The sequence below is a fragment of the Ovis canadensis genome, chromosome 15 (genome assembly GCF_042477335.2).
Source record: "Ovis canadensis isolate MfBH-ARS-UI-01 breed Bighorn chromosome 15, ARS-UI_OviCan_v2, whole genome shotgun sequence".
NCBI lineage: Eukaryota > Metazoa > Chordata > Mammalia > Artiodactyla > Bovidae > Ovis > Ovis canadensis.
In genome coordinates, this window is record NC_091259.1 from 39,596,374 (window position 1) to 39,740,552 (window position 144,179).

General features: G+C 43.5%; 1 protein-coding gene across 1 annotated transcript; it reads left to right on the forward strand.

Moving 5' to 3' along the window:
• The first annotated feature begins 2,243 nt into the window (after positions 1–2,243).
• On the forward strand, positions 2,244–83,639 carry TECTA (tectorin alpha). The gene is made up of 23 exons (XM_069555413.1): positions 2,244–2,307; positions 5,485–5,618; positions 8,522–8,809; positions 12,915–13,052; positions 13,401–13,566; positions 18,928–19,340; positions 25,370–25,940; positions 27,875–28,467; positions 29,759–30,332; positions 38,128–38,729; positions 47,495–48,056; positions 58,018–58,217; positions 62,400–62,783; positions 65,175–65,461; positions 67,726–68,051; positions 71,021–71,131; positions 72,327–72,529; positions 73,676–73,839; positions 74,765–75,013; positions 79,814–79,976; positions 81,298–81,385; positions 81,700–81,816; positions 82,840–83,639. Exons 1-23 carry the CDS (start codon positions 2,244–2,246, stop codon positions 82,938–82,940), a joined length of 6,498 nt encoding a protein of 2,165 aa, XP_069411514.1. The 3' UTR covers positions 82,941–83,639.
• The last annotated feature ends 60,540 nt before the right edge of the window (positions 83,640–144,179 follow it).

Consider the following 144,179-nt stretch of genomic DNA (forward strand, 5'->3'; position numbering starts at 1 on the left):
TCCAAGGACCCTCACTAGGCGTCTCTGGAGGTTTTCAGAGCCTTTGATTTTTCCTTTGTGAAAGATCATGCCTCACGCTGCTTACCTATTCCCTGGCCTAATCCTCTGCCCTGGGGTGAATCAAAGTAGCAGGAATAAAACCTAGAAAATTTTGAGAGCATTTCTTTAAATACTTCATGCATACCTGTGAAAATACAGAGTAGAGTCTATCAGTGGCAATTGTTCAAAACCAGAGAGACAAAAAAAGCCTTTAGTAGCAAACCAGCTTCTTTTAAATGTTGGAGGCAGCAGCTTTGTTTGTAGTTTTAAAATCATGCTGGTGGATGCTAATTCTGTAACATTATACAGTTCTCTTTTTTTGGGTACAAAGGTAGAAGGGGGGGTTTCTTTTGTGTTTTCAGCGCAAAGTGATTCTGATCAGAAAGGACCAAGGTTTCAGCTCCAAGTAACTGACATTTCCATCTGAATCTACTTTTTTTTTTTTAAGGGGTGGGAGTGGGGAGGGGGGCAGAAAAAGGTCTAGTTTTTCAGGAAAAGAACCTCTCTACGCAATCCTGAAACTGATCTTTAGATTTACTTTTCCTTAATCAATAGGAAAAAAAACTTGATTGCAACTCAACACTTAACCTGACTCTAGCAGAGGACTAACTGAATTTTTGGTTTTAAGAGAAGGGGATTCAGACATCATTTCAGGAATCAGAAATAATTGGCAGCAAGTGGGGGAGAACTGACATAAATTCTTATTTTACCTAATTTTTTCCGGGTTTACCAAGATTTGGCTTAATATTTCCGACTCAATTCCTCCAGTCCCTGCCGAACAGGTTAGTGACATTTTTCATAAATACAAATATTTAAATGAATCCTCCTTCCTGCTCTCTGAACTCTTTCCCTAAGGACTTCAGTCTTAAACCTGCCTGACATCTCCTTCTGCTAAAAACTGTGTGTGATCTCTGCTGAAGTCTTAGTCACGTTTTCAGCAAAACTGACGAATATTTATGGTGTGCTTGAGATTTCAATGCGTGTGCTTGACAGCTGAAGATTTACAATAAAACTCGCAGAGGAGGTTCACTGATTTTTCCTTGGAAGTTTGGCTGATGAATTGTGATAGCTTCCAATAATAGGGAAGGGTTTTATTTTTAAGAATGCTGCCGGGAGCAAGCTTCAGGGTTTCCTCTACACTCGCTTCGGTTCCAGGTGTATGTATAACTGGGAGCTTGCATTTTAGCTCTACAGAGCGGCACAGACTGTCCAAGGGTAAAGCCACCGGTTCAACGGATTGTAACTAAAATGAAAACAAGTTCGCTTCTGTGATGTTCTTTCTCTAACTAATTTGCCACGACTAATGACTTGCTTTTGTACTGGATTCTATTTTTATTGTAATTTCAAAGAGCCATCCTGACATGATTCTTTTTTTGTTATGTGTCTATTATTTATTTCGCATTTGGATGGTCAGTGGACAAGAGTCTTATACTGCCCGTGACTCTGGTCAGCACTTCAAAATGATGGACTGGCTCCATACCTTAGAGAAGGGGATGCGTGTGCACGCTTAGCTGTGTCCAGTTCTTTGCGACCCCACGGACTGTAGCTCTCCAGGCGCCTCTGTCCATGGAATTTTCCAGGCAAGAATACTGGAATGGGTTGCCATTTTCTCCTCCAGGGGATCTTCCCAACCCAGGGGTTGAACCCGAGTCTGCGGCGTCTCTTGCATTGGCAGGTGGACCCTTTACCACTGAGCCACCCTTCGAGGAGGGGACAGCAAACTCTAAATCCTCCTGCCTGTAGGACCACCTGTGCTTTAACTGACTTTTATTGGATCTTGAATGAAAGCTGTTGTGATAATGAGATAGCCTGGTCTCACAGAGGATGGATGTCTGTTCTAGAGACCCACCAGGCATCTTTAGAGTGAGGTGCTGGTTTTCAGAGTTCTAGTAGCTGGAGCGGAGATGCCTTTCCTTACTGGTTGTTTGCTCATTGATTCTATATAATTTCCTGACAATTTAAGTGATTCATTACACTTCCAAACTGCTTCTCATTGGGGAATCTAATTTGTCCACAAAGTATTGAACTGAAGAGGCCCCGCCAGCATCCAGGGCACTTCAGCCTAACTCAGAACTGTTGCTGCTGTTATGTGAATGCTCTATGACGGTTGTGATGTGTCTTGGGATTTGCCACCAAATGCACCTGGTGTTCTGTTTACTCTGGCAAGCTGGGGATTTTTTTCTTTTTCTTTTTAAAATTCCAGGATGAATTATTCATCATTACTTAGAATTTGGGTCTCTTTCATCTTCGCACTTGTATGGCACCAAGGTGAGTACTACAAAATTCCATAAAGCTCGTGATTAGCACTCTCTTGAATTTATAAAGAGACGCTTTTGTTGGAGCCATAATTGTCAGGGCAGGTGTACATGTGTCTACTGTTACAACAAGAAAAATGTAAACTAAATTCTCTTGTCAAGGGCAAAATATATTAACTTTGAATGATGTTCACTTACATCCCTACTTTTTCTTATTTTACTTGGAACACAATTTGCTTATACCAGGTTGCCCCATGTAAATGGAGTTGGTCTTTAAGATAACGCAAATTATTTTCATTAAGAGTATATAGGGTTGGTGCCTCTGCACCCTGTCCCTGATGACTGATTCCAAGGAAGGCATTGAACTGGTGGCACAAACTTTAAAAAAAAAATACACTTATTTAAGCCAAAATCAGAAAAGTTCAATGACATTAATGTCAGTGACTTGAGTCTCAGTGACCATTTACAATGGCCAAAAATCTAAAACTGCAAGTGAAATAAGAAAATTATTCCCCTCCGTGATTTCTCTTTTTTCTCTATGTAGCATTGCCTGGAGTAGGTAAAAGCTTGCATGGATTTCTTTCTACAGTTTTTGAATTTTAAACAAGAAACGTAGGAAAGTTTATATTGATTTGAAACGTTCCTGACTAAAATTCTAGAGCGTCTGTCTTGGTTTTGTTTGTTTAGTTGAACGGACACATGACCACAAGTCTGAGGGAACAGGTGTATGAGGCGTGTGGAGCCCTACCATTTTTCTAGGGTTGGATAAACTTAAGCAGCTATATCGGGCAGGCCATGGTGTGAAACCCCACAATAATGAGTCCCTCTGCCCCTCACCCACTACTGCACTAAGAAAGTATGTCTTATTTGTTGGGGGAAAAAGTCTCCTGGAAACATAGTTATGTTTACTGTAAATTCCCTGCTTAAGATCAGCACAAATAAGGAGTTTTCTTTTATTAACTCTGATGCTATCAATAAGCCGTGCTGTTAACAAGTCATATTTTTATAATGGTAATGACTTTAAAGTGGAAATTACTGTAGTTTAAACCTACTCTCTTAAACATCTTTTTTTTTCATTCAACAAGTATTTGCTACGTACTTGCAATATTAGATATCCTGAATCTTTGTATTCTTATATTGAAAAATTTTAATTGTCCGTTCTTTTCCTGTCTAAAATCATGAACTAGTTAGGATCACTCATGAAGAAAGGACTCTTGCAAATTTGCATTGCCTTTGGAGCAGAGAGAGAAGTTAGAGACAGTCTCTCTGACCATAGTTTTCCGTCTCCTCCAAGAGGGATGAGGAGTTTCCATTTCCTTGGCAGCTCAACCAGTGCTGCCCTGAATACAAATTACTCTTTCCATTCAAATGATTACAATTCAGTGTGAATCAGGCCTTTATTTACACTTGGGTGTCACTCCTAAAAAGTTCCCCATGAAGGATAAATCCATAGCAAGATTTGATTTATTATTATTATTAATTTGAGAAAGCTCATTACCCTTCAAATTTAATAAGTACCTATATAGAATTCTATGATAAGGATCACAAAGAAATTTTTAAAAAATTCCTCCCTTCTAAGAATTTGGAGTTTGTTACGTCTATGTAATTATGACTGTTAGAAAAGAATCCTTTCTTGTCTACTGATTGTGACACTAAATAAAGCATGTGGGCTGAGAGCTCCTGTGATGAAATTAATTATAGCACCTCTGAAAGCTCCTTCCTTTGGCTGGCTTTGCAGCGGCTTCTGCAGGCTGGTGTTCACTAAAGACCAGACTCCTTTCCCCGCTTTCCTCTTATATTAATCCTTGGCAACAGAGGTGCTCTTCCTCCAGGCAGACATCCTGGAATTCCCTTCTTCAGGAGGAGAGAAGCTGGCACCTGGCCTTGCTGAGTGGCTTTCTGGTCACTCTGTCTCTCTCTTCCGTGAACTGCTGTCTGCCCACAAAAAGACTCCCAGAGGAGCAGGGCAACCATTGGCCATTTGCTCTTTAGCCTATCGACTCTATCAACACAGAGCAGAGACTTTTCCAAGGAGGGCCCCCCTCCACCCAACCTGAGGATGGGTGTCAGCCTCTGGATTGTGGCAATCAGGTACCCCATGAACTGTCAGCAGAAACCCCAAATGGATGCACTGCTGTCCCTGGAAACTAACACACAGTTTTAGAACATGGAGGAAAAGATGGTATCCTATTGCTCTATTTCCATCCAGGCAGAGAAAAAGTATTAGTGGAATGTAATTAATTAATGTAATGTAATCCCAAATGTAGATTAGTTCACACAAGCCATCGGACCTGATTGTTGGTAATGAAGACCCTAGAGAAGCTGTCTAATTTCTATGAACTGGGCCACCCTTTGCAAGAGTTTGGATGAGAAATTTGAGAAATAAGCCAAGTTGCCAGGAGAGGTGGTGACAGGGTTGCAGGAGGTGAGGTGTATGTGTCTGCGTGATGACTCTCACCTTTGACCAGGGTGATAAGTCAGATTCCCCAGCCTCCTCTCCAAAGAACTCACAGAAGCCCAACCTCCTGTGCCCCAGAGTATCCTGTGTCTGGCTTTGTAAACAGGAGCCGGGCAGGGAGCCTTCTCACGGGGCTGGAGCTCAATCAAGGTCATTCACGGGCCACTTACTACAAACCCTCTCCTCCCACCCTTGTCCCAGATCCAACTATTGTCTGTTTCCTCTGGGATCTGCTATCTTCTCCTATTGTGCAGTGGGAAGAAGGGGACTCCTTTCAGGAAAAGCCTTGATAGTAGAATTCTTGAGCTAGGAGAGAATTTCAGAGCCACCGGCCACATTCTCTGTACTCTGCCTTCTGATCAAGGATCAAGCTGGCTAAGCCCCGCCAGACCCAGGGGCCCCTCTCAGTGCTCTGAGAGCTCCAGGCAGGGTCAATTTCACAACCTTCCAGCCAATGATAACCATTGCTGTCTCCTAAATGTATGAAAATATAGAGTGAAGCAGGAAGTGATTTCTCTTAAGGAGAAACATCATCACTTCCATGCTCCTCTTTCCGGAGGCAGAAGATCACGCACTGTGTCCAGCTGAGGTTTAGGATAAATAAAAAGCCCACCTGATGTCTGTGCCATTTGTAACTTACTGGAAGAAGGTGGCTCTAGTGGATGGGAAGGAAGCAGCTTGCCTAGTGGAGGGGAGATCTGCTGTCTACCTAACCACCCTCTCTCTTGACAGTTCAGCCCAGGGAACTCATGTATCCATTTTGGCAGAATGACACCAAGACCCCTAAAGTGGACGATGGAAGCTCATCTGAGATTAAGCTAGCCATTCCTGTCTTCTTCTTCGGTGTTCCTTACCGTACTGTCTATGTAAGTGAGAAACAACTTGGCTGTTCCTCTACGGCTCTCCCCGCCTTGTTTGTCATTAAGGAAAAGTATTTTAAATACCTTTTTCCAGGGCTCTGGGAATGGAGGATTTATTGGCAGCCCAGATGACGAGTTCTGAGATTTCATGAGCTGATAGCTTTTATGATTAAGGAAGTCAAAGGTATATTTAATGGCTAATGTTCATAGTAGAGGAGTATACAGGGCAATAAATTGCTTTCGTGGGTGATTAAACACCGAAGAGAAGCAGAGGCCCCAATGCCAGGAACATTATTTCTGCCACTAGACAAGATAAAAAGATACAGTGAACCACCAATAGGAATAATCTCATTTTTCTTTCCTTCTGGGGGTGTGAAGAGTTTAGGCATCTGCTCTTCTTAGACTTCCTACCAGTTTGGAGCAGAGTCAGAGCAGAGAAGAGGGGTAATCAACTATTATTTACACGTTGTTTGCAGAATCAGCCACCCTCGAAGGGTCTGAGATCCGCCATAGGGTCTCATTGTCAAAACTGCATAAAGAAATGATATCATTTGCTGTCAGAGCTCTTCTGGACCTGTGTTCTCAGGTTAATTTTTTAATTTTTACCATTGGAATTGCTGCTAGTGAGACTACTGCACATTGACGAAAAGGTTCAGAGCAATCAAACCTGTCTTTATCTTTGGCCTTAAAGAATTGCATGAAGAAAATGAAGATTATATTACATTCCAATTTTTCCTATGTTCTGTCCACTCCAGTACTCTTGCCTGGAGAATCCCATGGATGGAGGAGCCTGGTGGGCTGCAGTCCATGGGGTCGCAAAGAGTCGGACACGACTGAGCGACTTCATGTTCCCTTTTCCCTTTCATGCATTGGAGGAGGAAATGGCAACCCACTCCAGTGTTCTTGCCTGGAGAATCCCAGGGACAGGGGAGCCTGGTGGGCTGCCATCTATGGGGTCGCACAGAGTCGGACACAACTGACGCAACTTAGCAGCAGCAGCAGCAGCCCCGGAGGAAGAAATCAAACTCTGAACACCTCTATCTCTGGTCACCTCTGTGTCTGGGACCTCTGTCTTCTCTGCTTTTTATTGATAGCTCGGGGCTGAGTCCCACCAGAAAACAGTTTCCTCTTCCATTACATCACCCATGGTGCTTGAACTTACAGCTCTAGCACCACCTGGGCACTTGCTAGAAATGTCACTTATCAGGCCCCACCCCAGACCTATGGAATCTGGGAGGCGGGCAGCAATCTGTTTTAACTAGCCCTCCAGGGGATTCTGATGCCCACAAAAGTTTGAGAACCACTGCCTTTAACTATAGAAGATAATCAGAACACATCTGAGTCATCAGAAACTTCCTCTCCTAGTTTGTGTGTTTTAATTACACCATTATTTCCTAGAAAACACATTCCTCTGGCATCTTGAAATGCCCTTTATGCTCTACTTACAGTATAGCCTCCTTGGTCTGTAACAGGTGATGGTAAGTTTCTGAATATATTGACCTCATTTTGGAGATGAGAGTATTCTCAGGGCTTCCATTCTGGAAGCCTTGGTCTCCTAGACCGCTAGCCAAAACACGTGTATTTAGTTAAGCTCCTCTTTCTCCTTCACTGTATTGGGTGACATGGATTCTGAAAAATTCTTGCTTTTGCAGAAGGAGGGCAGACTTATTTGAGGGCAAATTGTTCCCTGAATTTCCAGAGTCATATAGTCTTGCTCAAGAGTCTAGGTTGTTTGCTGACTTGCAGACAGTAGACTCTCAATGTCTTTGTACTTAGGTCTCCAGCTTCCTTTTCAAACCACACACCCTTGCTTCCAAAATAGGGTGATGTGCCCATGGCTCAGATACTGATAACTAACCTCTGGGATCTGGATCACCATTAATGTCCATAATATTTCTAATTAATATGAAACTAACAATAGAATATTTCTGTATTGAGGAAATGGAAGGATTCCCATCACTGACATTCCTGCTGTTGAAACGGTACAAGCCCTAGAGTTAAATGAGCTTCATGGGCCAACTTATCGAGCTGCGGACACAGACAGAGGCAAATTTTTTACAGATCCTGCTTATGAGTATGCATATTGGCTTGTTACTTGCATAAGGTTGAGTAATTTAGTAAGCTTACTAAGCCATTTACAAATCATGAAGAAATCATTGTAAGATAAGTCATTTACATATTTAGTGTAAAGCTTTTATGTCTCCATTTTGTGCAGAGATTACACAAAGAAGTCCCCAGACTACAAGAGCTATAATGGAATTTGGCTCATCTGTAGATTATTACCTTGTCCCTTTTCTGGGTACAGAGTGGTTGTGACATCAGTAGAAATCCTTTAAATGTCTCAGAGTGGGATGTGGTTCATCTGAGATCTGAGTTTGATGATGGAGTATTTGATCTATCTTTTACTGACACTCCTCTCTCATCATATGATAGGAATCAAGGTCTAATACAGAGTTCCTTAATTTTTTAATTTAACTTTTTGCTTCCACGTTGGTTTTTTTCTGTCTATTTTGCATCTGTAACTCTAGACCTTCTTTATTGTCCACATAAGCCACTGCCTAACTCAACACACACACACACACACACACACACACACACACACACACACACACATAATCCAGTAGCGTTTGATAAGTGCAAACAAAGACAGGATAGAGAACATGGAAATGAGGCTGATTATTTAAGAAATGAAGCTGACTACAAATTGAAAGTGAAAGGAAACTGATGAGTTTGTCTGGAAGCAAACGAACCTCCTAGTTGAGCAATGGAAGCTGCTGTCTGGAGGTTCTAATTCAGTGGTTTAAAAGTTGTTTCCATTCATATGATTAGGTGAACGTCTGTTTTGGTTTATGACTCTGAAATTGTCACAGTCTCAGATCCACTGTGCAAAACCTCTCCTATCTTTGTAGGTCAATAACAACGGAGTTGTTTCCTTCAATGTGCTCGTGAGCCAGTTCACACCTGAATCTTTTCCCCTGACGGATGGGAGGGCCTTCATTGCTCCATTTTGGGCAGATGTGCACAACGGGATTCGAGGCGAAATCTATTACAGAGAGACCATGGACCCTGTCATCTTGAAAAGAGCCACCAAGGACATCAGGAAGTACTTCAAAGACATGGCAACCTTCTCTGCCACTTGGGTTTTCATTGTGACCTGGGAGGAAGTCACATTTTACGGAGGGAGCAGCACCACGCCTGTAATCATTCATGTTTCCCACTTTCCACCTCATATCCTGAGATCCAATTCTTACCCGTCTTCACTACTCTGAAGGAGCCTAATTGTTAGAGCTGGAGAATGTCGGTTTCCTTGAGTTAACTGAGGAGTCTTGCCAACTCACTTTTTAGGAAACCGAGGGAGCTATCACACCTAACCAGTCTGGTCAGCTGTAGTAGTAGTTCAGAAGCTGTGTCATCTCTGTCGAGAATCATCACAAATGTCTAAAAAGAAGCCCTCCTCACTTTTCTTGCAGTGTGTAGCATTTCTGTTTTGCAGGAGAGTGATTGAGCCACTGAGACCCCTGATGATTAGGGAACAATTAGGAAACCAAAGGTCCCTTTCTCTTACCAGAGGCACAAAAGCCTCTCTCCATCAGCTAATTTCCTTTTTTTACCCTTTTTTTTTTCGCAAAACCTGATAGGAAAAGGAAAATGGGGTGCCAGTTTTGGGCCAAATGATCTGGCTCATTTTATTATGTTATGACCTTTTTAAAAAAAAAATTGTAACCTGGGCTAGAATTATTCATCTCTGATGCTAATTGGAGTGGGCAGTTAAAGTGTTTTCATGAATAAAGTTTCAACATCTGCTCAGAAATCCCAAATGAGCAATCAAATAAAAGTCAAATAAGAAAGATGATCACTGGCTTTATTATAGAGATAATCAACTTTCTATATAAAAGGACAGAACAGGGTTTTCAGGAAAGCTTGCCATTTGTTTGGGTGACTTTGGCAATGGAGATCTTTGAAGTAGCAGATGGGTCTTCGATGTATAATTTCCAGTAAGCAAAGACACTCAAAAATCTGCCCTTCGCTTTCTTAGGATTGTTTCCAGTTCCATCTGTTTTCCCATTTCCTTGGCGATGAGTCAGTTGTTTAAGGGTGGAAAAGAAACTACTGAGTTGAGGGGGGTGGAGACAGAGAGAGAGAGAGAGAGAGAGGTGAAAAAGGGCTGTGTCTGCAGTTTGTAGCTGCCAGGCAGTAAGCACCCTGTCTGTTTGCATCTCCTGACCGGAGCATCGAGACGCACTGTATCACTAAGATATCCTGGACCACAGAAAGAAACAAGTTTAAACAAGGGATGCATTGGCTAGAAATAACCTCTAAAGAAGCATACATTTCCCTCTGTCATGTTATGGATTGCTAACAACTCCTCGGGTGATGTTTTATGTCCTCAAGTCTCACACCTTACAGTGTTAGAATGCAGGATGCCAGCGATCAATAAATTTTAGTGTCAGTGGGAGAAAAAAAAGAGAAAAAAAATGCCCATCAAATGCTGACCACCTTTAAAAAAAAAAAACTTCCATTGGCAGTAAAAATGGCAAGATAATTTAGATACTTTCTGGTTTGTACTTTGGAGTAAATTTCTAGACTAGGTGAGGACTCTTTCCATGAGGATGAATGAGGGAACATCTAAGTGCTTTGAGCTCCTGGGAGAGAAAGATGATAAAAATCCTCCAGAGCTGCAGGTGTGTCTATCCATCCTTGTCTTTGAAATCTGCCCCCTCTCCTGTTTACCCTTATCCCAAGCCTCCGCTTCTTTAGAATAACACATATCAACAGGCCAATGAAACATAGGTCATGAGAGATCTTTTAGAAGTCCAATAGAAAGTCAAGGGGATGGGAACCTGTTTACTTTAAGGAAGGAAAACTAATATTTATTGAGGCTGACCATGAAACCTGAGCTGTATTAGACTATGTCTGCAAATCATTTAGCCCTGTCTCTGCAAATCATTGAGCCGTGGAAGCTCGCCTTCCACTTTAAAGGTGAGGGAACAGGCCCAGAGAGGCTAAGTAACTTCCCCGAGGGTCAAGAAAAGGGACTTGAACCTTACACGAGGCAGAGCAGGATGGAAACCAAGTCTGCTGTCTCTGAACCCTAACCTCTTTCCTCTGTTGCCCCCGCTAAGTAGCATTAAAAGTCCTCTGAAGTATCATAGGGCTTCCCTGGTGACTCAGTGGTAAAGCGTCTGCCTGCCAATGCAGGAGATGCAGGTTCAGTCCCTGGGTCAGGAAGATCCCCTGGAGGAGGAAATGTCAACCTACTCTAGCATTCTTGCCGGGAAAATCCCATGGACAGAGGAGCCTGGTGGGCTACAGTCCATGGGGGGTCACAAAGAGTCGGACACGACTGAGTGACTTAGCACGGGCACGAAAAAGCACAAAAGGGCTTTTCAAGAATTGAAAACATGGTTTTACAAAAACAAATCCAGAGGACTCTTAAACTCTGGTTGTAGAATTACCTATGTGTGTGTGTTGAGGGGAGGGGTATGTGTGAGAGTAAGTGAGAAGTTGCCTGAGGGTGAGCCAGCTTCTGGAACGTTCTTAAGGATGATTAGTTGGTTATGAGCTGACTTCTGGGGTCAGACATGCGTTGCTTTCAAGACCTGCTTGGATCAAAGATATTTCCGAATTCATTTCAAAAGGAACTCACATCCTGAAGGAGCATCCTGGTCTGAAGGAGGGTTTAGCTTTGGTCCTTGCATGACCTTGATTTTATGCCTGTCTCTTGAACCTGACCCCACAGGTCAGGCTGTGAGGCTGACTGCTTGGTCCCCTCTGTGTCCCACTTTGCTCTTTTGTTGTGCGAGGCCAGAGAAGGAGGCATATACCTGGGCCGCTCTATCGTAAACGCCATCGGCCGTGGCAAGTGCAGAGCTTGAGGAGAAAGTTCTTGGTTACAAAAAGGGCTTTTCTTTACTTGCACCTCCTCTCCCTCCCTGGGACTGTCTAGGATGGGAGATTTGGGGCTTCCAAGATCCTCTAGCCCAGTTTGATTACACAGGATAAGGATGTGGGTGTTCCTCTGCGTCTGACAGAATGTTAACCAGGATGGTATCAGGCAGCTGGGAAAATGCTGGGTTTGAACAGGAAAGGTCAAAGCAGTCTCTCCTTTTAACTCTAGTTTTACTTGAATTTCCTGAAAACACACATCAAGGGGTAGGGATTAGCAAAGGAAAAGAGTAAAGGACAGAGTCTGCTATAGCTTCTTTCTGGAAACTGTTTGCAGGGCTGGTTTGAATTTCTATAACATCTCTGTCCTTAAAAATTGAAAATTAAGATAGTGTATAATGACAGTACACTCAGGGATCAGACTGGGAGCTCTGGCTCCAATCCTATTTTTTGTTGGATCATTGTGGCATGTCCAGCAATCTGTTTCCTTTAGCCCTCAGTTTTCCTTCTTTAAAAAAATTTATTTTGGCTGCACTGGGTCTTCATTGCAGCATGCACAGGCTCAGTAATTGTAGCTCCAGGGCTTAGTTGCCCTGCGACATGTGGGATCTTAGATCCCGCCCGGGTCCCCTGCCTTGGAAAGTTGATTCTTAGCCACTGGACCACAAGGGAAGTCCCAGTCCTCAGTTTTCTTAGCTTCTGAGATGTGAATGGGCCAAAAAAAAATTGCCCATCTTAATGTTGATTGAGGTACAGATGGGAGGGGAGCACGAAGAGAATTTTGCAGATATAAAGTGATGCATGAATGCTCCGTTAGAGGAGCAATTTCTCCCCACAATGGGCTTTTTTAAAAGCACGTTCCAAGCTTCACCTAAGAGAGGGGAAGACATCTCACCAAGGTTAGCCGTGTTTTCTAGGAAGCCAGAGAGCAGGGCCCTCGCCACCACTGGAGTCACAGCAACAGGCATTTGCGTGCCCTGTTCCCCCTGCCCCCCACCCCCACCCCCCCACCCCCTCCACACTTCTGGGAACAGGTGCTCACAGCCCTCTCCCCGACCTGACGGCTTCCTATAGTTTATTCTCATGCTGCCATCTATAGGCACTCAGGATTATCACATGCTGAGCCAGCCTTTGACTTTCCCTTCTGGTACCATTCAGAGATGTTATGAGGGACGCTGAGTCAGCCTGTAGGTAATTCTCAGGCAATTTCTCTTCTGGATGCACAACCACACATGACTTGCTTTTCCCACTGGAGGCGAGAACATATTCAGAGAGAAGGCAGAGCAAGAGGTGGCCTGGGAGCAGCTCTGGCAGCTTGGTGGTGGGGGGAGGGCAGGGTAGAAGAAGCTACTACTGGGGAGATGATGGGGAATGCGAGTCGTGAGACCCCCGCACCCACGCATTCTCATCCTGTAGGTGAATACCTTCCAGGCGGTCCTGGTATCTGATGGCTCCTACACCTTCACGCTCTTCAATTATTACGAGATCAACTGGACCACTGGGACCGCGAGTGGTGGCGATCCCCTGACGGGCCTTGGGGGCGTGATGGCCCAGGTAGGTGGTGCTCCGGGTCATTCTCCTATGTGTTTCTGAAGCACTGCACTCTCTGCCTACACTCTCAGCATCCCCAGGGGGGATCTTGCTTTGAATTGGAGAAACACATCTCGTCCAGCAAGTGGACCGAGGGACTAGTCTCGCCTATCTTTGCTACCTTGATCCAGGTGTGCCATGAGCTAGTGGGCCTTTGTCACCTGGAACGGCGGCCCCAGAGGCTCCAGGAAAAATTAAAAGTTTGTCTCTTGATTTCAGGTTGTGCTGGGCTCTGAGAATAAGGCATTGGACAAGTAAACCAATGGGAATGGTGTGTATGCTCAAAAGTCTGCTCTTTCTTTTGTGCTCTAGGCGGGATTTAATGGTGGAAACCTCACCAATTTCTTCAGCCTGCCGGGGTCAAGAACTCCTGATATTGTGAACATCCAAGAGACAACAAATGTCAATGTGCCAGGTCGCTGGGCATTTAAAGTTGACGGGAAGGAAATTGACCCAGCCAATGGCTGCACCTCTAGAGGTAAAGGCATTTCCTCTTCTCTGAGGCAGAGTAGGGTTTGTTTAGTTTAGACTGACAGGCAGGCTTTTAAGCCACGGGGGCGGACTCATTGCTGATGCCTTACTCTTTTGACACCGCTCGGCTGGATAATGGAGATCAAGGTAATTTTAGCATGCACATTCATCACTCCAGGAGCTGAAGCCTGCATTGGCCATACTGCAGTTTCTGAAGTCCTTGCCTGGGGTGTGAACACAGCTCCCCATTGGGGACTACTGCAAAGTGCATGAGGCTCTTGAATGATTTCTCAGCCAGAGGGACAGAAGGGAGCCCTCCTGTTTAACATTATTTTTGTTGTTGTCGTTGTTGCCATTTCCCCCTTTAAATTTTCTGTCTCGTTTTTACTCCTGCTCTGCCATCTGCACTTTGTAGATCCACGGGAGTGGGCGAACTTGAAGCATCGCCAAGTCTCTACGAAAGTAAATCAGTGCTTCCTAGTATGATTAGAAACAAAGGGGGAAAAATGTCATAGTCTTTAGGGTAGCTTCTCCTAAAATCCTCGAAGCAGTGGCAAAACATGCAGGATTTTAGGGAAAATCAAAGCTGGCTTTACATCTGTGTGAACAAGCTATAAGTGAACCTCGGTGGGTTTCCTTTACATTGGCATCCGAAGTTTGGAGCCTTCTCTGAAGTATCAAAACCTCTTTGGATGTGCAAAACAGCCCGGGACTCTCATAGGAACATCCTGGTTTACAGATTCCTGCTTCTTATATGTCTAAAAGTATTCAGAAAACAGGATTTCTGTTCATATTTCTGCTTCTAGAAGTGGAGGCTATAGCAACCAGAATTAGTAAATCAGCCATCCATCTCTCTACCCATCCACTCACCCACTCACCTATCCACCCAACTACCCATCCATCCATTCAGCCATCCAACCACTCAGTTCAGTTCAGTTCAGTTCTTTCGCTCAGTCATGTCTGATTCTTTGCGACCCCATGAATCGCAGCACGCCAGGCCTCCTTGTCCATCACCAACTCCCGGAGTTCACTCAGACTCACGTCCATCAAGTCAGTGATGCCATCCAGCCATCTCATCCTCTGTCGTCCCCTTCTCCTCCTGCCCCCAATCCTTCCTAGCATCAGAGTCTTTTCCAATGAGTCAACTCTTCACATGAGGTGGCCAAAGTACTGAAGCTTCAGCTTTAGCATCATTCCTTCTAAAGAAATCCCAGGGTTGATCTTCAGAATGGATTGGTTGGATCTCCTAACAGTCAAAGGAACTCTCAAGAGTCTTCTTTGGCACTCAGCCTTCTTCACAGTCCAACTCTCACATCCATACATGACTACTGGAAAAACCATAGCCTTGACTAGATGGACCTTATTCGGCAAAGTAATGTCTCTGCTTTTGAATATGCTATCTAGGTTGGTCATAACCTTTCTTCCAAGGAGTAAGCGTCTTTTAATTTCATGGCTGCAATCACCATCTGCAGTGATTTTGGAGCCCCCCAAAAATAAAGTCTGACACTATTTTCCACTGTTTCCCCATCTATTTCCCAAGAGACCCCAGTTCAGTTCCTGGGTCGGGAAGATCCACTGGAAAAGGGATAGGCTACCCACTCCAGTGTTCTTGGGCTTCCCTGTAGCTCTGGTGATAAAGAATTCTCCTGCAATGCGGGAGACCTCGGTTCGATCCCTGGGTTTGTAGGTTCCCCTGGAGAAGGGAACAGCTACCCACTCCAGGATTCTGGCCTGGAGAATCCAGGAACTATATAGTCCGTGGGGTCGCAAAGAGTCAGACATGACTGAGTGATTTGCACTTGCACTCTCATCTTCTCCTGGCCTGGAACGCCCACACCCTCTGCCCCCCTCCCTTGTGCTGCAGTCACACTTATCAGACCTCTGCCTTTGCTCTGAGGGAAGGTGGTTGGCGAAGGTGGCCTGCCTGGACATCCTTGCCTCTGTGGACGCTGTCAAGTCCTCCATGTTCTGAATAGCAAATAAATGCTTAGAGCTAAGCCAGTATTAAACTGGACAGAAAAGAACCTAGCTCCAAAGCTCACCAGGATTTCAAAGACTGCGATTTCCTCCCTTACACAGTGTAAACACGGCTTCATCTGAGGCCTGTGAAAGACACCAAGCCACTGTCCCATTCTCTCTCTCCCCTTTGTGGCCTGAGCTCTCCCCAGTGCCTCTCCCCAAAGCCTCTCCCCTTTGTCCAAGTGTCACCGAGCTGACTGGCTGTGGCCCTGCTATCTAAGGGCCGGGTGACAGCCTCTCCTTGGGTCCCAGGAGTGAAGTGTTGTGATAATGGAAAACTACAGACTCACAGAGCTGTGGGGTTGGCCAGATGCCAGCCATGCACAAAGTCTTCACTTTGACTTCATTCTTTCTCCCACTGAGTGATGGCTGTGGGTTTCATCTACAGGACAAATCCAATCTCCTTATACAGACGGCTGTGCATTTTAATGTGCCACTGGACATATATCAGTCTAATGAGGTGGGGATTTGGCCTGGGTGATAACAGAGGAAGTGTTGCATAGAGTGGGTTTATTATATCATCATTTTGCAAACAAAATTATCTCAGAAAGTCTACCTTTTGGGCCAAACCTCCTCTGTTCAAAGGCATTTCCCCCTCATTTATTGGAAGGCTGAGAAAGCAGAAACTGGAAATTATGCCGAGTGGAGGCTGTTACAATATATGCAGCCTGGGTTAGTGCCAAAGAACAGTGAGGTTGGAAGGGCCTGTTTTCAAGGCTGATGCATATGACCTACTGGGAGTGTGAATGCCTCTATTATGTCATTCGGGGGCCCTATTCAAAACAGGTATGAAACAGAACTGCCCGCTGAGACCTAATTGTTCCTGTTGGGCAGATACTGAAAGGACTGTCACCCGGGCAGCCCTGCCCTCTGCCTCGGCTCACCTGGCAGCCTTGTGCTCTTCATTAGGTATTTGGGGTTTTTTTAAAAATTAATTAATTTATCTATTTGTTTTGGACAGCGTCAGGTCTCAGTTGCAGATTGTGGAATCTTTCATTGCACTTTACAACCTTCTCTCTAGTTGAGCTGCACGGGCTCGGTTGCTCTGCAGCATGTGAGATCTTCGTTCACCAACCAGGGGTTGAACCCATGTCCCCTGCATTTGAAGATGGATTCTTAACCATTGACCCACCAGTGAAGTCCCTAGGTATTCAGTTTTATAAAAATTTGAAAAATCTTTTCCAACTACAGTTTCAAGCTATGGTTATTCCTGGCCTATGATATTGTTTACACTTAACACTGCATCTTTGATGTTTTCCTTTTCAAACATTCTCAGTGTACAGATGCTTCTACCTTATCAACCTGGGCCAGTTTTTTCTAGCGTCTCTGTTCCCCAGGAGGCAGAGATGAGAACATAGTCTTGTCCACTTTCTCCAGGGTGGAGCACTGAGACAGGAGGAAGTTAGGGCGGCGGTCTTGGCAGTGGGTGGCAGACTTGTGACTGCTGCTTGGTTCTCTTGAATCCGACCCCTGACCAAGGACTGGATCACAACCCCCAGCCCAGCTCCCATGCCCACTGAGGGTTGCTATGAAGAACTCGCAGATTTCAAGGGTTTGGGTGGGGGGAAATCATTCATTAAGGGAAATAGTTTTAAAGACTGATCACCTTCCAAATAAAGAGAAGTAAGTGTTTTAAAAATGAGCACTTCCCAGTTGTATCAGGACAGGAAGTATATGGAGACTCTCAGTACTTTGCACTCAATTTTTCTGTGAACTTAAAACTGCTCTAAAAATAAAGTTTATTAATTTTTTTAAAAAACTAGAAAAAAAAATTGACACATTGTTTAGAACCATTCCCCTCCCACCTCATTCTCCTCCTGACCCAGATTTTGTCAAGAAATTCTGTCCAGTGGATAAACAGTGAGTAGGGCTAGACTTAGGGCGTAGGGAGGGTCAGGAAGATCTTCTAGAGAAGGAAATGGCAACCCACTTCAGTCTTGGAAATCCCATGGACAGAGGAGCCTGGTGGGCTACAGTCCATGGGTTGCAAAGAGAGGTGCACGACCTAGTATGGAGCAAAAAGCGGAGGGGAGACGGTAACTCATGTAGGTGTGAGTTCTGCTTAAGTAGTGTCTGCAGGATTCGTGAGCCCACAGTGGTGCCAAGTCAGAGGCCAGCCGTTTCCAACATCTTCCCAGGGAGTCTGGGATTTAATTTTGTGAGTCCGACTCCTGATTCTTTTCTGGCACCTACTTGTTACCAAAAGGTATGTATATGTGTGTCTGGCTGCTCACTGCTCGAAAGCCAATAGACAGGCCAGGTTGGTAGAAAGGAAAGTTTGGTTTATTTCAGATGCCAGCAACTGGGGGGAGCGGGGAGGATGGTGGACATCTGTCCAAAGGCTGATACCCCACCTCCCTGCTGCCGACAAGCAGGGGGTGAGAGCTCTTAATGACAGAGTTGGTCGTGGGTGGGGAGGGGAGGGGCGGTTACATGTAGAAACAGCACAGTCATCCTAACAGTCATCTTCAGATTGGTCATCAGTGGTCTGACCAGCATCATCTTGATTGTTTTAGGTACGGTAAATCTTCAGTTCCAGGGTCCATTTGTCCCCATGTCTTTGTGGTCAGTTCTTGGAATTGTCGCAACTCATGTCCTGGTACAATCTGGTCATCCTGGAGTTAACTTTTCCACTTGCTGTTTTAGTATCTATAAGACAACTCACAGGATAGGACTCAGAATATTACCTATAGCCCTGGAGAAAGAACTAAAGGTCTCTGCTTATGCTTAATGACTACATTATTATTGCTTAGTATCCTTTGACCATTTTCCTTTGTTTCCAATTTCTCACTTCTCTGATTAAACTCATTCGTTGACTGCAGTTTTCCACGGGCAAAAGGCAGGCAGGAGACACGGTGGGCTGGGGGCAAGGATCACAGCGTTCTGCTCCGTTTCATACTGAGCCCCAGCAACTGCTGGTTGAATGAGTGGATGAGTGAATGAAAGAACACATCAGCAAATGAGCAAGAGTGTTGCCCAGTTACCTGAGGTGCCTTCTTTCTGAATACCCTTCCTCTTAATGTCAGTGGAGTGAAACAACGTGTCTTTCCTTGAATGGGAGTGTGCTCACCAGTGGAGGAGACAGTGTTGCCGAGAGCTTAGGCTGGACTCACACACATTTGGCTTGGAATCCCAGCTTCGCCATTGAGTTGCTAAGTGATAGCGATGAATCGTCTAACTAGTCTTCAGCCTTAGTTTCTTCACTTGACAACAGAAGGCAGCACTTGGTATCTAACAGGGGTTTCTGTTGTGGGTTAAATGGTATAAGGCAAGTAAAGCTTTTAGCCCGATGCCCGGCACAGAAGGTAGATGTTCAATAAATGTTAGCTCTGCTGTCCTTACTCCCCAGGACAGTTCCTTCGGCGAGGGGAGGTGTTCTGGGATGACCTGAACTGCACCATCAAGTGCCGCTGTCTGGATTTCAACAATGAGATCTACTGCCAGGATGCCTCCTGCAGCCCCTACGAGGTGTGCGAGCCCAAAGGCAGGTTCTTCTACTGCAGCCCGGTGGAGACCAGCACGTGTGTGGTGTTCGGGGAGCCGCACTACCACACGTTCGATGGCTTCCTCTTCCACTTCCAAGGCTCCTGTGCCTACCTATTGGCCCGACAGTGTTTGCAGACTTCCAGCCTCCCCTTCTTCAGCGTGGAGGCCAAGAACGAGCACCGGGGGGGTTCCGCCGTCTCCTGGGTGAAGGAGCTCTCGGTGGAGGTGAATGGCTACAAGATTCTCATCCCCAAAGGAAGCTATGGAAAAGTCAAGGTGAGACCCTCTCCGTCCTCCATGGGGAGGTGGGGAAGCTGGAGATGCTCCATCCTGGGGAAGACCTTCCCAGGTCTACTGGTTCTGCTGTTGCTGTTGGTACCAAAGACTTGCGTGGCTCTTCCCGCCTTGCAAATGCCTTGAGATTGTTCACGAGGCTAAAGTCTGTTTGTGCAAGAGCTAAGCTTTCTCTTTGACACATCTATCTGCTGGGTATCTTAATGTACATTTGGGTTCTTAGTTCCCTCATACACACACACACACACACACACACGTACATCCAAGCTCAGAAGTAACTGGGAACAGAGGTAAATTTAGTTTCTTATAGACCTAGCTTGAAACAGTGGTGGCCACATGGCGATGCCATGGAGTCAATGTAAACACAACGTACAAACCCATAATTCACTACAGTCTTTGATTAGTAATCCTCACCCCACCTACTCATTCTGTTTGCCAAAGAGCTGTGGCTTCATTCTCAGAGAAACCCCTAAATTGATTGGTGTGTCCATAAGCACTGTCTGTCCAGGCAGCTAGAGTGGGCTGGGTGACTTCTTTAGTGAAACCTGGATGGAAAGTTACAGTAATTGCCCAAATGCTCCTTTAACACAACCCTCCCCCTACCATTCCTGTGCGAGAGAACACGGTTTGGTTCAGTTTGGTTCATTTAACCTATGCAAATGATTCTCGTCCCCATCCACCTGGATATCAGGACAGGGCACTGACAAAAGAGAGAGAACAAAAAGCCACTAGCAATTACTCAATTTGTGGAGGCCCCAGTTTTCATGATGTTAGTGAAGACCCTGTGGCAGCCGTGCATTTATTCAAGCAGTAATAACCAGGACCACAAGGGGCTGATTGCTGCAACCCCGTGGAGTCCTTAATCCCCAAACACGGAGGTCATCACAGAGATTACAAACCAGAACAGATGCCAACACAGGGAGGTTTTTCTTTTTATTTTAAAATACATTTTGTAGTTTTAATTGGTGCAGTGTGGCCAACAAAAGGCAGGACCGAGGAACTAATTCCACTTTTTCTGGCTCTGCCCTTGCTAGGTCTGTGCGGCGTATCAGTGTCATAATTAGAAAAGTGGGCTATTACTGTGGCTGAAATGCCGATTTGCTTGCTATTTGGTTAGTCTCCCTAGAGACAGCTCTGTAAACCAAATCAAAGGCAAGAATTCAGCTGCGGAAGTTTGGAGTCTTTCCCTTTTAAATTTCTCTTGTGCTGTCGAGCAGGACATTTGTCCTTGTGGATAGATGCTAACATTTCCAGCTAGAAAAATGCTCACTAGCTCTCCCCTACCCCCTTGTCTTGTGGGGATCATGTGTACAATATCTGTAGTTGAAAAAGAAAGCTTCATGCTTTATTCCTATTTTCCATTTTGATTAAAAATTCTTTTCCCCTCACAGTCAGACTCTTTTTTTTTTTTTTTAGAAGGAAAGGGGCACCAGCAGTGTTTTCAGGCCCAGCAGCTCTGCTAATTTTGCGTGGCTCTCTTCCATCGTCCGAGCGGAGGGCACAGATTCCTCAATTTTCTGTAGCGACAGGGAGGTGTGGATGTGAATGTAAATGTTTCAGAAAGAAAAGGTTATGTGATTCCAACTGCAAGCGAACAATGGCTCCCTTTTCCTTTTGCCAAATGGCTTCCAAGTGTCTCTGAATACACCTGCTCTGCTGGGGGAGGGCGGCTCCGTGGATGGCAGAGCCCCCACCCAGGGTGATGTGGGGACAGGCGAGGAGGGGGTGTGAGGCAAGAAGGAGCCTGATTTGCCTGTGAGGCAGCCGACTTCCAGACATGCCAGGCCGGCAAACAGATCTTAGGAACGGATCGCCTTTCTCCATATGCTGGGGTTAGGAACTGGGTTCTGAATGTGCATTTTCCCCCTTTGAAATGTTCTTAAGTGACAAAATAAACAATTTAGGATTGTATATGTTAATAAGGGCAACCCCCCCCACACACACACACAAAACCTAGCTAGCACCCATATATAGAAAATGTCTCCTTCTAGTAATACTTACCAGTTTTCATCTTTTTCCCTCAGATAAAACTGAGTAGTTTAGGGTGCACCAGGGGAAAGAGGGCCAATGCCAAATAGCTCATGGTGACAAAAAGATCAGACTCTGAGATCAGATCTACTCAAGCCCTGTGCCACCATGCCAGCTGAGAGGCCTCCTTGAACCTCACTATGTCCATCTATAAAATGGGGTCATTGTGTTGTATCTGGAAGGCAGGGCTCTTGGCTATAGTTTGGACTTGACTCCCTCTATTTAGCCCCAGACAGAGGCAGTAGGGAACAGTGGAAAGTGGGAGCGTCCTGTCACCCGCAAATTATGCAAGCCTCGGACCTCAGTTTCTCCATCTGGAAAGTGGGGAGATTATAAAGACCTTATTAGATTTTTCTGAGGATGAAATAGGACAGCCACATGTGTGACAGCTGGTACAGAGCCTGGCACACAGTAGGCACTCAATACACACTTGTTCCCACACTGCCACCCACCAAAGTCTTTTCTCATTCTAAGACCTGTCCTTCTATGATGCTACTTCTCACTCCTCTTCTGGGAGAAATATGGTTGCGGGGAAGGGTTGCCTGGAACATAGGGAGAGGAAGAGACACAAACAGGGAGACTCATCAACATCGGCTCACCGGAAGCTGAGGACTGGGACACCAGGAATGAAATAAGAAGCCATGTGATGGTGAGAGTCCCCGGAGCTCCTACCCCAAGCTCTGTGGGGTACAAGCATAGGACTCTAACATGTGGTTGAAACTGAGACAAGTATGAGAGAGGAAGAGGGCACAATGACCACTATGTCAGGAAAAATACCTTGGGCAACAATGATGGTCAGCACAGGGACACGGGCATTCTGAGTGGGATAAGATCAGCTGCAGAGAAACAAGGGGGGCAGTAGCAACATCCAGGCACAGTCCCCAGTCTGTGGCTTCTGCTCTGAGATGCAACAACTGTCCTTTTTTTTTAGCAGGAACTGAGTGAGAGGAGAGGAGGACATTCAGCAAGGGAGGTATTTGGCATTTACAATTATACCACCTTGGAGAAGATGTTCCTCCCTACATCTCAGCACAGAACAATATGCAATAATCACCCAGCACTCTTGCTGGGTGACCTCCCTTAGAGCGTGACTCTTCTCATCTTTGCAGGATGACTTGCTACCTAGGAGATAAGGATGAATCAGTCAACTCTAGGGGATTTTTTTCCTATTGCTAACTTTCATCGGATAGCTTTCATCTCAAGCCTGGTTTTTGTTTTTTGTGTTTTTTTTGGTCCCCTCCCCCCATTAAATCTTACTAATCTCTAAGGACAGAGAATTGCAATTGGCATTGGCATGGAAAACCTTGGGAGCAACGCTTAGTCAGTTTGTCAGATTGTCAGAGTGTCTAGTCAGATTGTCTAGTCAGTCCTAGACAATCCAGAGAGCAGCAGCAATGGTGGCACTAAAGACCCTGATGTTTCCATGTGCTAGAAATCAGGACAGGTCAGGGCAGCCTGGACAAGCAGTTATAGTCAGCCCACCCAGGACTGCTCTAGGACTAACCATCTATCCCAGCCCTCAAAAAGTGATGTCCAGAGGTGCCAGGCAGGGCAAGTGTGAGAAAGAAGAAAAACTCTACTGAAGGCTTATCAAGCCACTTACTCATGGGATTCACTCTTGATTCTTTGCCCATTTCTCACCCCCTCTTCCCCCCGCCCCTGCCGCAAAAAGCCCCAGGCCCTGTGGAGTATCCTCTACCAGCTGGCCCTTCTCCACATCTGTGGGCAGGTCAGGCCTTGCCCTCCATTGCCCCTGGCCTCCAACACCAGTTACCTGCCTGATTTCTCTGTTTTTAATCTCCACGTGGGCTTCCCAGGTGGCTCAGTGGTAAAGAATCCACCTGCAAGAGACGTGGGTTCAATCCCTGGGTCGGGAAGATCCCCTGGAGAAGGAAATGGCAACCCACTCCGGTACTCTTGCCTGGAAAATCCCATGGACAGAGGAGCCTGGTGGGCTACAGTCCACAGGGTCGCAAAGAGTAGGACTCAACTGAGTGACTGAGCAAGCGTGCCATCTCTACCTACTTCAGTGCATCCTTCCCACTGGCCAGAAAGGACTTCCTCAAATGCAAGTCTGACCACATCATTCCCTTGCTTAAAACTTTTCAGAGCTCTTGCTATAGAAGAGAAATCCAAGTTATTTTTTGTTTTAGTGGGGTTTCATTTTGTCTTAAAAACAGACTTTTTTCTGAGACCTGTTCCCAACACAGAAGCCAAAGCAATTCTCCCAAAACGGAAGTCAGATCTTGTCCATCTTGTGCTCTGTGCGCCCTCTCGGCTTCCCTCAGAGTCACAGCCAAAGTCTTTACAATGGCCAACAAGGCCCTGCCTGTTCTGGCTGCCCTTATCTTTCTGACCTCACTGACCACTGCCCTCTCCTGGCTCTCTACTCCGGTCACATGGCCCGTGTGGCCCCAGTGTGCCCAGCACGCTCCACCCCAGGGCCTGGCTGTACTGTCTGCCCAAGCCACTCTCACCCCAGGTAATGGCATGGATTCTTCCTCATCTCAAAGGTCTCCTTCCCCGTGGGGCCTTCCCTGGCCCTATTTAAAATCGAAAACTCTCTAGCACTTTGGACCCACATTCCCAGCTTTATTTTCCTGCAGTACAGTTTCCTGGTGGTGTTACCTATTTTCCTTGTTGGTTTTGTTTGTTGTTGGTCTCCTGAAGGGAAACAGATGTTCCAAGAAGCACATTTTTGTCCCCAACTCTTAGAACAGAGCTGGACACACAGAAAAGGCTACGTTGTTGACATCTGTTGAATGAACGGACCCTGCTTGTGTCTCTACCTTCCTCTCCAGCCACTCCTTCCCTCTGCAGTCCAGCAACACCCGGTGACTATCCTCATATTCATGTAGCCCTATCTAACCATGCAACTTCATTCTCTTTTCCTGGTATTCTCTGACCCCTACTCTTCCTTCAGCCACTTCTGTTTATCTCTGAAGACTCAGGTCAGACTTGATTGCCCCTAAAAAGCTGATATGAATGCCCCCTCCCCAGGCTGGATCAGTGGTCAGGTACCCTTCTCCCACTGCATCACTGCATCACCTATGAATGCATATTTTAACTGGTACATTAAAATAATTGATATTTGTGTCTCTCTTCCTCAGACCAAGAATTTATCAGGGGCAGGGACAATTACTTTTTTTTAATTCTTTTTTCTCAACATCTAACATAGTGCTTGGTACCTAGTAGGTGTTCAAATTTGTTGTGTTGAATGATGACGTGACAAAGTCCTGGTATCAGGAAGTGACAGGGTGAAATACTCAGAGAATAACACCAGGGCAGCCTCACAGCTTGATGGTGTGGGATGGTTTGTAGTGACCCTGCCTGCTGGAAGGAGTGTCCGAGGGTGCCAAGGGCAGTGCAGGGATCATGGAAAGTGACTTGAGCTGAGACTTAAAGGATGGATTTAGAGGAGAAAAGAGGAAAAGCCAGGTAACTAGTCTTTAGAGAAAAGACTTGAAGCTGGCCTGAGAGCCAGGCTTCCCACGGGGTACAGTGGTGAAGAATCTGCCCAGCCATGCAGGAGATACAGGAGATACGGGTTCAATCTCTGGGTCTGGAAGATCCCCTGGAAGAGGAAATGGCAACCCACTCCAGTATTCTTGCCTGGAAAATCCCATGGACAGAGAAGCCTGGTGGGCTATAGTCCACGGGGTTGCAAGGAGTTGGACATGACTGAGCATTCACACATGCCTTGAGAGCCAGGCAGGAAGTGTTGAGCACCACCCGGTCCTCAGTGGGGTCTAGAGTGGCACTAAGCAATGCATATCTGTCACAAGTCAAATGCCAGCCTGCTCTCAAGGGTCCCGGGGGCCTCCGCCTTCCTGGAAGGCAAGCCCCGCCCTCCAGTGCCTGAGCAGCTTGGGGGCCACAAACTCTGGGGCGCTGAGTTGCTCCTCCTCCTTTTCCTGACCTTGGCTGGACCCGCTACCCTGGCCTCTGCTCACCTGCCTTTTCACTATTGCTGTTGTTGGCAGGTTAATGACCTAGTGGCTTCTTTGCCCGTCACCTTAGAATTGGGGGCGGTGAAAATCTACCAGAGTGGCATGTCTACTGCCGTGGAGACGGATTTTGGGCTCTTAGTGACATTTGATGGCCAGCACTACGCCTCCATCTCCATCCCAGGCTCCTACATCAACTCCACGTGCGGACTCTGCGGGAACTACAACAAAAACCCTCTGGATGACTTCCTGCGCCCTGACGGCAGGCCGGCCATGTCAGTCCTGGACCTGGGAGAGAGCTGGCGGGTCTACCACGCAGAGTGGAAGTGCGACTCGGGCTGCGTGGACAACTGCACTCGGTGTGACGCGGCCACCGAGGCCCTCTACTTCGGTCCCGACTACTGTGGCTTCCTCAACAGGACGGATGGCCCCCTGTGGGAGTGTGGCACTGTTATGGACCCCACGGCCTTCATGCACAGCTGCGTGTATGACTTGTGCAGTGTGAGGGACAATGGGACCCTCCTGTGTCAGGCCATCCAGGCCTATGCCCTTGTGTGCCAAGGCTTGGGCATTCCGATTGGAGACTGGCGCATCCAGACTGGGTGTGGTAAGCTGGCATCCCGTCCACACAGAAAGCCGCTCGTGTGCAGGGGGGCTGGGAGAGGGTTTCCAGACTCCTCAGTGAGCTCCCTGTTAAGACACATTACCTGAGGGTCAGGGTGAGGTTCAAGTATCACAAATGATAAAGAATGAACTGTAAAAGGATCTTGACCTTTCTCCCCAGCCAAAATGGTGATCAGAAAACAAGAAACGACTAATAACCATCCGTGTCTGGAGACACGGAATATGTGGCCAGAGTAGGGCCATTAGTAGTAGTGGCCAAGCCAACGTTGAGGGGGTGGTCCCAGCTGGAGGTGTCCAACTCGAGGCCATTGCGGAAATGCACATGCGGGCCTGGGGAATCAAGACCAGATTTTGGGAAAAGTATTCACCGTCCAGATATTTATATAGAACCCATGGCATTTTTGTCCTTGGCTCTGTCTTCTTCACTTGCAATCCCTCCTGCTTTGGAGCATTTCAGCTGGCCAGAGAAGGGGCAGTAGACAGGGCAGGTAGACGTTTCTAAAACACTGGGTGGTGAGGAAAAGCCCCGACAGTGTGGGAAACCCACCTGTCCCCTTGGAATTACACTTTTGGATTGAGTGTTTGGAACCATTTAGCTGTTTTGTGGTTTCCTCCTATGCAACTTTCTCTCCATAGCTACTCTTCCTAGTAATGTAAATGTTAAAAACCAGCAAACAAAAAAGCCAAATCACCTGTTAGAATTTTGTTTCTTTCCTGGTCTTTGGTTTTCTCCACAAGAGTAAACAGAAAATTATACCCCATGCATCTGAGAGTGCTATGGAGGTGAGATTTTTTAAGTTTCTTTCAGTTCCAAGGCCAGAGGGCAATTTTCTTTCCATCAGTTTAAGTTGGCTTCATAGAAATTAATATGCATCAGAATCAATTCTTTCAGAATTAATCAAGCTATTAAAAGACAATATATTTAAGTTTTGTTTTTTATTTTTTTGCTGTGGGGACTGGCCAGCCTCTATCATGCCCGAAATATCCAAATGCTGATTCAAGCTAAGACTGACTATGATTTCTCTTTAATCCTTGTATAATCTAAGAGCATCCAATTGCCTAAATTTTTGCCTATCACGGCTAATTTTTTTCTAGTGGTACTGCTCTCCTACCCTCCACATTACTCTCTCTCTCTTTCACTTTCTCTTTCACTTTGGTGAGATGAATTAGATTTAATTCAGAGAACTAGTCTGCCAGGCTCTTGAGCGCCCGCCTGTAGGATTCAGCCAAACCCAAACCAGAGTCAAATGTTTTTAAAATAAGAACTGAATGCTTCCGAGGCAAGAAGGGCCTTTGGAAGGCATCTAGTTCTAATCTAGTCTCCTGGTGGAACGGGCACACAGGTTCTTTTCAGATAGCCAAGGTTCTTTCTTATTTTTCAAATCCCAGAGAATTTATTTTCCATCTCATTTGGTCCCTGTTCGAAAATTCACTTTTTCAAATTCCTCCTCTAAGAGTTACCTTTTTCATTTCACCTGCAAGTTGGATTTATTTCCTTCTAAGAATGGGACATGCTCTTTAAAATCAGACCAACTTATACGCCCATCAGGTGAATATCTTAAACCATCTCCCTGGTTGTAGATTACTCAGTACTAAACCTGTATTTAATAATCGGTGGAATCTAGTTAGGATAGCAACCTGAAGTTTTCTTCCAGTCTTTCTTCCATCTTCCTTCCAAGATGATCAAACGAGGTTCTAACCCATCTCGCTGCTCAGTAGTTATTACCAAAGGACTCAGTCTCCCTTCCCCCAGCGAGTGCCGGCTAGACCCTCCTCCGGAACCAACTGGTCCCGAAGGGGCGTTCTTCCTCCAGGCAGCCCCCCTCGCCCCCTCCCTCCGCCCCGTGCGTGGTGGATCTGGCCGGTCAGCCCCCGAGTCATTCACCTTGTCACACTCTCTCCTCTCCCCTACGTCAGTGTCCACCGTGCAGTGCCCGAGCTCCAGCCACTACTCCGTGTGCACCAGCAGCTGCCCAGACACGTGCTCGGATCTGACTGCCTCGCAGAACTGCGTCACGCCCTGCACGGAGGGCTGCGAGTGCAACGAAGGCTTTGTCCTCAGCACCAGCCAGTGTGTCCCGCTGCACAAGTGCGGCTGTGACTTCGACGGCCACTACTACGCCATGGGCGAGTTCTTCTGGGCCACAGCTAACTGCACGGTACAGTGCCTGTGTGAGGAGGGCGGTGACGTGTACTGCTTCAACAAGACATGCCGTGGCGGGGAGGTGTGTGCGGTGGAGGACGGCTATCAGGGCTGCTTCCCCAAGCGGGAGACCGTGTGTCTGCTCAGCCAGAGCCAGGTACTGCACACCTTCGACGGCGCCGCCTACGCCTTCCCCGCCGAGTTCTCCTACACGCTCCTCAAGACCTGCCCGGAGCAGCCGGAGTACTTGGAAATCGACATCAACAAGAAGAAGCCAGAGGCGGGGCCCGCCTGGCTGCGGGGTGTCCGGATCCTGGCGGCCGACCAAGAGGTCAAGATAGGAGGCATCGGGGCTTCGGAGGTCAAGGTAAGACTCCTGTGGCCTTGGAGAGTTTTCTGATGAGTCCCGCGGTGGAGCCGTGTTCTTCAGGCTTGCCTCGATGCCTCTGACCGTGAGCGGATTCTAGGACCCCAGTGACTCTGAAATGTGAGAGCTTTCTGATTGTCAACACCAAGTATGCCTCAAGCGGAGACATGGAGTGAAGCTGGGATTCCTCAAACGAGAGGAGGACCAGCTCCCCAGAATAGCAAATACTTACAGGACGCCTACTATGTGCCAAGCACTATCCTAAGCAGTATGACATTTCATCCAAGGCCATAGATAACTATTCTCATTTTACAGATGAGAAAACTGATGCACAGAGAGGTTAGGTGACTTCCCCAAAGACACACAGCCCTAAAATGAGATTCAAGGCTGGGTCAGCTGGCTCCAGAGTCTGTGCTCTTCACCCTGTACTATGCTGGGTCTTCTATTTATAGATGGAAATCGATGTGACACTAGGGTGCCCGCCGTGGTGCCTCCCGTCCCTCTGCTCTGGTCTAAAATACCCAATACTACACATACAGGCTCATAGATAATTAGTTCTAGAAGGAATCTTTGGAAATCATCTAGTGCAACTCCTCATTTTCATAGGAAAATCCCAGAAAGGCTAAGTGAGGGCCCTGGGCCTGACACCTGGGTGGGGGCAGAACTGAGATGAGGGAGGGTGGGGGAGGGGCGGTTCGTCCTCCTTCCAGTAAGACATGCATTTCATGATATCACATGACATCTAATCTAGAAAGCAAAAGTCAGTGCAGTAATAAGAAAACATCCATCCACAAACTGAAAGGGCTGTGTTTTTATTCCCACTGACATGCTGGCAGAAATTAATTTATTGAACTAGTGTTAGGTAGATAGGCAGATGGACAGCTGGATAATTAGATATATATACCGTGTGCTTCCAAGGGGCTGAGACACAGGAAGAGTAAGATTTGAAGAGCAAGGAAGAGAGAGGAAGGAGGTAGGAGTTCGGGGACAGGTAAGTCACATGTCTACAATGACTTTTGCTCACACTTCAGTGTTTGGAACTAGCTCAGGGCCTCACACACACACATACACACAAACAGCAAATGTGCTGGATCAGAGGAGCCTGGGAAAAAAGCAGCAAAGATGCCCATGAAAAAACAGTTGACGTCTGTGTGGTTTCCACAGACTGTCAGCTTCTCGACGCTTCTCCAAGGGCTAGCCATGGGGCAGAACCACATCTTTATTCACAGCCTAGGAAACTGTGGGCACTCTGTGCATATCTGGGATGAGTGACAGTGATTTAATTTTTCAGGTGAATGGTCAGGAAGTGGAACTGCCTTTTTTCCATCCTTCGGGGAAGCTGGAAATCTATCGAAACAAAAACAGCACGACGGTGGAGTCCAAGGGTGTGCTGAGCGTGCAGTACTCAGACGTGGGCCTGCTCTACATTCGACTCTCCACGGCCTACTTTAACTGCACCGGGGGCTTGTGCGGCTTCTTCAACGCCAATGCCAGCGACGAGTTCTGTCTCCCCACTGGCAAGTGCACGGACAACCTGGCAGTGTTCCTGGAGAGCTGGACCACTTTCGAGGAGATCTGCAATGGGGAGTGCGGAGACCTGCTGAAGGCCTGCAACAACAACTCGGAGCTGCTGAAGTTCTACCGCAGCCGTTCCAGGTGCGGCATCATCAATGACCCCTCCAACAGCTCCTTCCTGGAGTGTCACAGCGTGGTCAACGTCACCGCCTACTACCGCACCTGCCTCTTCCGCCTGTGTCAGAGCGGGGGCAATGAGTCGGAGCTGTGTGACTCCGTGGCCCGGTACGCAAGTGCCTGCAAGAACGCCGATGTGGAGGTGGGCCCCTGGAGAACCCACAACTTCTGCCGTGAGTTGGGGCTGTGTTATGGGGGAGGCCGGCTGGGATGATGGGCGGGGCAAGAGCTGAGACATCCCACTGGATCTTCTTCTCTTCCTGGTGGAATCCCACACTCAAGGACAATCTAATTATCTTGTAGACTTTCCCTGGGTGTCCTCTGGAAGGCCTGTCCCCCCAGACCAGACTGTTTCTCACCTTTATTTTTGTTTCCCATCACACAGTCCCTCTTGGCTGTAGAACAGTTAGCTCTTGACCCTTGGTTTTATCTAGTGGAGGAGACACATCATGTCACAGCACCAGAAATCTTTGTGACAGCTCAGTGGGTGCCTTCTCTCTTGGCAGCAGGACCCCATTCATTTCAAAAGAATGTGATCAGTTGGGGTACCTTCTCCCAAGTAGAGATTAGCCCTATTCCCAAGGACAACTTGACAATGGTTATGAAGAGCCCCATGTAGCTGGTTTTTCATTTTGTCCCCAGAATATTTCACCCCTCTTGGCACTACTGGTAGTAATTAGAATAATTGCTGGGAAGAGGAGATAGAGAACCTCCTCGGCTATGGGGGAGCCCAGAGGGAGGAGTGAGTGGGAAGGTAGAAGGAGGGGTGGCTGAGGAAGTGGGACCCAGGCCTGGAATCAGGACTGACCCACCTGGACTACATCTCCATATCTCTTCCCTACCAAGAAGGTCAGACCTCACCAAGACCAGCTCCACCATTGAGAATTCCATCCCTCACGACTGATTATCTCTCTCCCATTGTATTTCTTCCTGTTTAACTTTTTACTTTGAAATAACTTGAAAGTTACAGGGAAGGTACAAGCCTATCTATATAGCTTTCATCCAGATGAATCTGCTGCTAGCATTTTGCCCCACTGGCCTTGTCATTCCCTCTCACTGTCTCTGAGAAGTTGCAGAGATCATATCCCTTTGCCCCTAAGTACAGAAGTCTGTATTTCCTTAGAATCAGGACACTGATTCATAGCATAACACAGTTACTGACCTTAGGAAACTTAACATTGATGCGATAACTTAGCATTTGTATTTCAATTTTGCCAGTTGACCCAGTAATGTCCTAATGTCTCTCAGCACAGATCTAGTCTTAGGATCCCAGTTGGCATTTAGTTGTCATGTCTCTTTGGTCTCCTTAAACCTGGAACAATTCTTTAGCTTTCTTTGTCTCTAATGATTTTGTCATTTTTGAAGAATAGAGTCTCCCCCCTTTTGAAACAGAATGGCCCCCCGTTTGTGTTGGGTGTATCCCCATGAGGGGGTAACACTGTACACTGCACCAAGCTTCCTGCTTAGGAGATGCCTGTTTTCCTGCTGGTATCAGGTCACATGGGCGGCGCCTCCTCTCATTAGGGATGGGCATGTTGATCCCTTGGTCAGGAGGTGTCAAATGTCCTCACTCTGTGTCATTATGGGGTTTCTCCCGTGCAACTAATGACCACTGTGTGGGGAAATACTTTAAGACCATGCATGTCCTGCTTGTCCTCAGAGTCCCCCTCCTCGATTTAGTGCCCACCAAGGACTTACACTGGTATTGGTCTTCAGCATGGTGTTTGCAGGTTGGCAGTTTCCAGCTCCTATACTCTCTCCACTAGTGCCCGTCAGCAGCTGTTATTTTTCTGAGCCCTCGCTTCTCTCCTGTATGCCTGTCATCATTTATCCATCCATCCACCTGTTTATTTATCTCAATCATCCAGCTTGTGGGATCTAGTTCCCTGACCAAGGGCCAAGCCTCAGCCCCCTGCTTTGGAAACGTGGAGTCCTGACCACAGGACCTCCAGGGAAGTCCCATCTATCTTATCAATATGCACACGTGGATTCCTGTGTTTTTTTTTTTCCCAGTTATTTGTGTTTCCTATCGCTCATGCTCACGCACAGTCACTAAGTCACGTCCCACTCTTTTTGACCTTATGGACTGTAGCCCGCCAGACTCCTCTGTCCATGGGATTTCCCATGGACAAGAATACTGCCGTGGGTTGCCATTTCCTCCTCCAAGGGCTCTTCCTGACCCAGGGATCAAACCCACAGCTCCTGCTGGGCAGGCGGATTCTTTACCACTGAACCACTGGGGATATATTACATTTGTTAATTATTTCGGCATTAAAATTGTTTCAAATTTGGCCTGTGGGAGCCCCTTCAAGTTGCCTCCTACCTCCTTTTCATAGGCTTATGTTATTTTCTTTTAAAAAATTTAATTTATTTTTCATTGGAGGATAATTGCTTTACAATGCTGTGATGGTTTCTGCCTTACATTAACATAGGTCAGCCATAAGTATACACATGTCCCCCTCTTCTTGAACCTCTCTCCCACCCATTTTCTTACTTTCTAGATTAACAAGATGCTCCACATCGTCTTTTAGCCTTCCCTTCCCCAGCCTAGAATCAACCATTACTCCAAGAAGCCCAGGTTCCTTTTGGTGGAGAATGTTACTAGAAGTTAAGGTCTGGGTACCTCCCTGATGGTCCAGTGGTTAAGACTCCATGCTTCCAATGCAGGAGACACGGATCGATCCCTGCTCAGAAAACTAAGAGGCATTGCAACAGGGCCGAAAGATTTTTTAAAAAAGAAGAAACCAAGGTCTGGGTGAGGCTTACCTGTCACTACTGGAGTATCCTTACTTTGCCTCTAAGCCTTTTCAGTAGAAAATTCTTAGATAGAACTAAGACACACACACACACACACACACACACACTCACCTTCATTTTATAATAATACCCTTGTTTCTGAGCATCAAAAATCCAAAGGAGTGTCATCCCGGAGATAGGCGGTTTTGTCCCAGGTGACCCTGACCACACTGGGGAGGGTTTAATGGCAGAGGCTGTCAGTCCTGGAGCTGGAATTCTGGGAATGCTCTTTTCAGAAATTCACCTTAAGGGAGGGAGGCTCCAAGGTTTCTACTGACCACCACACCTACTGGGACATCAGAAAGCCTTCCCAAGGCCTTCTTATTAACCCACCTCCCACATCCTCTTCTGCCTTACCTCTAGCTTGTCTGCAATGATCTCCGTCCCTCCCCCTGCACTCAGCTTTGTAGTTCTAGTTCATTCATGTTACAGGATTACAGAGTCTGCCCATACCCAATCCATGTTGTTGCCAGACTGTATCTGTGTCATCCTCTCAGACTATGAGATCCTACCCAGCGGGAAATGTCACTGGATTGTATTTGTACTGCACCAAGCACAGTTTGGTGGCACTGTTCATGCAAAGTAAGTGTGGGACCATGGAAATGATGCTTTCTTTTCCTGGTTGCAGTACCTGCTGAGAATTGCTTCTCCCTATCCTTCACCAACAATTCTATGAGGACCTATAAGACCTAGAACTAACACACACACACACACACACAATGCCCTTTTCCTCCTACAGGACAGGAATGCAAAAGTAGGAAATCAAAAGATACCCGGAATAACAGGCAAGTTTGGCCTTGGAGTACAAAATGAAGCAGGGCAAAAGCTAACAGAGTTTTGCCAAGAGAACACACTGGTCATAGAAAACACCCTCTTCCAACAACACAAGAGAAGACTCTACACATGGACATCACCAGATGGTCAATACTGAAATCAGATTGATTATATTCTTTGCAGCTCAAGATGGAGAAGCTCTATACCGTCAGCAAAAACAAGACTGGGAGCTGATTGTGGCTGAGATCATGAACTCCTTTTTGCCAAATTCAAACTTACATTGAAGAAAGTAGGGAAAACCACTAGACCATTCAGGTATGACCTAAATCAAATCCCTGATGATTATACAGTGGAAGTGAGAAATAGATTCAAGGGATTAGATCTGACAGACAGAGTGCCTGAAGAACTAACTATGCACAGAGGTTTGTGACATTGTACAGGAGGTGGTGATCAAGACCATCTCCAAGAGCAAGAAATGCAAAAAGGCAAAATGGTTGTCTGAGGAGGCCTTACAAATAGCTGAGAAAAGAAGAGAAGCTAACGGCCAAGGACAAAAGGAGATATACCAATTGAATGGAGAGTTCCAAAGAATAGCAAGGAGAGATAAATAAGAAAGCCTTCCTCAGTGATCAATGCAAAGAAATAGAGGGGGAAAAACTATATAGAATAGAATAGAAATAGAATGGGAAAGACTGAAGATCTCTTCAAGAAAATTACAGGTATCAAGGGAACAACGACAGAAATGGTATGGACCTAACAGAAGCAGAAGATATTAAGAGGTGGCAAGAATACACAGAAGAACTGTGATCTTAATAACCTGGATAACCACAACGGTATGATCACTCACCTAGAGCCAGACATCCTGGAATGCAAAGTGAAGTGCCAGACATCCTGGAATGCGAAGTGAAGTGGGCCTTAGGAAGCATCACTGTGAACAAAGCTAGCGGAGATGATGGAGTTCCAGTTGAGCTATTTCAAATCCTAAAAGATGATGCTGTGAAAGTGCTGCACTCAATATGTCAGCAAATTTGGAAAACTCATCAGTGGTCACAGGACTGGAAAAGGTCAGTTTTCATTCCAGTCCCAAAGAAAGGCAATGCCAAAGAATGCTCAGACTACGACACAGTTGCACTCATCCAACACACTAGCAAAGTTATGCTCAAAATTCCCCAAGCCAGGCTTCTACAGTACATTAACTGAGAACTTCCAGATGTTCAAACTGGATTTAGAAAAGGCAGAGGAACCAGAGATCAAATTTCCAACATCTGTTGGATCATTGAAAAAGCAAAAGAGTTCCAGACAAGCATCTACTTCTGCTATATTGACTATGCCAAAGACTTTGACTGTGTGGATCACAACAAACTCTGGAAAATTCTTAAAGAGATGGGAATACCAGATCAACTTACCTGCCTCCTGAGAAATCTGTATGCAGGTCAGGAAGCAACAGTTAGAACTGGACATGGAACAACTGACTGGTTGCAGATTGGGAAAGGAATACATCAAGGCTGTATATTGTCATCCAGTTTATTTAACTTATATGCAGAGTACATTATGTGAAATGCCAGACTGGGTGAAGCACAAGCTGGAATCAAGATTGCCAGGAGAAATATCAATAACCTCAGATATACAGATGACACCACCCTTATGGCAGAAAGCAAAGCGGAACTGAAGAGTCTCTTGATGAAAGTTAAAGATGAGAGTGAAAAAGCTGGTTTAAAACTCAGCATTCAAAAAACTAAGATCATGGCATCCGGTCACATCACCTCTTGGCAAATTGATGGGGAAACAGTGGAAACAGTGAGAGACTTTATTTTCGGGGGCTCCAAAATCACTGCAGATGGTGACAGCAGCCATGAAATTAAAAGACACTTGCTCCTTGGAAGAAAAGCTGTGACCAACCTAGACAGCATATTAAAAAGCAGAGACATTACATTGCCAACAAAGATCCATCTAGTCAAAGCTATGGTTTTTCCAGTAGTCATGTATGGATGTGAGAGCTGGACTATAAAGAAAGCTGAGCACTGAAGAATTGATGCTTTTGAACATGGTGTTAGAGAAGACTCTTGAGAGTCCCTTGGACTGCAAGGAGATCAAACCAGTCAATCCTAAAAGAAATCAGTCCTGAATATTCGTTGAAAGGACTGATGTTGAAGCTCCAATACTTTGGCCACCTGATGCAAAGATTTGACTCACTGGAAAAGACCCTGATGCTGGGAAAGATTTAAGGGGAATACAAGGGGATGATAAAGGATGAGATGGTTGGATGGCATTACTGACTCTATGGACATGAATTTGAACATGCTCTGGGAGTTGGTATGAACAGGGAAGCTTGGCTTGCTGCAGTCCATGGGGTCACAAAGATTTGGACATGACTGAGCAACTGAACTGAACTGAATCCTTCATCAGGGCCTGCGGAGCTGGAGCAAGTGCTTTTAAGTACCTCTTTTAGAGGGAGACACTTGGACAGCAGCAGCTACATGGAGCCTGGCTTCCTTGGGTGGAGGGTCACGGCACACACTTGAGAATGCCCTAGAATGCGTGGATGGGTCTGGTGAGGCAGTCCAGAGCACACACACTTTATAATCAAGTCTCTGAGTACTAAGAGGTTAGTCTGGCCGGGGTCTTGCAGAGTGGGGATTGGATTGCGTGACAACTGCAAGTCAGGAACACAATTGTGTTCGGATATTTTTTTAACCGGCGCTCACTGGCAGAGTCAGACTGCCCAATTAAGTAATTTCAGAGACATTTTGGGGGCCAGGAGAAGTTTTATTACTTCGCTTCTGTATATGCCAGACTTTCAGACACATTCAGACAACACAATAATTCATAAAATGGGAGCCATTTAAATAAGTCATGTTATTTGCTATCACCATAAACCTCCAGTCAGTGTTAGAACATTCATAATTTAGAGACAAATGTGAAAATCCCTCTCCACAGACATATTTTATTAGTGCTGAACTAGCCTTCAACTAGTCAACAGAAATGGAGACAACCCCTTAGCCCAGAGGGAAAAAAAAGATTGGCTTTCAGTACGCAGTGCGGAACTGTTGAGTTGGTACTCATCAGCAGGTCTATTACTGTCAGGCGCTTTTTCTCTATAGTGTCCTTTGTGTCCTTGGATTATAAAACCCTCTTAAGGAGTGATAGTGTACATAATACCTAAAGAGAGCCTTAAAGGCAAGATCTTAAACTCCCAGGAGATGATGGGTAAGGACCTTCACAGATCTTCAGACAACACAGACCTGTAGGTAGATTTCTTCTCTGCTCCTGGACTCACCCCAGCTCATATCAAATTCTGACAAACAAAAATAATAAAGAGGAATGGGAAGGTTACACAGAACCCCACGGTGAGCTATGTATGATTTTCTATTACGTGCTGTGCTTAGTGACTCAGAGACTTAATCCATCAAGGAAGGCTTCTAGACAGAAGCACAACTTGAAGTGAAGTTGGAAGATGGGTAGCATTTTACTTGGTGAGGGCTATGCCAGTGGGGCCAAGGGCGTGAACAGAGGAGGTGGGGGTGACCATTTCTGAAGTCAGTGAGGCAGTGGAAGGGGTCAGAGGGCACAGGAGCAGAGAGACGAAAGACCCAGGGGGAGTCCAGTTTGTAGAGTGGTGGTACCACCCTGAAACCTTTCTGTAATGGAGGGAAGTATAAGAGGGGGAAGGGCACAGAGTTTACTGTCACTACTGTGGACTTGGCATATTAGGTTATTAATCCTCAGAACAGCGGTCCTAGTTAAGCATTGTCCTTATTTAATAAAAGAAGAAACTGAAGCTCAGAGACGCACCCCCAGCTCTCTGTGGCCTCAAAGCATTTGTTCCTTCCAGGACTCTCTTTCCAAAGTCTTTGAGTTTGGCAACTTAGATTCAGGAGACACAGGTTCAAATCTCTCTCCAGTACTTACCAGCGGGGTGAAGTCACTGAACTTCAGTTTCCTTACCTGTAAGACAAGGGTGATTCAACTTTCCTTACCGTCCAGGTTGTTGGGAAAATCACACTAAAATGCCTAGAACAGTGCCTGGCATGTTGCAGGTGCTCAGAACAGGCCTGTCCTCCCAGAATCTTCTATGTGAGAAATCAAGTGCGCTAGGGGCACATGACAAAGGCTCACGGAGTCTTGGATGTATCACCCCCAGTGAAGCTGGCGGCGTGCTGCTCACGTGGCACTCACTGAGCCCACTGCGCTGGACAAATAAGAGTCACAGGCCGCATATACACACGCACACACAGGCACACACGTGCATTGCACACACCCATGCATGCACACACACGCACATACATGTGCATACACCTGTGAACGCACACGCACTTGTGCATGCTGATGAGTGCACACAAACCCTGTCTCTACTCTCTGTCCCTTTCTCAAGCCCCTCTTCTCCTTGCTCACCCTCAGCTCTGGAATGCCCGGAGAACAGCCATTTCGAGGAGTGCATGACGTGTACGGAGACCTGTGAGACCCTGGCCCTGGGCCCCATCTGTGTGGACACCTGCTCCGAGGGGTGTCAGTGTGATGAGGGCTACGCCCTGCAAGGCAGCCAGTGCGTCACCCGGAGCGAGTGTGGCTGCAACTTCGAAGGGCGCCAGCTGGCCACCAACGAGACCTTCTGGGTGGACCTGGACTGCCAGATCTTCTGCTACTGCAATGGCACGGACAACAGCGTCCACTGTGAGACCATCCCCTGCAAGGACGACGAGTACTGCATGGAGGAGGGCGGCCTCTACTACTGCCAGGCCCGCACCGACGCCTCCTGCGTCGTCTCAGGCTACGGCCACTACCTGACCTTTGACGGCTACCCCTTTGACTTCCAGACCAGCTGCCCGCTCATCCTGTGCACCACAGGAAGCAGGCCGAACTCAGACACATTCCCCAAGTTCGTCGTCACCGCCAAGAACGAGGACCGAGATCCGTCGCTGGCGCTGTGGGTCAAGCAGGTGGACGTGACCGTGTGGGGCTACAGCATCGTGATCCACAGGGCCTACAAGCACACAGTGCTGGTGAGTGCATGCAGGGCCCCAGCAGGGGAGCCGTGGGGATGTGAGGACGGGGCTCCCGAGCCAGCAAGCCAGGCTGCAGCTAACCAGGCAGGCCCAGGATCCAAGGAACAGCAGAGGATGTCAGGGCAGAGAGGGGCCCTGCAGATTTCCTGTCACTTTATCTTACAGATAAGAAATGGAGCCCTCAGACAGGAAAATACCCAGGTCACCGGCACTGAGTTAGGGACAGAGCCAGCTCTAGGACCTCAGCCTTTCATGCCACATCAGAGCGTGCTGGGGACGGCACAGCCTGATGGAGTCCCGGCTCGCCTACTGTCATGTGGCCTCGGGCAGTTGCTGTCTATGTAGGAGAAGGCACGCCTAGTACAGGCTAGGCATCTGCAAGTGTACTGTTGTTTAACCCATCTCTTTGCCTTGTAGTTTATTTGCTTTTGGCTGCTTTGGGTCTTCATTGCTGTGCGCAGGCTTTCTCTAGTTGTGGCGAGTGGGGGCTACTCCCCGGTTGCCTTGCACAGGTTGCTCATTGAGCTGGCTTCTCTTCTTCCAGAGCACAGGCTCTAGGGTGCATGGGCTCAGTACTTGTGGTTCACAAGCTTAGTTGCCCCACGGCAAGTGGGATCTTTCCAGACCAGGGATCAAACCCGTGTCTCCTGCATTGGCAGGTGAATTCATAACCACCGGACCATCAGAGAAGCCCCTCTTTCTCTTCTTTGAGATAAAAACATTTGTCTGCTTGGGCCTCCTTCCGCCTCTTCCAGTCTCCCTTTGGTTCCCAGGGAACCCAGGAGTTCAAGAGTCTTGCCCACATTTGGAGCACTTAGGGGCTCCCTTATAATCTTACTTTTTCCCACATTGTCTGTCCATTGACCTTGAAGACAGGAGCAGGTAGGGGTTGAGGAGTTTTGTGCCCTCCAAAGTCCAGCCTGTGGACTTTGGCCCCAGCAAGAGCCTGGCCACCCCTTCTTCAAGGGCCCACCCTAAGTAGAACTAGGGACCCTAACAAGCCATTACTTTAGCATTTTGGAGGAGCTGACTTAGGATGTCAGCCTTCTAACACTATCTTCCCAGGTCTGTGGTGTAATATAGCTCTAAGGAAGTGCTTCTTGCTCTTGTATATGTTCCCTTTCAAATCCTGACTTAAAGACTTCTTTGGGCAGCTCTTCTGATATCTTTCCTTTCTTAGGATTTCCTTTAACCCCCTTCTATGACAAACGGAGGTTTATGAGCTTTTTTTTTTTTATTGCCATAAAAGTCACATAATATAAAACATACTCTTTTAAACATACTTAACTGTACAATTTGAGACTTCCCTGTAGTTCATACGGTAAAGAATCTGCCTGCAGTGGAGGAGACTCAAGTTCGATCGCTGGGTGGGGGAAGATCCTCTGGAGGAGGAAATGGCAACCCACTCCAGGATTCTTGCCTGGAGAATCCCATGGACAGAGGAGCCTGGTGGGCTACAGTCCATGGGGTTGCGAAGGGTCGGGCACGACTGGGCGACTAACGCTACAAACCGTGCAATTCAGTGGCGCTAAGCGCATTCATATCGTGCACCTCGTCATTTTCCACTCCCGAATTTTTCACCTTCCTAAACTCTGTCCCCATGAAGCACTAACTTGCCATCCCCTCCCCACCCCAGCCTCTGGCATCTACCAGTGTGCTTTCTGACTCTATGAATTTGACTCTTTTAGGTTCCTCATGTAAGTGGAATCAAATAGTATTTGTCTTTGAGCTTAGCCGCTCAGTCGTGTCTGACTCTCTGCGATCCCATGGACTGTTGCTTGCCAGGATCCTCTGTCCGTGGGATTTCCCAGGCAAGAATACTGGAATGGGTCGCCATTTCTGCCTCCAGGGGATCTTCCTGACCCAGGGATTGAACCTGTGTCTCCTGCAGCTCCTGTAGGTGGATTCTTTACCATTGAGTCACCTAGGAAGCTCAAAATACTGGAGAGGGTTGCCATTCTCTTCTTCAGGGGGTCTTCTCGACCCAGGGATCAAACTCAAGTCTCCTGCATTGGCAGGCAGATGCTTTACCACTGATCCACCAGGGAAGCCCATATTTGACTGTACCCTCTGTATATCGGAATGCATTCTTAAGGTTAACTTAATATGTGTCCTAAAAACAGATTGTACCTTTTTTTTCCCCCTGTGCTTTACAATAGGCTCTCACCAGCCATCTGCTTCTTAAACTGTCTTCTCTTTCACGTTTACTGGAAAACATGATTTTTTAGCACCTAAGATGAAAGTCTCACTATGGACATTCCTCTTCTCTTTCTTGGATATTTCACCCAAACCCCCTACTGTTTCCCTATGTGTTTCCTTCTAACGGTTGGTCCCTCAGTCATTGAAGTCATTAATCATAGTGCATTTTTCCATGATGTTTGTGTCTGGCTCACTCAATACTCATTGTGGGCCTCTTGAGGGTGGGAACCACACCTAATCCATCTTTATGTTAAATGAATATACTGCGTGCCATGACACTCAAAACGTTTGTCAAATAAAGGAAACAGATGACATAACAAGCCCTTTCTTCCAAGGTTCCTATGACTTTCATTTTGCTGCTGGTCACTTCGTCAGCAGTTGGGAAGATTGAATTGCCACCCGGACAAGTTAGGAATATATCAGGTGCCTTGCTTTTAGCCACACAAGTTTTCCAACAGATGTCTGGATAGTCAAAGTCACTCATTACAATAACTTCTTTCCTTCACTTTCATCAATTGTGTTAAAACAAAGACATCAATCATTTTGTCCATGTGGCGGCACCCTATTTGTGCTTTGCTCCTCCTCTGATATTTTTCTACCCTGAGATTTATAAACTTTGATGTCATTCCTTCTCTCTGTGACATTTAACGCTCTTCTGCCTTTCTACTTTTCAGATTGCTCTCTTCTTTTAAAATGCAATCTGTTCGTAAGCCCTGTCTCATCCAGTGTACTATGAAATTGTATTTTCTGCCTTGCATTACACACTCTCGAGGATTAGTTAAGTAGACACCTGAGGTTACCTATGTTTTCTGACCCAGTTACCTTCACATATGGACACCAGATCCTCATGAACACTTGTTCTTTTTTCTGCTCTCCCTCTCTCCTCCCCAGAGGCTGATTCCCCACTCTCACTGGGTGTTTCCCTCTCTTTGGGTCAGCTCACCTTCCAGGCACATGTCTCTTGAGATGCACTCGTGGCTAAAAAGTCAAGTGCCATGAGAACCACACTGCTGGTCTCTTCTTCTCAGAGAGTATGTTAGTTCTTAGGGCTCCTATCACAAAGCATCATAGACCAGATGGCCTAAAACAGCAGAAACTTGCCCTCTTACAGCTCTGGAGGCCAGGAGTCTGAAATCAAGGTGTTGGCAGGGCCATGGTCCCTCGGGGGTCCTAGGGAAGCATCTATTCCAGGCTTTCTCCCAGCTTCTGGTGGTTGTAGGTGACCCTTGCCTTGGGGCCTCATACCTCCAGTCTCTGCCTCCATCTTTTCATGACCTTCTTCCCCCTGCACCAGATCTCTCTCCTTTTAAGACCATTCGTCGTTGGATTTAGGGTCCACCCACCCTTTCACAGCGTGATCTGATCTTAACTTGATTAAGATCTGCAAAGACCCTATTTCCGAGCAAGACCATGTTCACATGTCCTGGGGGTATCTTTTGGGGGGATACAACTCGGTCTACAACAGGGAGTAATTAGAGAGTCATGGGCAGCAAGGAGGAATTGATTAACGGGATGAGGGGACACTTTCCACGGCCTGCCTTTCTATGTCCGCAGATGTCCTAAGATGCCCAAGCTGGGAATAGAGTATATAGCTTTCCAATCTCTGACAGGAAGACCAGGTTCAGGATGCTTGAAGGTTCTTTCCTTCGGGGGCCTGGGGAATAGATTTAGCATTTACTTTGAATTATTAACATGCACTACAGGATCTGCTTGTTCAATGATTTGCATTTGTTTTTCCCATGATGTTATTATTAGTCACCATCTCTCCCTGAGAAGAATAACGGCCATCATAATGACAGCACATAGTCAAGCGCCGGGCAAAACACAGCAACAGAGCCGGGTCACTGCTGGTGCACACAAAACCAGAGGTGACCTGGAAGGGACTCCTCGGCACGCCAGGTCCCTCTGTGACTCTCTTTCCCTGCAGTACTGAGGATATGGGGAAATCCACTAAGCTGAGGAAAACTAGAAATAAACATGCTGTGTGTACCAGGCAGGGTGTGGGGTGAGCAGGAGAGGGGAGCCTCTCCCGGGCATCGCACAGCCCGAGCATCAGCCGTCCACAGCCTGAGCTCTAGAGATGGCCCCTGTCCTCCATCTCGCCCAGGCTCAACACAGCCAGGTCCTGAGTGGTCCAGGCCGAGGGGAAGGCTTTCAGGACCCTCACAGCCAGTGTCTTTAACACTGACTGCTCATCCTGTGGGCAGCAGAGAAGAGAGGACCTTTGAACATCACTCTGGCTCAGCTGTGTTTGACGGGCTTGTATTGATGTCTGTCCTGTGCCAAACCCTGAGGGTAGAAACATGAGTCAAACAGGGCTCCTGTGCTAAGGGAACTCAGGGTCTGGTAGGAGAGACAGACGTGTTCGCAGGTAACTTTAACAGGATGTGAAATCCCAGAAAAATGTGATGTGTGGGCGGGAAGGTGGGTGTCATGAGAGAACAGGTTGCCTGAGCTACCTGGGGGTGGAGAAGGAAGGCTTTCTGGAAGAGATGACCCAAAGCTGAGCCCTGAAGGTGTCCATTGGCCAGGCCCAGAAGGAGGACCAGGAATCGTCCGTGGAGACCCAGAGGGGCAGCAAGGTGGGGGGTGTGAGGGGACCTCAGAGCAGCTGAAGAGGCGGCAGCAGGTCCAGGCCAGCTGTTTGAAGGAAAGCTCTCCACTGAAAAGCAAGTTTGTGGCCTTATTTCCGATACTCAGATGAGAAACAAATAGCCCCACACTGACCCCCGCGCCCTCCTCTTCCTCCTCTGTGCCTGCCTCCTCCATCCATCAGGCACCGCTTCCTTACTGACCCCTTCCTTCCTCGGCCTCCCACCTTCCCTCCATTCTCACTCGCAAGGACAGACAGGGCAGGGATGGAGGGATGGAGGCGGCATTCACGGGGCTTCAGAGATGGGAGAAGCCAAGCCGGCCTGTTTATGTTGAGGCCTTGCTTGCCCGGGTTCTCGAAGCCTCTCAGCTGTAATCCAGGTACAAGACCTCCGCACGGTGTCGCCTCCTGCTTGACGCCCAGTAGCCAGGAACAGAGAACGTGGAGAAACGCCAGCCAGCGCACATGAGCCATTTGGCACACAGCCTCTCGTTTATTCGCGTGTGTTGTCAAGGCTGGTGGGAGGCCCTTCGGCCTCCGTGTCTCTTGGTGACCTTGAGCACCTGTGTTATGGGTCTACATGGAACCTATGTCACCTGAGCTCCAGGCCTTCTTACTGAGAGAATTGTGCCTACCAGATGTGATCTCCCTCCTCCATTTCCCTCCTCCACCCTGTCACTGAAATGACCCATCACCACGTCATCTTCACCTCCTCTCCTTGTTCCAGAGAATGAGGCATCTCTTCCCCCTCCACAGCCGCTACCCACCTGCACCATCTCTGTCTTGCCTTCTCAGGCCCTTGCCCATCTGTCATCTCCTCCCCCTCCCGTGTCTCAGGTCCTTCTCTTCAACCCATAGACATATTTATTCTAAGACAAACCTTGACCCCAGTTCAACCCAATCCCTCTCCTATCTAATCCCTCTCCTCCCTTTTCTTACCAAACTCCTGGAGTCATCTTTGCTTCCATATCCCCTGTCTGCTGTTTAACTTCTGCAGTCTAACCTCTGGTTTCGTCATGCTACTGAAGTTCTTTTACTAAGATCACTGGTGACTTTTTTTGCGAAATGAATGAGTCTCTTTCAAGCTTGATCTCATGGGACATTACATACGTGGCCCTCCGTGGTCCAGAAACCTCCCATCTCTCCATCTTCATCTCCCATCATCCCCGAGGTCACAATGTGTGCTCCAGCATCATTAAATTGCTGCAATTCCTCATATTTATGAGGTTGTTTCTCTCCTCTTGGCCTTGACTTGGGCTATGCTCTCTCCTTGGGATTCCCTTTTCTTCACTCTCATTCCTTCTTTTTTGTTGTTTTGTTCTGGTTTTAATTTTTATTGAAATATAGTTGACTTACAATGTTGTGTTAGTTTTAGGTATATAGTGAAGTGACTCAGTTATACATACATATGTATATAGATATATACACACACATATATATTTCTTACCTTCTCTTCCATTATAGAATGAGTATGGTTATTCTGTATATTATAGAACATTTAGTATAATTCTCTGTGATACAAGTAGATCCTTGTTGGTTATCTATTTTATATATAGTAGTGTGTATTTTTTAAAATTTTTATTGGGGTATAGTTGATTTACAATGTTTGTTAGCTTCAGGTGTACAGCAAAGTGTCTCAGTTATACATGTACGTATATCCACTCTTTTGTAGATTCTTTTCCCATATAGGCCATTACAGAGTATTGAGTTGAGTTCCCTGTGCTAAACAGTAGATCCTAACTAGTTATCTAGTATGTGTATATTTTAATCCCAAACTCTTAACTTATCTTGACTGGCCAGCACTACTCACCATTCAGAGCTGGGTGTGGGCACCACCTTCTGTAGGTATCCTTGCTTCTGTTCCCATGCTGAGCCTGGTTCCTGTACGTCTGTTTATCTCTACTGTTAACTTTTATCAGGCAATCAGACCTGCTTATGTACTTGTCTTGGCCACACGCCTGTGAGCTCCTAGGGAAAGTGCCTTGTGCTTTATCCTAGCATTTAGCACGGTGGCCGGTGCACAGTAGTGCCAGACTGATAGCTACTGGATGAGTGAGTGAATCCTGCCTGGACAAATGTTCACAGACAAGGAGATAGCTGAGTTGAAATTTGAAGGGGAATATTGCCCCCAGAGAATGGGGGGATGGGGGAGGAGCATCAGTGCTGTCTCAGGTTTGATCGCCTAGAGGCAGAGTCTGAGAAAGTGGTGCCTGAAAATGAGGGATACACCAGGAGCAGGGAGCTCAGAGAGGATGTGGTCTAAGCTGGACACCAGTTTCAGTCACCGGAAACTCTGGTGTGTGACCCGCATACAGAATCGGTCCCCTGTGTTGGTTAGGCATTGGCCAACGGCTGCCCTTAGGGTGAGGTGGGGCTGGAATAGGAGGTCATAACCTCCTGGGCCAGGTGGCTCCCCTGTGGCCAAGACCAGCTGTGAGTTATCACTAGCCCACATTCACAACTGCTGAGGATGGGTCCCCCGAAGGGGCCCAGAAAGCACCATCACACTCACAGCAAGGGGGGTGGCATGTGGAGTGGTGCAACTCAGTCCGTTTGGGGAGCAGTGAAGTGCTGGGTATGGCTGGGGTGCAGGAAATGAGTGGGTTGGGCCTGAGAGGCAGGGGCCAGCTCCTGGAGAGCCCTGTCTGATGTGTTAACCATATCCCCCATTTCATTCACATTGCAGAGAGGGTTTTAAGTATTAATTGCATTAAAAAAATATTGGAGAGGCAGTGAAGAGTGAATGAAGGAGAACGGAGGACCAGGACAGGGAGAGGAGTAATGGGTGTGTTTAAGAGTCAAGGTGGAAGGTGATCAGAGTCTGAATTAAGGTGGTTGGGCTGGGGGTGGGAGTGTCAGATGAGAAAGAGAGTAAGGACGTCAGAAGGGGAGGTTATTTCCGGTCAGAGAGCAACCTCAGACCACTCCAAAAGGCAGCCACCTTCTTCTCCACCAGGAAGATCAGCTCTCTCTTAGCCCTCACAACAGTCTTTGTTTTCCAGCATGCACTCACCCAGCCACAAGCTGCAGGATTTGACTGATCTGAATCAAAATGGTGCAAGGGCCGTACCGTTCTGGAGTTTGAAGCTCAGGGATTTCCTTGTTTTCTCAACTTAAAATATACAGGAGGAAACATGTCTCAAGTACCCTCTCCATGTGAGGCATTGTGGTGGGCGCCCAGCAGGGAACGAGGTGGAGGTGGATGCATAGATCGATAAAGTGTAGTTCCTCCTAATCCTGTAGATGAGACAGAGGTGTAGACAACCAGCTGTAATATGAGGCTGATGTCATATGCGCTTCAGTAGCAGGTATGCGTGCCTGATCTTGGCCAAAGGTGCAGAAGAACAGGAGAGAAGTATAAATAACTTGTTCTGGTTGCCCAGACGAGGGAGTGATTCATTCCGACCACAGGCTCCAAAAATCTTGTCTTATAGAAGAGCTGGCATTTGAGCAGGGTCTGGGGGATGAGAAGGATGTTGACGGGTAAAGAATAGCATCCTTGGCAGAGGGACCAGCAAAGTCAAGTCATTCTTCAGGAAAAAGAAGATCCTGAAGGGTTTAATAAATTGAGGCTTGTCTAAGATAAATCCACGGAAGAGCTGGAAATAGCAACGTAAGAGTTCTAGGTTTGGATATTTTAGTCTAAACTTTAATTGAATTCTTATTACCCTCTCATTACCTTGGAGAAAACAATTTGAACTCCTGGGGGAAATAACACTATAAACAGAAGGCACTGAAATAAATAGGTGTATTAATGTACAAAGGATAGTCATTTAAGTCTGTTCAAATCCTAATAATAACAGTTGAGTGACAGAAACGACACTAAATGCAAAGATTGGATTCAACCTGCTTCTACCACCCTCTGGGGCTGCCTCGCAGAGACTAATCATTAAAACAGCAGTGGTGGGCGGGGGCGGGGGAATGTCTGGGTCACCTGGATTTGTCTATGCCAACCCACTTCCTCTTGCAGGTCAACAATGAACGGCTCTATCTGCCCCTGAAGTTGGGACAAGGGAAGATAAACATCTTTTCTTTTGGTTTCCACGTGGTGGTGGAAACTGACTTTGGGCTAAAGGTGGTCTATGACTGGAAGACCTTCCTGTCCGTCACGGTCCCTCGGAGCATGCAGAACAGCACCTACGGCCTCTGTGGCCGCTACAACGGCAACCCCGATGATGACCTGGAGATGCCCATGGGTCTGCTGGCCTCCAGCGTCAATGAGTTTGGACAGAGCTGGGTGAAGAGGGACACCTTCTGCCAGATTGGCTGTGGCGACCGCTGCCCGTCCTGTGCCAAGGTGGAAGCTTTCTCCAAAGTGCAGCAGCTCTGCAGCCTGATCCCCAACCAGAATGCAGGCTTCACCAAGTGCCACAGCAAGGTCAACCCCACTTTCTTCTACAAGAACTGCCTCTTCGACTCTTGCATTGATGGGGGTGCTGTGCAGACCGCCTGCAGCTGGCTGCAGAACTATGCCAGCACCTGCCAGACCCAGGGGATTGCGGTGACTGGCTGGAGGAACTACACATCCTGCTGTGAGTCCTTCCTGGGGGCTCTCCTTTCATTTTGATTGGTGTGGGCGGGCCAGTCACCCAGTGGGAGTTGGGCCAGTCACCCAGTGGGAGTCTGGCCAGTGGGGCCAGACTGGACAAATCTGGGAGCAAATCCAGTGGGGCCATTTCAGGACATGCACTCTGGTTTTGGTGGGGGTTTTTTGGCCGTGCCGCATGGCATTCAGGATCTTAGTTCCCTGACCCAGCAATTGAACCTAGGCCCCTAGCAGTGGAAGCATGGAGTCTTAACCACTGGACCACCAGGGATGTCTCAGGATATGCACTTTTGGGGGGTAAGGAGATATACCCTTTGGAATTGAGTTTGCTCTCTGAAGCAAGAGCTTAAACCTCCAAGAACCTCTGTCTTCTTATCTATAAAATGGGGTTAATACCACTTCCTTCCTTTATAGTCCTCTGAAGATGAATCAAACTGTACATAAAGCAGAGAGCAGCCCACATGGCATTTGGGCTCAGCAAGGACACAGTAGGATTCTAACAAAAGACAAATGGGGGGAGAATGAGATAGTAGGTTGCTTAGTTCATTGTTCTAGAACCTCACTGACTCATCACTGTACTGATAATTTATATGCTTTCGGTTAGTATGTTTTCCTATTTGACTCATATATGTCATTTATCAGGGGCACTACTGGTAAAGAACCTGCTCTACCAATGCAGGACATGTAAGAGACACAGGTTCAATCCCTGGATCAGGAAGATCCCCTGGAGGAGGGCATGGCAACCCACTCCAGGATTCTTGCCTGGAGAGTCCCACGGACAGAGGAGCCTGGCAGGCTACGTTTCATAGGTCACAAAGAGTCAGACGCGACTGAAGCGATTTAGCACGCACGCATGTTGTGTATCAGTTTTTGCACTGATGAAATATAGCAGAATGTTAAAAACATTGGAAAAAGAATTAGATACACCTGAGATTAACATTAATATTTCACATTGATTATATGTCAATGAAAAAAGAGAAAAAAGCAAAAGAAATAGAGCGCCTGGCTTCTTGCCTTGCTCTGTCCGTAAGGATGGTTGTGACCTTGAAGCATTTCACTTTTCCTCCCCTTGTCATTTGTACCCGCCCCCCCACACACACACACTCCCCGATAATGCTGCTGCCTGCACTCTTTATGCTACAGAAACGTCAGGAGGATCAAATTAGATAATTGAAAGCCTAGCACACTCCATGCATGTTAAGTGGTATTGTTGTTACATTCTTGGCTTGCTTTGAGCCAAGTCCAGTGCTAAACACTTTATCAGCATTATCTCCTCAATCACCCAATTAGTCAGGGAGAAACTGAGACTCAGAGGAGTTAAGTAACCTGCCTAAGGTCCTGCAATCTCAGTGGCAAAGTCAGGGTTTGACCTTCCAGCCTCAAAGCTCCTGCTCTCAGCCCATACACTACATAGTGGAATGATTTGTCTGCATTTAGCACATCACAATAGGAAAAAATGGGGAAGAGAAACTGCTATTGGTCTTTGGCCAAACTGCCTGGGTCTGTTTTCCCATCTCAATCTCATTAGCTACAGCAAATTTCTTTTAGGCCTAACTGTATGAAAAAGGCTACAAATGGATGCTGAATGCAAAGAGCTCCAAATAAGTGATACAGCAGGGGTCCTGGAAAATAAAATCCCTTTTCTTCCTGGTAAAGGGAGATTTGGATGAAAAACCAAAAACAGTATTGTCGTTTAATGCTCACACAGTTCATTTACACTCCAGATAATTAGATTCATGTAGATTAGGAGGGGAGGGTTGGAGGAAGGGGGGAGGGGGAGAGAGAAGAGGCCATGTCAGCCAGGCTCAGTCCCTGAGTGAGGGGTTACAGGGAGCAATGCCAGTAGGGGCCTCTGGTGACTTTAGTAAAATAAGTATGCCTATAAAAAGGCTGTGGATAAACCTCCAGAACTACTCTGGATTCACTGAGGTTCACTCACTGGGGCGAGAGTGCTTCCTTGTCAGCACGCTCAGTTGCTCAGTCGTATCAGACTCCTAGTGACCCCCACAGACCATAGCCCGCCAGGCTCCTCTGTTCATGGAATTTCCCAGGCAAGGATACTAGAGTAGCTGCCATTTCCTCCTCTGGAGTATCTTCCTGACCAGGGATCAAACCCAAGTCACTTGTGTCTCTTGCATTGGCAGGCAGATTCTTTACCACTGTGCCACCTGGGAAACCCACAAGAGAGCTTACCTTCCCCTAAATCAGAAGACCAGCCTCTGAAGCCAGGGGCCTAAACATGGTGCAGGATGGGGAGAGAGTTTTAGGAAGGAGACCCTGCCTGCTGCCTCTTGAGACCTGCTACAGAGCAGTCCCTCTTTTCCTGTAGCTATCTGTGACTGTGGTGGTCGCCATTTTGTCTGGTGTCGCTGGGATGTGGGGCAGAGAGTAGTGTCTGCCCACATCCATTACATCTAGCTGCAATGAGCAGTGAAGAATTGGTTTTAAAGGAGGCTAATACCAGGAGCTCTCACCTGAAATTATGGGTATCAAATGTTGTCACTCATTGGAAAGAAAAGAAGCAAGTTAGCACGCGCTCATTGCCTTACCTTTGAGGAGAAAGGTCCCCTACTTCTAGGGAGCTTGGACCCATAGGGCTGAAACTGGTACAGGATGGGGAAACAGTTTGGAAAAGGGAGACCGTTCCTAAAGGCTATGAAGACTATTTTTCTTGTCCTCCTGTCCCCTCAACCAGCATTCTTTCCTCTCCCCCGCTCAGAGATCTGTCCAGACATTGGTGGCATCCTCTATACATAGTCACAGGGAGCTCCTTACAAGTCAGAGCAGAGTCTGTCCTGCCCACCCTTGACCATGAGCCCCACCCCTGCCTGGACCACTGCCTGCCAGCAAGGCCTAGGCCAGCTGTCCTCTCCACAGTGGGGATAGTCCTTCCCTCACCTTGGCATTTCAGGACAGGGGCCAAGATCTAAAAGAAAGCTCCTGAAGAGGTGGTGGTGGTGACTGGCAAAAAAGAAAAGCTAAAATAAGAGAAAAAAAAAATTACACTTTAGAGACGGTGTGTGGGCGGAGATGAGGGGTGTGCAGACACAGTTGGAGGCAACTTAGTTTTCCATTTTGAATTTCAGAAGCAGAGAAAAGCCGCGGGAGCCTGAGTCTTAACTCAGCCATTCAATCTGAAAGATCGGTGAACGCGGGCTGGCTTGAATACAATTGTTTGTAACCAAGTTTGGGGCTTGCCTGGTGGCTCAGTGGTAAAGAACTCTCCTGCCAATGCAGGAGATGTGGGTTTAATCCCCGGATTGGAAGATCCCCTGGAGAAGGAAATGGCAACTCAGGAACGGCATGGCTATAGGAAAAGAGGAACTGCTCTGTAGCAGGTCTCAAGAGGCAGCTAGTATTCCAACCTGGGAAATGCTATGGACAGAGGAGCATGGTGGGCTACAGTCCATGCTGTCCCAAGAGTTGGGCACAACTTAGCAACTAAGCAACAACCAAATCTGACATGGTGTTAACCTCTGAGACTGAGGGCAGGAATAGCATCCCCCTGTCTCCCTCCCTGGGGCTTCTCAGGTGGCACCAGCGGTAAAGAACGTGCCTGCCAATGCAGGAGACATGAGACATGGGTTCGATCCCTGGGTTGGGAAGATCCCCTGGAGGAGGACAGGGCAACCCACTCCAGCATTCTTGCCTGGAGAATTCCCACGGACATAAGAGCCTGATGGGCTGTAGTCTATAGTGTTGCAAAGAGTTGGACACGACTGAGCAATTTAGCACACATGCATGTCCCACTCCTCTCTTCTACTAAGAATTCATCCACTTCAACACCCACACGTTGAGAAATGAGAATGCTGGGAGAGAAAAAGGGCTTTTCAGGAGAAAAAGGGTTAAGCCAGAATTGCCCGTTAAATATATGCTTGATTGGTAACAAAGAAGGATGCTGTTGGTTATCAATAATATTGGCTGTTTCTATCAATGGGATAATTTATTACTGAATTACCCTTTTTGAAAATGCATGGAAAACTCCTTCAACCAAGTTGAACAAATAGGCTTGGGGGGGCAGAGGGGAGGCCAGTTGTCTTTGTTGTAGACCCCTTCTTAAAATTCTTTCCGCTACATCTGTCATTCTTTCAGTCCTTTAATGGAGAACTTAAATTAGAGCACTTGATGGTGAGACTATAGTAAGAGAAGAAAATAATAAATTCATTGCAGGTACTTAGCTCTGACCATGTGCCAGGCACTCTTCTCAGTGCTGAGTCCTCAGTCATTGACTCCTATAACTTTACAGCAACCCTGTGAAGTACGCCCTATTTTTAAAATTTTATTTATTTTTAATTGGAGGATAATCACTTTATAATATTGCGTTGGTTTCTGCCATATTAATAGTCCCACTTTCTAGAGGAGGAAACCAAAGCTCAGAGTAACTCAGTGACTTTCCCAAGAAATTGGCTTGGGTAAATTGGAAGGTAGCTCCAGAGACAGTGCTCTCTGGCTGTAGGGTGCTGCTCCTCTTATCTGGTCAGCCCAGGAAGCCCTGGGGGGTGGGGAGCGCCTGGGTACCACACAGGATGCAGAGCTCTGTAGAACCAGGTCTGGGGAGGCATCTTCCAACCTCAGTGGGCCCTCGTGAGAATTAAATGTGATGATGGCTCATACACAAGGCTGTCTGGTGCCTGATCAGCCAACGTTGAGTATCATTTTCTCTTTTTTCAGAGGCAGATTTTGCTACTTCAAAGTTCTTGGTCAAAAGTGTGATAATTAGGTGTTTTCCTATATCTTTCTCTGCAAACTCAATAAATTTTAATTGAGGGACTCCCCTAGTGGTCCAGTGGTTAAGAATCCACCTTGAAATGCCATGGGACACAGGTATGATCCCTGTCAGGGAAACTAAGATCCCACATGCCAAGGGCCAACTGGGCCCATGTGCTACAGCTACTGAGCCCGCACTCTCTGGAACCCTTGCACCATAACTAGAGAAGCCGCACGGAAGAGCCTGGAGCCATAACAAAGACCTGGCATGATAAAAAAAAAAAACAAAATTGTAGTTGAATAACTTTAAAAATTCCTATTGTTACTACTACAACTGTTCCTACTATTAGTAACAGAAACTTTCATTGAAGAACCAGGCACTATACAAAATTGCACTTCATTTTATCTTAACAAAAATTACTGTTTGATGAGGGAGATATTATTATCTCCGTTTTACAGATGAGGAAGCAGAGGAGCCAAGGTTTAGAGAGAGTAAGTAACCTGCCTGAAGGGACACTGCCAGTTAGTTAGAGGCCAAAACTCAAGCCAGGTCAGCCTGACTCCAGAACCTTTACCAGTTCTATTTCATTGCTGCATTGCTCTTCCCATGCATCCTGCCCGCCGAGGGCACAAAGGCTGTATCAGTCCACTGGCCACAGCAAGAGACACATTTGTGACCACAATAGAAATCCAGGTGTAGAACCATCATCACTTTCAGCTCTCCGTACTTCATTTAGGTGGAGAAAATCAGAATTAGGAATTTGGAAGATTGTTTTCAAGAATCAAATATTTATTAATCACTTGTCACATTCTCAGCACTGTTTGGGGGACCACAAACAATCAGAAGTATGAAATATGGAGTTTATTGCCTTGTTGGGCAAATAGGACCAGTATACTTGAAACAACAGTAGACATTTCTAAATTGGTAATTATGTCTTCCCAGATATTAAAATATATTGTAGAGTTTCAATGCGTGCGTGCCAAGTCGCTTCAGTTGTGTCCGACTCTTTTCTACCCTATGGACTGTGTACCTTGTCCATGGGATTTGCCAGACAGCAAGTCGATACTGGCACATGCACAGAAAAACCAACCAGTGGACCGATGAGAAAGTCCAGAAATAAACACCAAAGATAAATTAGTATACAGTAAAGCTGGCGTTTCCAATCACTGGGGAAGAGGTATTACTCAATAAAGGACAAACTATCAGGGCGAAAAATAATTAAACCCTTCCTTCATTTCCTCACGCAAAAATAAAACCCAAACAGAGCCAAGACTAAACATGAAAATTTAAACCATAAAACTACCAGAAGCGTTTCCCTGGTGGCTCAGTGGTAAAGAATCTACTTGCCAGTGCAGGAGACATGGGTTCGATCCCTGATCTGGGAGCGTCCCCCATGGCACGGAGCAGCTAAGCCTGTGCACAGCGATTGAGCCTGTGCTCAGCGATTGAGCCTGTGCTCTAGAGCCTGTGCACCAAAGCGACAGAGCCCATGTGCTGTGGCTATGGAAGCCCGTGCACCCTGGAGCCTGCGCCCTGCACTGAGAAGCCACTGCAGCAGCCAAGACCCAGCACAGCCAAAATAAATGAACTTAAAGCAGAAGAAACTGCTAACAGAGAACAAAGGCATATTTTTGGTAATCTAGGAGTAAAGAGGGCCTTTCTAAGCAAAACACCGAAAGCCACAAGGGAAAACACGATAAATCTGACTGCTTTAAATTTTAATATTTCCATGTGGCGAAAACATCATCAAGATCACAAACCAATGTACCAAAAAAAAAAAAAAGGAAGAAGCAGCAAAGTCAAAAAGCAATCGGTAAATATTTTCACACGTGATAAACAAAAATAAATTTTTACTTTACAGAGAGCTTTTACAATGTAATAAAAAATTCAACAAACAAAATGTGTAAAGGGCATGAAAAGGTAATTCAAAGAAAAAGATATACAAATAGATTATAAACAAAGGAAAAAGATAATCAGTCTCACAAAGGATGCAAATGAAATAAGGATATAGCATTAAGTTCTTATTATGGTAAAATACACATAACAAAATTACTATTGTAACTATTTTTAAGGGTGTAGTTCAGTGTCACTAAGTACATTCATATTGTTGTGCAGCCACCACCCTCCACCTCCAGAAGGCTTTTCACTTTGCTCAACTGAAACTCTGTACCCACTGAACACTAACTCTCCATTCCTCTCCCCTTCCAGAGTCCCCTGAAACCACTGTTCTACTTCCTGTCTTAACTACTTTAGATATCTCACATAAGTGGAATCATACAGTATTCATCTTTTTGTGGATCGTTTATTTCACTTAGCATAACGTCTCAAGGTTCATCCAAGTTGCAGAATCTCCTTCCTTTTTCAAGCTAAGTGATATTCCATTGTATGTATAGACTACATTTTGCTTATCCATTCATCCATTGGTGGACACTTGTATTGCTTCCATGATTTAGCTATAATGAATAATGCTTCTATGACAACAGTGTCTAAATATCTCTTAGAGATATTTCTTTCACATTTTTAAGTATACACCCAGCAATGGAATTGCTGGACCCATTGGTCCATTGAAAATTCTGTTTTCAATTCTTTGAGAAACCACCCTACTCTTTCCCACAGCAGCTGTACCATTTTACATTTTTGCCAACAAGGCAAAGGGTTCCAATTTTCTCACATCTTTACCAATATTTGTTATTTTCTGGGTGTTTTTTTTATAGTAGCCATCTTAATGGATATGAGGTGATATCACATTATAGTTTTGATTTTCCTGATGATTAGTGATGTTGATTTTCACATGCTTATTGACCATTCATACATCTTCTTTGCAGAAAGGTCTATTCAAATCCCTCTCTCATTTTTGTATCAGATTGTTTGTTTTTTTAGTTGTTGAATTTTAGAAGTTCCTTCATATTCTGGATGGTGATCCCTTATAGGTATAGCATGTAGTTTTTTCCAAGGACCAGAAAGTTTGGGGATAAACAATCAATGAGGATGAGGGAAAAATAAATCTCATATAGCCTTGGTAGGAGGATAAATTGACACAGCCTCTTTAGAGGGCAATTCAGTTGCATCCATCAAAAGCTTAAATGCACATACCCTCTGACCCAGTTATTCCACTTCCAGGAATTTACTGTAGAGATTCATTAACTCATGAGGGCATGGATAAATGTTTAAGGATATAGCATCATTATAAACACATAAAATACACACAGCAGTGCAAAAACAATGATTCAAGGCTAAGTGATGTGCAGTAGAAATTCCCACATAAGAGTAGTTGTACTTTTTGTTGTTTAGTTGATGAGTCATGTCAATTCTTTTCTGACCTGATGGACTGTAGCCCATGAGGCTCCTCTGTCTATGACATTTCCCAGGCAAGAACACTGGAGCGGGTTGCCATTTCCTTCTTCATGGGGTCTTCCCATGAACGGTTTAAACCTACATCTCCTGCATTGGCGGGCAGGTTCTTTACCGGTTTTTTTGTATGCATTGACTAAAAATACTAGTTTCCGTAAAATTTTTAAGCAAATCTGTCTTTAATGATTGCCTACCACTTGCTGAACACTTAGGTGCTTGTTGTTGCTGTTGTTCTGTCGCTAAGTCATGTCTGACTCTTTGCAACCCCACAGACTGCAGCACGCCAAGCACTTAGATGCTTGGCACTGTTCTAAGTACATAGACTCACTCATTCCCTCCCAAAAACCCATGAAGTGCTGCCCTGGGTAACTGCATAGTACAGATAAGGAGCTGAAACCCAGAGAGATTAGGTAATGGCTCCAGTCTCTTAGAGCTGATTCCAGAGCCCACACCCTTCACCAGGACCCCAGTTGCCTTCCAGGAAAGCATCTACATACATTTAAAAACCACAGAACATAGTTGACATGGATTGGTCTCTATACCCAGGCACACACACCACATAAGTCTGCCTTCTCAGAAATCAAGGGGTTCAAGGGCCTACTGTTAAAAACTATTGGCTTAGAAAAGGGTTCTGAGTTAGTGAAAGAATAGGGAGTTTTGAAGATAAGTTGGGACTCTACCTGGGACTTGAAGAATGAGGGATCTGGGGACTCCCCTTGGCGGTCCAGTGGTTAAGACTCCATATTGCCAATGCAGGGGACACAATCCAATACTGGGTCAGGGAACTAAGCTCTCACATGCCATGGTCCATGACCAAAAGATTAAAACAAATAAAATAAAATATTAACACATTATGTGGAATCTAGAAAAGTTGTACAGATGAACCTATTTTCAGGGGAGGAATAGAGATGAATATGTAGAAAATGGACATGTAGACACTGCGGCAAAGGGGTGGGTGGGATGAATTGGGAAAATAGGATTGACATATATACACCACACTGCCATGTGTAAAGGGCTTCCCTGCTGGCTCAGATGGTAAAGAATCTGCCTGCAATGCAAGAGACCCGGATTCAATCCCTGGTTCTGGAAGATCCCCTGAAGAAGGGAGTAGCTACCCACTCCAGTATTCTTGGCCTGGAGAATTCCATGGACAGAGGAGCCTGGCAGGCTACAGTCCATGGGGTCAAAAAGAGTCGGACACAACTGAGTAATTAACACATACATACACCATGTGGAAGATAGACAGGTAGTGGGAACTTGCTATAAGGTATAGGAAGCTCAGCTCAGTTCTCTGGGATGACCTAGATGGGTGGGATGGTGGGGAAGGCGGTGGGAGGGAGGTCGAAGAGGGAAGGGATATACATACAGGTATAGCTGATTCACTTCATTGTCCAGCAGAAACTAACACAAAATGGTAAAGCCATTATACTGCAAAAAAAATGATAAATGGGAGATAAATTTGGAGACACTGGGAGGATGAAGAAGTGGGTGGTGAAGGGAGATGAACACCAAATGGGGACCTAAAGGCAGGAATGAGTGTGGGGCGCCGCTGGGAGGCCATCCAGTGAATCACTGGAGTCAAGATGCATGTTGGGTAGTGGGTTTAAAGCAACAGGTTGGAGAGACCCTCAGGGAAAGCAAGGCTGAGGAGAGGAGCAAGAGGTGTGAGAAGCCGAGTAACCTCCGTCTGCTCTGCTGTCCATTGTTTCTGCAGTGCTAAGTCCCATGAAGGCGTTCCATAAGCAGAGAGGGGAGGAAAGCGGGAGGTGGCGGGGCAAAGCTTCCTCCCCACCAGGCCTCCATCTCCCCAAGCGGGTGAGGGAAGGCCGGGAGGAAGGCGTTGACAGCCCTGGGGATGGCCCATCCTGACCCGTGTCTCCCGTTGCAGCCGTCGCCTGCCCTCCCAACAGCCACTACGAGAGCTGCGTGAGCGTGTGCCAGCCCCGCTGCGCCGCCATCCGCCTCAAGAGCGACTGCAACCACTACTGCGTGGAGGGCTGCCAGTGCGACCCCGGCTACGTCCTCAACGGCAAGAGCTGCATTCTGCCCCACAGCTGCGGCTGCTACTCCGACGGCAAGTACTACGAGGTAGGGGCGCCGGCCCGCCCGTCTTCCTTGAGAGGCAGCGGAGTTCTCTCCCCGCTAGGAGGAAGATGGGTCACGGTGAACCCATCTTCTCTTCTGATGAGGATAAGATGGTGCTGTGGATTCGCAGGGAGGCGGAGAAGGGGGATGTGGGGGGCGAGAGGTCAAGGACAGGTCAGATGAGGCTCCGGACTTGGACATGCGCTTGGGTCTCACTCCACCCGCCTCCTCGCTAGCAGTGTGTGTGACCCTCTCTCCCCTCCGTGCCTTTCTCTAAGCCCTTCTGATTTCCTCTCCTGTAAACCTTAGTCTGAAAGCTTCTGACGTGGCGGCTGTTTGGAAACAGCAAGGCAGTGAATCTGATATTTATACCTGTCTTAGCTAAGGGCTGTCTTAACTGGAAAATATGGAGCTCTAGGCTGGGAGGAGTGGCTTTCTCTCTTCTGTCTATTGCAGCTCCATGAGAAGGGGAGTGAAGGCTGCCACCTCTTCGTGTGTCATTTGTCCCTCTAGGACCGTCCCCAGAGAGTTCTGTCTGGGCTGCCTAATGTCCTGTTTTCCACATCCTACCCTCTGCTTCTCTCTCTTTGGGGGCTTCACATAGAGCTGATGAAGATGCCCTTCTTAGATGTCACTGAGTAAAACATATGAGCTTGCGAAATCATTTATGCTTCCACCCTGTAATCTTTCATTATGTGCTAGAATACTACGCTTAAAAAGATCTTGCCTGGAGAGGTTATTTAGCCCTGGGTTCTGCCTCTCGCCCATTCTCTGTTTAAACGATATCAATACCTGACGTTGGTGAGCAGACAGTTAACAACAGCATCTATGCAACAGCTGCTATTTGCAGATCTCTGTGCTAGTGGTATTGTCGGGGATGATAAAGCATGTTCCCTGCCTTAAGGAACTAAAAAATCTATTCGGAAGAGGAGAAAAAAAAATGCACTTTAAAAACAAGAGGACAATTACAAAATAACATATCAACAAGTGAAAAATAATACCCTACAGCACTAATCAATTTTAAAATGAAAAAGAATCGAAGCATTAAAAAAAAAAACCTAATTGAAGTGTCTAAATTGAAAATAAACTAGGCAAAAAAGAAACACTGCTTTCTTTCGGTAAAGAAATATTGTTCTTGTTCAAGAACAACTAAGTTGGCTTTACTTTGAGAAGAAATAGAAAGAGATGAATATGGACGTTACCTTCAGTCTCATTTTCAGCCGGAAATTTGTTTAAATGTTGTATTAGAAAGATGGGGGAAAGTAGAATAAAATAGCAGAATTGATCACAGAAGGCTTCTTTGCAGAGGTGAGTTTTGAAGTTAGCTCTTAGAGATATTGATTATTTGAAAGGAAGAGGCAAAACATGTGGGAGAAAATAATAACAGATTCCATTTTCCCACAGTCTGGGAGAAGAGATAACCAGGCTCAAAATTGAAAAACACTATTTCAATCTCTGCTCCCCTGTCCAGAGATTTACTGAAATGTATCCATTTATCAAGCGTGTCATGCTTCCCTCAACAGAGATCCTGAGTGTCTGTGACATAATGGATTGAGATTTGGGCTTGATCCTAGCGGAGCCAACACTGGCGATGTGTCACTGAACAAACTGTGTCATTTCTCCGAGCTTCTGTGCCCTTATCTCCAGAACATGACTAATAATACCAACTCAGTACGGTCGTTGCATAATCTACGCAGGTGCCTTAGTACCTGGCACCTAGCAATTCAATGATTGGTAGCTGCTTATTGTTTTGTAATTCTCTTAAGAGGCACTTTATAAATTAAAGAAATCCAGGCGTGTTAATGAAATAATGCATATAAAAGCCCTTGGAACTCTCAGGAAAAGCACAATACAGCTCTCAGCAGCTATTAGCACCATCAACATTAGTATCCGCTTTTCATCAGAAAGTCAGTGGGTTTTGACAACAGCTTATATCTGGGAAGTAGCAAATTCACAGAACAAATAATCCACACCTACTTGCCAGAGTTCAAGCAAGCTTGGAGGCTTGTTTATACGACAGATTTCTTTGGAAATAAAAAGAGAACACATCTAGCCATCAGCATGTAGGGTAAGTACCCAGCTGTCCTTATCAGGTCTAATTAAGGTTGAGCAAGCAGCACTGGGCCAGTCTCTTTACTGGGATGCTACTTTTCATGATCAAGTTCTCCTGTAGGGTGAGTTATGGACCCTTGATCATATCCACATACATCAGGTTATTTTTCTCTCTCCACCCATGCAATGTCTGACTTCTTATCTGAGAGAGGCCAGACCATCCACTCAATTATTCTGCAAATCTGATAAGAGAAAGGAAGCCAATTTGTGAAGCTGCTGGCACCCATAATATTTCACGGGTCTGGAAAGAGGTTCCAGGAACTACTTATACTCCATTTTAAGGTTGAAAGAATCAGGAATGGTTTTCTTGAGAAAACTCCTTCTGGAAGATCTTACCCTCTTCCTACTTACCCTTGGATCTAAGTCAGATCTCTATTTGATATCCAGGGTTTTAATAAGTCTATCGTTAATGCAGAAAATTGTGACCAGACAGAATAGGCCCTTCTTGTGCCATTAAAACATCTTCCCTGGAAAGCACTGTTTTAGAAAATTGAATTAATGCCTTGAGTGCCCTCATCTCTATGAAGTAAACCACTCATTGGGACCACACTCCGCTTGAACAGTCATGACCAATTTCAAACAGTTCCCTGAAATTCTTAGTCTAGAACAGGTACAAGATCAAGAGCACAGACTCTACAAGTACAGCTGTGTCTACAGATTGTAGAAAGAGTGAAAAATAATAGCTGTCACCAATTGATGATACACTTCGTTGCAGGTATTTAATATAAATTTTTATAATTCCCCACTATCTGAAAGAGGATGAGTGGTTCTTCTCTGGTAATAACAGCAGCTATTATTTATTGAGTACCTACTCTCAGCCGGGAAATGTGCATCACACGTCTTATTGAATTTAATCTTCACAACTACCTTGCAAGACATTATTATTAACTTCAATTCAGAGAAAGAAAATCAACACTCTGGGAAGCTGGCAGAGCCTCTCAGAGTGTCATGAGTAGGGTGGCAGAGCTGGGATCGAAACCTAGGTGGTCTGATCCCAAAGTTTTCCCTTCATGGACCCTAACTGTTATTTAGGTTTCTCACTTCAGGATATAGAAATAGAGGTATCTGCAAAAGAAGTCAGTTAGAAGTAGATTATTTACAAGGAAAGAAGTTTGGAACAGTGAGTATTGTGAAATGTTGAAACTGTCAGCTACAAATTGGCATTTGCCATTGGCACTTGCCATCTACCTCTACAGGGATTAAAACATGTGCTGCTTCAGCTGCTGATTTTTCAACATTCCCTGAAAAGAGTTCAGGGTGAAGAGCAGAATCAGGCATTCTGTGCTCTGGAAAAACTGGCAGGATAGGTCTTCAAATAGGCATTTTTAGGAGCCGATTTTATGTGCCCAATTCTTGTAGCTCCTAATATCTAGAAAAACACTAAAACCCTTCATGGTCACAACTGCTCCTCATGACTAGCAGAAACTTTCTGCAAAAAATAGGTACTTGATTGCATATATTCTCCCTCCACCAAAACCACATACATATTGACCCTCCCCCTTGCCTCTTTGGAGCAGTTTCTCAGAGCTATCTGAAATGCTGTCTCCTGGGCTATAGCCCTTATTTTGTCCCCAATAAAACTTACTTTGCAACTCTCACATTGTGCATTTTTTAAGGTGACAAAAATGGTTCAGCATAAGAATTGGTTCTCCCTTTGTTTAACCTAGTTAAGATTGAAGGGTGGGGTTTATCATTATTGAGTGACTTTAAATTTGTTCCTTCAAGTAGAGCTGATACTTGTTAGATGAATTCCCTACCAAGTATTTTCCTCTTCACCTCGTTCCTTGACCTGCTTCCCATTCTGGTTGGTTGGCTGTGATTAGCTCTACAACCCAATCTGTGAAGATCCCCAAATTCTTTATTGAAACCAGCAGAGACTAGGTAGCATATAGTTTGGCATCTGAGTTACCCGGAAGGCGGGTACTGTTTAACTTGAACCAGCCTCTTGTTGCAAATTTCACCCCCGTTACTGATAGGCCAGCCCAGCCCGAAAAGGGTCCAGGTGGACTGGGCTTTGGGGTCCCCAACCTTGACCACCACCAGAGTTTCATGCAAAGGGCGCCTCTGTTCCAGCCCAAGCAGCTGTTCTGGAACAGCGACTGCACGCGGCGGTGCCGCTGTTTCCGGCGCAACCTAATCCAGTGCGACCCGCGCCACTGCAAGTCGGAAGAGGAGTGCGCACTGCGCAACGGGGTGCGTGGCTGCTTCAGCACCAAGACCTCCTACTGCCTGGCGGCCGGCGGCGGCGTCTTCCGCACCTTCGATGGCGCCTTCCTCCGCTTCCCAGCCAACTGCGCCTTTGTGCTCTCCACTATCTGCCAGAAGCTCCCCGACATCTCCTTCCAGCTCATCATCAACTTCGACAAGTGGTCGGCCCCCAATCTCACCATCATTTCGCCCGTCTATTTCTACATTAACGAAGAGCAGATTCTCATCAACGACCGGAACACAGTCAAGGTGACGAACCTGTCCTTGATTCTTGAGAAATGTACCCTGGAACGAGGGCCTATCTAGGGGGCTGTTTACTGTGGTTTTCCCGGATAATGAGTTTAACAGGCTGTTTATTTCATACATACCATAGACAGATAACCAGATTTTAGAGAACTGGAAGTGTAAAGATTCTACAGGCATAAGCAAGGGCCCCATTTAGTCCTTCGCTTACTAGTGGTAAAGAATCCACCTGCCAAAGCAGAAGACATGAGATGTGGGTTCAATTCCAGGGTAGGGAAGATCCCCTGGAGGAAAGCAAGGTAACCCACTCCAGTATTCTCGCCTGGAGAATCCCATGGACAGAGGAGCCTGGCAGGCCACGGTCCAGAGGGTCACAAAGAGTTGGACACAACTGAAAGGACTTAGCACATACGATTCCAAAGGCCTTGCAGGATATGTACAGTATCTCAAGGACATAAGGTCAGCGTGTATCCTAATAAAACTTCGGGTGATAAAATGGTAGATAAGTCAGCTTTAATCTGAATTAATTTCCAAAAAGATTCTCATTTGTTTATAAGAGCTTGAAATTATTCTTGGCTCTGCCACCTGAATGAAGACCGATTCTTTCGTTTCTGCCATCCTTTCTAGAAAATGAAAGACAGCAAGCGTTTGCCTGTAAATACAGCTGCTGCTAAGTCGCTTCAGTTGTGTCCGACTCTGTGCGACCCCATAGATGGCAGCCCATGAGCCTCCCTCCCCCCCCTCCCCGCCCCCCAAACCCCGTCCCTGGGATTCTCCAAGCAAGAACACTGGAGTGGGTTGCCATTTCCTTCTCCAATGCATGAAAGTGAAAAGTGAAAATGAAGACGCTCAGTCGCTCAGTGGTATCCGACTTAGCAACTCCATGGACTGCAGCCTACCAGGCTCCTGCGTCCTGTAAATACAGCTACCTAAATAAAAACGGGTAGGGGGGATCGCCCCTCACTATGAGAGCGCCCCCTAATGACACGCCGAGGGAAAGAGCACAGAGGAGAGAGATGGATTTCTCTTCGAGTTGGCTGTTCTCTAGGAGAGTTGCCGGGTTTCTTGTGAATCTTACAACGGTATATAAATAAATGTGAATCTCCAACCCGCCCCCCCTCCATAAACTAATGCACCACTCCGACCTGTATTCGTCCCATGTTTCCATCTGAGAAGATAACCTGCTCTGAAGTAGTGGTGGTGACTCCCCGTCACCCAGTCACTCCGCTAAACCAGTCGGCTGCAGGCGGACTAGAACCGTGGAGTCAGCCCCGCCTCCCCCCACCCCGTGTTGCAGATTCCAGCTAGGTGGGGCCAAGGAGAGAGCCAGCACAGGCATAGTAATGTTTTTGGAATTGAGTGGTACTGTACCTGCTTTCCACCACTGTTTCATGCACTGGGAGTATCTCTATTTAAAGAGTCAGTGAATAGCTTAGTATCCAGCATTAGGCAAAACGCTGGTAGGGTTTTGCAAGCTTAAAAGGAAGAGTCTGGATTTTAATACTGGTTTTTAACTTCAGTGAAAGTTAATCTGCTACTGTTTTTGACACTCTAATTCCTTTTGCAAATTGGCCCACATGGACATGACTGCGTGGGCCCAGAATATATCAGCAAGAAAGCAAAAAGGGATCACCTGAGATCAGAACTGACATTGTGCTGAATAAAATACTCCGAGCCACCAAAATAGTAAAGAATCGTATTTTTTAAAGGCTTCTGCTATGTTTTTTTAAGCAACAAAAGTTACTGATAACCTAGGGGGGGAAAAGAACAATTTCTTTTGTAAGTACAGAAAAGGCATGTTATGTTCTGTCCTAAGGGCTAAGAAAAGAAACTTATAAAGCAAGATAATGACAAATGGAGAAAATACTGTGCCTATGGGGCCTCTGGGAGGGCATCTCCTGTTCGAACATTATAAATAAGAAAACAATAAACATAGCAATGATCCCCAGATTCATTTTAATCGTGTTAGACTCTCCTTAGCGCAGGATTGGGATTTTGTTTTCAGTAATTGGTTTATGCTGGAGAAAGTTTTATACAAAAATCTAGCCACTTGGGCGTTATACCTTTCCATCATTTTTATTTCAATCTCTCTGCCACCATAGTTTGCTTCTTTGGGAGCAACTGTGGACAGTAAGATGAGTGACCACTCAAATTCCTGGGCAGGCATCAGCAAAATACAAAATTCAGCCAAACCTCCTTGCTGCCTGTTCTTGTAAACAAAGCTTTAGTGGAACATAGCCTTGATCATTTAGTTACTTTTGTCTGTGGCTGCTTTTTTTGCCACGAGGATAGATCATATGGGCTGCAAATCCTAAAATATTTATTCGGGACTTTTACAGTAAATATTTGCCAATCTCTGCTTTGAGGGTCATTTACTTCTTCTTTCTCCTTTAACAGGTGAATGGCACACAAGTGAATGTTCCATTCATAACCGGCCTGGCAACCAAAATCTATAGCAGTGAGGGGTTCCTGGTGATTGACACCAGCCCCGACATCCAAATCTACTACAACGGCTACAACGTCATAAAAATCAGCATCAGCGAGAGGCTGCAGAACAAAGTGTGTGGCCTTTGCGGCAACTTCAATGGGGACTTAACTGATGATTATGTGACCTTGCGGGGGAAGCCAGTGGTGAGCAGCGTGGTCCTGGCCCAGAGCTGGAAAACCAATGGCATGCAGAAGAGGTGAGAGTCTCCAGTCACTAGACTCAGTGGTCCCAGTCTCCCGTGTCTATGACAGATGTGGATAAGAGAGGTACTTTGTATAGCAACACCCTTCCTCTCCTACAAAGAGCTAAGCTCAAGATCTTTGGAGTTTTCATCATACAAACAGGCACAGTAATTTCTTGAACAGCAGAGGAAGTAACTAGACTTAGATGATAAGTCTGAAATTTTGTGTCATCCGGCCCTTGGCCGAACAGAAGAGCGTTCCTAGGATTAGAACTCTAAAGCCTTGGCCATCTGCCCAACTGGTCAAGTTTAATTTAACTGTGACTGGGCATCCTTGCTGAGGGTGGGATTAAGAGTTAACCCAGGAGAAGAGGGTTCTTCCTTGCTCCCTAGTGCTGAGACGTCATGTCTGTGCATGCTAAGTCACTTCAGTCATATAGCCTGCCAGGCTCCTCTGTCCATGGAATTCTCCAGGCAGGAATACTGGTGTGGGCTGCCATGCCCTCCTCCAGGGGATCTTCCCGACCCGGGGAGTGACCCTGCATCTCTTATGTCTCCTGCATTGGCAGGCAGGTACTTTACCACTAGTGCCATCTATACCTCTTACCAGAGGCTTGGTTGCATAGGCAGAAGTTGGCGGGAGTCCAGAAAGCCCAAGAAAGTAGAAGTCACTGAGGTTATTATCAGGCCCCTCTCTGGCCAGCTGAGATAGAAGGAGCTAAGCAAGTTATTTCAAAGGTGTGTAGCTTAAGAGTCCTTCCGGACTGCTGAATCATGTTAATTCCTCTCAGGTTCTAGAGCTACACTTCTCTTTCTTGGCATTTCTTTGCTTGTACAATGATTCTGTCCCCTTGAGCTTTAACATGCCAAACGTCAGCTGAATTCCCAGATGTGGGAATGAAGCTCTCAACCCTCTTTGACTTTTCTGCAGCTTTAAACTGAAAAATGTGCCATAAATTAGACCGTCCTGTGAATTGTGGGACCCAGAGCTGGAAAGAACCTTGGGCACAATCTGGTCCAGTCTTTTCCTTTCTAGGTGCAACGGAGGCTAGAGTAGAATGATTTAGATGAGAGGGCACAGTAAGTGGCAAGGCCCGGATTAGATTTCAGAATTCCTAATGTGATGCTTTCTCTAAAATGTCACTTCTGGGACCCACAGTTAGAAAAAAATGACTCCTTTGCACATTAAACTATTCTGGGGCTTCCAAAGATGAGCAAGATTCAGCTTCTCCTTAGGAATCATCATTCTGTTTGAGTTTCCTTTCCCTTCTTATTTCCTCTTTTTCTTCTTTTATAAATGGTTTTAGCCTGACACCAATTTTCTTGTGAAGAATTTCCTTATGGTCTCTGGTAACTAAACTGGAAGTGGTTTAGAAGCTTCTGGGTTTCCTTTCAAATCTTTTATTTATCAATAGTTATTACTTTTATTTTTGATTAATAATAATATAATTATCATTATTGTGATTGGTTATTATATCAGTATCTGTTAATAGTTATTGTGTCAATCATATCAGTCAATTATATCAAAGGTTGTTGTTGTTTAGTTGCTAAACAACAGAGTTGATTGTGTCCAACTCTTTGTGACCCCATAGACTGTAGCCCTCCAGGCTCCTCTGTCCATGGGATTTTCCAAGAGGCAAGGATACTGGAGTGAGTTGCCATTTCCTTCCCTAGGGGATCTTCCCAACCCAGGGGTCGAAGCTGCATATCTTGCATTGGCAGGAGGGGTTTGTTTTTTTTTTTCCTACCACTGAGCCACCAGGGAAGCCCACATCAAAGGTTAATGGTTATTATACCAATATCTACCCTTGTCTGACACGTTGCTGCTGCTGCTGCTAAGTCGCTTCAGTCGTGTCCGACTCTGTGCGACCCATAGACAGCAGGCCACCAGGCTCCCCCGTCCCTGGGATTCTCCAAGCAAGAACACTGGAGTGGGTTGCCATTTCCTTCTTCAATGCATGAAAGTGCAAAGTGAAAGTGAAGTCGCTCAGTCGTGTCCGACCCTTAGCGACCCCATGGACTGCAGACTACCAGGCTCCTCCGTCCATGGGATTTTCCAGGCAAGAGTACTGGAGTGGGGTGCCGTTGCCTTCTCCGCGTTAGCTACTATCATTTTATTTTACCCTCACTCGTCCCAAGGTAAGTAGAAATTATCTTGACTTTCGAATCCTAGCCTGGCTTAAGGTTGGAATCAGCACCCACACTCACTTCTGGGTTAGCTGAAGAGGTCACCACTGTGGTCTCCCCTCCCCCACCCCCACCCCCACTGGCCATCTCAGATGCCTGGTGTTGCCTCCTGGTCTGACTCCCTCTTTCACCCCCAGCTGCAACGAGCTGCAGTTCTCACAGTACGCAGCCATGTGCGACAACGTGCACATCCAGAACATGCAGGGCGATGGCTACTGCCTGAAGCTCACGGACATGAAGGGCTTCTTCCAGCCCTGCTACGGGCTGCTCGACCCCCTCCCCTTCTACGAGTCCTGCTACCTGGACGGCTGCTACAACCACAAGAAGTTCCAGCTGTGTGGCTCCCTGGCCGCCTACGGGGAGTCCTGCCGCTCCTTCGGAATCCTCAGCACCGAGTGGATTGAGAAGGAGAATTGCTGTAAGAGAATTATTTTATTTCTGCAGACTCTTCTCTGAGTTAGAAAGCACAGCTTGGCCAGTGGAGTCACTTGTCCGGGGCTAGCCGCTGATCTCCATCTCAACCTGTAGATCTGCTTTGGGGGTTGAAGGGTGGAGAGGTGTGGGCTGCAGGAGATTCTGTGAGGGGGCACTTTCAGTGGAGCTTGACTCCCCACTGGGTCCAGTTATGGAATTCAGAATATCAGCTGAGGAAGGTGGGGTTCTCTGGGTTGGAAGAGAATCAGTATAGTGTCTTCTAAGATTGCAGGACAGAGCATGGAACTCCTAATTGATCTCAGTGCCCCAAATTCAGCTCTCCAAAAGCTCCTTTCACAAGAGTCAGAGCCCAGAACACAAAGAGAAGGCAGGTGGCAAATGGCAGACTGAGCTGGCTGTATCTGCCTATTGCAAGGAAGCCATGATTAGATTTATAAAGGGATTATACCTGTGCTATTGATAAAATAAAAATCTGTAGACTCTTGCATTTTTTTTCTGTAGTAAGAAAACTATTTTGATGTCCATTATCCACTATTCTCTGTGTTTGTTTTCTTGCCATGTTAAAAAGACAGATGGAGCAAGTAAGTATGTGCCTAAATTTGTCATGTCCATATATGTGTGTCCATGTACATATATGGTCACTCTGTCCCATGAATGCAGTGTGACCCTGCGTCCGTCAGAATGTGTGCTTGTCCCTCAAGGCACAACAGCAACCCCATGTACATACAGGTCCTGCCGCGAAAACTGGCCCTGTTTGTTTCAAGACGGAATGTTCTCATCAGTAAATCTGTACACCACACCTGACAAGAGTAGGAATACACAATTCAGAACCTAAAAAAAAAGTCATTAATTAAAATATGCACTCAGTAATTTCAGAAACTCTTAAGCAAATGGAGTAGTTTTTGTTGGCAATCAATAGAAATGTTTTGTTTGGTAACTTTAATATTTTACCCTCTTCTGTTAATAAGCAATGCTTTAAAGAGCCTAAACTGTTTTGAACTTCAGAAATTGTCTGGAATTTTAAAAAATATATCAGTTTTTGTTCTTAACCTCAAAACTTAACCTCTGTATTGGGCACGTTGTATTTGCCAAGTAGTAAATGGCCCACTCTGTTTGTAAGTGAGGTTTTGGTCTTCTTGGGAGCTGTAACCTCCACACTTTTTTTTCCCTTATTCTCCTGGGTGGTTTGCATATTGTGTTAATCCACCAGCACATTCTTTGGGTGGCTGCTGTGTGCTTAGCACTGTCTTAGGTGCTGAACATACTAGGCAATAAATGGGTCTTTAGAAAAAGAAGCTTTTAAGAAATAAGTATATTTGGTGGAATATTACTTACCCATTAAAAAGAAATAATGCCATTTGTGGCAACAAGGATGGACCTAGAGAGTGTCATACGGAGTGAAGTAAGTCAGACAGAGGATAAGACATGTCCTATGGCATCCCTTATGTGTGGACTCTGAAAAGAAATTATACAAATGAACTTATTTGTAAAACAGAAAGAGCTTCACTGGTTTAGAGCACAAACTTTATGGTTGCAGGGAGGAAGTGTGGGAGAAGGGATGGTTAGGGAATTTGGAATGGCCATGTACACACTGCTATATGTAAAATGGACAAGCAACAAAGGGCTACTGTATAGCCCGGGGCACTCTGCTCAATGTTATGTGGCAGCCTGGATGGGAGGGGAGTTTGGGGGCGAATGGATACATGTATATGTATGGCTGGGTCCCTTCACTGTTCACCTGAAACTATCACAACACTGTTAATTGGCTATTCCCCAATACAAAATAAAAAGTTTAAACTGCAAAAATAGTAAGTAAGTGTATTTAGCTGATGGTGAGGGCTCTACTGTAGTCATCTTTCTAGGAATTAAGATAGACTGATGCGACTCCATTCCTGTCCTCTCACCTGTTATAATAGTCATTTAGCAGAAGGTCGGGAGAAGCATCTGCAGTTATGGGACAGCTTGAGGGGTTTGTTTTGTTTTGTTTTTAAACTCTTGAAGCTAACTTGGCTCATGCTGGAGTTGAATCATGGCTGTTTCTTTAACACTTACTGTTAGAAACCATGACAACGAGGAAGATTATTACACCTGGATAGGGAAAGAGAGTCTTTAAATAAAGAAATGAGTGTCTAAAAGAAAGTGTTTTCCATTAGTGGTTCTCAAACTGAGATGTTAATGAGCTTGCAGGTGGCCTATGGGCTCATCTGCTACAGAAATATTGTTTGTAATCTGTTGGTGATGACACTTCACATACATTTGTATTTTACTTAGAGTTTTCCCTGTTTTGGCAAAAAAAGTGCCATTAATCTCAGTCAGTGCTGGTGAGTTGTGTGTAGATTTTGGTTTGTCTATTTTTACAAAATTAAGTAGAAGCATGTGGACCATGAATCAAAAAAAAAAAGAAGAAGTCTTGGTTTAAGGGACCTCTCTAGGACCTTACTGGCCCTGAAATCTTCATTCTTGGCAACTACTTGTTGAGCATCTACTGTGAGGTGGCCAGGTATTGGGAATATAGAGGTAAATGGTTTGGACTCTACAGCTTATATAAATATAAAGATTTTGATGCACTTGGTGGTGGTACAGAGCAGTAAGTGCAGGAATCTCGGGACGCGCTGCAGTTCAGCTTGTTTGTGTCTTCCATCCTCCTCACTTACCTTCACCTGTGCGTGACTTTGGGTACATTTCAGTTGTGATGCCAAGTTACAATACTTAGCTGGCAGAGATTGTAAGGGTTGGAAGAGAGAATGCCACCAATGCATGAAACACATAGCAAAGACCCAATTATTAGCTATCATCGTTACTGCCTGGAAGGCTGCCCTGTCTGTTAATTTGTATCTGCCATCTGACCATCACCAGGTCCATTGAAGTGGCAAGTTCAGAGTGTGACCGCATGCTGCCGGGCATCGCTGTGAAAATCAAGTTGTGTGTGTTTCTGTTTGTTTTCCTTTTTAGCAGGAGTGGTTGAAGATCCTTGTGTTGGGGTGGACTGTCCCAACCGAACCTGTGAGCTGGAAAATGGAGGGGAGCTGTGTGGCTGCATTGAACCCCCTCCGTATGGAAACAGTGAGTGACAGCTGCCGCCCCAACCCCAAGAAAGGCCCAGTGGGGGACTCCTGGAAGCCTTGTAGGAAAGCTCCCGGGTGGGAGACCACATGTCCCATGCTGTAGGTTAGAAACCCAAATAATGAAGTTTTCATGAGCATTTAAGCAGAACAAGAAAGGAACCCGACCTCTTCAAAGTAGGTAATGTTCATTTCCTTGTAGCTACATCCCTTTCTCCAATAAATGATAAATGTAAATTTGTACATTCATAGAATCAGTCAGCTCCATCTGAGGCCACGTTCAACATCAGAGAGATCCAAATTGATCTTTTAGACTCACAGGGAGGTAGGGTGGTTTGGCGAAAACATGAAACAATCAGGACGAGAGGGCCGGGTGCTTAAAGACGTGTTTAAAGCCAGCTTTATTTTCCCCGAAGCTTTTCAGCAGGTCCCAAAGAAAACTGAAATGTTGAAGCAAACTGCAAGCAATTAGGACTCCAGGTCCTGTTCTTAACTGCAGCCCCCTTAAAGTAGCAATGACCCTGGCCCTGGCCCAGAGCGCACCCATTTTGTCAGCTTGAAGGGGAGCTGCTTTGCTTCCCAGCTCCATGCCCTTGGTTGGACCAGGGAACTCAGGAGGCATGTGCTACGTTTAGCATCATTGAATGAATGCCTGGTTGACCAGAGGGCTCCACAGGAGGGGCCCACATGATCTGTCCAAAGGCTTCACCAAAGCAAACAGTGTTTCTCTCTGCTTCTTTAGTGCTCGTTAGCCTGTGTTTGTGTACTCATGGAAAATGTCCATTGGTGCATCCCATGACAAAAAACAAGAGCTCCTAGTGCTGGCCTGGGTACCAGCCCAGGGCTGCCCTCACTTGAATCATGTTTTTTAGCCAGGCCACAGCAAGCCAGACACAGTATGGAGCTTACAAGAGTAGCTACTACCAGAATGGGGCAGGAATCCTGGGTTTAAGAGAAAAGAGCAAAGATGCTTTGTATAGCACTTTCATCTTTTAAAAAAGGCTCTGGCATTGCTCAGGTTATTGCTTTGAATGACTTCATGTATTCATTGAGATTGATCAGAGCTTTGTTAGGTATGCCCAAGCCTCTGTGTGAAGATCATCAGCTTCTTCTGAAGAGGACAGGGTGCCACGCCCACTCCCGCCGCAAGGGCAGCTCCCAGTGACTCGCCTTTCATAATACCTGTGTCCCCACAGACTCTCACGACATCATTGATGCAGAGGTGACCTGCAAGGCGGCTCAGATGGAAGTGTCCATATCTAAGTGCAAGCTCTTCCAGCTCGGCTTCGAGAGGGAGGGCGTGCGGGTCAATGATAGGCAATGCACCGGCATTGAGGGCGAGGACTTTATCTCCTTTCAGATCAACAACACCAAAGGGAACTGTGGAAACATTGTGCAGGTGAGCAACAGGAGCCAGAAAGGGTAGCCGGCCTTGGTGGCGACAGCTCTGGGCATTTGCACACTGATTGTCCTTAAGCCAGCTTCAGGGCTGTAGCTTAGAACATGCTCCTGGAAAACTGCAAAAAACACCCATCACTGAGTGCTAGTGGTTGATTGAACTGAAAGCAAGATAAGGGACATACTTCTTTCCCTGCTTTGCTCTGTCTGCTGTCATCCTTTGCCCTGAATGTTGACACATGTTTTTATCTCTTTAGTGCTTTTATTGTTCTCCCAGGTAAAGACAGCTGGGTTCAGCTATTTCAAGGGGTGAGGGTGTCCCAGACATCATTTAACAGTTGGCTGCAGAAATAGAGCAAGGTCACAACTTTTTGTCTTGAGCTATCCAATTTCTAGGTTAGCAAAGCATCTCACCTCTCTTCTTCCTGTGCCTTCCTGCCATCTTTCTTTTTTTAAAAAAATTTTTTATTGCAAAATATTTGCCTTACAATATTATGCTGGTTTCTGCCAGTCATTGACATGAATCAGCCATAGGTATACTCCCTCCCACCTTCCACTCCCTGCCCCTCCGGGTTGTCATAAAACACTAGATTGAGCTCCCTGTGTCATGCAGCAAATTCCCACTGGCTACCTATTTTACATATGGTAATATGTATTTTGTTAACTGTGTACATTAGCACTTTTTAATCAGTGAGTGAAAGGAGCAAGATGGCAAAACATGTATGTATCCATTTGGGTACTTGTGGGCATGCCTGGTACAAGATTTGATGGTGGGGGGCGGGCAGGATTTTGAATTAAGAATTGAAAGATGATGTGTATTTTACCTCGGGATGGCAATACTTCATGCTGTCCCCAGCTTGGGTTCCCACAGATAACTGGGGGCTGGTAGTACTTAGAATTCAGTGGTACATGAAGTCACCCTTGGTGGGCATTCAGAGTTATCAGACTGAAGGGTGCTGTTGCCATCCATTTAATACTTTTTTTTTTCCTTACTAAATGCTGAGACTAGCTCCATCCTGATTTATACTGGCCTCTGGGTTATGTATGGAGTGAAGCCATTTCTCTACTTTTAGGCCCATGGATTTAAAATGCAAGCCACATACCCACACCCAGATGTAATGATTTCTGACCTTGCTTTGCTCTGCAGTCCAATGGCACTCATATCATGTATAAAAACACTATTTGGATCGAAAGTGCCAACAATACTGGCAACATCATCACCAGGGACAGGACAATCAACGTGGAATTTTCATGTGCTTATGAGCTGGATATCAAGATCTCCTTGGACTCCGTTGTGAAGCCTATGCTAAGGTAGAGAATCTCGAGGGCTGTGCACATCGCTCTGTCTTTTCCTTGACAGTTAAGGTTAGCGTAATCAAAATTGCTGGCATCTACCTTTGAAGCACTAGGAAAGGATAATTCATGTTTTCTGAACTCAGATGTCTTACACCAGTGCTGTTCGATAGAACTTTCTACAGGGATGGAAATGTCCCATATCTGTACTATCCAATGCAGTAGCTGTATGTGGGCATTGAGCTCTTGAAATGTGCCAGGGGAGCGGGGCGCTGAGGAAGTGAATTTTTAGTTTAATTTTAGTGGCCGCATGTAGCCTATTAGACTTTACTTCTCTCTGCGTGGCTTTCCCTCTGCATTTTCAGCTGGGAAAATGGTAATTCGATAGACAACATTGTTTGGGGTTCCCTACTCATGACTGTGAGAACCGGAGTATTTCCTGCCATGTCAGTAAACAAAGGATGTCACAGTCATCAGGGATTGCAGCCACCATGAATGGTGAGCTGATGAGACCTGAGGCAACCCAGGAAGGCAAGAATACCTGCTGTCTAGCAGCCACCAGACTGCAGCTACTCCCTAAGTTGAGCCCTGAAAAAAAGAAGCTCAGGATGTGAAAACAGGATACTGGCCCCCAGACAGCTGAGGTGCATATCCAAGGAATGATTTCATTGAGCCCAGACCCTTGCATCTTCCCATACATAGAAAAGCACTAAATTCCTTAACTTGGGATATCTGGTTTTCTTTCATTAACAGTAATTTTTGGATGTTCAGATTACCTGCCCTTTGTTGCAAAACTTCTATATAATCTGGTCCCTCCCCTCCTATTCTTGGAGCAGTTCTGTCAGGGTCATTTGAAGTCCTACAAATTCCCACCAAATAAAACGTAACTCTCAACTTTTAGGTTGTGATTATTTTTTAAAGTCCATAACTTTTTCCCTTATAGTGTCATTAACCTGACGGTTCCAACTCAAGAAGGCAGCTTCACCACCAAGATGGCACTCTACAAAAACGCTTCCTACAAACATCCTTACCGCCAGGGTGAAGTTGTACTGACAACGCGAGATGTGCTGTACGTTGGGGTCTTTGTGGTCGGAGCTGACTCCACACACCTCATTCTGACATTGAACAAATGCTACGCCACCCCCTCCCGTGACAGCAACGACAAGCTCCGCTACTTCATCATTGAAGGAGGGTGGGTAGCCTCTTCTTGAAGGACGATCTCAGAGCCTTTAGTGTTACATTTGTCTACATCTTTTTTAGGGAAGAGAAAGGTAACTAACATCTGTTGACTACCTATAGGACTAGCATTTTGCACCCAAGAACTGTCTAATCCTTATGACAACATATGAAGTAAATGTGATAAGCTCCTTTTTTATAGACGAGAAGGCTGAGGCTTAGTGAAAACAAGCAATTCCTGAAGTCACACAGCAATTTAGTGGTAGATCACCAGTTTTCTGTGACATTAACTATAAAATGCTCTATTCTCAATGTGAAGAACAGGGCATTCTGTCCTTCCTACTTTGAATTTCAATCTGAGTTGAATGTGGATTATCTACAAATGAAAGGAGATAATGAGAATTACTAAAGTTGGTGAATAATGCATCTATCAAAATTTAAAAGGAATTGGAATAATAGCCTGTAGGTGAGTTTTCTACTCACCAATATGTGCCCAGCACCTAGTATATTTCCTGAAAAATAGTGGTTATGCGACAAAATTATTGAATGAATGAATGAATGAATGGGTGAATGAAAAAGAAGAAAAGACTATGAACCAATTGACAATCATGATAATTATCTTTATTTTTTTAAAACACTTGGTGGTTTTGTCAAGCAACAATAATTTCTTAACAGGTTTATTGCATACATAATTTATGGGCAATAAAATGCGTTTGCTCTAAGTGTAAAATTCAACAATTTTTGGTAAATTTACACAGAGAAGTGCAACCATCACCATAATTTAATTTTGGAACATTTCCATCACCCCAGTACATGAATTCCTAAAAGCAGATGACTGTATTTATCAAAATTCTTTCTTTTATAAGTGGTAGAGACCATTTCAAACGAGTTTATGCAAAAACAAAGTACTTAACGTTTACAAAACCAAATCACATAAGTAGATGTGGCTTCAGGAGTAATTGGGTTCAGGGGGCCAGTTGCTGTCAACACTCCCTCCCTCCCTCTATCCTCTGTCTCTCTGTTTCTGTCATTGTCTCTGTCTATCTCATTGTCCTCATTAGACACCAGCATTTTTTCAGCATTGTAACCCCCAGGAATGAGCATTCCTTCTAGTCCCAATTCATGGAATCCCTGGGAAGGAGTAGGATTAGCTTTTCTTGGATGGATTCCCTCTCCTTCGTTTGGAGAAGATGCAGCGTTAAAGTGCCTGGTGTTGGGGAAGGCAGTTTTTTTGACCCTCTTAGGGTTCCGGGCTGGGTCTGAAAATTATCTGGACAAAGATTAATAGGAGGAAAGCATACACATTTATTTAATATAAATTTTACATGACACGGGAGTCTTCATAAGGAAATGGAGACTCTGAGAAATCGTTCAAACTGAGTATCGTTTTGCCCCATTTGACAGAGTGGACAGTTGTGGATATGATAGGTCCATCGTGTGTGGTCACTGTAGTGAACTGAGGGAAATCTTAGCCAGACTCTTCAGACTCTTCTCAGCGCCCCCTTGACTTTGGAGATAAGAATGCTCCTTTCCTCTGGTGTACCTCTCACAGGAGAGTTTTATGGCCTCTTTCAGGGGAGAAGAGTGACCTTCCCGATTCTGTCATTTTTCTCAAACTCCTTCATTTGAAAACATTCAAGGTGCCAGATTTGGGAGTAGTGTTTCTTGAACGCTATCTGAGGCCTGAGTCAGCATCCTTCCCTGGGGTGCAATGGATAGGGTATAATTAGCCTTCAAGTTGGGGAGGGAAGGAATAGTTCCCCCAAAGAAGACTATGCTTCTAGGCAGACAAACAATAAACATCCACTGTTTTGCAGATGAACAGGCTCAGAGCCTGAATACAGCTCACCCAAGGCTACCTAACCAGCAAGGGGCAGAGGAAGAAATCTTTCAGGTACCAAGGTACATCAACTCCCTACCTGGCCAGGTGTGGCTTATAGCCTGGGTTGCTGAGGCATTGAAGGGGATTTTCAGCAAAGGCCTCATGAAGGCACTATCTTTCTGGGTTGATATTTAGCCTCCCTGGAGGCAGAGGGAAGGGCTTGAGGATCTGCATGGTATCTTGCAGATCCAGATGCTCGGGCTAATGTAACACGTCTCTTTCTCCATGTGTCCCCTTGCTCCCCACTCCATCATGGTCTTTTCTCCCAAAATAAAAGGGCTATGATTTGAGCCACTGTACAAACCCTGGTGGGTGGGCTCAGGCTGCCTTTGAAGGACACTGTGGCATTTAGCATTTTTTAAATAGTATTTAATAGAGTTGACCCAGAGAGGGAGAGTAAGTGAGCACGTTCATAAATCTCAGCTTCCCCCAGGGTCTGGATGAAGGTCTTCAAATTAAACTGTTGTTGGGTGAGAAGTAATTTCATCATGTGAGAGAATTTTAATTCATGAGTCCTTTTGACCTTTCTTGGAGGAATGTGGTTATTGTTGTTTTTTTTTTCCAGTGAGCTTACGGGAAAACTGACGCTCAGTGTGGAATGACTGAGCAGCAGAATGGTTCTGCATTGGAATTTGGGAGTGGGGGGGGTCAGCTGCTTCTCTCCAGCTACACGGGGGTGGGGGGGGGGCAGAGATGCCACCGCTGTTTACCAGTGATGCAACGATCTGAGCACACAAAGGTCACTTCTCTGTTCTCTGTGTATGCCCAGACGGAGGAAAGGACACCATCCTTCCAATTGTGGACAAAGGATCCTGGTGTTTGGTTTGTTTGCCTCCTAAGGCGACATCCAGACAGACTGTCCCTGTTTCCCGAGGCCCCTTCCTTCTGCTTCCTGTTTTTCTGACACTTAAATCTCAAATCATCTCTCTAAGAGTTGGGGGGTCTAGTTAAGATGGAAGGTTTGGGGACTTTCCTGGCGGTCCAGTGGCTAAGATTCTGCATTCTCAGTGCAGGGGGCCTGGGTTCCATCTTTTGTCAGGGAACTAGATCTCACCTGCTGGCACTAAAGATCCTGCATGCTGAAAGAAAGGTAGAAGATCCCACGTGATGCAACTAAGACCTGACACAGCCAAATAAATAATTTTTTTAAAAAAAAAGGAGGGAAGAGCTGCGTGAAGACCAGAGGGCTGAGAACACTGCAGAATCCTTGAACCAATTTAGATTATTCAGATGAGTTACAGTGACAAGGAAAAGCACAGCTAGTAAGTTTTTGTTTCAAAGCTTTTAGGAAACTATTGCCTTATAGACTGAATTACCAAACTGAGCAGGTGTGGGGATCCTGAAGAATAGCATTAACTTAAAATTTTCCTTATCACTAAACTATTGAATTCTGTGGGCCAGGGGAAGAAAACATAAGAAGAGCCACCCGTTTTATCTTGATAAGATCTTTTTTAAAGAGCTTCTTGGCTGCGATGGGCCAGCCTTGTCCATGGCAGCACAGTTCATTCATTCGCTCACTGATTATTCCCAGAGGTTTTTGGGGGGTCTAAAAATTAAGTATAATTTTAACACCACATTTCAAAGAAAACAGTCTGAGAGTTAATACTGTTTGTAATGTTCCAAAAGTAAAAATACAATTTATATATAATTGTATACACACACACACACACAGAAATGTTCTCTTGGAGTTAAAAGGTGTGTCATAGCTTTTATTTGTCCAGCAAATATTTGTATGAGTTTGACTACACAGCATCTAAATATTCCTTTTTATTTAAAATTTTTATTTATTTTTTTTATAGTAGGTCCTTGTTGGTTATATATTTTAAATATAGAAGTGTGTACATGTCAACCCCAAACTCCCAATCTCTCCCTTTTCCCCACCCTACCCACCTGGTAACCATAAGCTCCTTTTTTAAGTCTGTGAGTCAACGTCTGTTTTGTAAATAAATTCATTTGTATCATTTTTGTTTTAGATTCCTCATCATTTCTTTAAGATTCCTCATATAAGCGATATCATATGATATTTGTCTTTCTTTGGCTGATTCAGCATGATAATCTCCAGGTCCATCCATTTGCTTCAAATAGCATTATTTCATTCTTTTTAATGTCTGAGTAATATTCCATTGTATATATGAACCACGTCTTCTTTTGAAATACTTACTGCATACCCATCAGTGTGTTGGAGACACAGTGACGATTACACCTTGGTTCATGTTCCCCAGGGGCTCAGCAGGGTGTGGTCAGCAAATTTCAGGCAAGGCCACTTGTTCCTGCCTGATCAGGGCATATTTATACTGGAGGGGGAACCACAGACGGGCATTGGAGAAAGAGCAGGGTTAGTTAGATGTGCAGAGAGGCTTCCAGGTGGGGGAACAGTGTGTGAAAAGACCCTGGGGCATAAGAGACTGCGGGCCATTTGGGGAACGCCAATGAGTGGAGGCAGATACCGTTGTCCCTTGCCTATTGGCTCAGTACCGCAAAGAGGGGAGGAGGGTGGTCCCTTCAGCTTGTCTGTCTTCTCCCGCTCCCACGTGTTTTCACTCTGTTGGGAGACTTCCCAACAGAGCTTGAAAAAGGGGCCCCTCCCCAAATTGCTAATTAACTGAAGAAAGTACAGAAGACGTAGGGACTCATCTTGGGTTTAACTGATATCCGTAAAACGCAGCATTCTGAAGGAGAGGGATGAGAAACTGACGTGTAGGGAAATTGAGTACAGGCCCTCCGGTTGTTTTGTCTTTAGTTGCAGTTAAGATGCTAATTTGAGGCGCTCTTCGATGCTTTTCCAACAAACTATGAAACTGTAAGGGAGTCCTAACAAATGACAAGCCCACATACTCCAGAGGTCACTTTCAAACGCAAAGGCATTTTTACCGTTCGTGATGGTTTTGGGTGGGACATGAACGTGAAGCAGAGCGTCCCTTTCTTTCTGAACAGGTGTCAGAACATTAAAGACAACACCATCGGCATTGAGGAGAATGGCGTCTCACTCACCTGTCGCTTCCACGTCACGGTCTTTAAGTTCATTGGGGATTACGACGAGGTCCACCTGCACTGCGCAGTGTCCCTCTGCGATTCAGAAAAGTACTCCTGTAAAATAGTAAGTGAGAGTGTGGAAATTCAATGCGCATCTTTATTCTCACGGCCTCAGGTTTCCCCACGTGGGGATGGTGAATGCCAAGTTCGGTGGCTCTTTAGAGGCTTTTTTTTTAGGTCTCAAGGCCCCTGGCGGTGGCTGAACAACAGTCGTCTTCAGATGCCCAGGAGTGATAGTCATCTGTGCCAGAACAATAAGAGAGCAGGGTAGAATGATGACCGTTTACTCTTCTCTGTCTCTGAAATGTCAGTCTGTTGTTGGTGTAACCTTAGACCAGGGTTTCTTAAACCTCAGCGCTATTGACATTTTGGACCAAATGATTCTTTGCTGTGGGGCTGCCCTGTGCTCTGTTGACTGTTCAGCATATCTCTGACCTCCACCCACTAGACGCCAGCACCTCCTCCCCTCTTACAACACCTGAAATGCCTCCTGGAATTGCCCAGTGTCCCCTGGGGGAAAAATTGGCCCTGTTTGAGAACTACTATGCCAGAGCCTCAAGAAGCCAGGTCACCGAAGTGAAGGCTGGGGCCAAGCTCCCCTCCACTTAGAAGCAAACTCCCAGGCTCAGTATGTACTTTATCCAGGTTTCCTTTAGGCAGGGCCTATCCCACAGATTATCCAGATCCACGCTCTGGGCCTGGGGCTCTGAGGGGCTGGCAGATGAGGTAACAGATGCCAGGCTTACATCTCCACCATGTACACCTATGTCCCTAAGGTTTTACTGCGCTGGTCCCTGGCCCCTAATCCCTAACATTGCAGCTTTACCCTCACCTCATGTTGACAGATGGCCTCCCAGGTGGCTCAGTGCTAAAAAACCTGCCTGCCAATGCAGGAGACAAGGGTTTGATCTATGGGTTGGGAAGATTCCCTGGAGGAGGAAATGGCAAGACATTCACTCCAGTGTTCTTGCTTGAAAAATCCCATGGACAGAGGAGCCTGAAAGTCTACAGGGTTGCAAAAAAGAGTCAGACGTGACTGAGCGACTGAACAACAACATGTTGGCAGAACTGAGATGGGGCGATGGCCCAAGCTGCTTACCGATGCTGGTCCATACATTACTATCTGATCTGATACAGGATCCTCCTTCCTAGGAAGGGAGCCTTTTTGAATCTAATTCTAGTGTGGAGAATATATTAAATTCTGTTCAACATAAAGCCCCAAGTCCCAGGGGGCTCAATGATCAAGAATACATTGCTTCTAATTAATCTGAGCTGCAGTAGTGCTCCTGGCTGAGCCCCTGCCTCTTTTGGAGGTGAGGATGTGGTGAAGAATAAGTTATCAGCTTAATTGTGTGAAATGTTCCCTTTGGTGTTCTGTCTTTCAGACTTGCCCTCAAAATTCCAGGACTGCCACAGATTATACCAAGGAACCTAAAGAACAGATCATTTCAGTGGGACCTATTAGGAGAAAAAGTATGTATGTTCCCTAAAACACTCTAAATGATTAAAACAATGGGATTTGAAGATTCAAGCTAACTCTGGGGTGTGTTGTGACTACGACATGAACCTGGTGAGCCAGGAGCTTGAGGACGCCTGTTTGGGGACCCCCGTTTGCAAAGCCTGCCATAATCACAGGTGTCCATAATGACATCCTCTCATGGACTCCTAAAAACTCATGGGAGTACTAGGCCTTTTCCCTTGCCCCTCCTCTCTTTAAAGCCTTGGCCGTAGATAGGAGATGAAGAGCTAGACTGTCTGCAGGTAACTTGTCCAGGGCTGTCTTTCAGGGCTGGACTGGTGTGAGGACAATGGAGGATGTGAGCAGATCTGCACCAGCCGGGTGGACGGGCCTCTGTGCAGCTGCGTGACGGGCACCCTGCAGGAGGATGGCAAGAGCTGCCGAGGTGAGCGCACAGCCTCCGGGCGGGCAGCCGGGGGCACAGGAAGCTCTTGACTCCCAGAAGGAGACATTCCAATGCAAGGCCCCGTGGGTCAGCAGCTGACCTATAAGACCTCCAGAGAGTAAGAAGGAAAGACGAAACGAACACCCAGAGAACTTACTGCTGTTGTTGCATTACTAAGTCACGTCTGACTCTTTTGCACCCCCATCGACTGTAGCCTTCCAGGTGCCTCTGTCCGCGGGATTTCCCAGGTAAGAATACCGAATGGGTTGCGTCCTTTTCCTTCTCCGGGGGATTTTTTTGACCCAGGGATTGAACCCATGTCTCCTGCTTTGGCAGGTGAATTCTTTACTGCTGAGCCACTAGGGAAGCCAACTCAAGGAATACTAGCATCTTTTTGGTTTTTTTAAACCTTTGAGTCCCTGATCTTTTAACTAAAAGATGGATTTTTTTTTTAAAGAAAGTTATCCAGCCATTTAATAGAACTTCTCAGGTGGTGCTAGTGGTAAAAAAAATCTACCTGCCAATGCAGGAGACACAGGAATTGAGGGTTCGATCCCTGGGTCAAGAAGATCCCCTGGAGAAGGAAGTGGCAACCCACTTCAGTATTCTTGCCTGGAAAATTCCATGAACAGAGGAGCCTGGAGGGCTATAGTCCATGGGGTCAAGGAGTCAGACCACAGCTGAGCAACTGAGCACACACACACATCCAGGCATTTAAGAACCAAGTAGTGACCTTTACTCTGGCCCCCAAGTCCAGGACTGGGGTGTGTGATCCATCAAACACACTTGCCTGCAGTAGCCTTAGCTACCAGGTTTCCCTGACACCTTTTAAGTTAGCAGGATTCATCTAGAGGTTGAGTTAATTTCACTTCCTCGCTGCCACAGTCAAGTCTATTTGGAGAAAGTGGGTTCTTGGCATTGAGGAAAGCAGGTGCCTTTATTTGAATCCACCAGGATGGCTGATCCATGTCAAGCAGGTACATTTTTTCCTAGGACTTACCATGTCGCTCTTTCTGTTCACAGCCTCTAATTCTTCCATCGAACTTCAAGTTTGGATGCTGCTTCTCGTCATGACCCAGATTTCATTATGGCATTTTGTCTATAAGTCAGGCATGACCTCATAATTCACTCAAGGTTATATATAAAGTACTGTAACTTACTTACTTTGACCCCCTGTAGGCGATAAGGTGTGTGCCCTTAAGTCAGAACCTATTTGAAATTGTCCACAGTCTCAAAGTGATGCCATCTCCCCCGTATGGTCAGAGTTCCAGATAAGAGGGAAGAGCCATGCCACCACCTCCCCTTTCAGAGTATGCAAACCGGCTTCTAAAAGTTGCTTGTGGAAAACATGTATCTTCCCTAACACTTCCAAACAATTGTCACTAGGAACGTTCGGCTCACAGGAAAAACCAGTAAAGGAAAAAATTCTGGTGAGACAAGTCTACCTGGAAATCTAACCAGAGAAATCTACCCCACCAGTAGATCCAGTGCTATGTCGGGATCATAGTTTTTCCAGAGGGAGGGCCTGGTGGAATGACAGGGAATATTGAGAAGCAGTGAGTGGAAGGCTTGACTCCCTCTGAGGGGTCTCTCCGGTGTTTGGAAGTGTCTGACCTCCAATTCACCTGTGTTCTCCTCCCCCTGCCCTCCTGTCTGCCAGTCCTGCCAGGGCCACGTGTCCACCTCGTATATTGTTTGCTGACCTGGGGAACCCCACCCCCCATCCTTCCCTTCAGACCCACACTCTTCTCTTTTACAAATCAACCGGATAATTTTTAATATGTTTTATGCTTAAATAAACTCTGTGTTCAATTATTCTCATTATTCGGTGGCCAGAATCATTCATATCGAGGTGAAGCTTTGCACACCAAATAGCATCCTCTGATATAAACAAAGAGACAGCTAGAGCAGCAGCAATTGGAGCACGTAGGCCCTGCTGGCTGGAGCTCATATGCATTTTGTTATGTGGCTGTTTGTACTGACAGAGCATTAGCGGGGCATTTAGTAAGGTGCTGAGAAGAAGAGAAGCAGGCAGTGGCCTCTTTTGTATATGATACAAAACCCCACATTTACTCTAATTAACTACAAAATGGAGGGCCTGGTAAATATATCCCTGGGGTGCCTCTCTTTCTAAGGTTAAAAACAAAGTAAACACCGCTTCCAGTTCATTTAGAAGTTGTTCTGGATTGAAGCTGAGGGTATTTCTGCCGTTTCCTGGGGACTCTGGGAAACACTGAGCAGAAACCCTAGTGTCCTTGACTGTGAGTGTGAGGACGATTCCTGTTGTTGGGCCTATAAAAGGCTGTCACTGTTACTGGACTGAAGAAGTGGGATGTAGACTGAGTCTGGGCTGAGCGGCTTTGTTCTCTCAGCCCCTGGGAGGGTCTGCAGGCTCTAGCTTGGCAGCCATGGATGCTGTGCAGCCAGGAAGACAGCTGGTATTGATGGAGAAAAATATGCGTCTGCTTCAACCTGGACATTTTAGGATCTTTTGGGAAAATGCTGAACATTGAGATGGATTAAGGAATAAACTGCCCATTCGCGGTGAGATGCAGTACTTCTTCCGCACCATGATGGAAATTGATGTTATGCACATGTTCTTTTTTCACGCGAAAATCCCCAGCTCCACACTTTCCCCACTTTAAGATAGCAGCTTCAGAGCTAATGTTCAGTTCTCATTTCCAGAGTCTAAGGTATAGGTTTTCACAATCAGATTTTGAGTTGAACACAGTAACATTTATTTATTTATTTCTACCTGATTTGGCTTCCCTAGTGGCTCAGACAGTAAAGAATCCACCTGCACTGCAGGAGACTGGGTTCGATCCCTAGGTCAGGAAGATCCCCTGGAGAAGGGAACAGCAAGAGTCCTCCAGTGTTCTTGCCTAGGGAATCCCATGGACAGAGAAGCCTGGAGGGCTACAGTCCATGGGGTCACAAAGAGTCAGACACACTGAGCAACTAACACATGATTTCCTTAGATAAATTTTAACCTGAAGACATATAAGGAGGAAACGTTTTCCCATGTAATAACTTCTCTTTATTGGTCTTCATATCAAAGTCATTATAAATTTCTAAATTAAAGACTATAATTGTGTTTTTCTTTAATATTTTTAAATTAAATCCTTTCTGGCCACACTTTGATTCCTGGCTTCTGGTTTTCTCACAGAGGGTTGACATCCTCACCTGTCATCAGGATAAGGTAGATATACAGGCCTAATAGAAAACCCCAGAATCTAAGTGGCTTAAACAACAAAGGTTTCTCTTTTGCTCACATCAGGGGGCTCTGATCCTTACTTCCATCCTGGGGGCTGGACGTGGATGGAGATTTCATTCGCTCGCTTTTCTCTTATTTTTACTGAGCAATGTATTCTTTCCTCATAGGACTGCAGTACCACCTTTAGCATGAATCAGCTTCAGTCTCTGTGGTCCTGTGAGCTCTTGATTCTCTTCCATTGGTTATTTTCCTAACCCCTGTGTTAGAGTCACCTTTTTAATGGAGATGTAATTGACATCTAACATGATGTTAGTTTCAGATATACAATGTAACAGATTCAGTATATGTATATACCAGGAGATGACCTTCACTAAGTCTAGTTAACATCCATCACCATTCATAGTTACACTTTTTATCTTGTGATGAGAACTTTTAAGATCTACTCTTCTAACGTTCAAATACAGAATACAGTCAGTTATTCACTATAGTTACCATGCTGTACATTACATCCCCAGGACACAATTATTTTTGTAGCTGGAAGTTTGTATGTTTTGACCCTCTTCACCCATTTCACTCTGTCTCTAGGAACCACCAGTTTGTTCTGTTTGTTTGTTTTGTTTTGTTTTTTCGATTCCCCAATAAATGAGACCATACTATTCGTTGTCCAAAAGGTTCTTTCCAGTTTTCCATAAGATGTTATGGAAAATGTACTTTTTGGCTAACCCAATATATTTGTCCTTCACTGTCTGACTTATTTCATTTAGCATAATCCCTCAAGGTCTATCCATGTTATTGCAAGTGGCAGGATTTCTTCCTTTATTATAGCTGAATGATATTCCATTATATGCGTGTGTGTATTCAGTCATCAGTCGGGTCCAACTGTATATGTATATGTACCACACCTTCTTATTCTTCCGCCGATGGGTATTTAGTTGTTTCCACATCTTGGCTATTGTAAATAATGCTGCAATGAACACAGGGGTGCAGATATCTTTTCAAGTTAGTCTTTTCATCTCCTTTGGATAAATGCCCAGAAGTGGAATTGCTGGATCGTGTGGTGGTTCTATTTTCAGTTTATGGAGGAATCATCATACTATTTTCCAGAGGCTACACCAATTTACATTCCTAACAGCCAAGGGTTCCCTTTTCCCCACATCCTTGCCAACACTTGTTATTTCTCAATATTTTATTACCTTGTGTTGCTGCCAGCTCGATAGGAGACTTTGGGGCTCACCTCCGCAAGGGGAGAGAGTGTAGGGAACCGCACCTCATAAGAGACACATCATTCTGTTCCCATTTCACTGATCAAAGCAAGTTACATGGCCAGAACTAACGTTCAGAGAGAGGGCATTGTGAACTTCCTGTAGCCTGGGTGGGAGAAGAACCGGAAATCTGTGGTGATGGCTGCCAAGTAGCCTTTGAACCCAATCATGCCTATCTATATTAAAGAGAAACATTTGTCTATGGAACTAAAAATGAACAGGTCCCTCAGCTGACTGTCTGCAGGAAGAATTGGGAGATGGTCCTGACCCTTCTACAATGCTAATTTAATTGTCTGCTTGAAACAAATCATCCTGTATCACAATACCTTAATTTTCTACAAAATGAGAACTTTAAGCTTCTTTTAAAATATTCTTAGGTTAGAAAATGACAGGATACAAACATAAACCGTATGATAGCATATATTTAGAGAACTCCAGAACATTGTCTTCTCCTGCCACTCAAAAAGATTTGCCTCAAGAAAGGGGGGTGAAAGAAAGCACATGCTTAGCAAAGGTGAAAAGGAAAGCTAATTAGGAATCTTATTAACTTGGTATTTCTCTGATATCAAAAGAAACAACATCCTGGGGTCTGGCATTTCTGCCAATTGGGAATTCTCTAATTAGTTTCTTAACCAGTAGTATGGGTTCTATTCAAAATCCTAGTGCCAAACCTTGAGAGCACGAATTGTTTCACATTGTCTAATATTCTGGCTATTTTTAGAACCATTTGACATTTAGTGAGAGCTTGAAGTCTAATAAAATTTCTCTCAACCAAGAAAATTAAGTAATTATTTTTAAAAATGACAATCATACAGGGTTAGAGTAATAAAGAATTACTTCTTTACTAATTCTGAATTAATTTAGCATCTACACCATTCTGAACCTTCTGGCCTCTCCCCTTGAACTCAGGGATGTCTACATCTTGTATTGCGCTGCAATTTGGTCCTGGCTAGGAGAACACGGTGGCATTTTTCAGTGCCCTGGATCACGGGCATCTGCGGCACAACTCAGTGAAAAAGAAAATCAAACAGCACCCTCTAGTGTCTGCTTTTATTTTCTCATTGCACACAAACGTACATTGAACGACACCAATCAAAATATGATTTCTCCCTCTCCTTGAAACCTTAGACGTGGAACATTACCAGAATGTAGCTTTAGAGAACACATCAAATGCCAAGGACATTTCTGGAGAACAGTACGATATTTATTCTTATGCACCCAGGAAGCATCATTCCAGGAAAAAAAATAGCAGCTCTTGGCATCCCATGCAAATTTTGTCCTTAATATCCATTTCTCTTAACGTGTTGACAAAAATAGTTGTCAAGAAAAATTAAGTATCTCTTTAAAATGTTGAGAAATAAACAATCTGATCTGGAAAAAGCCATGAAATATTTAGTGGTCTTTCTTTCCCCACAGCAGACTGTGAAATACTTTCTTATGCATCTAAAGCACAACAACCATAACTCTGGTCTGACTAATGGAAGACTCTGTTTGTGATGGTTTAATTATGTCTGCTGAAATATGACTCTCATATAAGACAACGTCTTTGTGGCAGAGGGACAGATCTCTGTGTCTATTGATAGAAATAAAACACAAAAGACTCATCGTTTCATGTATAACTCGGCGATCAAATTCTGTTTGTTAAGAAAACAAATGGAGGAAAGATGTTCACTGTACATTTTGCCGTGTGTTTCTGTTTGCATGTGGCCTCTGGGTTAGCTACTATTTTATTCATTAGCGTAAAATATTGATGATGAGACAGTTTTAAAACTCAGACATTCTCTCATTAGATGAAATAACAGTACCGTGTACTCATGGAGCATCCTTCATAACGAATGCTTTCCCACCTGTATTTACTATTACTCAATCCTAAATCATGCAGCATTTTGACAGAGAAGTCAGAGGGAAAGCACCAGGTTGAAGTTATAATTGCATTAAGTACCAGCTAAAGAAAAATGCAAGCCCACTCGTATATGTGTGCTTGTAGGTTTATCTAGTCCTTTCCAACTTCTAATGAGACATGAGAATGATAGTTTTTTCAGCCTTTTAAGAAGAAACAAACAGTGACACCCAGCTCTTGATTTCTCCCCCTGACTCTTGAATTTCTTTGTGGAATAGTTCAGGGTACAAAAATCCACTGACATCACCCTATTTTTAACTGGGCAAAAATATATGAAAAAGATAACATAAGTAATTACTTTAGAGCTTGACAAACATTTACATTGAATTTATGTGGAACTCACAGAATTTCTCCTATGTTAACACTATTTGCAGACCTGTGCTATTAAGTTAATTATATGCTAATCAAAGTCAAGAATGCACGGCTCCTAGTGTTTTCCTCTTACCTGACATGAGAATTCTCGGTACAACCTGCTGTCCTGGTCCTTGAATGTAGTTTACTTTCTGCGTGGATCATTCAGATCAAGGAGTTACAAGTGGATATTCAATGATGTTCTTCCTGAGTCCCAAGAGTTCATGACTGCAGAGTGCTGCATCCTTGCAAAGGAGGGAGTCTACTCTCTCGAACAGTCCTGCTCAGAAAGCAATTTGGCAAAGTAATTCCATGAGGGAAAATGATGGGACATATATGCAAAAGTGTCTAGGTGTCGTAGCAGAATAGTCAAGGCATAAAATGAGAAGCATTGTGGATGGCACAGAACAAATTTTTTTTTCTTGTAACAAAGCCCCAGATCCTAAATACTTACTGTTAATCTCCAAAACAGAAGTGGAAATATTCTAAATTTTAATTCCAGATTAGCAGGATCTAGAGATGCGGCCCCTGTAGATTTTATTCACATCTCCCATGCGCTAATATTTACTAATTGAACTTTTGCCCTTTTGATCCTTTTCATAAACAATTCCTTTCATTAGTTAACTTTAAGTGGAAATCAAGAACTAAGTCAACAGAGGGAGAGAAATCTTATCTCCCTTATCTTAAAAACCCATCACCACCTTGGGCCACAGTGAACAATTTAGCAAGTGATTGCAATCAGTTTAAAAGCACACTATTTAGGCAAATTGCCCTGAAAACACAGGCTGCCTAAATCCTAGAGAAACATGTCTTCATATATAACTCTAAATACTTTTAATTTTAGGAAAAGCAGTTTACGACAGTCACAACAAATGAGGACTCTGTGAAATTCCAGGTGTTACACTCCAGAAACACAAATTCATAAACATCATTTTTCCTGGTAAATCTCCATCTGTGACTCCTAGAAGCCAAGAGACCTCACAGCTACATCAGTATGGATTCCTCATATCTTCTCTGCCTTGGAGTTTTCAATACTGTGTTGGTAGCTTGAAACTATGGGCTTCCCTGGTGGCTCAAACAGTAAAGAATCTGTCTGCAGTACAGGAGACCTGAGTTAAAGTTCAAGTCCTGGGTCAGGAAGATCCCCTGGAGAAGGGAATGGCAACCCACTGCAGTATTCTTGCCTGGTGAATTCCACAGACAGAAGAGCCTGACAGGCTCTTCAAGATCCTAAGATTCATAGGATCTTGAAACTATGGAACTTAAAAACTTGGATGGTGACTAGAAATTTTCCATAATAAAATGTTGCAAAATGTACTGGTTATTTCTAAGTCTTCTATCAAAAAGTGTCATTTTGAGGTGCTCAAATATTACAAAAACAACAAAATGCCTCATCTTTTAGTCTAACCTTAGAAGGAGGTCCCTTAAATGCCACCTCCAAAACATGCTTCTATGGCAGTTTTGTTTAACAACTTGAAAGTGCAAGCATTTTCACCGATTCCTACAGTAATTATTCCAATCCCATTCTGGGTTTTTCCTTCTCATTCCATGCATGCTGGCTAAGTCGCTTCAGTCATGTCCAGCTTTTTGTGACCCTATGGACTGTAGCCCGCCAGGCTTCTCTGTCCATGGGATTCTCCACGCAATAGTACTGGAATGGATTGTCAAGGCCTCCTCCAGGGGATCTTTCTGACCCAGGGATCAAACCCCAAGCTCTTGTGTCTCCTGCATTGGCAGTTGGGTTCTTTACCACTAGCGCCACCTGGGAAGTGCTGTGTGAATGCACATAGGCTGGGGAAATGAGAGTGGCATAATCCTTCAGTTTCCAAAGGTAGGACAAGGAGATTTCACTTCAAAGTGTAAGGAGGTGCGGCTGAGGATGGTAGAGAGAACACAAATGGATCAGGCTTGGCCCTTCTCATGGGACCTCGAGAGAACGAAGATGACTGGACCACTATCAAAGGTAAATCATGTCCCCTTCCAAAAATGTCACAAAAAGGAAAGTTCACTTTCAGTAAGACTCCTAAGCAGATTTCATTAAAAGGTAGGAGAAAATTATCTTAATTTTCTTTCTGATTTTTTAGAAATACCCTAAGAAGGATAACTGTGACTCGTTCACATTTAATTCAGTGAGTAAAAATCTAATGGAACCCAGATTCAAGAAATGAAATGGAGAGACAAGATTACCCTGAGGGAAAGTATGAATTGAATAAAATATTCCTTGTAGAAACTAAGCTATGTAAGGAAAAGAAAAAAGTGTCTTGATACAATTGCCTTTGGAACAAATGCATATTTTAAAACTGATTGAACAGCAAGTAAATAAATTTAAAGCCCAATCCATAAGATACATAAAAAATACCAATAACTTCCCCCTTGGACATTGTAAAACTACTAATATTTCCTTGGCCAATCTCTTTTGTTCAAGTCTCAGCCATTAAGATAGCTAAGGTTCCATTTACTTCTACAGTTGTGTGTGTGTGTGTGTGTGTGTGTGTGTGTGTGTGTGTGTGTGTAAATATAAGACTTCAGAGTGAGTTGTAAGGAAAGACTCTCGTTATGGTGAATCTTAAAATTTGTAGTATTTAGCACTGAGCTTTTGCTTTTTTTTTTTTCTCCCCACACTGAGCAGCATATGGGATCTTTGTTCTTGATCAGGGACCAAACATGTGCCGTTTGCATTGGAAGCACGGATTCTTAAGTGCTGGATCGCCAGGGAAGTCTCATGAATTTTTAAACAATATTTAGCAAAAGTTCTATTTAATTTCTCCTGAGTTAGATGAGGAATCTGTCATTCAAAATTCATTCAACTGCATTTGCTGTTTTCAGATTCTCAAAAAATCCCGTGGCTCCCTCTGCTAGCTCGTCTGGTTTTGTCACAATAACATCCAAAACCTGAGGGACAGAAAATAAATTCTGAGCCTTTTTTTCTTCTGAAAGAAATATGGTCCTCTCAGACTGATTTCAAAGAAAAAGGAGACCCAAGACTTGCATTAAAACATGCAATAGCGCCGTTGGCAAATACTGAAAAGCAAAGCGCTCTGATGCCTATAAAAAGGAAAAGAGGAAAGAAAAGAAAAATTCCTGTTCTTAAATATCAGTGTGTGTCTGTTTGTTGTTGTTCTAGGCAGAATCAATGAACCAACTCAAATATCTCTTTAAAAATAATTTGGGGGCTTTTCCTGGTGGCTCAGTGGTAAAGAATCCCCCTGCCCATGCAGGAGTCATGGGTTTGATCCCTGATCTGGGAAGATCCCACGTGCCGCAGAGCAGCTAAGGCTGTGGGCCACAACTACTGAGCCCCAGGCCCACAACTCCTGAAATCCGTGCATCCTAGAGCCTGTCCTCCACAAGAGAAGCCACTGCAATGAGAAGCTGTGCACCGCAACCAGAGACTAGCCCCTGCTCACTGCAGCTAGAGAAAAGCCCGCAAAGCAACAGAGACCCAGCACAGCCAAGAATAAATAAGCGCATGAATAAAGTTCTTTTAAAGTATTTTGGAAAAAAAAATATATATGTTGTTCTCTTCTGGCGTAGTCCTCAAAGCTTTGTGGGAAATGCAAGCCCATGAACCAAACACAGCCTACAAGAATGGCACTGACTTCAAAACTAGGACTGTAGCTGTCCTTTGCAGTCAAGTGTAAACTCAGTGGAAATTTAGAGGCCAGTTCCTTGAGGTTTAGAAGCTTCCTGTGATTTCTTGGGTCTCCCTGAAGAGGCAGTTCTCTTGCCAGTTTTCTCCAGCTATTACTAGTCTTTGATCACTTGGGATGTGAATCCAACTCATCCGAAAAAAGGAATCTTGTTTAGTTAACCCTGAAGATTATAGCTTTTCAGTTAACGGAAGAAGTAAGACTTAAAAAAAAGAAAACACCACGCAGTTATTATTTACTAAGTGCATACCAACCCTGTGGTGAGGGTTTTCATCTATTTCCTTTATTCCTCCTAAATGAGCCTGTGAAATCATATTTTTCCTGTTTTATAGATGCTGGTCTACAGAGGTTAAGTAACTTGCCCAAAGTCATGTTATTTGATTTTCCAAAATATTTGACAGAGTTGAAAGTGTTATTGCAAGGGATCTTGTCTGGCATCTTAGTAAGCAAAATGCCAAATATGACAGGTATACTTTATGTTATCCAGCATCACTAAGACCCAGGTCAATCAAGCACTCTATTTTCCTTGGAGGGTTGTCATGTGGATGATCAAATTTTAGACTTTTTGTGCTAAAATGAAATTTTACACTAAAATTCCACTGAACATGAGCTGATTTTACTCCTAGCATAAGAGTTCAGAACACAGATTCTAGAGTCAGACAGATTCTGGGTCTGAGTCCTAGTTTCACCACTTACTAACCAGATGTACTTCATTTATTCAATTATTTTTCAAATATTTATCAATTATTTTCCTTGTACCAGGGCTTCCCTGGTGGCTCAGATGGTAAAGAATCTGGCTGCAGTGGAGGAGAGCTGGGTTCAGTCCCTGGGTCAGCAAAATCCCCTGGAGAAGGGAATGGCAACCCACTCCAGTTTTCTTTCCTGAGAAATCCCATGGACAGAGGAGCCTGGCAGGCTACCGTCCATGAAGTCACAAAGAGCTGGACACAGCTGAGCGACTAACACACACTTTCACACACTTTCCTTGTAGTGGGTATTGGTCTACGGTGGTAAATGAAAACTGATAAAGATGTAATTTCCAATGGAGAAAAGTCCTGTGAAAAAAGCAAACAGGATGTTATGGGAGGAAATGCGGGTGGAAAACTCATTTAGATACAGTGGTCAGGTAGGCCTTCTTTCAGCTGAGATTTATGGGAAAAGAAGGAACCAAGTGAGCATGGAGGAGGGCATGTTTGGGGAGGCTTTTCGAACAAAGGGGAGGTTCAAGTCCTTTCGGGCAAGGTCTTGAGGCTTGAGAATGCCATTTGCAGGGATAAGGAGGAGCTAGCGTGCTACATTGGAGAAGGCAGTGGCACCCCACTCCAGTACTCTTGCCTGGAGAATCCCATAGATGGAAGAGCCTGGTGGGCTGCAGTTCATGGGGTCGCTGAGAGTCGGACACGATTGAGAGACTTCACTTTTCACTTTCATGCATTGGAGAAGGAAACGGCAACCCACTCCAGTGTTCTTGCCTGGAGAATCTCAGGGATGGGGGAGCCTGGTGGGCTTCTGTCTCTGGGGTCGCACAGTCAGACACAACTGAAGCGACTTAGCAGCAGCAGCAGGGTGCTACATGCTGGGCCTGGGGAGGTAGACAGTGGTCTTGTCAACCAGGAGAAGGCATCTGAATTTTATGTTAAGAGTAATAGTAAGCCACTAAAAGATTTTAAGTAAGAGAGTGGTATCATCCGATTTACTTTTTAAGAAGAACTTATTTTTTAGAGCAGTTTTTGGTGGCGCAGAGGTTAAAGCATCTGCCTGGAATGCGGGAGACCTGGGTTTGATCCCTGGGTCAGGAAGATCCCCTGGAGAAGGGAATGGTAACCCACTCCAGTACTCTTGCCTGGAGAATCCCATGGAGGGAGCAGCCTGGTGGGCTACAATCCATGGGGTCGCAAAAGGTCGGACTCGACTAAGTGACTTCACTTCACTTTTTTGGTTCACAGCAAAATTGAGCAGAAGCTACACAGATTTCTCAAATATCCCCTGCCCACACACATGTATAACTTTCCCCACCATCAACATCTCACACCATGTGGTACTGATACATTTGTTACAATCAGTGAACCTACATTGACACATCACCATGCAGAGTCCATTTACACTAGGGTTCATTCTCGGTGGTATACATCTTTGTGGTATACATCTTTGGCAAAAGTGTGGTGACACATACCCATTATATCTATAGTATCATACAGAACACTTTTATTGCCCTAAAAATCCTCTGTGCTCTGCCTGCTTATTTCTACCAATTTACATTAAAATAATAACTCCAATTGACACCACCCTTATGGCAGAAAGTGAAGAGGAGCTAAAAAGCCTGTTGATGAAAGTGAAAGAGGAGAGTGAAAAAGTTGACTTAAAGCTCAACATTCAGAAAACGAAGATCATGGCATCCAGTCCCATCACTTCATGGGAAATAGATGGGGAGACAGTGGAAACAGTGTCAGACTTTATTTTGGGGGGCTCCAAAATCACTGCAGATGGTGACTGCAGCCATGAAATTAAAAGACGCTTACTCCTTGGAAGAAAAGTTATGACCAACCTAGATAGTATATTCAAAAGCAGAGACATTACTTTGCCTACTAAGGTCCGTCTAGTCAAGGCTATGGTTTTTCCAGTGGTCATGTATGGATATGAGAGTTGGACTGTGAAGAAGGCTGAGCGCCGAAGAATTGAAGCTTTTGAACTGTGGTGTTGGAGAAGACTCTTGAGAGTCCCTTGGACTGCAAGGAGATCCAACCAGTCCATTCTGAAGGAGATCAACCCTGGGATTTCTTTGGAAGGAATGACGCTAAAGCTGAAACTCCAGTACTTTGGCCACCTCATGTGGAGTTGACTCATTGGAAAAGATTCTGATGCTGGGAGGGATTGGGGGCAGGAGGAGAGGGGGACGACCGAGGATGAGATGGCTGGATGGCATCACGGACTCGATGGATGTGAGTCTGAGTGAACTCCAGGAGATGGTGATGAACAGGGAGGCCTGGCATGCTGTGATTCATGGGGTCGCAAAGAGTCGGACATGACTGAGCGACTGAACCGAACTGAATAACTCCAAATACTATATAGAGAATGGATTTGTAAAGAGCAAGTGAGGAAGCAGAAGAATTAGTGACTCTTGTACAGGGCTGGGTGGTTGGCAAAAGCCCAGGGACGGAGCCTATGGGAAGAAACAGATGACTTTGAGCTATATTTTGGAGGAAGATGCTGTGGGACTAAGTCATCCATTGGGTTTGAAGATAGGGGAAAGATAGAAATCAAAACTGTTTCTGATTTGTACAACAGGGTGGATGATGATGTCACTTACTGAGATGGAAAAAAGTGAGAAATAGTTTCAGGGAGAAAATCAACTGTTCAGTTTGGTACACACTGAGCAAGCAATGTCTGTAAGAGATCCAAGCAGAGGTGTCAAGTAGGCAGAAGATATATGACAGGAGCTTGTCAGACTAGACTGGGGTGGTGATAAGCCGTATATAGGAATCTTATACATTTAGATGGCATTTAAGTGGAGGACAGAGTTTGAGAGAGAGAAGGGGCCCCACTCTCAGGGGACCTGAGGATCTGCAGGATCAAAATCTAGAAGTTAGGAAGAGAGGGAGATATGACCGAAGGAAACCAAGGAATAGCCTGAAAAAGCCAAGGAAAACTCAGGAGGAAGGGGGACTGACACCATAGAAAGAGAGGATTTCAAGCAGGATAGAGTGGCCAATTGTGTTGAGAGTAAGAAGATGTTAAGCAAGTTATTGAATCTTTCTCAGAACCTGTGTGTGTGTGTGTGTGCTCAGTTGCGTCCAACTTTTTGAAACTCCATGGAATGTGGACTGCCAGGCTCCTCTGTCCTGGCCAGAATACCAGAGCAAGAATACCTTTCCTACTCCAGGGGATCTTCCCAACCCAGGGATCAAACCCACGTCTTTTGCATCTCCTGCATTGGCAGGCGGATTCTTTACCACTCTGCCACCTGGGAAACCCCTCTGACAACCTACAAAATCTATAAAATAGGAAAAATATTACTTATTCCCTCTGCTTGCTCAGAGAACTTAGTGAAATGACAGATGCAAGCTACTTAGGATGGGGCTCTGTATATAAATAGTGTACAGTAGGTTTGTTGTTTCAGGCTTCATTATCTCAGTGTTATCTATTGTTGTTGTGTTGTGTGGAAGAGAAGTTAGTCGAGGACTGTGTTTATAAGACTGCCAATTAAACTAGCTTTTAGTATTTCTCTTTCCTTATTGACATTACAGATCATTAAAAAGGTATAAGGATAAATTTCCTCCTGTAGTAAAACATTGCTTTTCAGCATCAGTGAGAGAGTATGCCATTAATTAGTTCAAAACTTGTTTTACTTGTTTACCATTCCCTAATATCTTTTCACTGCCCTGTAAAGTATGAGTATCTTTTTCCCCCAATTAATTTTAATGGCAACTTGCACAGGGACCAATCAGCAATGTTATTAACATCTTAAGAATACTAGCCCACTTACTGTAAAAGTGTTCATATAGATATCCCTTATGGGAATATTCTCTAAAAAGCTTGCTGGTGTTTCTGAATGCTGAAGTACTGTCTAAAAAGGAAAATTATCAAGCATGCAGGCTTTCCAAAAAGGCATGAGACATTAAAAGCTATTAAAAATAGTGAAGCATTAATGAAAAGAAAATGAGTAGCTTTCATTTATTAAAAATTATGTAAACACACTCATTTCAGATCCATTATTATTGCACTTGGATATTTTTCCTAAATGTTATCAGCAGGTAGAAATAGAAGATGAAAAATTGCTCTTAACTAGCACTTAAAAATAGAAACTTCTCACAATCTTGATCCTCGCAAAGTCCTTCTAAGACTAGTTAGACTGATAACAATTCCATGAGCCTATGAAAATTTAACCAATGCAAATTTAAAACTTGGAATAAATCTTCTAAGAATACAAGAGAAATTGAAGAAGGATTGCTCCTCATCATTCTCCAAGTGGAACATTTCAGAAGTTTCCCCAGTTAATAAAGATGCATCCCAAACCTTGTATGATACAATGGAGACCAGTCTATAAGCAAAATTAACCAATAATTCTCCATAAAATAACTGATTAATTTGTATTTACCCAATATAGAATTAGTGGATAGATATCCATGAAAGAGAAAGAGAAATATCCACGATATCAATTGGATACTTGCATGCTGCCCAGTGCTTAGTTGTGTCTGACTCTTTGCTATGCCCATGGACTGCAGCCCGCCAGGCGCCTCTGTCCATGGGATTTCTCAGGCAAGAATACTGGAGTGAGTTGCCATTTCCTCCTTCAGGGGATCTTCCTGACCCAGGGATCAAACCCACACCTCCTGCGTTGCAGGTGAATCCTTTACCCGCTGAGCCATCTGGGAATACTAATTCTGATTATTGCTCCAAGGCATGAATAAGCTTGAGCTTATTCTAGCTACTCACTTTTTCCCTCTTCTCATCTGTGTTCCTACTCACTCATTCCCTCTTATTTCCCTTCCTCTTGCTCCATTCCAACATCTCTTTAAGGCAATAACAAGAATATAGAAATAACCCCCAAACTGCATTACTTAGAAGCAGGTAAGAAAAATGGGTGAGAACATAAAATAGTATAAAAACCTACATGCTTTTTTGCCTATCAAGAAATTCTGTACAGATACTAAGGAAGAGCCACTAATTTGATTCTAAGCTGCCTGGGAAACAACACAAAGTCACTCAAGGGAGTGTCTATAGAATAAAAACAGACTGCTTAAGATAAGTGGTAAGTGAGAGAGGAAAAATAGATATAATCACTTTGTAAGTCCAACCGATGACTCACTTCTCTGTTGGAATCTATACATTCGTGGGAGGTATCTTTTGTCAGCTATGACAGCCATTTAACCCAGTATCAAAATAAATTGAACTAAGAAGCAGACTGTCAAATTGCTATATTATAAAGAATAGCATAATTATTCCCTATACTTAGAGCAGAAAGAACTCGCTCCTAAGTGCTCTCATAAGGAGAATTAACACATAATACAGAATTACAGCATAAGAAGTCACCATTTATTGAGTATGCACGCTGTACTCGGCCCCCTCCATACACTATAACATCAATTACAGCTTCATCCTAGGTGTTGGCATGAATTTAAAAGGGCCATTTCCTTCTGACAGAACCCCTCCCTGGCATCACACCAAAGTTCAATTCAGTCAAAGCCGCTCTGCACAGTCTCAGGACATAGCTTCCTAAAGATGTGGTTAGATTGTTGTCTAAACTTAAAGCAAAATTGTGGCAGGTGAACTAATGTCAGAACAGCCTGCTAAGTCATTTCAGTCATGTCCGACTCTTTGCGACCCCATGGACTATAGCCTGCCAGTCTCCTCTGCCCACGGGATTCTCCAGGCGAGAATTCTGAAAGTGGGTTGCCACGTTCTTTTCCAGGGGATCTTCCAGACCCCGAGATCGAATTCGCATCTCTTACATCTCCTGCATTGGCAGGTGGATTCTTTACCACTAGCGCCACCTGGGAAACCGAACATCCTGGAGCATGTATTAAAAATGAATGTTCCTGGGCCTCTCCATACCAACTCAACAGAATCCTGAGGGTACGTCCAGGAGACAGCATTTTAAACATGTGCCTGGGTGACTCTAAGGCACCCTTGGTTACAGAGGTGCTGCCAAATGGTTTCTTAAACAGTGGTCTCCAAATGTTTTCATTACCCACTCAGTAAGAAAATTTTTGAGCATGCGCAGTATAATATTTATGCTTATGCGGAAGTTAGATATCCAACTTACCAGGTAGCTCAGAGGTAAAAGAATCTGCCTGCCAATGCAGGAGATGCAGGAGACGTGGGTTTGATCCCTGGGTAGAGAAGATATCCTGGAAGAGGAAATGGTAATTCATTCCACTATTTTTGCCTGGGAAATCCCATGGACAGAGAGGCCTGGCAGGCTACAGCCCATGGGCTTGCACAGAGTGGAACATGACTGAGCATGCACGCATGCACAAGTTACATATCAGTACTAGTTTGCTAATATATTATGTAGCTTATAAAGCATATACATATATTTTTAAAGATCAGGTTTTATATAATCGTTATGTAAGAATATCTTAGTAGGAGCAAAGCATAAAATAAGTTTTGTTAGTTTTGAAAAATTTTGATACTTACCCAGAATTCTATAATCATCAGGCACATATCCACAAATTAATTGGGTTTTCTGGTGTTAATGTTATTTTTGCTTACAAATGTGATTTCTACTTTATTAAAAAGCTTTGAGTCATATGTTTATAAATAGTCAAAGAAAATGTCCAAATATTCACTCTGCAGAACTGTAAATGTTTAATTAAAATTTTTGTTGTGAAATAGATTATATATACAAGAGAGTGTATAAAGATAAACAGACAATCATAATAAGCTGAACACTCACTCACATGCCAACCTCATTGGTCAGAAAATAGAATATTACCAGTACATACCTTGAAACCTCCTTGCTTGACTCCCCAACCAAATCTATGCACATAACCCTTCTCAAAGTAACCATTATCTTTTAAGTCACTCATCTTTTACTCCTTTTAATTTACCACATATATTGTGTGTGTGTGTTAGTCGCTCAGTCACGTCTGACTCTGACTCTCATAGCCCGCCAGGCTCCTATGTCCATGGCATTCTCTAGGCGAGAATACTGGAGTGGGTAGCCATTCCCTTCTCCAGGGAATCTTCTTGACCTGGGGATCGAGCCTGGGTCTCCAGCATTGCAGGCAGATTCTTTACCATTTGAATCAGTACGGTAGCCCACATGTTCATGTAGCCCCAAACAATATGTTGCTTCCCTTTTCCTTTGTTCAAATTGTGTATAAAATAGATCATAGTGTATGTACTTATGCTTTTTTTATTCAGCACCATCATTTTGAGATTCATGCATGCTAACGTGATTAAAGATGCTTGCTCCTTGGTAGAAAAGCTATGACAAACCTAGACAACGTATTAAAAAGCAGAGATACCACTTTGCCGACAAAGGTCTGTGTAGTCAAAGCTGTGATTTTTCTAGTAGTCATGTATGGATGTGAAAGCTGGACCATAAAGAAGGCTGAGCTCTGAAGAATTGATGCTTTCAAACTGTGGAGCTAGAGAAGACTCTTGAGAGTCCCTTGGACTGCAGTGAGATCAAACTAGTCAATCCTAAAAGAAATCAACTCTGAATATTCATTGGAAGGACTGATACTGAAGCTGAAGCTCCAATACTTTAGCCACTTGTTTCAAAGAGCTGACTCATTAGAAAAAACTCTGATGCGGGGAAAAACTGAAGGCAGGAGAAGAGGACAATAGAGGATGAGATGATTGGATGGCATCACCAACTCAATGGATATGAATCTGAGCAAACTCTGGGAGATAGTGAAGGACAGGAAAGCCTGACATACTGCTGTCCATGGGGTCGCAAAGAGTTGGACATGACTTAGGAACTGAATAAAAACAGCAACATGAGTAGCTCTAGTTCATTCATTTCTACTTCTGTATACAGTCATCCTTGAAATCCTCAGAGAATTGATTACAGGACCCCTTTCAGATACAAAAATCCACAAAAGCTCAAGTCCCTTATATAAAATGGTGCAGTATTTGCATATAACCTACACACATTCTTCCCCCACCCTCCGTGTACTTTAAATCATTTCTAGGTTACTTATGATACCTAACAAAATGTAAATGCTGTGTAAACAGTTGTCAGCCCACAGAAAATTCAAGTTTTGCCTTTTGGAACTTTCTGGAATTTTTCCCCCAAATATTTTCAATCTGTGATTGATTAAATCTGCGAAGGTATTATAGCAGCCAAGGGTCCGCAGGGCCGACGGTAGTACTCCATTACAGGAATAAGCTGCAATTTATTTATGATTCTATTACAGAAGGACATTTGAATTGAATCATGTTTCTTTTACTGTTATTACCAACAGTGCTACCATGTACATTTTTGCTTCCCAAGGTATACATCCAGGAGTGAATTTGCTGGCTACTGAGGGATATTCAACTTTACAAAATAATGCTAACAGTTTCCCAAAGTAATTGTACCTATTCGTTCTCTCAACCTCATGCATGAGAGTTGCCATTGCTTGGCCTCCTTGCCCAAATTTGGTTTTGTAAAGCTTTTTTTTATTTTTGCCAATCTGTTGAGTGTGAAACCGTATATCATATTTTTGACTTAAATTTTCTAGATGACTATTAAGGTTAAGAATCTTTACATGGATTTATGAGTCATTTTTGTTTCTTCCATGCCATCTGTTTATGTCTTTTGCTCATTTTTTTTCTGATAAATTGTCATTTTTACTGATTCATAGAATTCCTTTACATTCTGGATGCTCATCTTTATGATTACATATGTTGAAAATATCTTCTCCCAATTCGTGATCTGTTTTTACTCTCTATTGTTTTTGTGAGGAATATACATTCTTGATTTTAATATAGTTGGTTTATCAATCAGTGATAATTGGCATATGCCTATGTGTGTTTCTAAAAATCCCTCCTTATCTCAGGTTCATAAAGCTCTTTTCCTAAAATTTAAAATTTCAATTTTAATTTCAATTCAAAAATTTCAATTTTTAGGTCTTTAATCTACTAAGATGATTTTTATGTGAAATAGGGGTGCACTTCTTCTTTTCTTTTGGTAACAAATAGCCCAAGCACCATTTGTAGAATTATCCTTCAGATAATTATTTCTCAGTGCCTGCTTTGTGTGTACAGATTATTTCTGAGCTCTCTCTGCATTATCCGTTGGCCAATCTGTTTATCCCTGACCTAAAAACCACACTATCTTGATTACTTGTGGCTTTATATCTTGGTACTTAGAAGGACACGTTCTTCTATTTTGTTTTTTTATCAAGAATGATGAGGGAGAGGATATATGTATACTTATTGCTGATTCACGTCGATGTACAGCAGAAACCAACACACCATTGTAAAGCAATTATCCTCCAATTTAAAAAATTGATTCAATAAAATTAATTAAATAACGAAAAAAAGAATGACAGCTATTCTTAAGCATTTACTCTTCCGCATAAACTTCAGCATAATATAACGTGCTCTTCCATATAAATTCACATGAACAAAAGTTACAAATTTCCCAACATAAAAGAGCACACAAAAAAAACCTGTTGGTGTTTTGATTGGGATTGCACTGAACCCAAAAATCCATTTGTGAACTAACATCTTTATAACATTGAGATTTCCTAATTATTGTCCATTTACATTTTTAATAATTCCAAATATTTGCAATTTTTCTTCCCAAAGTTTTATATATTAAAAAAAAATATTCCTAGGTATTTGGTTACTGTTGTTAAGAAAATAGTATTTGTTTCTGAATACATTATCTAACTGGTGCTGATGTGTTGAAACACAATTGCTTTTTCTATATTGAGTTTCTCCTAGTGATTTCTAGAAGCTCCCTAAATAACTCTGATCATTTATCTGTGGAGTTTTTGGGTGTTCCACATATATAGCATACAATCTGAAAACAATAATTTTGTTCTTTCCATTTCCATATCTTTTACTTTTTTCTTTCCTTTTTTTTTTTTTTTTGGCCACTCCATGAGACATTGCGGAGACTTATGTTCAACCCCTGGGTTGGGAAGATCCCTTGGAGAAGGGAAAGGCTGCCCACTTCAGCATTCTGGCCTAGAGAATTCTGTGGGCTGTGTAGTCCACGGAGTTGCAAAGAGCTGGACACAACTGAGCGTCTCTCACTTCACTTCACTTCCATGTGACATGTGGAATCTTCCCTGACCAGAGATCAAACCTGTGTCCCCTGAACTGGGAGCACAGAGTCTTAACTACTGGACCACCAAGGAAATCTACCTTTTTCTTTTCTTACTGTGTTGGTAGGATATCAGGGACTTTCTTTAATATGAATGATGGTAGCTGTTTTTGTCTTAATACTGATTACAAACAAAAATATTCAATGTGTCTCCACTAAGTATTATCTTTTGTTTCAAACTTTTTGTGAATGTTCTTTATAAGTTTATGAAAGCTCCATTATATTTTTACTTTGTTAATAGTTTTCATATGAATGGATGCTGTATTTTCTCAAATGCTTTCCCAGCATCTATGGAGCTGATCATATTTTTTTCTCCTTTAATTTATGAACATGAATTGCTTAATTGATTTTCTAATACTGAAAAGATAATACCTTGCATTCCTAGGATATATACAACTTGCTTGTGAAATATCAACCTTTTGTGCATTGTTGAAATGCTATTAATTAGTTTATATTGGCCTATAGTTTTTTTCTTATGCTGACCTTATTGGGATTTTATACCAAAATTATGCTATATTCATAAAATTAGTTCCAGAATATTTCTTATTTTTAAAATTCTTTGCAATTGCTTTTGGCAGGCTAGAGTTGCTTTTTGTCTGGATGTTTTGTAAAACACATGTAGCCCCAGAGTTTTCTCTATGGAACAATATTTAACCACTGACTCAATTCCCTTAACAATTCCTAACTATTGTGTTTTTCTATTCTTTGAGCCAGTTTTATTTTTAATAAAATATTTTAATAAAACTGTAATATTAATTATGATAATCATTATAAATTATAAAGTAAATAATTATTAATATATTTAATAAAACCAGGTTTTAGCAGTTATATTTTTTCAGGGATTTTTTTTCCAGTCTATTTAAATTTTAAATGTTATTGGCATTAAGTTGATTATTTATTATCTTTCCGATACCTGTAACATCTCCAGTAGTCCCCTCACTCCCTTGTTTTCATTCCTAGTACTGATCATTTGGGCCTTTTCTATTTTTACTTAATCAGTCTTGGCAAAGTGTTGTGTTTATCACTCAGTTGTGTCCAACTCTTTGCAGTCCAACCCCATGGACTGTAGCCCACCAGGTTCCTCTTTCCATGGAATTTTTAAAGTTACACATTTCTTTATAAGAATTATGTTAGTTTGATTCTAAAATTTTTACATGTATTTTTATTGTCACTTCTTTAAAATATTTTCTAATGTGTACTGAAACATTTAGTGTTAAGTGTTTAGTGAAATGTTATAAACTTTGCAGAATATTTGCATGACTCCAAAGTTCACTTAAAATTGTATGCATGTTTTCATATTATAGATGCTTGCTTTTAATCTAATTTCTGTGTGTGCTTATGTTTACAAAGTTATTATATTTTATCTATGATTTTTTTGTAGGAGTCTTTTTTGTAGGCTATGTTCATCCGAAATGCATAAATTCCACTTAAATTTGGTGTAAATGGCTTAAGTTACAATATGAAGAAAGGTAACAAATGAAAGAACCACGGTGATGCTGTCCACATTGTGACAGTCCCAATCTTTCCTCAGAATGCTCAGGTAATTGACTCAGAAATCAAGTGACGGTATCAGTGGTATCAGTATTAACTAACTTATTAATTGTTATTAAGGTTTAATGTCTTTGTCTTGGTAACTAGAAACAGTCATATAAATATAACTTTCATGTTTTCTCCCCTCCTCACCAACACACGTCTGGAGCTATAATTCTCATCCCTGGGAGATAGGAGCAGGACCTAATCTTCCACTGGAGAAGTATCAGTCTTCTAGGGGAAACAATATGTTTGTGGAATAAAAAAAACATATTTAAAATTATATTACACTTACATATTTGGAAAATAACAAAAGCATCTATTTCTTTTATAATACAAACCACACAAAAGATTGACACCTCTGCTGGTGAAAATTTGCAAAAAAATGCTGTGATTCTCAAGGGAATGCACATTACAGTCTCTGGGAGGGCAGAGAGATTTTTTTTTCATCTTTATCATAGGAGGCCTTGGTATCAAAAAGATTAAAAAACATTGATCTGCTTTGAAAAATGATTAGACTATGTACCTTTGTCTCTGCTCTGCAAAAATGCTTTCTCCCTACAGAACTATTGACAGATACTGTCTGGTAGATATCTGGAGGTCAGCAAGGGTTGGCTGCCAAGCAGAAAGAGAAAAATGACTTTTATACATATTTGAGCTGAGAATAAGTCCTATAATATATATTCTCAGTACACACTGGCCATGATACTTCCTTTCTCTACTACAGTTCCCAAATCTCCCTTGCTCTATTCTTTTTCCATCTAAATTAAAAATTGAGAAAGGGTTTGAGGAAGCCAAGGACACAATGTCACCCCAAGGGTCAGGAGGCACTGATCAAGAAATGGCTTTTATTTTTCCATACCTCATTCTCTAAAATGAATGTCACATAAAATAATTTAAATTATTGATGTTATCAAATGTTTATGAGGCATGAAAAAAAATCCTCTTACAGAAAGAAATACTGTATAAAATACATATAAGTATATTTAAGTTATGCAAGCTCTCACTTTTCTAATTCAGTGCCCACCAGTGAAAAATGATGCTTGAATGATTCATTCCAGAAACCATAGTCTCATGCATTTTAATCACTCTTACCAAGTGTTTCAAAAGAAACATATCAATAAGTTTTTTACCAGCAAATATGATAACCCGATAGGCCAGTCATTCTAATTACACTTTAAAAGGAACAGAAATGAAAACCCACTTATAGGAACTTCTCTTATTACTGTTCTTGCTGCTCAAGCATTGGAAACAAGAATTCTCCTTTCCACATCTGCTTGTACAAAAGGTCATGCTTCCATGGCTTGCCAGAAACTTATCTTAGTTCTTAGAATAGTAAATATAAAAAGACAGAACTGAACTTTAGACTCAATGACAAGATTATTTTTATATATAAAAGTTAACCACAAAGCAACAAAAAAAGTTAAGCACAAGCAAATACAACCTAAAACCTACCAAACTGTCCTTTTTAGGTTGCCTTCCAGTAGTCTTTATTTTGAACATAGGTGCCGTCTTCTTAAGAAAGCCTTCTCTGAGCCCAGAGATGTGGCAGGTTCCCTAGCACCTCATACTTAGCTTTATTAGAGGGCTCTTCACACTATATTATATTATTATTATAATTGCCTGCTTACTGGTCTGTCCTGCACTAAAATGTAATCCTTCTCAAGAAGACAGAGTAGAGTTATTCTATTTTACTCTCAACATTTAGCATAGTGTTTGTTTGGTCCATAGTAGAAATTCAATAAATAAATGTTAAATTAAATTAAATCTCAAAATTTCACAAGATGGCAGTGAATATAGATTGTTTCATCAAAGATGAATTCCTGGTGCTATGGAGTAACCAACCACTCCACTTATTCTCCTCTCTAATAATAGTGGTTTTCAAAGTGGCCCCAGACCAGCAGCACTTGTTAGAAATGCACATTTTCAAGGCAACCCTCCTAAGCTGTTAGTAGGAATGTAAGTTGGTGCAGCCACTATGGAGAGAAGTATGGATGCTATGATCCAGCAATCCCACTCTTGGGCATATATCCAGAGAAAACTATAACTCAAAGAGATACATGTACCTCGATGTCCACTGCAGCACTACTGGTAATAGCCAAGACATGCAAGCAACTGAAATGTCCATCAACAAATGAATAAAGAAGTCATGGTATATATATATTCCACAGTACCATATATGGATATGGCTTCCCTGGTGGCTCAGATGGTAAAGAATCTGCCTGCAATGTGGGAGATCTGGATTTGATCTCTGGGTAGGAAATATCCCCTAGGGAAGAGAATGGCTACCCACTCCAGTATCAGGCTACAGCCCATGGGGGTTGCAAAGAGTTGGACATAACTGAGCAACTAACACTATCACTTTTCCATATATATATACATATATATATATATGCATCTCCTGCATTGGCAGGCAGATTCTTTACCACTGAGCCACCTGGGAAGCATAGATATACACATATAAATACATCATACACACAGAGAGAGAATACTACTCGGCCATGAAAGAGAATGAAATAATGCCATTTGCAGCAACATGGATGGACCTAGAGATTGTCATACTAACTGACGTAAGTCAGAAAGAGACAGACAAATACCATATGATATCACTTACATGTGGAATCTAAAATATGACACAAATGAAACAGAAGCAGAATTGGGGGCACAGAGATAGACTGGTGGTTGCCAAGGGGGAGAGTATAGAAGAGAGTTACATTGGGAGTCTGAGATTAGCAGATGCAAACTGGTATACATAGAATGGATAAACAACAAGGTCCTACTGTATAGCACAGGGAATTATCCTGTGATAAACTGTAATGGAAAAGGATATGAAAAAGAATGTGTGTATATATATATATACACACACATACATATATAATAACTTTGTTATACAGTAGAAATGAACATAATATTTTAAGTCAACTATAATAAAACTTTTTTAAAAAGAGACCACATATTATATGAAATGTCCCAAACAGACAAATCTGTAGAGACAAAGCAAATTGGTGGTTGCCTAGAGAAGACTCTTGAGAGTCCCTTGGACTGCAAGGAGATTCAACCAGTCCATTCTGAAGGAGATCAGCCCTGGGTGTTCTTTGGAAGGAATGATGCTAAAGCTGAAACTCCAGTACTTTGGCCACCTCATGCAAAGAGTTGACTCATTGGAAAAGACTCTGATGCTGGGAGGGATTGGGGAAGGAGGAGAAGAGGATGACAGAGGATGAGATGGCTGGATGGCATCACTGACTCGATGGACGTGAGTCTGAGTGAACTCCAGGAGTTGGTGATGGAAGGGAGGCCTGGCATGCTGCAATTCATGGGGTCGCAAAGAGTCGGACACAACTGAACAACTGTGCTCAACTAAACTGAACTGAAGACACCATCAGGCCCACTCCCAGAACAAAGGACTGATCAGAGCTAGCCTGCTGCAGACCATCCCCCTCTGGTGACAGGCAGACAAGGGCAGCCAGAGCCGGAAGGGGGCAATCGCGGTGCCAGACAGGCATTATCTACCAAACTGCAAGCAGGCTTCTTTGCTAACTAAGACTTCTTGGGGTTCTGGACAGTCAACATCCGCCTGAGAAGGTGTGCTGGTTGTACACCCAGAAAACCGAGCAGCAGGAATGGGGAGGCAATAAGTCACAGGGACCACGCTTGCCAAACACCTGATCACCTAGGCTGCTCGGACCTGGGAAGGGCACAAAATGCAGGCCCAACCGAGTCTGCACCCCAAGGACTACCCAAGTGCCTGAACCCGAGCAGCTTAGACCTGGGAGGTGCATGCAGCCCAGGGCCGGCCTCGGACGGTTCCCAGCGGAGCAACCTAGAGCCTGAGCAGTGTGGGCAGCAGGGGCACACGCGCCGAGAGCGGGGGTAGGCCCAGTGTGGCTAAGACACTGCAAGCACACGCCAGTGTTAGTTGTTTGCAGCGTCCCTCCCTCCCCACAGCGAGACTGAACAAGTGAGCCTAAACAAGTGTCCGCCACCGCCCCCTTGTGTCAGGGAGGAAATTAGACACTGAAGAGACCAGCAAACAGACGCTAAAACGGAGGGAACCGCCTTGGAAGTGACAGGTGCAATAGATTGAAACCCTGTCATTAGTACCAACTACATAGGAAGGGGCCTATAGATCTTATGAAATATAAGCCAGACCAAGGAACTATCCGAAAATGAACTGACCCCACACTGCCCACAACACCAGAGAAAGTCCTAGATATATTTTTACTATTTTTACTATCATACTTTTTAAATTTTTTTAATTTTTAAGTCCTCTATTACTCCTTTAATTTTCATTTTTATAACCTACTATTGGAGAAGGCAATGGCACCCCACTCCAATACTCCTGCCTGGAGAATCCCATGGACAGAGGAGCCTGGTGGGCTGCAGTCCATGGGGTCGCTAAGAGTTGGGCATGACTGAGCGACTTCACTTTCACTTTTTACTTTCATGCATTGGAGAAGGAAATGACAACCCACTCCAGTGTTCTTGCCTGGAGAATCCCAGGGACGGCGGAGCCTGGTGGGCTGCCGTCTTGGGGTTGCACAGTCAGGCATGACTGAAATGACTTAGCAGCAGCAGCAGCAGCAGCCTACTATTACTTTGCAAAAAAAAAAGAGAGAGTGAGAGACCCTATTTTTAAAAGCACACTTCATATATATATACATTTTATAATTTTTTTGACTTTTTTCTTTTCCTTAATATTGTATTTTTGAAAATCCAACCTCTACTCTAGATTTTTAATCTTTGCTTTTTTTTTTTTTAATCAATTTTGTACCTTTAAGAACCCAATTTTCAGTACCCATTTTTACTTGGGAGCAAGATTACTGGCTTGACTGCTCTCTCCCCCTTTGGACTCTCCTTTTTCTCCAGCAGGTCGCCTCTATCTCCTCCCTCTGCCTTCTATTCTCTACCCAACTCTGTGAATCTCTTTGTGTGTTCCAGACAGTGGAGAACACTTAGGGAACTGATTATTGGCTGGATCTGTCTCTCTCCTTTTGATTCCCCCTTTTATCCTCCTGGCCACCTCTGTCTCCTTCCTCCCTCTTCTCTTCTCTGTATAACTCCATGAACATCTCTGAGTGGTCCAGACTGTGGAGTGCACATAAGGAAAAGATTACTGGCTAGCTTGCTCTCTCCTCTTTTGATTCCACTTCATCTCATTCAGGTCACCTCTAACTCCTTCCTCCCTCTTCTCTTCTCCATGTAACTCTGTGAACTTCTCTGGGTGCCACTCACTGTGGAGAAACTTTTCATCTTTAACCTAGATGTTTTATCAGTGGTGCTGTATAGATGGAGAAGTGCCGGGAGCCAGCATGAGGAACTCCGCCCATGGCAAAGGTCATGAGGAAGGAGGCTTGGCATACGCAAAGGCGTGATCAAGCCTCAGGGAACGCCCTGTTCCCGAGCATTTACCCCAAAACCAGAGTCTGTTTTATGCTCTCACCTACACCTCTGACTTTACGGGGGCTCTCCCCCATAACCATTTCTCTCGGAGAAGGAGTAAACGTGCAGCTCCAAGGCAATAAAAATTCCTGGGCGTGACAAGAGTGTTTCAGCTTATGGACTCCTCTGAAGGTTATCCAGGCCACCTGTATAGGTTTGTCCAGCCACATGTGATTGTTTACAGCCTCCCAACCTGAGAGGCATGAGATGTTTTAGACTTACTAAAGGTGAATTCTTTTGGGGAGTTAGAAATTATTAGTATAGTGGGTTGGTTAGGAATTATATTGGTGAAGGGTTTCTTCATTTGTTGTGTCAATAATTGCTGCTAATTCCCTCCCCTGGGTGGGACAAGGATGTTTCAGGTCAAACCTCTCTGCTGACAGACTAGCTTGTGTGACAGGATTATCCATACTGCTGCCACTAGGCACATGATTGTTTACTACCTTTTAACCATAAACAGCACAGAGAGTTTTGGAGTATTTTGAGAGTCTTGATTAGCATAGGGCCTTTTCTTCTTGTTGAGTCAATGATTGCCGCCAGGCCTCCATATCCTTAGGCACCTGGGAATATATTAATCAATGTATTTGGACTATAGCAAAGGAAATATAGTAGTTTTTAAGGTTAGCAATACTAGACTTTCTGAGTTAATGGATTTTCTCTTTTGTAACAGATTACTGTACTTTGTTATAAATCACTGTGTCCTTGCTACGTAAAAATGTAACTTTATCACTATCTTAAGACTAAATAGATCTTAAGGGGAGCATTGGTGAAAGGATTTTCATTTGTTGGGCTGATGTTTGCTGCTAAATCTCCATATTCCCTGCCCTTATAATGAATATAACTAACATATAGGAGAAATAAGTATTAACCTTTAAGCATATAGGAGAAATAAGTATTAACCTTGAAGATTAATCATGTTAACCTTGGGTTAAATAAATTTCTTTCTTGATTGTAACTCACTACACCTTCATCCTATAGGAATGTAACTTCATTTGGAGGGTGGTGCCTGATTTAAGAAAAAACACCCTTGGAAGAAATGATTGGTTATCAGAAAGAAAGGATCATAAAATGTCAGCAGGTCTCACTCATGGCCAGAAGATGATGTAATATCCCTAAGACCTTTTTTTTTAAATACATTTATGTGAAGCACTTGATTTCGACAAAGGTCAGGACTGCTGACCCCTGCGTGACTCTGTATTCATCCCTATGTGTAACAAAAGGTATATAAGCAAACCCAAAAATAAAGAAATCGGATCAGTTTCCGGAAAGACTGATTCCCCCATGTCACTTCCTTCTTACTCCCGTTTCTCTGGCTGAATTCCCATCTGGATTCAGCCTCCTTTTCTCCACTACACTATCTCCTACTACATTATCCATTTCTAATCTCTCTCTATATCTGTAATTAAATATGCATTTTTCCAAAGATGCCGACTCTGTCCCCCCACCTTCGAATCACTCTGGATCCACCGGGGCTGGACCCCGGCAGAGAATTCTTGAGGCTACTCTAAAAGAAGACTGAAAACCAGAAGCAGGAGGCTTAAGTCCAAATCCTGAGAACACCAGAGGACTCCTGACTCCAGGGAACATTAATTGATAGGAGCTCATCAAACGCCTCCATACCTACACTGAAACCAAGTACCACCCAAGGGCCAACAAGTTCCAGAGCAAGACATACTACGCAAATTCTCCAGCAACACAGGAACACAGCCCTGAGCCTCAATATATAGGCTGCCCAAAGTCACTCCAAACCCACTGACATCTCATAACTCATTACTGGACACTTCACTGCACTCCAGAGAGAAGAAATCCAGCTCCACCCATCAGAACACTGACACAAGCTTTGCTAACCGAGAAACCTTGACAAGACACCTGTACAACCCCACCCACAGTGAGGAAACTCTACAATAAAGAGAACTCCACAAACTGCCAGAACACAGAAAGGACACCCAAAACACAGCAATATAAACAAGATGAAGAGACAGAGGAATACCCAGCAGGTAAAGGAACAGGATAAATGCACACCAAACCAAACAAAAGAGGAAGAGATAGGGAATCTACTTGATAAAGAATTCTGAATAATGATAGTGAAAATGATCCAAAATCTTGAAATCAAAATGGAATCACAGATAAATAGCCCGGAGACAAGGATTGAGAAGATGCAAGAAAGGTTTAACAAGGGCCTAGAAGAAATAAAAAAGAGTCAATATATAATGAATAATGCAATAAATGAGGTCCCACTCTGGAGGGACCAAATAGTAGAATAACAGAGGCAGAAGATAGGATTAGTGAAGTAGAAGATAGAATGGTAGAAATAAATGAATCAGAGAGGAAAAAAGAAAAATGAGTTAAAAGAAATGAGGACAATCTCAGAGACCTCTGGGACAATGTTAAGCGCCCCAATATTTGAATCATAGGAGTCCCAAAAGAAAAAGACAAAAAGAAAGACCATGAGAAAATACTGGAGGAGATAACAGTTGAAAACTTCCCTAAAACGGGGAAGGAAATAATCACCCAAGTCCAAGAAACCCAGAGAGTCCCAAACAGGATAAACCCAAGGTGAAACACCCCAAGACACATATTAATCAAATTAACAAAGAGCAAACACAAAGAACAAAAATTAAAAGCAGCAAGGGAAAAACAACAAATAACACACAAGGGGATTCCCATAAGGATAACAGCTGATCTTTCAACAGAAACTCTTCAGGCCAGGAGGGAATGGCAGGACACACTTAAAGTGATGAAAGAAAATAACCTACAGCCCAGATTACTATACCCAGCAAGGATCTCATTCAAATATGAAGGAGAAATTAAAAGCTTTACAGAGAAGTAAAAGCTGAGAGAATTCAGCACCACCAAACCAGCTCTCCAACAATTGCTAAAATTCTCTAGACAGGAAACACAGAAAGGGTGTATAAACTCGAACCCAAAACAATAAAGTAAATGTCAATGGGATCATACTTATCAATAATTACCTTAAACGTAAATGGGGTGAATGCCCCAACCAAAAGACAAAGACTGGCTGAATGGACACAAAAACAAGACCCCTATATATGTTGTCTACAAGAGACCTACCTCAAAACAAGGGACACATACAGACTGAAAGTGAAGGGCTAGAAAAAGATATTCCACACAAATAGAGACCAAAAGAAAGCAGGAGTAGCAATACTCATATCAGATAAAATAGACTTTAAAACAAAGGCTGTGGGAAGAGACAAAGAAGGACACTACATAATGATCAAAGTATCAATGAAGAAGAAGATATAACAATTATAAATATACATGCACGCAACATAGGAGCACCGCAATATGTAAGACAAATGCTAACAAGTATGAAAGGGGAAATTAACGATAACACAATAATAGTGGGAGACTTTAATACCCCATTCACACCTATGGAAAGATTAACTAAACAGAAAATTAACAAAGAAACACAAACTTTAGATGATACAATAGACCAGTTAGACCTAATTGATATCTATAGGACATTTCACCCCAAAACAATGAATTTCACCTTTTACTCAAGTGCTCACAGAACCTTCTCCAGGATAGATCACATCCTGGGCCATAAATCTAGCCTTGGTAAATTCAAAAAAATTGAAATCATTCCCAGCATCTTTTCTGACCACAATGCAGTAAGATTAGATCTCAGTTACAGGAGAAAAACTATTTAAAATTCCAACATATGGAGGCTGAATAACACTCTGCTGAATAACCAACAAATCACAGAAGAAATCAAAATATGCATAGAAATGAATGAAAATGAAAACGCAACAACCCAAAACCTGTGGGACACTGTAAAAGCAGTGCTAAGGGGAAGGTTCACAGCAATACAGGCATATCTCAAGAAACAAGAAAAAAGTCAAATAAATAACCTGACTCTACACCTAAAGCAATAGAAAAGGAAGAAATGAAGAACCCCAGGGTTAGTAGAAGGAAAGAAATCTTAAAAATTAGGGCAGAAATAAATGCAAAAGAAACAAAAGAGACCATAGCAAAAATCAACAAGCCAAAAGCTGATTCTTTGAGAGGATAAATAAAATTAATAAACCATTAGCCACAACTCCTGCAGCTCAATTCCAGAAAAATAAATGACCCAATCAAAAAATGGGCCAAAGAACTAAATAGACATTTCCAAAGAAGACATACGGATGGCTAACAAACACATGAAAAGATGCTCAACATCACTCATTATTAGAGAAATGCAAATCAAAACCACAATGAGGTACCACTTCACACCAGTCAGAATGGCTGCGATCCAAAAATCTGCAAGCAATAAATGCTGGAGAGGATGTGGAGAAAAGGGAACCCTCCTACACTGTTGGTGGGAATGCAAACTAGTACAGCCACTATGGAGAACAGTGTGGAGATTCCTTAAAAAATTGCAAATAGAACTACCTTATGACCCAGCAATCCCACTGCTGGGCATACACACCGAGGAAACCAGAATTGAAAGAGACACATGTACCCCAATGTTCATCGCAGCACTGTTTATAATAGCCAGGACATGGAAACAACCTAGATGTCCATCAGCAGATGAATGGATAAGAAAGCTGTGGTACATATACACAATGGAGTATTACTCAGCCATTAAAAAGAATTCATTTGAATCAGTTCTGATGAGATGGATGAAACTGGAGCCAATTATACAGAGTGAAGTAAGCCAGAAAGAAAAACACCAATACAGTATACTAACACATATATATGGAATTTAGAAAGATGGCAATGACGACCCTGTATGCAGGACAGCAAAGGAGACACAGATGTGTATAACGGACTTTTGGACTCAGAGGGAGAGGGAGAGGGTGGGATGATTTGGGAGAATGGCATTCTAACATGTATACTATCATGTAAGAATTGAATCGCCAGTCTATGTCTGACGCAGGATGCAGCATGCTTGGGGCTGGTGCATGGGGATGACCCAGAGAGATGTTATGGGGAGGGAGGTGGGAGGGGGGTTCATGTTTGGGAACACATGTAAGAATTAAAGATTTTAAAATTATTAAAAAAAAAAAACAAAAACAAACATTAGCCAGACTCATCAAGAAACAAAGGGAGAAAAATCAAATCGATAAAATTAGAAATGAAAATGGAGAGATCACAACAGACAACACAGAAATACAAAGGATCATAAGAGACTACTATCAGCAATTATATGCTAATAAAATGGATAACTTGGAAGAAATGGACACATTCTTAGAAAAGGATAACTTTTCAAAACTGAACCAGGAAGAAATAGAAAATCTTAACAGACCCATCACAAGCACAGAAATTGAAACTGTAATCAGGAATCTTCTAGCAAAGAAAAGCCCAGGTCCAGACGGCTCCACAGCTGAATTCTACCAAAAATTTAGAGAAGGGCTAACACCTATCCTACTCAAATTCTTCCAGAAAATTTCAGAGGAAGGTAAACTTCCAAACTCATTCTATGAGGCCACCATCACCCTAATACCAAAACCTGACAAAGATGCCACACACACACACACACACACACACACACACACACACACACACAACTACAGGCCAATATCACTGATGAATATAGATGCAAAAATCCTTAACAAAATTCTAGCAATCAGATTCCAAGAACACATTAAAAAGATCATACACCATGACCAAGTGGGCTTTATCCCAGGGATGCAAGGATTCTTCAGCATCTGCAAATCAATCAATGTAATACACCAGATTAACAAATTGGAAATTAAAAGGCATATGATTATCTCAATAGATGCAGAAAAAGCCTTTGACAAAACTCAACATCCATTTATGATTTAAAAACTCCCCCAAAAGCAGGAATAGAAGGAACATACCTCAACATAATAAAAGCTATATATGACAAACCCACAGCAAACATTATCCTCAATCGTGAAAAATTGAAAGCATTTCCCCTAAAGTCAGGAACAAAACAAGGGTGCCCACTTTCACCACTACTATTCAACATAGTTTTGGAAGTTTTGGCCACAACAATCAGAGCAGAAAAAGAAATAAAAGGAATCCAAATTGGAAAAGAAGAAGAAAAACTCTCACTGTTTGCAGATGACATGATCTTCTACATGGAAAACCCTAAAGACTCCACCAGAAAATTACTAGAGCTAATCAATGAACATAGTAAAGTTGCAGGATATAAAATCAACACACAGAAATCCCTTGCATTCCTATACACTAATAATGAGAAAATAGAGAAATTAAGGAAACAATTCCATTCACTATTGCAATGAAAAGAATAAAATACTCAGGAATATATCTACCTAAAGAAACAAAAGACCTATATATAGAAAACTATAAAACGCTGGTGAAAGAAATAAAAAAGGACGCTAATAGATGGAGAAATATACCATGTTCATGGATCAGAAGAATCAATATAGTGAAAATGAGTATACTACCCAAAGCAATTTATAGATTCAATGCAATCCCTATCAAGCTACCAACAGTATTTTTCACAGAGCTAGAACAGATAATTTCACAATTTGTATGGAAAGACAAAAAACCTCGAATAGCCAAAGCAATCTTGAGAAAGAAGAATGGAACTGGAGGAATCAACTTGCCTGACTTCAGGCTCTATTACAAAGCCACAGTCATCAGGACAGTATGGTACTGGCACAAAGACAGATATATAGATCAGTGGAACAAAACAGAAAACCCAGAGATAAATCCACACACCTATGGACACCTAATCTTTGACAAAGGTGGCAAGAATATACAATGGAGAAAAGACAATCTCTTTAACAAGTGGTGCTGGGAAAACTGGTCAACCACTTGTAAAACAATGAAACTAGAACACTTTCTAACACCATACACAAAAATAAACTCAAAATGGATTAAAAATCTAAATGTAAGACCAGAAACTATAAGACTCCTAGAGAAGAACATAGGCAAAACACTCTCTGACATAAATCACAGCAGGATCCTCTATGACCCACCTCCCAGAATATTGGAAATAAAAGCAAAAATAAACAAATGGGAACTAATTAAAATTAAAAGCTTCATCACAACAAAGGAAAATATAAGCAAGGTGAAAAGACAGCCTTCAGAATGGGAGAAAATAATAGCAAATGAAGCAACTGACAAAGAGCTAATCTTAAAAATATACAAGCAACTCCTGCAGCTCAGTTCCAGAAAAATAAATGACCCAATCAAAAAAATGGGCCAAAGAACTAAATAGACATTTCTCCAAAGAAGACATACAGATGGCTAACAAACACATGAAAAGATGCTCAACATCACTCATTATCAGAGAAATGCAAATCAAAACCACAATGAGGTACCATTTCACGCCAGTCAGAATGGCTGCGATCCAAAAGTCTACAAGCAATAAATGCTGGAGAGGGTGTGGAGAAAAAAGGAACCCTCTTACACTGTTGGTGGGAATGCAAAGTAGTACAGCCACTATGGAGAACAGTGTGGAGATTCCTTAAAAAACTGGAAATAGAACTGCCTTATGACCCAGCAATCCCAATACTGGCATACACACCGAGGAAACCAGAATTGAAAGAGACATGTGTACCCCAATGTTCATCACAGCACTGTTTATAATAGCCAGGACATGGAAACAACCTAGATGTCCATCAGCAGATGAATGGATAAGAAAGCTGTGATACATATACACAATGGAGTATTACTCAGCCATTAAAAAGAATACATTTGAATCAGTTCTAATGAGGTGGATGAAGCTAGAGCCTATTATACAGAGTGAAGTAAGCCAGAAAGAAAAACACCAATACAGTATACTAACGCATATATATGGAATTTAGAAAGATGGTAATGATAACCCTGTATGCAAGACAGCAAAAGAGACACAGATGTATAGAACAGTCTTTTGGACTCTGTGAGAGAGGGAGAGGGTGAGACGATTTGGGAGAATGGCATTGAAACATGTATAATATCATATATGAAACAAATCACCAGTCCAGGTTCGATGCATGATACAGGATACTTGGGTCTGGTGCACTGGGATGACCCAGAGCGATGGTACAGGGAAGGAGGAGGGAGAGGGGGTTCAGAAAGGGGAACATGTGTACACCCGTGGCAGATTCATGGTGATGTATGGCAAAACCAATACAATAATGTAAAGTAATTAACCTAAATTAAAACAAATAAATTTATATTTTAAAAATATTAAATAAAATTGATTGTGGTGATGGTTGCAAAACGCTATGAGTGAGTGAGTGAGTGAGTGAAGTCGCTCAGTCATGTCTGACTCTTTGTGACCCCATGGACTGTAGCCCATCAGGCTCCTCCATCCATGGAATTTTCTAGGCAAGAGTGCTGGAGTGGGTTGCCATTTCCTTCTCCAGGGGATCTTCCCGACCTGGGGATCGAACCCAGGTCTCCCGCATCGCAGGCAGATGCTTTACTGTCTGAGCCACCAGGGAATCCCTATAGGGGATTTGCCTGGGGATTCCCACCAGGCAAAACTCTATAGATATACTAAAAACCATTGAATTGTACACTTTGAAAGGATTCATAATATGGTATTTGAATTATATCAAATTGTTTAAAAAAAAAATAAAAGCACATTTTCAGATACAATCCAAGTCCTACCAAATCAGAAACTCTGGTAGTGGGACCCAGAAATCTGATTTAACAAGGCCTTCAGGTAATACTGATGTTTTTTAAAGCTTGAAAGTCACCACCCTATAAGGTTTTACTCTCCAAATGGGTGTACTGAACTCCCAAGGCAGATAATTTCCTAAACACATACACTGATGGAATTGCTAATTAAGCTCACAGCCTTGCATATTGCAGAAGGGTAACCTTCTAGGCTGATTTTTTTTCAAGACATAAAAGCTAGGAACTTCCCTGATCCAGTGGCTAATAATCTGTGCTCCCACTGCAGGACCCCTGGGCTCAATCCCTGGTCAGGGAACTAAATCCCACATGCCACACAATCAACAGATCCCCCAAATCACAGCAAAAGGATCCCACATGCCACAACTAAGACCCAGTGCAGTTCCTCAAAATTAATAAATTAAAAAGAAAAAAGACATACAAGCTAGGTTGGACATTGGACTTCGTTTTACATGCTCACATGTTGCCCAGAAGTAGAACATTGGTATTGCAAGAGCATGACCAGACTACGGGATTTCCAACTGTCTTTGCTGAATGCCGAATTCCTTATGACTCTATATGTGCTGCCGCAGACAGAAAAGATGGGGCTTCAGACCTCCCATTTGACCTCCCATCTATTTGCACAGACCTCCCAGTGCAAATAGAGCATCTGTTTGTTACTGGTTTCTGCACTGGGGTTCTTCATATGATTTCATGTGATAAAGGATTCCATCTCTAAAACCAAAAAGGCTTCCAGATTACTGGAATGAGTAGAAAAACTTACTCAAAGTTTAGTATTTGTTGTTGTTCAGTCGTTAAGTTGTGTCTGACTCTTTTGTGACCCCCATGGACTGTAACCTGTCAGGCTCCTCTGTCCGTGGGATTTTTCAGGTAAGAATACTGATATGAGCTGTCATTTCCTTCTCCAGGGGATCTTCCTGACCCAGAGATCGAACCTGCATCTCCTGCTTTGCAGGTGGATTCTTTATCGCTGAGCCACCTCGGAAGCCCAGTAGTTTTATTTATGTAACTCTAAACCCTTTAAGAGTTACATAACTCTGATTTATGTAACTCTAAATCATTTCAATCAATCAAGTGCAAGGTGAGTCAGAGTGATCTGTTGCAAACAAAAGAGTGTCCACTATAAGAAGCAGATTTGTTCCTTTATACACGTGATCTCAGGTGTCTTCACAGTGGCCTTATGACACAAGCACCATTATGTCCACTTGATGGATGACGATGCTGAAGGACAGAGGTTAACTTGCCAGAGGATCACACTGCTAGCACATAATGAAATCAGATTCTATCCTACACAATCTGGCTGCACAGACTATGAACCAAAACAATATGTTAAGTTGTTTTTAGCTTAAGTACTGAAATTTCCAAAAGGTTTACTCTAATATGTATGTATGTGTGTATATTGGAGAAGGGATAGGCTACCCACTCCAGTATTCTTGCCTGGAGAATCCCATGGACAGAGACGCCTGGCAGGCTACAATCCATGGGGTTGCAAAGAGTTGGACACAACTGAGCAACCAATACACACACACATGTGTATATATTCCTATAAATATATACATCTATGAATTCTGGGAGACAAAGGAGTGACATTGTAGCCAGAATGCTGGGACCATCCTGCCGTACAGCGCAAGTTTATCTCCACCGTGGGTCACAAAGAGCCTCTGCTACAGATGGGCAGTTAACTGTTCTGATGATTACAAATTACCACAACGCATTACTTCCAAATTTGAGATGTTTGTCCAAATATGAATGTGCCCTTGAGAATGTTCCCCACATCAGAAAATCATTCATCAAGCATGTCATAGCAGCATAAAGGCTGAGAACTGACCATTTGCTTTAGAGGGTGTATATTGCTGTTCTGTCCTGATTTTAATTATCTACCAGCCAGAGGATGGTGTGACCTAGTACACCTTTTAAAGAATCTAAAATGTTTGAAAGCTCATAGTGTAGCAAAGAGATAAAAATGTTTGAGAGATTTGGTTGTATGAGTTGTAAAGTCATTTGTTGGAAAAGCAAGAAAACACAAAAATTAAAAAGCAAGAGACTGTTTTTCATAAAGATGGCGCCAAAGGCAAAGAAGGAAGCTGCTGCCCTTCCAGAATCAAAGCCAAAGCAAAGGCTTTGAAGGCCAGTAAAGCAGTCAGAGAAGGCAATGGCACCCCACTCCAGTACTCTTGCCTGGAAAATCCCATGGACGGAGGAGCCTGGTGGGCTGCAGTCTATGGGGTCGCCAAGAGTCGGACATGACTGAGTGACTTCACTTTCACTTTCACTTTCATGCATTGGAGAAGGAAAGGGCAACCCACTCCAGTGTTCTTGCCTGGAGAATCCCAGGGACGGCGGAGCCTGGTGGGCTGCCATCTATGGGGTCGCACAGAGTTGGAGACGACTGAAGCGACTTAGCAGCAGCAGCAGCACCAAAGCAGTCCACAGCCTGCTTTGGAAAGATGTCCACAACCACAGGAAAAGAAGATCTGAGCATCACCCACCTTCCAGTGGCCCCAAACACTGCAGCTCAGGAGGCAGCCCAATTACCCTTGGAAGAGCACCCCTGGGAGAAACCAGCCTGATCACTGTGCCATCATATGCCCCCTCATCACTGAGTCAGCCACGAGGAACACAGAAGACAGCACACTGGTGTTCACTGTGGATGCCAGGGCCCACAAGCACCAAGTTAGTCAGGCTGTGGAGAAGCTCTATTCCACCTACTGTGCGCCTGAGAGTCTATGTATGTCAGTGCTACTTTCTCAGTTTGTCTCACCCTCAGCTGAGTCTGCAAGTGTGTTCTCTACTGGGTTCATTAGCAGGAAGTTGCTGTATAACACAGGGAGCCCAGCCTGGCGCTCTGTGATGACCTAGAGGGGTGGGAGGGCAGTGAGGCTCAAGAGGGAAGGAGATGATACATATATAATTATGACTGATTCACATTACTGTGTGGCAGAAACCAATACAATATTGTAAAGCAATTTCCCACCAATTAAAAAACATTTTTAAAAGAAGCTCTATGCCATTGAGCCTGGTGTGCTGCAGTCCACGGGGCTGCAGAGGATCAGACATAGCTTTGCGACTGAACAACAGCAATGACATTGATACGACTAAGGTCAACACCCTGATCAGGACTGATTGAGAGAAGAAGGCATATGTTCGTTCAACTGGCTCCTGACTATGACGCTTTGGATGTTGCCAACAAAATTAGGATCATCTAAACTGAGTCCAGCTGGCTAATTCCAAATATAAAACTTTTCACTATATAAAAAATACTGAGTGGTGGACTTCAAATGCTTAGGGGAGCTGGGAGCTGAATTTCCCAGAGCAAAATACTCCTCAATCGTCCTTAGCATAGCCATCCAAGCTACCTCAGTTCCTAACAATATTCCCAATGTTTTATTAGTAAATCTTGAGGAAGGTGGGTAATTTGTTTCTTGAGTTAATTCATTTAATGCATAAATAAACCTCTCCTCAAGCTGATATTTACACACAGAACCTAGCCATATAGATCACTTACATAATCAGGATGCAAGTCAAACTCATCATAACCTCACTGCCTTTCCATCAGCATATCATTGCACAATAAAATATTTGGCTGTTGGAACATCTACATCCATATTCTTTGTATACAGTGTACCCTTTCTCAATACTTCGTATATAGACCTTTTTCTCAGTACTTAAAACACATTTGACAATGAGCGACAATGTGGCTTCATGTCACTGTCAACTTGAGGAGAGTTTTATTTATGTACGAAATGAATTAGATCTATAAATAAATTATCCATTTTCCTCAAGATTTATTAATAAAACACTGGAAATATTGTTAGGTGCCGGGGGCCAGCGTGAGGAATTCCGCCCATGGCGAAGGTCATGAGGAACGAGGCTTGGCATACGCAAAGGCGTGATCAAGCCTCAGGAAACCCCCTGTTCCCGAGCATCTAACCCCAAAACCAGAGTCTGTTTTATGCTCTCACCTACACCTCTGACTTTGCGGGGGGCTCTCCCACATAACCGTTTCTCTTGGAGAAGGAATAAACGCGCAGCTCCAAGGCAATAAAAATTCTTGGGCGTGACAAGAAGGTTATCTAGCCCATCTGTATAGGTTCGTCCGGCCACATGTGATTGTTTACAGCCTCCAAATCTGAGAGGCACGAGATGTTTTAGACTTACTAAAGGCAAATTCTTTCGGGGAGTTAGAAATTATTAGTATAATAGTTGGTTAGGAATTATATTGGTGAAGGGTTTTTTCATTTGTTGTGTCAATAATTGTTGCTAATTCCCTGCTCTGGGTGGGACAAGGATGTCTCAGGTCAAACCTCTCTGCTGACAGACTAGCTTGTGTGACAGGATTATCCATACTCCTGCCACATGATTGTTTACTACCTCTCAACCGTAAACAGCACAGAGAGTTTTGGAGTATTTTGAGAGTCTTAATTAGCATAGGACTTTTTCTTCTTGTTGAGTCAATGATTGCCGCCAGGCCTCCATATCCTTAGGCACCTGGGAATATATTAATCAATATATTTGGACTATAGAAAAGGAAATATGGTAGTTTTTGATGTTAGCAATACTAGACTTTTTGAGTTAATGGATTTTCTCTTTTGTAATAAATCACTGTACTTTGTTATATATCACTGTATTCTTGCTGTGTAAGAATGTAACTTTATCATATCTTAAGAATAAATAGATCTTAAGGGGAGCATTGGTGAAAGGATTTTCATTTGTTAGGCTGATGTTTGCTGCTAAATCTCCATGTCCCCTACCCTTATAATGAATATAACTAACATATAGGAGAAATAAGTATTAACCTTTAAGCATATAGGAGAAATAAGTATTAACCTTTAAGACTAATCATGTTAACCTTGGGTTAAATAAATTCCTTTCTTGATTGTAACTCACTACACCCTCACCCTATAGGAATGTAACTTTATTTGGAGGGTGGTGCTTGGTTTAAGAAAAAATACCCTTGGAAAAAAGAAGTTTTTTGGTTATCAGAAAGAAAGGATCATAAAATGTCAGCAGGTCTCACTCATGGCCAGAAGATGATGTAATATCCCTAAGACCTTTTTTTTATACATTTATGTGAAGCACCTGATTTTGATAAAGGTCAGGACTGCTGACCCCCGCGTGACTCTGTATTCATCCCTATGTGTAACAAAAGGTATATAAGCAAACCCAAAAATAAAGAAATCGGATCAGTTTCCGGAAAGACTGATTCCCCCATGTCGCTTCTTTCTTGCTCCCGTTTTTCTGGCTGAATTCCCATCTGGAGCATGGATGCTATTCCACGTAATCCAAGTTATTCAGCCTCCTTTTCTCCACTAATCTTCCTACTACACTATCCGTTTCTAATCTCTCTCTATCTGTGATTAAATATGTATTTTTCCAAAGACGCCGACTTCGTCCCCCCACCTTCGAATCACCCTGGATCCACCGGGGCTGGACCCCGGCAGTTAGTTAGGTTTAAAAATCTAAGCTTAAGACTGTAAGGGTGATATTAATAAAAATACAGAACGCATGCATGCATGCTAAGTCTTTTCAGTCGTGTCTGATTCTTTGCGACCCCACAGACTGTGGCCCGCCAGGCTCAGGACCTCTAAATATTCTCTACTCTATAAAGAAATGAGGCTGGCAAAAACTGTCATGATCAACTTTTTGGAACTCTGGAAATTAATCAAAGGCTATAAGCCATCAGGGAACATTTTTTCAAGAAAAAAGTCTGAGTTTTGGTAAAAAACAATGAGCTTTGTGGCATTTTTAATTTGCCCTATTCCCATCCCCCTCTCACTCTATGATAATCATGAAAATCAATAGCCCACAATCAGTTAAAAACTGCAGCCTGGGGAACTTTCCTGGTGGTCCAACGGCTAAGACTCCACACTCCCAATGCAGGGGGCCTGGGTTTGATCCCTGGTCAGGGAACAAGATCCTATATGCTTCAGTCGAAGACCCCACATGCTGCAACTAAGACCCACCACAGCCAAACAAATAAATACATAGAATAAACATTTAACAACAACCAAAAAATTTTTTAAAAACACACACACACAGAGCAGCCTGGCAACCACTGAAAATAGCAAAAGGGGCTGATATTCATGCAAGACATGATAGGATAACCAAAAAAAAAAAACGTTAAGGAATAAGATATTTATGTGGGGCTTTGCAATAATCTGATATATTCATGGGAATCTAGAGGGCCATGTAGTTGCATAATAAAGCATAAGCAGTGCTTATGTACAGGAGACAGGGATCAAGACGATCCCCACGGAAAAGAAATGCAAAAAAGAGCAAAATGGCTATCTGGGAGGCCTTACAAATAGCTGTGAAAAGAAGAGAGGTGAAAGCAAAGGAGAAAAGGAAAGAAAAAGCATCTGAATGCAGAGTTCCAAAGAATAGCAAGAAGAGATAAGAAAGCCTTCCTTAGCGATCAATGCAAAGAAATAGAGGAAAACAACAGAATAGGAATGACTAGAGATCTCTCCAAGAAAATTAGAGATACCAAGGGAACATTTCATGCAAAGATGGGCACAATTAAGGACAGAAATGGTATGGACCTAACAGAAGCAGAAGATATTAAGAAGAGGTAGCAAGAATACACAAAAGAACAGTACAAAAAAGATCTTCACAACCAAGATAATCACAATGGTGTAATCACTCACCTAGAACCAGACATCTTGGAATGTGAAGTCAAGCGGGCCTTAGAAAGCATCACTACGAACAACGCTAGTGGAGGTGATGGAATTCCAGTTGAGCTATTTCAAATCCTGAAAGATGATGCTGTGAAAGTGCTGCACTCAATATGCCAGCAAATTTGGAAAACTCAGCAGTGGCCACAAGACTGGAAAAGGTCAGTTTTCATTCCAATCCCAAAGAAAGGCAATGCTAAAGAGTGCTCAAACTACCACACAATTGCACTCATATCGCACGCTAGTAAAGTAATGCTCAAAATTCTCCAAGCCAGGCTTCAGAAATATGTGAACCGTGAACTTTCAGATGTTCATGCTGGTTTTAGAAAAGGCAGAGGAACCAGAGATCAAATTGCCAGCATCCAGTGGATCATGGAAAAAGGAAGAGAGTTCCAGAAAGACATCTATTTCTGCTTTATTGACTACGCCAAAGCTTTTGACTGTGTGATCACAATAAACTGTGGAAAATTCTTCAAGGGATGGGAATACCAGACCGCCTGACCTGCCTCTTGAGAAATCTATATACAGGTCAGGAAGCAACAGTTAGAACTGGACATGGAACAGACTGGTTCCAAAGAGGAAAAGGAGTACATCAAGGCTGTATATTGTCACCCTGCTTATTTAACTTATATGCAGCAGCAGCAGAGTACATCATGAGAAATGCTGGGCTGGAAGAAGCACAAGCTGGAATCAAGATTGCTGGGAGAAATATCAATAACCTCAGATATGCAGATGACATCACCCTTATGACAGAAAGTGAAGAGGAACTAAAAAGCCTCTTGCTGCTGCTAACTTGCTTCAGTTGTGTCCGACTCTGTGCAACCCCATAGACGGCAGCCCACCAGGCTCCACCGTCCCTGGGATTCTCCAGGCAAGAACACTAGAGTGGGTTGCCATTTCCTTCTCCAATGCATGAAAATGAAAAGTGAAAGTGAAGTCACTGAGTCGCGTCCAACTCTCAGCGGCCCCATGGACTGCAGCCTACCAGGCTCCTCCGTCCATGGGGTTTTCCAGGCAAGAGTACTGGAGTGGGGTGCCATTGCCTTCTCCGAAAAAGCCTCTTGATGAAAGTGAAAGAGGAGAGTGAAAAAGTTGGCTTATAAAGCTCAACATTACAAAAACTAAGATCATGGTATCTGGTCCCATCACTTCATGGAAATAGATGGGGAAACAGTGAAAACAGTGTCAGACTTTATTTTTGCGTGCTCCAAAATCACTGCAGATGGTGATTGCAGCCATGAAATTAAAAGACGCTTACTCCTTGGAAGAAAAGTTATGACCAACCTAGATAGCATATTCAAAAGCAGAGACATTACTTTGCCAAAAAAGGTCCATCTAGTCAAGGCTATGGTTTTCCCAGTGGTCATGTATGGATGTGAGAGTTGGACTGTGAAGAAAGCTGAGCACTGAAGAACTGATGCTTCTGAACTGTGGTGTTGGAGAAGATTCTTGAGAGTCCCTTGGACTGCAAGGAGATCCAACCAGTCCATCCTAAAGGAGATCAGCCCTGGGTGTTCTTTGAAAGAAATGATGCTAAAGTTGAAACTCCAGTACTTTGGTCACCTCATGTGAAGAGTTGACTCATTGGAAAAGACCCTGATGCTGGGAGGGATTGGGGACAGGAGGAGAAGGGGATGACAGAGGATGAGGTGGCTGGATGGTATCACCGACTCGATGGACATGAGTTTGAGTGAATTCCAGGAGCTGGTGATGGACAGGGAGGCCCGGGGTGCTGCGATTCATGGGGTCGCAAAGGGTGAGACACGACTGAGCGACTGAACTGAGCTGAACTGAGTGCGTATGTTCTGACCACTTCCATTTAACATTGTAAGGAAGGCTCCCAGCAAGAAAGGAAGAAGCAAAATATTTCTATTTGCAGTTGCCATGATTTTATATTTATAAAGCCCTATGGATTTATAAGAAATCCATATATACAGAAAACCAATTGGAGCTAGTAATCAGGTTCAACAAGGATGTAGACATGAGAAACAACTGTATTTCCATACAACCCAAGAATAAAAAATTTTAAAGTTTATTTCCAATAGCATCAATAGAACAAATGCCTTAGGAATAAATTTAACAAAAGAAGTGAAAGACAAATACACTGAAAATTGTAAAACATTATTGAGTGAAATTAAAGAACTAAATAAATGGAAACACAAACCAGGTTCATGGGTTGGAAGATTTAATGATGTTTAGATGGTGTATGGGTCTCCCAGGTGGCGCTAGTGGTAAAATAACCTGCCAATGCAGGAGATGCAGGAGACCACAGGTTCCATCCCTGGGTTGGGAAGATGCCCTGGAGAAGGGAATGGCAACCCACTCCAGTATTCTGGCCTGGGAAACCCCATGGACAAAGGAGCCTTGTGGGCTACAGTCCATGGGGTCACAAAGAGTCAGCCTCGACTGAACACAGCACACAGATTAACTAGAGCTTCTTACAGCTGCTGTAACAAATGACCACAGAGTAGGTAGCCTAAAACAACATAAATCTATTCTCTCCTACAGTTGTGAAGGTCAGGAGTCTGAACTCAAGGTGTCCTCAAGGATGTGCTCCCTCAGAATCTTTCCTTGCCTGTTCCAGCTTCTGGTGGCTCCAGGCACCTGTTGATTTGGGGTTTCATGATTCCCATCTCTGCCTCCATCTTTATAGGGACTTCTCCTCTGTGTGTCTAAGTCTTAGAATCTCCCTCTATCTTTATCTTATAAGAACAACTGTCATTGGATTTAGGGCTCGCTGTAAATCCAGGATGATCTTATTTTGAAACAATTACATCTATAAAGAGTCAATTTCCAGAAAAATTCACATTCACAGGTTCCAGAGTTTAGGAAGTAATGTATCCTTTTGGGACTACCATTCAATCCACTACAGGTGAAAGGATTTTCCAAATTGATCTCTGAAATCAAAATGAAATCCTTATCAAAATTCCAGCTGCCCTTTCCCCCCAAGAAATTGAGAATTTGACCCTAAAGTATTGATATATAAGAATATGCAAGGGACCTAGACTGCCAAAACGATCCGACAGAAAATAACGAAGTTGGATGGCTTACATTCTCCAAGTTGAAAGCTTAATATAAGTTCACTTTAGTCTCTCAGTCATGTCCGACTCTTTGCAACCCCATGGACTGCAGCACACCAGGGTTCCCCGTCCATCACCAACTCCCAAAGCTTGGTCAAACTCATGTCCATCGAGTCGGTGATGCCATCCAATCATTTCATGCTATGTTGTCTCCTTCTCCTGCCTTCAGTCTTTCCCAGCATCAGGGTCTTTTCCAATGAGTCGGCTCTTCGCATCAGGTGGCCAAAGTATTTCAGCTTCAGCTTCATCATCAGTCCTTCCAATTAATATTCAGGACTGATTTCCTTTAGGATTGACTTAATATAAAGCTTTTTTATAATATATACTTAATATAAAGCTTTTAAAAGCTCAATATAAAGCTACAGTAATTAAGACTATATAGTTCAGCTCAGTTCAATTCACTCAGTCATGTCCAACTCTTTGTGACCCCATGGACTACAGCATGCCAGGCTTCCTTGTCTATCACCAACTCCCAGAGCTTGCTCAAACTCATGTCCATTGAGCCAGTAATGCCATCCAACCATCTCATCCTCTGTTGTCCCCTTCTCCTCCTGCCTTCAATCATCCCTACCATCAGGGTCTTTTCCAATGAGTCAGTTCTTCACATCAAGTGGTCAAAATATTGGAGTCTCAGCATCAGCATAAGTCCTTCAAATTAATATTCAGGACTTATTTCCTTTAGGATTGGCTGGTTTGATCTCCTTGCAGTCCAAGGGACTCTCAAGAGTCTTCTCCAATACCACAGTTCAAAAGCATCAATTCTTTGGTGCTCAGCTTTCTTTATAGTCCAACTCTCACATCCATACATGACCACTGGAAAAACCATGGCTTTGACTAGATGGACCTTTGTCAGCTAAGTAATGTCTCTACTTTTTAATATGCTGTCTAGATGAGTCATAGCTTTTCTTCTAAGGAGCAAGTGTCTTAATTTCATGGCTGCAGTCATCATCTGCAGTGATTTTAGAGCCCAAAAAAATAAAGTCTGTGACTGTTTCCATTGTTTCCCCATCTATTTGCCATGAAGTGATGGGACCAGATGCCATGATCTTAGTTTTTTGAATGTTGAGTTTTAAGCCAGCTTTTCCATTCTCCTCTCTCACTTTCATCAAGAGGCTCTTTAGTTCCTCTTCACATTCTGCCATAAGGGTGGTATCATCTGCGTATCTGAGGTTATTGATATTTCTCCCACCAATCTTCATCCCAGCTTGTGCTTTATTCAGCCCGGCATTTTGAGTATGGTACTGGCATACAAATAGAGAAATAGATTGAGGGAATAGAGTTGAGAATCCAGAAATAAACCCATACATTCATAGTTTATTGAGTTTTGGCAGAGGGGTCAAGACAAGTCAATGGGGAAAGAATAGTCATTTCAACAAGTGGTGCTGGGGCAACTAGATATCCACACGCAAAACGAGGTTGGTCCTCCCCTCACACTATGCACAAAAATTTATTCAAAGTGAATCATAAACCTAAAAAGCTAAAATTCATATTTCTTGAGTAAACTCTTACGTAAATATTTATTCCTTTAGATTAGGCAATGGTTTCTTAGCTATGACACTAAAAGCAAAATATAGATAAATTTGCTTTAAAATTTAAAACTTTTGCTCTGAAATGATACCATCAATAAGGTGAAAAAACAACCCACAAAATAGGAGAAGGTATTTGCAACTCATATGTCTGATAAAGGACTTGTGTCTAGAATATATAATGAACCCTAACAACTCAATAATAAAAAATATCCAATTTTTCAATGGGGAAATTATCTGAAGAGATATTTTTCCAAAGAAGATATACAAATGACCATAAGGACTTGCAAAGATCCTCTGCATTGCCACTGCCCTTGTAGCTTCCACTGCAGGGGGCACAGGTTCAATCTCTGGGTTGGGAAACTAAGATCCTGCATGCCACCAGCAGGGCCAAAATATATATATATATATATGCTCAACATCATGAGTCCTTGGGAAAATGCAAATATGAACCACGATGGGGTAAACATGTTACTTCTCCACTAAGATGCTTAGAATAGAAAAGACAGATTTAACAAGTATTGCTAAGAAATATATTAAGAAATTGGAAAACTCATACACTACTGTGGGAATATAAAATGGTGTAGCACTTTTGGAAAACATTCTGGCAGTTCCTCAAAATGTTAAACACAGAACTAACATATGACCCAGCAATTCTGCTGCTACGTATACATCCAAAAGTGTTGAAAACATATGTCCACACAAAACCTTGTTCTCTAATGTTCACAGCAGTATTATTCATAATAGCCCCCAAATGGAAACAACCCAAATGTCTTTCCACTGATGAATAGAAAAATGAAATGGTATATGCTTACAATGAAATATTATTCAGCATTTAAAAGGAATGAAATACTTAAACATCATGAGTCACAAAAGGCTACATACTATATAATTCCTATAACAGGAAATGTCCAGAATAATCAAATCTACAGAGACAAAAGGTAGCGTAATTGTTGGCAAGGATGAGGGAAAATGGAGAGTGATTGCCAATGGGTTTGAACTTGAAGTGATGAAAATGTTCTAAATTGTGGTGATGACCACACAACTCTGTGAATATGTTGAAAACTACTGGATTGTACACTTTCAACAGGTGACTTGAATAAAACCATTTGTACAACATTAGAAAATACAGTAAGGAAACAAGAAGGAAAGATGTAATATCCATACCTGATCTTTACAAATAATTCTATTAATATTTTGATATGTGTATTTCCAGAGTTTTATCTTTCAATTTTTAATAAGATTACAATATACATAAACCTTAATGATATTAAAATTTTTAATGTAATTACAATATACATGAGTTTTGGGTTTGTTTTTTTTTACTGAATAGCTCTTCATCCTTATGACATAAATCCAAAATAATATTTGTAATGACTACTGGAACATTTTATTACCACAATTTATTTAAGCAATCTCCTAATTTGTACATTTAGGTTGCTTTAAATTTTATTATTTTCAACACTTTTAATGAATATTCCTGTAGATAAATTACTGTATACTCAAGATTACATGCTCTGGATTGATTCCTAGAAAGGAAGGTACTGATTAATGGATATGTACATTTCCTCCAAAAAGATTTTTGCTCCCACCAATCATGTATGTGACCGTCTGTTTCCTCATATTACTTCTCAAACGCCCCAGCTTACTATCATTTTTTAAAATAATTTAATTCTATTTTATTTTGGGCTGTGCTGGGTCTTCATTGCTGAGCTGGCTTTTATCTCGTTGCAGAGTGGTGGTACTCCCTGGGTGTGGTGCGTGGGTTCCTCTTGTTGCAGAGCACAGGCCCTAGGGTGCATGAGCTTCAGTAGTTGCAGCATGTGGGCTCAGTAGTTGCGGCTCCCAGGGTCTGGAGCACAGGTTCAGTCGTGGTGCACAGGCCTGGTTGTAGCATGTGGGATTTTCCTGGGTTAGGGGTCGAACATGTGTCTCCTGCATTGGCAGGCAGATTCTGTACCACTGAGCCACCAGGGAAACCCCTTATATCATTTTTTCATTTTTGCAATTTCAAGGGTGGAACACAAATTCTTCTAATTTAATTTGTCTGATTATTAATGAGGCTGAACTTCCTTCCTTCTTTCAGCCATGGGTATGTTTTCTTTGTGAATTGGCTATCAGTTAATTTAGTAATTGGGAGTTTGTCTTTCACTATGGATTTATAAGATATTTAGGATTTATCTTATATATATATATATATGTACATTGCAAAGTTTATTCTTGGGTTATTCACTTTTTAATTTGTGTGAGAAGGTTTTAAAAATCTATACAATTTAAAATTTTATTGTCCGAGGTTTCTCTGAAGTCATATTTAGAAATCCTCCCTTACATAGTTACTCATAAAATTTATGATTTTATTCATGCCTTTTTCCATAAAATTATTCTACTTTCTCTCTGGCACTGTTTATAACACTCAGTAGCTCTCTATGTTTATATATCTCCAAACATATCCTGTGTCTCTTCTATTTCCATTAATGGTATCACCAGCAGTAGCCAAATTTGTCGATTCTTCCATTAAAATTTAGCTCATGTTTCTCCTTTCCTTTTCCATGGCCCTTAGTTAAATCTCCCTAGAGTCATTCTCCTTCCAAATTGTCCTCCACATAGAGTTCTTTTTCAAAATAATATTGCTGCACTGTTCAAAACCTCCAATGACCTGCTTGTTGATTTAAAATAACATCAAATCCCTAGACCCTGTGCTCAATAGCCTCCCCAGTCTGAAAAACCTTTGGGAGGTTGGCTCATCAACGTCTCTGTGCAAAGTCAAGTGCAGGCAGTGGGAGTGACATGCCCCAAGGAAACTGAAGATTACAGGCTTCAGATGCCACTTTCAAAACATTCTATTTTACATTTTTATTCTGGTGGAAAAAAGAACCACATATCACAAAATCTGCTAAACATTTGTTTTGGAATAATTTCAGACTTACAAAAAGGTTTAAAAATAGTTCAAAAAATTCTCTGATGCCTTAGGAGATAAATCTTATGCCTCTTCCCAGATTCCCCAAATGCTAACATACTTGACAAATAAACCATGTTTGGTCTACCATCCTCTCCATGTCCCTCTCTCCATGTTTGGACACAATGCTCCTCATACTGTGGACATGCTCCTATCCTCTTACTGCCTGCTGTTGGTTATGCCTCATTTTTTCAGGAGTCTCTGCGCAATCTGCATGAAAAGTCCCAACCCAGGGGCTTTTAGCACTGAAGCTGAGGAAGAGTTGGGCCTCTCCTATTAGAAAGATATACTTGTCAAATCCAAGAGCTGGTGGTCTGTTTCCCACCATGTGGAGTGGAATGTGGGGGGTGGGCAGACCATGGGGGAGAGGTGGCTATGGCAAAGTGGGGAGGGCAACCCCTCAGAGAAGTCAGAGGGAGTCTGGGGCAGAACTCCCCACCCATGCTTACTCCTGCTGGAGTTCTTAGAAACAACTTCATAAAAAGCCATTGGGGTGAGGGTGGGAAGAATTGGGTGACTGGGATTGATGCATGTACACCACTGATTCTATGGATAAAATAGATAACTAAAGAGAAGGTACTGTATAGCATAGGGAACTCAACTCAGTGCTCTGTGGTGACCTGAGTGGGAAGGAAATCCGAAAAAGAAGGGGTATATGCATAGTATAGCTGATTCACTTTGCTGTGTAGCAGAAACTTACACCGCACTGTAAAGCAGGGCATTCCCTGATGGTCCAGTGGCTACGACTCCACACTCCAAATGCAGGGGGCCTGGGTTTAATCCCTGGTCAGGGAACTAGATCCCACATTCTGCAAATAAGAGTTTGCACAACACAACTAAAGATTTCACATGCTGCATCGAAGACTGAAGATCCCACGTGCCACGAGTAAGGCCCAGCATAGCTAAATAAATAAAATAGAGACTTGATGATATTTTTTATAAGGGCGGGGGGAGAAGCAAAAAAGAAAATACTCTCTAGCAAGTGAAAATGGAATCAATATTTGACAAAAGATGGCATCACCAACTCAATGGATAGGAAGTTAAGCAAACTTCAGGAGGGAATGGAGGACAGAGAAGCTGGCTGCAGTCCACAGGGTCCCAAAGAGTCAGACATGACTTAACGACTAAACAGCAACTATAGGTATACACACAGAATGTTCATTCAGCCTTTAAAAAAAGGAATGCTTGCTGTCCTTGACAACATAAATGGACTTTGAGGGCATTATGCTAAATAAAATAGAGGAAGTCAAATGCTATATGATCTCACTTATAGTAATGAGTGAGTGAGTGAAGTCGCTCAGTTGTGTCCAACTCTTTGTGACCCCGTGAACTGTAACCCACCAGGCTCCTCTGTCCATGGGATTCTTCAGGCAAGAATACTGGAGAAGGTTGCCATTTCCTTCTCCAGGGGATCTTCCCAACCCAGGGATCGAACCCAGGTCTCCCGCACTGCAGGCAGATGCTTTAACCTCTGAGCCACCAGGGAAACCCATAGTTAACTCTAAAAGAGCTGAACTCATAGACGTAAAGGATAGAACTATTTCCAGGGGTTGGGGATGGGGAAAGAGATGTTGGTCAAACTTCAAATTCAGAAATTTGAGTACAAACTTCATAAGAGAAATAAGTTTGAGAGATTTAATCAACAATGTGGTGACTAGAGTTAACAACATTGTATTGTATACTTGAAAGGGAGAAGTGATTAAGGTTAGATTTTAAATGTTCTCACAATAACAGCAGTGGTAATTGTGTGAGGTGAAGGACGTGCTGCTGCTGCTGCTGCTAAGACTCTGTGCGACCCATAGATGGCAGCCCACCAGGCTTCCATGTCCCTGGGATTCTCCAGGCAAGAACACTGGAGTGGGTTGCCCTTTCCTTCTCCAATGCATGAAAGTGAAAAGTGAAAGTGAAGTTACTCGGTCGTGTCCAACTCAGTGACCCCATGGACTGCAGCCTACCAGGCTCCTCCATCCATGGGATTTTCCAGGCAAGAGAACTTAACCTTATTGTGGTTAACACTTTGCAATATATATGTGTATCAAATCATGACATTGTATACCTTAAACTTACACAATGTTATATGTCAATTACATCTCAATAAACCTGGGTGGTGGTCAGTCAGTCAGTCAGTCAATTCAGTTGCTTAGTCGTGTCCAACTCTTTGCGACCCCATGAATCACAGCCCGCCAGGCCTCCCTGTCCATCACCAACTCCCAGAGTTCACTCAGACTCATGTCCATTGAATCAGTGATGCCATCCAGCCATCTCATTCTCTGTCGTCCCCTTCTCCTCTTGCCCCCAATCCCTCCCAGCATCAGAGTCTTTTCCAATGAGTCAGCTCTTCTCATGAGGTGGCCAAAGCACTGGAGTTTCAACTTTAGCATCATTCCTTCCAAAGAAATCCCAGGGCTGATCTCCTTTAGGATGGACTGGTTGGATCTCCTTACAGTCCAAGGGACTCTCAAGAGTCTTCTCCAACACCACGGTTCGAAAGCATTAATTCTTCGGCACTCAGCCTTCTTCACAGTCCAACTCTCACATCCATACATGACTACTGGAAAAACCATAGCCTTGACTAGACGGACCTTAGTCAGCAAAGTAATGTCTCTGCTTTTGAATATGCTATCTAGGTTGGTCATAACTGGTTTAATCTCCAAGTCGAGTCTGACTCTTATGACCCCAGGGAGAGTAGCCCTCCAGGCTCCTCTGTTCATTTATTTCCCAGTCAAGAATACTGGAGTGGGTTGTCATTTCCTTCCCCAGGGGATTGAACCTGAGTCTCCTGCATTGTAGGCATATTCTTAACCAACTGAGTCACCAGGAGAATAATTAAACTGTAAATTTCTTAAATTATAAAGTTTGAGTCTTATGATTATATTTCTAGTTCTGAGCTCAGTGTTTCGTAGATTTTAGGCATGGTAGATGAAGAAATACAACTTAATGGGATCTCAGTCCCAAATCCCCTAATGCCAGTATTAAGCAACATTTCTGAATGTAAAATACTATTCCCTAGGGACATACAAATCATACAACACCCATGTCTGGTTCAAACCAATGTAGATTGCTGGGCATACTTCTTACCAAATGATGCTATTGAAATATTTATTTATACTTTCCCTGCTTTGGATAAATGGGTATAAATGAATGGGAGGCTATTTTGAAATGATCTGATCATTTAGGATAAACGTTCTACTTACACAAATACAAAACACTGTTGTTATTGTTCCACCTCACTCTCGGGGCCTGAGCCAGCTTTTAAAATTTTATATATAAATTTGTTCACAAATTGGTAGGCCAAATAGAGAAAGCAAAGGCAGCGAGCCAGGAAAATTTGCATCTGGATTCTCTGTAGGACTCTGGGAAAGTGTTGCCTTGCAGTTTCGGAGACAAATTTATTTGTGCAGTACAGATGGTTGCCTCAAGAACAGTTTGTAATACAAATTGCTATTATAGCATATCATTCTCATTAATTTAGAATCAGATCAGTTTTACCTTAGCTACAAGTGAATAAAAAGTCTGTCAGTTTCAAACATTCAATTATATATATATATATGAAAATATAATATATGGAATAAAGTAAAATAATGTATATGAAATAAAACATAATAAAATGAAAATATAATAATGTTATAAATATATATGTATAAATATATCTACTTTAACTCAGGAGGTAAGATAAGGATATGTGAATTTTTTTTAATAAGGATTTTTTAAAACATTTATTTGCTTATTTTATTTATTTAGCTGTGCCAGGTCTTAGTTGTGGCATGTGGGATCCAGTTCCTGACCAGGGATTGAACCCAGGCCCTCTACATTGGAAGGATGAAGTCTTAGCCACTGGACCACCAGGGAAGTCCCTGTGTGAATGATTTTAATCCGCTTGTCTGCTTCCCTTTTTATTTTTTTAATTTATTTTTTGGATTGAACTATAGTTGATTTACAAAGTTGCATTAATTTCTGTTGTACAGCAAAGTGATTCAGTTATACATATACATTCTTTTTTATATATTCTTTTCCATTATGGTTTATCACAGAATTTTTTTTTTACTTAAAATAATAGTTTAGTAACACTGCTATTTTGTTTATTTCAAATACATAGTTGTTTTTTTAATTGGAAAAAAAATTGCTCTACAATGCTGTGTTGGTTTCTGCCATATGACAATGTGAATCAACCATAATTTTATATATATATATATATATATATCCCCTCGCTGTTGCGCCTCCCTCCCCTCCCCCAGGCCACCCATCTAGATCAACACGGAGGGCCAGGCTGCCCTCCTTGTGTTATATAGCAGCTTCCCACTAGCTATCTGTTTTACATATGGGAATGTATGCTACCTTCTTAATTCATCCCACCCTCTGCTTCCCCTACCGTGTCCGCAAGTCCATTCTCTATCTGTGTCTCCATTCCTCCCTCCAAATAGGTTCATCAGTGCCATTTTTTCCAGATTCCATATATATGTGTAAATATATGATATTTGTTTTTCTCTTTCTGACTTACTTCATTCTGTGTAACAGGCTTTAGGTTCATCCACCTCACTTGAACCGACTCGAATCCATTCCTTTTTATGGCTGACTAATATTCCATTGTATGTATGCACCACATTGTTTTTATCCATTCATCTATCGGTGGACATCTAGGTTGCTTCCATGTCCTGGTAACTGTAGATCACAGGATACTGAACATAGTTCCCTGTGCTACACAGCAGGACCTTGTTTATCTATCCTATGTAGACTAGCTTGCATCTGCTAATGCCTCCCTTTCTTGAGGGAGCAGTTTCCTCTAGCATAGTTAGGGGTTGCTGCTAGTTTGACTCCTGAGTCAGTCCTTATTACACCTGTTACTTAATCTTCTCTTCGGTTTTCTGCTCATTTCATATCTGATCATTACTCAGACTAACTTCTCCTGATATAAAGCTGTTATGTAGCCAAGAGGGTTTCCCTGGAGTTGTGCTCATGTGGACACAGTTCAATGGAGAAGGTCATTAGAAGTTTCTCGGAGGAATTTTCTCTTGAATCATTTCTTAGGGTGCAAAGAAATAAGCTAGACAAGCGAAAATGCTTTCCAAGAAGGGGACAGCATCATGAACTTATGTGTTCAGGCAAAAGGCTGAATTTGAAGCTGAAAGGCAATACTGATGACCAGCACAGCGTACCCACAGACGCACAAACTGTGTGCTTGGCTGGAGTTAAGGGAGGAGCCTGCAGATCATGAAGGACTAGAGGACGTAATGAGCATGATTTTGCAGATACGGGCACTGTTTGCAGAATTTAGTGTGGTTGACAGCTACTTCCCTTTACTTCAGATTTTGATTTTTGCTTCTGAGTTGAATCCACTTCAGTCTTTCTGGCATGGGTGACCTAGCAGTCTAGTTCTGTCTCACCTAGTTCGCATGTTCTTGAGAGTATAATTAAATGCCCTCCAGCTTTGTCTCACATTCTCTCAGCCTCTTTCCCTAACAACTGCCTGGTTTGCTCACTATTTCTAAAATGAAACAAATAAGAGTGAGAATTTAGATCTCTCGTGTCTTCTCTAGCAGAGCTTTCCATGACAGACCACATCATAAGCTACTAGCCTGACTTCGGATGGAAAGCCCTTAGGTGAGACCCTCAGCCCTGGTGGTGGTACCCGGGGCAGTTGAGGCAAAGATGCAGAAATCACAGAATGTGCTAGCAAAGGCTTTCCCTCAGCAGGATTATGAGCCAGGCCTGTCTGTTTGACCAGGCAGGCCTTGGGTGTGGCAGGCACGGTACTGGGAGAAGGTCAAGGCTCAGCTCCATCACTCACTGGCTATGCTGCCTTGAATAAGTGACTTCATCTCAGCGAGCATCTGAACCCAGATTCTCAAAACTGAAAAGTACTTAACTTGCAGAATGATTATGAGATTTGGGAAAAAAGTGTCTGCTTCATAGCTGCTGCTGCTAAGTCACTTCAGTCATGTCTGGCTCTGTGTAACCCCATAGATGGCAGCCTACCAGGCTCCTCCATCCCTGGGGTTCTCCAGGCAAGAACACTGGAGTGGGTTGCCATTTCCTTCTCCAATGCATGAAAGTGAAAAGTGAAAGTGAAGTCTTTTCAATGAATGGTGATACACAGACACCAAACTTTAGTTGTTTCCTTTAAACAATTCAATTATTTTTTTTACTTTTGGCTGTGCTGGGTCTTTGCTGCCGCGCGGTCTTTTCTGTAGTTGCAGAGGGTGGGGGCTGCTCTCTAGCTGTGGTGCTCGGGCTTCTCGCTGTAGTGGCTTCTCTTGTTGAGGAGCATAGGCTCTAGGCATGCGGGCTTCAGAAGTTGCAGCAGTTATGGGTCACGGGCTCAGTTGCTCCTGGTATGTGGGATCCTTCTAAACCAGAAATCGAACCCATGTCCACTGCCTTGCAAGGTGGATTCTTAACCACTGGACCACCAGGGTAGTCCTTTTACACTTCTATAATTGAAATATTCAAGAAATTCATCCTGAGAAGGATATTCAAGATCTAGCCTAGATACTGTAATTTCTATATGGAGGGGTTTTCTTACTGCTCTACTGAAATAGGCACTATGATGCTTCCAATTGAAAGTAATAGAGAAACCAACCCACCCCATTTGATTCAAGGAATGAAAAACTGACCAGTTGGCATTTACACCAAGTCTAGAGCTGGGGCAGGCTACAGGGTTGGTTGTTTAAGTGACTCACTTGTGTCATGAAGAATATAGGTTGTTTCTCCTGAAAGTACAGGGTCTGTATCATTCTACGTCTGGTTCCCTCTCTGGGCTGCGAGACAGCTGCTGGTTACAGGAAGACCTGCTGATTTCTTTATTTACATCCAGCAGATGACAGAAATTGCCTCTCTCTAAGCCAACCAATGGAAAGTCTTTCTCTGCAGTCTCTGGGGGCCAATTTATATCCCCTCATGCAACGGTAGGTCCTTGAAGCAACCCTTGGATTCCTAACTAGAGCCCATCAATGGAACTCGGGTCAGTTCCTCAAAGCTCACTGCTGCCACACAATGGGAAAGCAGAGTGAGTGTTGCGGAAACAAGCCTTGCGTCCACTAGAAGAGATCTGCTCAGAAAACACTCATGCTTTGGCTGAAGTGATACTTGACTGCCTGTTCATTTGGGAGTTTGCTATACAAAATGAATTACAGTGTTTCTCCCAATTAGCGTCCAAAGTAGATCTTTGCAAAAGTCAAGTGCCAGTCTGAGATCACTGTTAGATTTCAGGCCATTTATAGAGTATTGAGGCTTGAACATCCATCCAGAAAAAGTACAAATTGATTTTCTTCAACATAATTGGAAAAATATGCCAGTTGTCAGATAAATCATTTACAACTAAAGGCTGTAGCTAAATATTATGGGCAATGAATATGTCCAAAGACAGGCAGGAGAGATTTTTTTCCATCCAGGTAAGCCCATTCCCCTGAGAAATGAAAGCTGCCTTACACCACAGCATTGGTGCATAACCACTAACACATAACATCCATTAGAAAGCATCAGTACTCTTTATCTGTAGGAAGTTATTTATCAGTGTGTAACATCTCCATAGGGCTTCCCTGGTGGCTCAGACGGTAAAGAATCCACCTGCAATGACCGAGACCTGGGTTCGATCCCTGGGTCAGGAGGATCCTCTGAAGGGGAGGGCATGGTGACCCATTCCAGCATTCTTGTCTGGAGAATTCCTGTAGACAGAGGAACTTTTGCGGGCTACAATCCATGGGGTCACAAAAAGTCAGACACGACTGAGCGACTAAGCACAACACAGCATCTCCACATATAAAACACACACTCTTTTCTCTTTAAAATTGATATGAGGAAGTCATATAAGCACATTGTAACAAAAGTGAATCAGTATCAATAAATAGACAGTAAACAACCAAATTAAGTTTCTTTCTCACTTAATTTCCCCAGAGTCCCCCCTCCCTGAAGGTTTGCCAGTTTCTTGCGTTTCCTTCCCCAGATATTATATATATATATATAAAACAACATATACATCCTTTTAGAAATATGAATGCAAGCATATTTCTTTCCCCTGCTCATGTTTATTTAATGATGTGTTCATACATATAACTGGGCTTCCCTGGTGGCTCAGATGGTAAAGAATCCACCTGCAATGCAGGAGACCTGGGGAGGAAAGCACCTGAGTGAGGGGGGGAAATATGCCCACAAGGGGCAAACGTGATGCACACAAAGGAGGCCGTGGGTGTGTTGTGTGAAGTCGGTTCAGTCGTGTCTCGATACCCAACGGACTGTAGCCCACCAGGCTCCTCTGTCCATGGGATTTCCCAGGCAAGAATACTGGAGTGGGTTGCCATTTCCTCCTTCAGGAAGCTTAAAGGAGGCCGAGGCCTTGCAAATTACCTAAGCTTGATTTTTAATCTTTCAACCAGTTAGAGACAAACCGAAGAATTTCACCATGCGTCTGAAGTCAGAGTTATTCCCTCAATAATTTTTTTTCTACTGTGTACATGGTTTTCGAATGATATTTTTGAGTAAAAGCCTTATCGCCAGTATATTTCTTCAGCTGGAATATCCTTGTATTTGAGATTCTCTAATTCACCACTAGATGGACCTATTTGATATTTTGTCTTTCCAGAAACAGAATGGTTTTCTACGCAATCCTTCCTAGTGAGGATTTTTTTTCCCAGTTGTTCTGATACCTTTTTCTTTTATTTTTTATTGGCTTATAATCGCTTTACAATGTGGTGATTTTAGACCATGGATCTTGACACAAGAAACTCAATTAAATCTTTTTTTAAATAATTTTTTTAATTAAAAAAAATTCATTCATACAAAATAATGAATAAACTATACTCGTATACTTAAATAATATTAATAAAACCAAATATGTTAAACCTCCTGGCTTAAGAAATAAGTGAAGTGAAGTGAAAGTTGCTCAGCTGTGTCCAACTCTTTGTGACCCTATAGACTGACTTCTCCAGGCCAGAACACCAGAGTGGGTAGCCTTTCCCTTCTCCATAAGAAATAAAATGCAACCCCCAAATCTTCTAAGTCACTGTGCCCCCTCTCTGAGCTTTTACTTCTCCTTTCCCTCTATATGAAACCAACATTCTGGATTATAAATTACCAGCTACTTTAAAAAATAGTTTTATAATATAAAATGTATCTGTAAATAATAGAATATTTCATTATTTAATTTTTCCAGGTCTTGGAACTTATATAAAAGAACTCATATGTACTTTTTTTTTAGTTTTTCTCACTCATAATTCCATTTCTGAGATTCTCCCATCTTTATATGCATACCTCTAATTCATTTTTTAAACTGCTCTATGGTATTTGTGGTATAAGTAGATTAAAATTAATTTATCTATTTTACTGATTTGGGACTTGCTTTTTGTTGTTGTTGTTCAACACTGTGATTTTAAGATTCTCATTTTCATTCAAGCAGCTTAAATTTAAATAGATAAATATTCTTGCTTTGTAGTCTAATAATTTGAATATCAGTCTTGGGAGTCTGATACTTCAGTTTTTCACATTTTTTTCCTGGTGCATTTTGTTTATTTGGGCTTGTTTCTTCATGTGTCTTAGTAATTTTTTAAAAATCGTGACTGCATGCTCCTTTGGTGGAAATTCCCTGAAAATAAAGGTTTATTTTTGTTTTCTCCTCTAGGCTAATGCATCTTTAATTAGCCACAAGGAGCTCTCCACTTCTCTGCTCTGGAAATCATTTCACCCATTGCTCTGTTTGGCTAATAGTCTCTCTGTCTTCAGCCATGATGAGGCAAGCCTCTTTCTTAGGCATGGGGAAGTCCATGGTTTGCTCTTTTCTCCAATGATGAATATGTTGGGAAAGCCTGGGACAAAACTATTGCTGTTGGCTTCTTACACATGAGTCATTCAAGTCAGGTTGTTTCTCTCTTTGTGTGTACAGGTGAGGATGCCATCAACTTGTCCCAGATTAGCACTTCCTGTCAACATACATAGGCTAGCCGAACTTGATGAAGTAGCAAATTGATTTGGCTGAGCTGCAAATCAATTCAGAAGATATTCAAAAAGATCCTCCTCGTTTCACAGAACTTATATGCGGCCTCAATTTGATGAACAATTTGTGTCACCGATCAAATGGAAATTCCCACCACTCTTGTCAATGTCAATGACATCCATGAAACTGCCAGGGTACCTTACGTCAGAATGCAGCCTGTCCTCAATCTTAAGGAACCATGTGGGCAGATCGTCTTTAATTTCTCTCCTGCTCTGACACACCTGAGTCTGTTCCTTAGTAAAAGAATGTGAGGGCCCGGTGGATGCCTGAAGGCAAAAACATCAGTTAGGATGTCCAGCATCAAGGGATTTGGAGCTGCTGTGTACTCCAGGACCAGGAGTCATGACAATACTAGGCACAGGAAGAGCTGAAAGCAACGTTTTACATGAATTACCCAGGGAAGGTTTTCTTTGTTTCTGTCAGGCATCTACTGTAATATTAGCTTATGGCTACTTTAAAATGAAATCTGGGTCTGATGTCATTCAGACTATGCAGATCAGTTCAATTCAGTTCAGTCACTCAGTCATGTCCAGCTGTTTACAACCCCATGGACTGCAACATGCCAGGCTTCTCTGTCCATCACCAACTTCCGGAGCTTGCTCAGACTCATGTCTATCAAGTCGGTGATGCCATCCAACCATCTTATCCTCTGTCATTCCCTTCTCCTCCTGCCTTCAATCTTTCCCAGCATCAGGGTCTTTTAAATGAGTCAGTTGTTCATATCAGGTGGCCAAAGTATTGGAGTTTCAGCTTCAGCATCAGTCCTTCCAATGAATATTCAGGACTGATTTCCTTTCGGATGGGCTGGTTTGATCTCCTTGCAGTCCAAGGGACTCTCAAGAGTCTTCTCCAATGCCACAGTTCAAAAGCATCAGTTCTTCAGTGCTCAGCTTTCTTTATAGTCCAACTCTCACATCCATACATGACTACTGGAAAAACCATAGCTTTGACTAGACAAACCTTTGTCAGCAAAGGAATGTCTCTGCTCTTTAGTATGCTGTCTAGGTTTGTCATAGCTTTTCTTCTAAGGAGCAAGCGTTTTTTAATTTCATGGCTGTAGTCACCATCTGCAGTATTTTTAGAGCCCAAGAAAATAAAGTCTCTCGCTGTTTCTCCTGTTTCCCCATGGGATCAGATGCCATGATCTTTGCTTTTTGAATGTTGAGTTTCAAGCCAACTTTTTACTCTCCTCTTTCACTTTCATCAAGAGGATCTTTAGTTCCTCTTCACTTTCTGCCATTAGGGTGGTGTCAACTGCACATCTGAGGTTATTGATATTTCTCCTGGCAATCTTGATTCCAGCTTGTGCTTCTTCCAGTCTGGCATTTCTTGTGATGTACTCTGCATTTAAGTTAAATAAGCAGGGTGACAATATACAGCCTCGACGTACTCCTTTCCCAAACTGGAACCAGTCTATTGTGCCATGTTCGGTTCTAACTGTTGCTTCTTGACCTGCATACAGA

Coding starts and splice junctions, on each gene's coding strand:
- TECTA (XM_069555413.1), top strand. CDS start 2,244: ATGAATTATTCATCATTACTTAGAATTTGGGTCTCTTTCATCTTCGCA. Junction 58,218..62,399: donor CCGACGGCAAGTACTACGAG/GTAGGGGCGCCG, acceptor CCTCTGTTCCAG/CCCAAGCAGCTGTTCTGGAA. Junction 68,052..71,020: donor GATTGAGAAGGAGAATTGCT/GTAAGAGAATTA, acceptor TTTCCTTTTTAG/CAGGAGTGGTTGAAGATCCT.